The sequence below is a fragment of the Miscanthus floridulus genome, chromosome 11, assembly GCF_019320115.1.
Source record: "Miscanthus floridulus cultivar M001 chromosome 11, ASM1932011v1, whole genome shotgun sequence".
Taxonomy (NCBI): domain Eukaryota; kingdom Viridiplantae; phylum Streptophyta; class Magnoliopsida; order Poales; family Poaceae; genus Miscanthus; species Miscanthus floridulus.
The window spans coordinates 56718404-56860197 of NC_089590.1; the positions used below are offsets into that span (position 1 = coordinate 56718404).

Sequence of the window (141794 nt, forward strand, 5' to 3'; positions counted from 1 at the left end):
GGGGGGGGGGGGTTATATAGGCACCCGCCGCATAGTCGTGATGGTTCGACTTCTGAGAACCGATATGATGGTTTGCATAACCGCCACGATGGTTCTACTTCTGAGAAACAGTAACCATGGCGTGAAAACCGAAAAATGGTAAACGTTAAAAAAACATGTGTACGACCACCATTGCGGATCTCCATCCTTCTCCGGGGACGGCGTCCGAGCCCTATGGCGCGTCACTCCCAAAATAATGAAAGCCATCTGCACGAAGATCGAGAACCTTTTCGCGTGATGCCGAGGGGCTAATGTTGGAGGAAGGGCCGAGCTTTGGGCACCCCTAGGGCCACGGACGCCGCCCCTATCACATGTGGTAGTGCATCCGACATTTTGCTATAGCGAAATGGTGAGCGCACTAGAGCAAGGGAGAATGAGCCCACTCCGCGGGGCTTATTTCGCCAAACCAAAGAGACGGCGATGGCAGCAGCAGCATCGATTTGCCTCGAGCTCATTTCGGCCGTGCAAAACAATGGGCTCCCCCTAGCGATGGGCCAACCGTAACCTACGGTCGGTTCAACCTCTTTCACGTTGGCAAATAGGGCGGCCATGCAGTCAGGGCATAGATCAGTCATTTCGTAGTGGCGAAGGGAGTAGCCTGGTTGGGGTTAGCACACCCAGCGACATCGCCTTGTCTAGAGCTATTCGCCGAGGCGAATGGTAGTTGGCGGTCTGTCTAATCGGTTTTGCATGTTTCACCAGGGGAGGAGTTCACTGCCCTCGCCGGCCCAACAGCCTCTGCTCAGTGAGGACCACACGGTCGGTCAAGAGGCGACATAAGGCGGAGCCAGTCGGTCTCCATTGGACCGGTGCTACCCGAGATAGGCAGTGACTCCAAATGGCGAACGAGCCCCTAGTGTCAGGGAATATTCTTCGAATGTGTAGTAGTTGTAAGGGCATTCTTGTCCAGTGAAAGGCCTACGGGCATGTATAAATAGCTCCCATCAAGGGAATGTAAGGGACACAGAGGAGCAAGATCAATAAAGTATGTTCCTTCATTTTGCTCACCCACTATTCGCTCGTTGTTCTGCTTTCTAGTAAGCCCTTGCGGCGACCAGGTGTTCGAAGGTTTAGGACCTTGAACAACAAGTTGTGCACCGGTGGGCGGTGGTTGTTTATGTCTTTGTGTCGTTCCTCATTTGAGATCAAGCCTGGCTCGGCTCATTCGTTCGTTTAAAACAAACGCTCAAAATTTACAGCATCCGAGATCGATAATGATATACAGCGGGCATCTGTTCCATCCGAACAAACCCGCCCATGAAACGACTCGGACCGACACCGTCCTCATCCACTCCCACTCTGCCTCCCTCATCCTCATCCCCACTCTGCGTTCGCCTCTGCGCGCCCACTTTGTCACTCGTTCCCTCATCCCCACACCCCGGCTCACTGCCACGAGGCGCTCGATGGACGCCGCGCCCGCGCTAGCTCGTTGTCGCCTCGCCCACCGTGCTCCCTCCCTCCCTTCTTCCCTCCCCCTCCATGACCTTCATTGCTACCCCTGTGCTTCCCAACGACCCGGCTCCTGCTCCCCCCACTGGAGACGAGGACGACGGCGGCGACTCCGACGAGGTAGGTCGGTCCTTCTTTGGATTTGAGTCCTCCTCCTCCTCCTCCTACTCTAGATCTGATGGAACTGGCTGTGGCTAGTGTTCCGGTGAGCTCTGGGGGTCCTATTCCCTCCTCCCTCCGACGAGCTCGAAGGTGATGGGGATAGGGGTTGGAGCAGCCTGCATCTCGAACCCGCCCCCTTTACTATTTTTGTATGCCTTTTTGCTATTTTCTCCGTGTTGCAATGGAATTTTTTGAGATGTTGCAATAGATGATTTTTGAATGTTGCAATACGGTGATTCATGTGTTGCAGAAAGGGAGTTCTATTGTTGGAATTGTTGCAATAGGGGATTTTAATTGTTGAAATTACCTTTTTTAAATGTTGCAAGCACTGAAAGGTGATTATCGAGTTGTTTCTATTTTTCCATGTTTCATGGTTGATTTGCGATGTTGCAGTACTACTGCTTGAGATGTTGCAGTACATAATTTTTTAATGTTGCAGTACATAATTTTCGACGTTGCAGTACATAATTTTTAATGTTACACTACATTATTTTGTGATGATGTAGTATTTTATATTCTGATGTTGCACTACACATTTTTGCGACGTTGCACTTGAAATTTTTTGTGCTCTTGGGATAGGGGCGCGGTGGGGAACGGGGCACGAGGCACGGTGATTTTCGCCTCACTTTTTCGTCCACCACTAGAATTACTAAAATTCATAAAATTCGGCCAAAATTTCATCAAAATTCTTTTAGAGTTTTAGAGACTTAAACATGAAGTTTGATTTCCTTTCCTAAAATTTCTAGATTCAAACAAAATTTTAGCATTATTTATGACTATACATCTATTGAGTAGAAGAATATTAAACATAAACAATAGAGAAATGCAAGTTATAGAGTTATATAACACATGTATTAGTGTGATACAGAATTTCAGAATTTTTCTTTTGGCCACCTCTGAAATTACCAAAATTTGTGAAATTTCGCCAAAACTTTGAACCCTAGTTTCGATTAGCTTTATCTTTGTTGCATTTGCTCGACTGCTTATAGTCATGTAACTTGCCTGGACGACACTGGTGATGTAGACCATCCTCTTCATCATCATCTCACACATTGCATTATTATTGTACCATTTTTCAACATTTTCCTTTTGAATTAAGCTTGGCTATCCATGTTGAATTGAAGAGTACTCAATTCTGACCGGAGCATCCACAACACCAGTGATGTAGATCATCCTCTTCGTCATCATCTCACACATTGCATTATTGTTGTACCATTTCTCAACATTTTCCTTTGAATTAAATTTGCAGCTATTCATGTTGAACTGAAGAGTACCCAGTCCTCAAGGCAACACCACGTCATATGATCATCATCATTAGAGCGATGTTGACCCAAATCTAATTCTACATGCAAAGAGTTAGATCACTCCGATCCACAAAGATCAACTTGCCGCAAACTCGGCCTAACTAGTTTTAGACCCTGGCTTCTGCATTAAGTGTACGAACACATGAAAACGAACATAGCTGACCTGTCTAGTGGCCACTTGGAGCGCGTACATGCTTTTATTTTTTGTTTCATTTTCTATCCGCTCCACAAGCAGCTCTACCAATGGGGTTGAAAAAGCTAATGAGCATGTTCGCTGGTTAATTTCTGGGCTGATAAGTCCGGTTGTGCTGGTTTGTTATGAGAGGAAAACACTGTTGACTGGCTGATAAGTCCTGGCTGAAATCAATAAGCGAACTAGGCTCAATATTTTCAGTTTTATTTGGCATTCACCTTTTGTGAGACAAGATTTTAAGGAACGTCGTTTGAAGAGTTGTTTTATTTTAGCTAGTTTGGTAAAAAAAAACAACTCTAAATAACTTTAGAGAAGCTAAGCCAAAATGGGCGGTTGCTCACGTAAAAGATTTATGTAAGGAAAGAAAGTCTGGTCGAGCGATTCTGCTGCTTGAGAGCGGGTAACAAAAAGATACTGGTGGGGTTTTTTTTTCCTGGTCGCCACGATTGACTAACAAAGGAAGATAGCGCTGCAGACAGTTCTCAAAGCCCACGTATTCTGCTCACTGACGTGTGCTGTATTGCGGCGGAATATACATCGGCCTCGTTCGGTTCGCTGAAATTTGGCTGAAATTGGTTGAAAAATACTGTTCTTGCTGAAATGTTGTGATAGAAAAATAATGTTCCGGTTGAAAAAAAGAAGCCGAATAAATCAGATTTAAGGTAAGCCGAACGGGCCGAACTCTGGAACGGTGGATTGAAAATGACGTGGGATCATGAGATCCATTTGGATGGCCCTGAACAAGCATCTAGACTACTGTACGGTTGTTCAGCTGCCTCTGATGCATTGCATTGCATGCGTAAACGACGGGTAACAGGTGTCCAAACAACACACCACACTCCGGACCGTGCATAGGAAAAGGCGGCAGGAGACGACGACGCTCGACGCGGATAGGGCCGCGCGTTTCCGCCTCTTCTTTCCTGCGGCCTGCGGGAAAAGAAAAGCCAGTGGTATACGTTTCCTGATTAATTTGAAGGACTTAGCGTAGCACGTACGAGCCACTACGGTGGTGTACCGGTGGCATGTTCACGTCTCGGCCCTTTTTTGAGACCACAAGGCTGGCTCGGCTCATTCGTTCGTTTAAAACAAACGCTCAAAATTTACAGCATCTGATAGAGTAGATGCAAGTATGCAACAAGGGAAACGTTGCTGGAAGATCGGGAGAGCAACCTACTCACTAGCTCTAGCCAACCATGAGAGCCACCTCAATAGGCCAATACGGCAATACCACTACGACTTCAGTACATAAAAAAAAACGAAAATAAAATAATAGCACCATTAAATCATAAACTAAATCTTAAAAAAATATAAGCACATGTGAAGTCGGGATTATTTGACGTCCTACGTTTCACGTTAACATGATACATAATATTGTCTCCTTTTTTTTCAAAAAGGCTAATATAATAAACCAGGGGCATCGGCTTAATAAAAATAGCTAAAATGGCTAATATACTAACCCAGTGGCTTAATAAAATTGCTCCTAGAAATCTACTGATTTTCAAAGGTGGTTGACATAAAAAAATCAACCTATAAAAATATTTTAGGCATTTTTTATGTTAACCGTCTCTGAAAGTAAGTGTGTTTAGTGTTCATTTTTAAACCAAAGAACTGTTGGATCATTAATTGTTTTCTATTTTTTAAAAGAAATTCCAAACTGTAGATTACTTTAAAATTGTTTTAAAACCAATTAATTTGCTAAAATTATTTTAAAATTTTAAAATTTAAATTTCCAACCAGAGAACATAAAAATGTAAATTTGGGCCCTTAAACAAACTCAAATAAAAATCATGGCAACTACAAAGTTTTAGATATTGTCAAGCTCTATAGTTTTTACATAAAGTTTGTATTCATCTAACTATATTTGAAGAAAATATGAATTATTTGTTCATTAGATTTTTCCAGGGCTGATGACATAAGAAACCGTTGCTACCTAAATACAAATAATATGACAATTTAAGACATATTTGTAAGAAAAAACGTATGCAGTATCTATGGCATGAATAAGTGTCATAAATATACTTTTATAATATATCTATTTAGTGCCACAAATGTTAATATTATTTTTATAAAATTTAATTAAACCTTTGATAGTTGACAGAACTAGAATTTTATTGGTAAATACACCACATCGACCTGTCCCTTTTCTGGAACCAACCAATTTTGTGACGCAAACATCCTCAGTTCAGTGCTAATCAGCAAGAGAGGCTATGTTCAACCATTGGGAACCAAATCGGTAAGATAGCTCCCGGACCGCCCTGGCCTCTCGCTTCGCACGGCTCCGTGCCAACTCCGCCGCCCGAGGCCAGCTCCGCTTCCCCCCTCCACGTTCGGACCATTCTCTTCCACTCGGCTACCCACGCCGTTCGGATGACTCAGCTTCGTCTATTCCGCACCGTTTCGCGCCCCCCTCTTCCACGCCGCTTGGATGACTCCCCACCTCTTCCACACCGGCGCCGCGCAGCCTATGCCTCCTCCCCACATCGACGCTGCCACAGCTCTCGTGCTAGTTGTCTCTTCCTCAGCTCAATAACCCTACATCCAGATCTACTTTTGCAACACTCAGATGAAACAATTGCTACATACGACTGAAAGATGAAACATTTAGAACATACATTTGCAACATAGCCATTGCAACACGTGCAATATCCAGATAAAACACTTGCAACACGTGTCTGAAACAAATGAAATATTTTGAACAAACTCTTGCAACATATGTATAACCATTATAACATGTGTAACACCCGAAAACTACCATTGTGACATCCATATAAAACATCCGAAACATATCTCTGAAATATCTGAAACACTTCAAACATGTGTTTTGCAACATAGGGAAGGCCGAGGCCAGTCGATTCCAGGCGTCGGGGTGAGAGCCAGCGGCACGCGAGCTCCACCAGCACCAGCGGCGGTGCGCGAGCACCACCATCGTCAACACCACTAACACAGGCCTTGGCTCAGTTGGGCAGGCGGCGCACGCGATGGGTAGGAGTAGGCTTCGCGTGCGACAGGAGGGAGGGATCGAGGCGGAGTTTGGCGACAGCAGCGAGCGCGGAGTGGGACAGGGGCGCCCAGCGCGTGACGTGGATTTAGGCGCGTGGTGAACAGCGCAGGTGAGCGGCACCCGTGGCGTATCATTTGGGTAGTTTGTTTCACTGAAATTTGGCTTATGCTAAAAAGTAAGTAGTGTTGCAGAATAGGGCAATTATCAGAACAAAATACTCCAGCGGTCCCACCGCTTGACTTTCTCGCATGATACAGTACTATGTATGCCGGTGGACGAGTAGCCGCCCATGAGTTGGCCACTGCCGCAGTTGAATCCAAGAACCCAAAACAAAAGAAACAAAAAGGCGAGGCTACAGGGCACGTTTGCCAAATTTGGCCAAAATTGTTTCAGGTGTAGCCATGTAGGGTCACCCTCTCCTGTTCACACTTCCCACTTTCGTAGCCGTTAGAAAGCGTCCGATTCGCATCGCCAGCGCCGCCGCTGCCGTGGGTACTCCGACCCCCCATCCACAGCAACCGCCCGCGCAAACGCAATGGGTCAGGTCAAGTTAAAGGCCCTCTCGCTCTCGAGCGCGGAGAACGTCGTGACGACATCCTAGGCGGATGAAAACGGGACAAGAAATTCCCGTACCGACCGACACCGTATACCGCATTAACTGACCGCATACCGTTTTGCAGGAAAAACAGGAAACATGAAACCGACACCGTATTTTAGGCAGGAACCTGGAACGGAATCAGTTAAGGAATTTTCCGACCGTATTCATGGTTCCCAGTATTCGGGCAGGAAAATTTCCGACGGTATTCCCGTATCTTGTAACCTAAACCTCATATTCAGCCCACTGATTGATGCAGCCCACGAAACCTCCCGCTCCCCCGCGCCACAGTCCTAGCCCACTCTCGTCCGCTACTCCCTCCCGTCCGTCCCAAAAACGGCAGCCAAACCCTATCCGCTATCCCCGAGTCCTCGACTCGACGACTCCCATCCCGTGTGGCACCGCCTCCACCCCTCTGCGAGAGCGAGACTGACCGGCTGCCCCTGGCGACTACGAGCGGCTGAACGCTGCGCGCCTGCGCCGCTACCCCTGGCCGGCCCTAGCCGCTGTCGCCCCTAGCCGGCCGGACTCCCGCAGCCCCGCCTCCACCTCGGCCCGGCGTGCGCCAGCCAGCCTCCTCCCATCCTCTGGCCCCTGCCGGCCTCCTCTCCGTCCTTCGGCCCCTAGCCGCATCAGCTGTTAGCGGTCTGCATCAACGAATAAAGGTCAGGTGTTGTTCTGGCCGGAAAGTGGTTCACCCATGATGAGACACCGGAGGGGGGCCTTCAATAGTTGGATTGACCTGCCGCTGGTTGCTGATCAGCGTGTGTCGGTGTAGCGCTACCTACCTGTTACCATCTACTGCATGTGAGGCTGCACTGATTTTTTTGTCATGATGCAAGTCGCAGCCGACGATGGATTCAGAACTGAAAACTGATTGGTGGCGTCTCCCTCCACATAGCTATATTGCTGCATTAGCCGCATCTGGACTAGAACAAGGATGCCAGAAATGGTAAGCTGTGAGACTGACCGGGTGTGTGCAACAAACTGGTAGATTCTGAAGAAGTAGATGTCAATGATTTTTATTTCTAAACATGGAGGGGAAGTCAATGTCAGCGTGGGTTCACGGGATGAGGCAAGACGATATCGATATACAGTAGTTGCTAAGTTTTGGTTTCAGTCATCAATTCTGATCCTTCATGGTGCAACAATATAACAACGCTCCAGGATGTTATGAACTTGTCCACTTGTTTGCATATGGTTGCTATCGTTGCATCAAGCTCATTGTTTTAAGTGGTTACATATATTGATGTTCCTGTTTAGTGTTACCGCTTCCCGATCGTAATCGACACGTTTCCGTTCGAAATATTCCGTTCTCGATATTTCGTAATACCGGTTTTGTTTTTCCATTCAGCCTTCCCGTTTCCGTTTCCGGCAAAAAAAATTCAGGAGCGAAAATGGTTGACATTTTCCCAACCTGACCGTTTTCATCGTTCCTGGCCGATAAACAAAGCAAAGGCAAGCAAACCTGCCCAGCGCGCTGCGCAATCGCCGCCCTCCTGCCCTCGCCCAACGGCAACGAATCTGCCTGGCTTCCAGCAGCCTCACCCGCTCATCACTTCATCAATCATCAGTCATCACAGCCCGCCAGGCCGCCAGCATCAGATTCCCTACTAAACCCTCTTGTTGCGGTTTCTATTCTATCAGTCCAGATAATCACTCGCATTATTTTCCCACTACTCGGAGGCCGGACCGCCGAAGGCCGGAGCCAATCAGTTCCATTCACCTTTCCTCCCCACCACCAGCGAATGATTTTGATGGAGTTGCAGTTTTCCGGACTGTGGTGGTAACTACTCCTATTCTTTCCCACCACCACCAGCAGCTTCTCTGCAATTTTACCCCTCACAAAGAGTCCCCAAAGTCCTCTCTCCTCCAACCTCCTGCCAACGGCACGCCTGTGTGTCACCGGAGGCGGTCCCACTTCCCCTGTCTTCTTGCTCACGCCGCTTGCGGTTCTCCTCCTCACGGCTCCATCTCCGGATCCTTGAGTTTGGATAGAACTGGAGACACAATAGAGGAGCGCGCAGTTTCCCTTCCCCTCCCAACAAGGTTTTCCTGGGTTCTTGCCTGTGAGCTCTGCGGAATTGAGAATTCTGACAGGAACCGGCTTGGAGGAAGGAATGATCGAGAGGATTTTGGTTAAATAGAAACCTTTCGGTGGTTAAGAATTGGGAGCTTTGGAGGAAAATTCGAGTCTTTGGGCTCTAGGTTGGTCGGGACGAGCCGAGGAAGTTGCCAATGGAGCCGCCGACTGGGTTCTGGACCTCGCTGTTGAGCTTCCTCAAGTTCTTGCCCTACTTCTGCGGCCTCCTCATCCTTGGGTTCATCAAAGGTGACTTGTTGTTCTGTCTCTTTTCTCTCTGCTCATTTCAATCCACGCATTTAGTTCGAATTGGTGGTAAAATGGGAGGGCTGTGACCAACAACCCTCGTGCAACCTCTGCCTTGAACAGGATGCCTCTCTTGATTTCCCGTTTTGCTCGTACAGGGCTGCTTGATTCAGAGTTTCCTCCCTGTTCTTGGAGAAATTAGTTAGGACCATTTAATGATTGGTGGGCTGTCCTAATTTCTGTTAGGCTCTTCTTTGACTTGAACCAAACGTTCACAGTGCGGCAGGATAAGTTTAAATAATTGCCGCGTGTTGATTTTAATGCCTGATTCTGTCTTGGAAATTTCCAGACCGGGTTTCATTAGAACAAGAACTTGTTGGGAGCTAGTCTCTGAAAATGTCCCTTTACCTGTTTTGTGTAAGAATTATCGAATTCCTCATGTTAGGTTTCAGTAACTCAGCCCAATGTCTTTGGTCTCTTGACTGCTTGTTTATGAATGAAAATTCAGTTATTTATTCATGTACTGCGGTTAGAATTGCAAGTATCTGCAATCGAAAAGTTAATGCAATTTTGGAGATGGAATGATGGAACGACATATTACTACAAAAAACAATGATGGAATGACACATGGTATACGATACGCAATCCTCATTTCACAATATTTGATTGAATTGTCAGGTGTTTTGTTGTGCCCTTGGGCATGTCTGATTATGGCAATTGGAATATCTGCACTAATCCTGGGCTTATGGCCTATGCACCTGATTTGGACATACTATTGCATTATCAGGTACATGTCCTGCAGTTCCATTTTTGGCAACTTCACATTAAATTACTAACGGAAAGTGCTCACATTTTGTTTCCTCCATTTTCTTGAGGCAGAACCAAGCTGGTGGGACCTGTAGTAAAGCTTCTGCTTCTTATTGCTGCTACTGCAGTGTTGATCGTATGGTTGACAATTGGCATCCCGGGAAGTGTATTTGCTGGACTAGTATATGGTTTTCTAGCACCCATAATGGCTACATTTGATGCAGTTGGAGAAGGCAAAGAAAAGCCATTTGTTCATTGTTTTGTGGTAAGTTTTCCTTTGTATGAGTTGTTTATGCTTTATCTCTGCGGTCGTTTGTTAGCATATCTTTTACACTTTGCTTAGCTTGCTATTCTGAACTTCAGGATGGAACATGGAGTACTATCACTAGAAGCTGTACAGTAGTCAGGGACGTAAAAGATTTGCTTTTCCACTCCTATTTTTCAATTATGGATGACCTTCGTCTTCAGAAACCTCCTGACGGGGAGCCATATGAGATAAGGTCTGCATTCTGTTCGCTGTTTATATCTTTCACCTTTACACCTCAAGACCATAGACTTTTGTTGTTACTTTTTCCTCTCTTCTCCTTTTAGCGTTAGGCCTTTAGCTTTAATGTGAAAGAATCACTCTTTATGCTTGACTTGAGATAACATTTGCAAGAAAGCATGCATTCAGACATTCATTTTGAATAATATAGTCCACTGACAGTGCTTTGCATTGAGATGGCACTTTTCTGATTATTTTTCATCTGAAGAACAATGTACAATAAACTGACATATATGACTTTCTTTTTCCCAGATTGCTTGATATTCCCGGTGCACTAATAGCGGCCGCATTTGGGCTTCTACTTGATGGAATAATGTTTACATTAATTGCCTTCTATAAATGCCCTGTGATGCTTTTCAAAGGATGGAAACGACTGATTCAGGATATGATTGGGAGAGAAGGGCCTTTTCTGGAGACGGCTTGTGTGCCATTTGCTGGTCTTTCTATTCTTCTTTGGCCATTTGCTGTAGTAGGAGCTGTTCTGGCATCCATACTCTCCAGTGTCCCTTTAGGTGCTTATGGTGCAGTTGTAGCTTATCAGGTATGGTAAAATCCCCCCTTTTTTCAGTGCACTGATGACAGACAGTGCATACTTTCATCACATCATTTGTTGAGCAAGCATTGCCACCTTATGATGAAGTATCAGCTCATTTAACCTGTTGCTGTTGAAGTCATGGAGCTTGATCTTGTTCATGTCTCAGGAATCCTCCTTTATCATGGGACTTGCCTATGTGTTCTCGTCAGTGTCTATATTTGATGAATACACGAACGATGTTCTCGACATGGCACCTGGTTCTTGTTTTCCAAGGTAAATTAATACTGAATGTCTTTGGTTGCTATGGTAAAACAATTCAAAATGCCTGGTGCTGACTTTTGAAATCTATAGATTTAAATATCGGAAGGGCAAAGGTGAGTCTTCACACGGACATAGTGCTCCGTTATCCAGACCAGCCTCATTCGACAGGGAGAAGCAAGAAGGGAAAAGACCTCCATCTCGTGTTACTTCATTTAAGAACAGCATTGATGAGTTCAATCCATTCAAGGTGATTCTTTTCTCCTAAAATAGTCAGGCTGCATTACCATTGCTTATTGGCAATTCAAATTCTGTAGACCTTCACTTTCTGTACAGTCCAATCAGTATAGTACATGCTTAGAATAGGGTATTCACTGTGCAAATAAATTTTCAATAAAATGTTTCTGTTCTGGTAGTAATAATATGTGAACATATGAAGTCAGGGCATTATATAACTGAATGATACCGTTATGCAGTTGCTGGACCACCTATTTGCCGAATGCAGGAACCAGGGGGAGGCTTTGGTTAACAAAGGGTTGATAACAATGAAAGACATTGAAGAAACGAAGTCTGGAAAAGTTGGCAGCGGTGTTCTTAATGTTGGTCTACCAGCATATGTTATCCTTAATGCACTCCTTCGGTCTGCAAAAGCTGATTCTGTCGGGCTAATCTTAAGTACGTGCACAACAAAATTAGGTCTTCTTCCATTTTAACTGTTGTTATGAGTAGTTGTAGGGGTTTTTTTCGGGTTTTTATGACTCTAGCTTGACTTGCTTTGGAAAAAAAAATGCAGGTGGCGGCTCTGAGATTACATCTGACAATAGACCTAAAAATACCATCTTTGATTGGTTCTTTGACCCGCTTATGGTTATAAAGGAACAAATCAAAGCTGAGAACCTTACTGAAGAAGAGGAAGAATATCTGAAAATGCGAGTACTGTTGTCTGGTGATCCCAGTCGCCTAAAAGGTTCTCTGCCTCATGTTCCATCCTTGACCGAGCGTAAAAAGGCAGATATAGACGCATTCTCTCGCAGGTATCTCCTCCGTCCTCCCCTTCAGCCTTTATTTTGATGGAGGATGCAAACAGGGACGTTTACTAATCGATATTTTCACTCTGCTGCTGCCGCAAGATTGCAAGGAATCACAAAGTCGATATCTAGATATCCTACAGCAAAGCGCCGCTTCGACGTCCTTGTGAAGGGGCTCTTGTCAGAGCTCGAGAATACGATGGGTGGCAGCCAATCTGGCAATGGATCCCAGTCCCAGGCGCAGAGGCTGCGAAACTCGGTAGCCCGGATGCTCAGCCAGAAATCCATGGGCAAGACGGCCAGCATCAGGGATGAAGACCCAGAAGCGCAGATGACAAGATTGTCTCGCACCCCATGATAGTTTGTAGTTTGACGATGCGGTATGGTGTGGCTGGAACGTGTTAGCGTAGAGAAGCTTTCACATGCCATTCCAGTTTTGTACAAAAGAGTAGATGCTGCGGCTTGAACTGATTCTAACCATCGTCTTCAACTCATGTATACAGTTCCCAAAAAAAAACTCATGTATGGTTTGCATATTTTAGGTACTACATATCGTATATGCAATGTTTTTGTTGAAAGAGTAAATATATAACTACATATGTATCGTATATGCAATGTTTTTGTTGAAAGAGTAAATATATAGTACTCACATGGAGTCGTTGAATACATAGCCAAAGTAATAAAAAAACACCGAAAATACGCAATCCACAACAGCTAACGCTAGTTGATGAAGGCGGGGCACCGGCGAAGATGATGTAGAGAAGGGTAGAACTCGTTGTAGCCCTGGGACGTGGGAGGCTACAAGTCCCATTTGAGATGAATTATTTGTCACACAAGATCTGATCAGTCAGGACTCCGCAGGATTTTAAACGTCTTCCGGTGAACTGAACATTACTACCAGAAATTGAACGGATCCATGACTCATGGATGAGAAACTAAGAATGCATATCGTTCTTACATACATATATATAGCTGGTAAGCTGTATCATGAACATCATCGATTCATCCTCAGGCAGAACACAGTTTAAGCCCGACAAAAGAAGGAACTGCGTATGGTGTATGGCCATAACCGACAAAAATGCCATCAACAACATCACGCAGTTGGGCATGTGCTTTAGACAACTTATGGGAGGTTCGGCTACAACTCTTGTAAAGCCCATCATCAGCTTTGGGGCTCGCCTGAAACCTGCACCGTATCAGGTGGTCAGGTGGATAATGGCAAAAGGTTGAAGCAGGGTCAGTGCTTCTCTTCATTATTACCATGTTCAGCCCCAAAGGCCATCCGTGGGCTGGCTATCAGGCACGATTTTTTTTTAATTTTAACACTTTTTGAAACTAATTTTAAATTTAACACGGTCGGTTTTTTTTAACTAACACTTTTGGCCGCGTCTATTGTCGTAGCGCGGCCAACGCCATGCATGGTGGCGCGGCAGAGGTATGACGTGGCGACGACCGGAATCGCTGACCACTGACGGGGCAGGGCCTGCCACGCCATCGACCTTGGCGCGGCAGTAACGCGCCTTGATCCGTGGCGCGGCAGAGCCGAATAAAACCCCGCGGCCAGTCCCGCCTGCCCGAGCAGCAAGCCCGCCTTGCCGCCGCGCCCGCCGCCCGCCCGGCGGTACCTGGACGGTTTAATCGGAACGCGTCGCGCCGATAGTGGGAGTTATTTTAAGTATTGCTTGACGTAAAATCAATAGTGGATTTGTTTCTGTCTTTTGTTGAATTAGTTTCACGGCAGAATACAGAATTTGATAAGGCAATGATTTTTTTTTCATCTTTCATAATACGGTTAACCACCATGTTAACTAATCGATTTGAAACAAATATTTTTTAAGGGAACTTATTTCTTGGGCTTTTTGGCCCCATATTGTAGGATCGGCGGCGACACGACCATGGACCCCGGCTTCCTCGACCCCTCGCACAAGACGCCGGCCACTGGCGTCGAGATACGGTGGGACTGTCGGTTCCCGAACTAGTTGCTACTTAATCTCGCTGGCAGTGCTGCCGCGACGCATAGAAACGAATATAAAGCAAATAAATGAAGTCCGTGCGCAAGTTGACAAGCTGCCACATAACATTTTCATTGGTTTGACATAAGTTTGACATAACATAACCAAATAACCCCGTAAGTTTCGGACACCAATATTCGTTTGACCTAACAAACTAAGACCAGGAGTGTAAGGATCCCTCGGACGCCTCTGCCTCTTCGGATTTGTTGGCAACACATTAGGAGTGTAGCCAACGTCGGTATGGTCACGTCGACGGTGCGTACGGCTCGTACCCTGCAAGTATATGATACGCACGATTACTTATAATTCTTTATGATCGTTAGTTTATGGAGCATACGTATTTAAAGAAACTACCTTTGTTAGTACATGTGAGGCTCCTTGGGTACCAAGCGGGGCACCACCTAGCTGAGACATGCCGATCTCGTACTGCGGCTAATCGTCCAACTGATCGTGATGTCTGTGGAAGCCCGGGGGGTCGTCGTCGTCGTCCTCGTCATCCTTGGTTGTAGGGTCCTTCCCAGCGTTATGATGTGGTGGTGTACGCACCGCGGAAGTAGCATCTGTCATTGGCTGAGAAGAGTCGGCTGGTATCCTCAAAGAGGCTAAAGACATGCCACCCGACCGCACCGGGAGTGGCGGTTCCTCATAAGGAGTGTCCATACAGCTCAGCTTCTGAGCTAGCTTCTAGCAGCTCAGCTTCTGAGCTAGCTTCCTGCAGCTCTTCTTCACCTTCTGCATAAATAGACGTTAAAGTTAGTGTATTTTCCAAACGCATATACACTAAAAAATATTTTTGGAACGGACAAGTTTATGTTTACCTCCACAAAAGCCTCGAGAACGCCTGGCCCCCTGCCCTCTAGACTCGTGAAGCCGAAACGTTGCTTCGTTGGACAGCCTTAACAATTGTGTCGCCTGGATACAGAAACGCGGTTGGACAGTTTTAGTACACATACTTAATACCAAAAGGATAACAAATTGTACCATTCAAGTATCTTCCACGTATCTTTGAAGCGGGGCTCTCTGTAGCTGTGTGTCCTCCCTAGTGGTAACGTGTACACATCTTTGATGACATTTTCCTCTGAGTCCTCGTCAATCGCCTCCTCAGTGTACGAGGGCTTGATATGTGTCCTCATAGACCTGTGAAGCCACCACAGGTACTCGTCGAAGGTGTGCTGGTCGTGTGGAGGACCCGCATGGACCGGATGTCGTACCCTGTTCTGCCACAAATGAATGTACGCGCTGTGTGTCACGCGTCAATCCTTGGTCTTATACCTCTTTCTGTAGTCATACCTGCAACAAAACGATGTTAGTTGTACCACGCACATCTCTGAATTATAGCTTTGTTATTAATCGATAACACACCCGTGCAATTCTTGGTTGGTGGAGTAAAGCGGTGGTGGACAGCCTATCATTCTTCCAAACTATTTGCAGACCCTGATGGGCAAGTGAATCTCGACCACATGGAAGAAAATAAGAGAGACGTTGCAGCGATACTCGTCTGACTCGTCCCTAGTGACAGGACTGAGATAGTACTGGAGCTCCGGAGCATCCCAAGGACACCAATGCACCTAAATTTTCGTAATTGAGTTAGGTTGTGATATAGTATACATCGAACAAGACACAGGTATGATAGTAAAGAGAGCGTAACCTAGTGCTGTGTTAGGATGTCGAGACCGTCTGTGTACTCCCTATATTTGCGCCTCGCATTCCCTCTAACTAACTCTGCTTCCGTCCAGATATACAGAGCTGTAGGGAGTGTATCCTGCCCGTTCTATCACTGCATTGAACACAATAATGAATTAGCCATTAATAATCTTATCATATGTAACTGCCTCAAAAAATATAGTGAACCGAAGTACTTACCGGTAAACTATTATTAAGGGGCCTTCCAACAGGCCATCGTTTCCAACACCAAACCTGAAGTAGGTAGGAGCAACCCCTAAGGTTCGCATATCCTGAGGTGCGACGACAAGCAACACATAGTTATCGATACGTCCATGCTAGGACTGCGCTGCCCCAGCTGTACGTCGCTATGTTCTTCCACGGCTGGCGTAGTATGTCAAGGAAGATTCAGCTGATGGTGTTGCCCGAGGCGTCTGGGAAGAGGAAAGCACAAAGAAAGTGTTAGAGCCACACTTGAGTGAACCTGTCGATTTGAGCCTCTTCATCATATGGGTCCAAGTAATCAAAGCGCTCTGTGATCAAAGACGATGAAACACCGGAAGTTTTTCTAAAATTGACCAAAGAAAATGAGACCCGATGGTTGTAGGAAAGCAATGCAAGTATTAAATAGGCTTGAATTACTCACTTATTTTTCTTGGAAGCCTCGTCATCCGGTGGAAGAAAGCCAGTAAACTGAGCCACCAGCTCCTTCGAGTGATCGTTGTCAACTATCCCTGTCACTAGAAGTCTCCCTAACCGAAGGCTTAAAATAGCCTTCACGTCCTGCATGGTCAAGGTCATCTCGCCACAAGGTAGGTGGAACGTGTGGGTCTCAGGCCTCCACCTATTATAAGAATAGAACGACGGTTAGTTACCTCAAATTTGTTACAAGAAAATTTACATACAAAGAATGCACTTGTACCTATCTACAGCTACAGTAAGTAGTGCTAGGTCAAGGGGCAGAAAACCGTGGTTGACAATACGGACAAGATCGAGAAAGCCGGCACGCCGTATGTACGGCGCATAACGCTCGTCCCACTGGTATGCCCTGGTGTGCGTGCGGGGCCTCAAAGTAGGCAAGACCACCTCTGCGTCGTTGTCACTCAAGATGTGTGCTCGGTGCTGGTCGTCGTACTCCAACTCAAAAATGGGGTACAACGGGTGCTGCGTGGGAGGGGCCATCCTATTACAAATTGATAAACAAAGCGTTAGAGTATTCAAATTAACAAAATTCAAATTAACATTATGTAGCATTGTAAAATTTGAACTACTTATTATGCAATATAAAAGCACATATATATATTCAAAGTAAAATTAACAGACATATCACGCACTAGTAACATAAACAACTTCACTAGGAATATAAGCATTTGACGAAACTTCATGAAGTTATCAAAATCGACGTATCACGCACTAGTAAGTACCGACATTTATAAACTAGTATCTATACCCAAAATCTCTAACTAAATAACTAACTATAAACTAAATAATAAATACCTAATCAATCCCTAAATCCAAAATCCTAACCTTAAACCTAAAAACTACATACGTAAATCACAAATAAATTCACTAACCTAACTATCATAAATCAATAACAATCATAAAACTCTAACTATCCTATATTACTAATTATCCTAAATCACTAATTATCCTAAAACAATAATAATCAAAATAACATAAAATCGGCCTTGACGCGCCGGCGTTCGTGGCGCGGCCGCGTGCGGGCGCTGGCGGCGGGCGGGCGGGCAGGGGTGCGTGCGGGGGGGGGGGGGGGCTCGCTCGCGATATTTATTTGGCCCAGCCGCGCCAAGATCAGTGGCGCGGCAGAGCCCTGCCACGTCAACGATCGCGATTCCGGTCGTCGCCACGTCAGACCTCTGCCGCGCCACCATGCATGGCGCGGCACAGGCATTTGGCCGCGCCAGGGCAATAGGCACGGCCAAAAGTGTTAGTTAAAAAAACGACCGTGTTAGATTTAAAATTAGTTTTCAAAAAATGTTAAAATTAAAAAAAAAGTTCTCAGGCACAATGGTGTCATCATCTAACAGCTCCGCCTGCTTCTTTCTTGCCCTCGGATAGCTACGGGAACCACGGAGGATGGAGCCAATATCCAGGCCACCTTTGAGACTCTTCTGAGATCTGAACAAGTGGGAGGAAAGCGACTCAGGTGTCAGTAAGCTTCAGCTGACGAGGAGGAAACAATCATGACTGTTACTAACTCAGTTCCAAAATAAGGGATTCTGAACCTGGACAACAGAGGTAAGAAGTAGACGAAGATTTTATCAAACAAGTCACTGTATGGTTGTTTCAACCAGCTAAGGTTATTCTACAGGCAGCTACTCTACAGCACTACAATGTATTTGGTGAAACACCGTTATCATCTACCCAGTGTGTATTAGGTCAGTATGAGAACACCTTTTCCCCAAGACACAGTATGTATTAGGTTTAGGTTACTATAATGCCTACCATTAGACATTTATACTTGCTTGTCCACATTGTCGCAAGCTCATACAAGAAAATAGTTATTTCTCTAATAACTATTTTCTCCGTTTGCTGGTCAGAGAACTTACAGTGATACAGTGCCATCATCATCAGGAACCTCGCTTTCATCATAGGCTGAAGATGAAATACCTGCCAAAAACAAATTGATTAGACACATGTGGACCAGGATATCTGATGACACATCTAAAATAATCCATAAGCAGTTTAGATGAATAATGAATCTGTAAAACATGCTCTGAACAGAGTAGATTTCTACCAACATTCATGTCCTAAGTTGTTACGACGCCTGGCCTTGCTGCGGAGGAAGTAGGGAGGAAAGACGGGGGCGAGCAGGCGTGGGGGTTTGCGGCGTGCTGGAGCCGTGATCTTAGTCGCGGCAACAGAGGGACGAGGAACAGGAGCGCCAGGCGCCCGAGGGAGATAAGAATATCTCAATCCCAGGCTCAACTTCCATTATTCCATATGGTTAGCCTTTATAGGCGTTACAAGACCTGTCAATAACATAGCTAACCGACTCCCCAAGTCCTGGACTCCTAAAACAACTCTTAACCAATCAATCTAACTTAACTTAGACTCTAACTCTTCCTCCAAACCGACTCTGTAGACACAGCGCATGCATGTGCGCCTAAAATTAGGACTCCCAGCCATGACCTGACCGCGTGCTAGGATTAGCCACGCTGCCTACAATGATAGGTCTTACCGACCATAACATCACTCCCTTCCTCTGGAAACAACTCGTCCTCGAGCTGGAACGAAGGGTGAGCCATACGGAAGCTGTCCACTGACTCCCAAGTTGCTTCAGACGGTGGCAGACCAGCCCACTGCACCAAGATGTGCCAGGAGCCGCGCTGCAGCCGGGAGCGCAGAACGCGTTCAGGCAGAAGTAGGGGGCGCCCATGCTGAAGCGGAGGCAGTGGCGGCGTCGAAGTTGGAGGTGTGCCGATGAAGGGCTTGAGGACGCCGACGTGGAACACATCATGGATGCGAGCATTGTCAGGCAGCTGCAGGCGATACGCCACCTAACCAATGCGCTCCACCACCTGAAAGGGGCCAGCATACTTGGGCCCAAGCTTCCTTCGCGCAGCCGGCTCCAACGACTGCGTAGAACGGTTGAGCAAGCGCAAGAGAACCCAGTCTCCTACTGCAAACTCCAGGAAACGGTGATGGGCATCATAATGCTTGCGAGCGTACTGTTGCGCTTGGAGTAGCCTGTCCCGGACCTCAGCGAGGTACTCATCACGGCGGGCCAGCATAGCATCAAGATCTTCAGTAGCAGCTGTCCCCCGGTCGTATGGCAGCAAGGACGGGGGTGGCCGCCCATACACCACCTGGAACGGCGTCGTGCGGAGGGCGGAGTGGAATGAGGAGTTGTAGCAGAACTCCGCCCATGGCAACCAGTCCACCCAGTCGCGAGGACGATCGCCGGTAGTACAACGAAGGTACATGGTGATGACCTTGTTGACCGCCTCCGACTGGCCGTCAGTTTGGGGATGAAAGGCGGAGCTCATGCGCAACTTGACCCCAGCCAGCCGGAACAGGTCACGCCAAAAGTGGCCTGTGAAGACAGGGTCTCGATCACTCACGATCGACTCTAGAAAGCCGTGCAAGCGGACGATGTCGGTGAAGAATGCACGGGCGACGAAGGCGGCCGTGTAAGGATGCCCCAATGGAATGAAGTGGGCATACTTGGAGAACCTGTCAACCACCATAAGCAGCACGCTCTTACCATGAACCTTGGGTAGGGCCTCAATGAAGTCCAGCGAAATATCAGCCCACACCCGCGATGGCACCGGCAGAGGCTGAAGTAGACCGGCGGGGTGCAGAGCTTCAGTCTTGTTGCGTTGGCACATAGCACATGTACGGATATAATCCCGCACAACACGCCGGTCATGTTCCACGGCGAAGTCCGTGCGGAGGCGCTGTAGGGTCTTCTGGATGCCCTCATGGCCAACCGTGTGAGCCAACTGCAGGAGACCAGGAAGCACCGCGGACGACTCGGGCACGTACACCCAGCCATCCCAAAGGATCAGCCCCTCGTGCACCGTCCACGCTGCACCGTGGTCGCCATTGGTGACAGCATCGCGGAAGGCGCGCTGATCTGCGTCGTTGTCGAACTCATGGCGCAGCTCGTTGTAGAGGTCAAACGCCGGCACAGACAATGCTGCCAGCGATGCATCAGCGCTGGTCAAGGCCTCCAGTAGGGGAACATCTCCATCACGCCGTGAGAGGGCGTCTGCGACTGTGTTGGCGCGGCTAGGCTGAAACTCCACCCTGAAATCAAAGCCAAGAAGCTTGGAGACCCACTGAGTTTGTGGAATTGTCGATAGGCGCTGATCCAGCATGTATTTCAGCGCATAGTGATCCGTGCGCACGACAAAAGCACGACCCCAGAGGTAGGGGCACCAATGACGCATGGCGTGGGCGAGCCCAATTAGCTCGCGCTCGTACGCCGCCACTTTGAGATGCCGGGCTGCGAACGGCCGGCTGTAGAACGCCAGCGGACCTGCTCCTTGATGTAACACCGCGCCAAAGCCGGAGCCGGACGCGTCACAGTCTACCACGAACTCCTTGCTGAAATCTGGTAGATGAAGAACAGGCGCACTGGACAGGGCCCTGTTCAGGGCGTCGAACGCTGCTGCTGCCTCCTCCGTCCACTGGAACGCATTCTTCCGCAGGAGCTGCGTGAGGAGCGCTGTGATGGCGCCAAAGTCCTGGATAAAGCGGCGATAATAGCCAGCCAAACCCAGGAAGCCACGCAAGCCATGGGCGGAACACGGCTGAGGCCAAGACTGCATAGCTTCCACCTTGGAGACATCCATGGAGACGCCAGCTTCTGAAATCACATGTCCTAGGTAGTGGACCGCCCTTGCAGCGAACGCGCACTTGGCGTGCTTGAGATGTAGGTGATGCGCGCGCAAAACATCGAGGACGGCGCGGAGGTGCTGCATATGTGCTGTCCAAGAGCCACTGTAGATCAGTATGTCGTTGAAAAAGACAAGGACGCAGCGGCGCAGGAAGAACTTGAGGACAGAGTTCATTAGTGCCTGGAACGTAGAAGGAGCACTGGACAAGCCAAAAGGCATGACCAAAAACTCAAAGTGGCCATGGTGCGTTCGGAACGCTGTCTTGTGCACATCATCGGGGTGGACACGCACTTGATGATATCCGGAGCGAAGGTCCAGCTTTGTGAAATAGCGGGCACCATGGAGCTTGTCAAGCAGCTCCTCGACCACCGGTATAGGGAACTTGTCCTTGACGGTGACGGCATTGAGTGCCCGGTAGTCGACGCAAAACCTCTAGGTGTTGTCCTGTTTCTTGACCAGCAAAACAGGTGCTGAGAACGGAGATGTGCTGGGCTGGATCAGGCCGTGCTGTAGCATGTCCTCACACTGCGCCTCAAGCTCGTCCTTTTGAATTTGAGGGTATCTGTAGGGACGAACAGCCACCGGCTCGGCTGATGGCTTGAGATGAATGCGGTGATCGCAGTCACAAGCCGGGGGCAGACCTGCTGGAGTGGCGAAAACGTCGTTGTATGTGTCCAGGAGGCGCTCCAAGAGGTCCTGCTCAGATCCTGTGTTGGTGAAGAGGGTGCTGGACAGCAGAGGGTCGGTTGTTGGTGCTGGCAGCGAGCCCAACGCCTCCACTCCCACCCAGACAACGCGACAGCCACGGAGGTTGAAGGCCATGGTACGCGTCGCGAAGTCGCACAAGATAGGTCCCAGGGTACACAGCCAAGCGATCCCCAGGACGACGTCGCAGCCCTGCACGGGGATGGAGAACATGTCGAGGCGGAAAGATTCCCTACCGATCTGAAGAAGGACGTTGCGGCCCAGGCCTTGGCACGCCATGCGTTCGCCGTTGGCCACTACGACGTGAGCGCCCCAGCTATCAAAGAGGCGCAGGCCCGCACGGTGCGCAGCACTCACCCTGATGAAGTTGTGCGTAGACCCGGAGTCCAACAGCGCCGTGAACTCATGCACACCGATCCGGACGCGCAACTGCATAGTGCCCGAGTCGCGGATACCTGTGATGGCAGATAGGGAAATCATAGGGGCATTAGGGTCAAAAGGGGGCGGATCTGCAGCAGGTGGCGTTGCCTTGTTGTCCTCAGCGTCATCGTCCGGCTCCTCCACGATGTAATCGACAACCTCGAGGTAGAAAAGCCGGGCGCACTTGTGGCCCCACACATAAGGCTCGTCGCAATTGTAGCAGAGCCCTTGCCTGCGACGTTCCGCCATCTCCTCCGGCGTGAGCCTCTTGAAGGGGCGCTGCGACGTTGCCAATGAAGAGGATGAGGCTGCAGAGATCGTCCCTGTGGCTACAGGAGTCGTAGGGGCCACTCTAGTGGCGCAGCGGCGTGGCGGAGGTGGCAGCGCGAGCTGCATCGGCGCGTTTCGGCGCTCGTACGCATGTGCCAGGTGCATCACTCGCTGGAGATCCTGCAGATCGTGGAGTTCCACATCGACGCGGATGTGCTCGAGCAGCCCTCCGGTGAACAGTTTGGCCTTTTGGCCCGGCGATAGCCTGCCTACATGCGCCGCCCGTGCTTGGAATGCCTCCATATAAGCATCAACTGTGGAGGTGAAGGGAAGGCGCGCCAGGTCGGAGAGATGATTGGTGCTGAGGGGCAGACCGAACCGCTATTGACAGAGTGTGCGGAAGTCATCCTAGATTGGGCGCCCAGCATCAGACTCGAGCACTAGGTACCACTGCTGGGCGACGCCGGTGAGGTGGTACGATGCGAGCCAGACCCGGTCTTGATGGCGTGTCTGATGGCCATTGAAGAACTGCTCGCATTTGTTCAGCCAGCCGAGCGGATCCTCCTTGCCGTCGTATGTCGGGAACACGAGCTTGTGGTACTTGGGAACCACGTGACCCTCCTGTGCCCCTTCCATCGGCAGAGGAACAGACATCCGCGCAGGTGCCGACACCGCCGGAGCCGACGCCATTGGCATGCCCCCCATGACGGACTCTAAGGAGGGGATCGGCGAGGGTGACGGCGGGAAGCAAATCTGCGTGATCGGCACGCCGAACTGGCTGGCCGACGTCGGTGGAGCCCTTGGTGCAGCGGTGGTCGCCATTGTAGCTGATGGCGCTGCAGTGGACGTCGGAAGCACACTGGACGACGCAGCGCTTGCATCCGGGAGTACGGGCGCAGATGAGGCCGGCAGCGCAGCGAAGCCGGGCTGCGACAACTGTGGTAGGTGCGCTGCAGTGGGCAGGTCCCGCCCATCAATGGCCGTCAGGCGCTGCGCCATGTTGGTCATCTGAAAGTTCAGCAGGGCCATCTGGTTCTGAATGTCTTGGATGGCATTGGTGAATTCCGTCAGAGATTCCGCAGGGATCGCGTACATCTGCGGCGGCGGTGAAGGCTGCGAGGTGGGGGAAATCAGGGCCCCCGATGTAGCAGGGACAAGGGCGCCTGATGTGGCTGGAACCCCAGGCGTGGGGGGGCTCGAGGTGGGTGGAATTGGCGGCGAAACGGCCCCGGACGTCGACATGATCTCTGATACCAGGTTGTTACGACGCCTGGCCTTGCTGCGGAGGAAGTAGGGAGGAGAGACGGGGGCGAGCAGGCGTGGGGGTTTGCGGCGTGCTGGAGCCGTGATCTTAGTCGCGGCAACAGAGGGACGAGGAACAGGAGCGCCAGGCGCCCGAGGGAGATAAGAATATCTCAATCCCAGGCTCAACTTCCATTATTCCATATGGTTAGCCTTTATAGGCGTTACAAGACCTGCCAATAACATAGCTAACCGACTCCCCAAGTCCTAGACTCCTAAAACAACTCTTAACCAATCAATCTAACTTAACTTAGACTCTAACTCTTCCTCCAAACCGACTCTGTAGACACAGCGCATGCATGTGCGCCTAAAATTAGGACTCCCAGCCATGACCTGACCGCGTGCTAGGATTAGCCACGCTGCCTACGATGATAGGTCTTACCGACCATAACATAAGTTAACTAGAACTGATGGAACCTTTTACCAATTAGAGTACGTCAGCACCAGAGATATTAATGCAACATTCCAGAATGGTAAATCTAGCTTTTTCAAGCATGGCATTGATAGAGGAAAAGAAAAAGAAACTTATCAGTGCAGGAACTTCCAATGAACATGTGAATATGACTATCCCTACTAGATGTGGGCTGATCCGCATTCTAAAGGAGGCAGCATTTTTTCACCAATTTTGACTGCAGGAAGGTATCCACCCCCAAGAAGCATAGATAGATAAACAACCAAAGGGAAGTGATGTTACAAAGCCCAAGGAATGAATTAATGCATGACCACATGCAAATGCGATCCTATTCCATGTGATATTATCTCATTAAGGTTCCCACCTGAGTCAGCAGATGTAGATGAACTATCAGGTGATCCTTCCATGACAGTCTTGGTGTCCAATTCATCACCAGAACCTTCGCTGATAGAGTCATTGAATATTGCACCAGAGCCTACTTTCCTACTCGCTTTTTTGGAGTTTCCACTGGTCTCTTCATACCTTTTACTTGAGACTTTCCGGACTGCAACTCTATGTCGGTTAGCACTTTGTGGCTTGCCCTCTATGCTGTTACTTGACGCTTGTGGGCTCATGGAAAAATCCTTCACAAGGTTGCTTACAGGCTTAGGATTTGGAGCCACCTTTCCCTTGATAGTAGACCCATCAGGCTTTCTAATCTTAGCATGGGGCTTTGTCTGAGAAGTGAATTTCCTCACTTCTTTACTTATATGTGCATGATCCTTTTCAGTGAGCAACTTGCTCTGATCATCAACACTCTGGTGGAGATTCTTCTCAGGACTATGATTCCAAGTGGCATCTTCTGGTTCATGTAGCATTATACTGGCATTCTGAGTAACTTTGCTGTCGCTCTCTTTTCCATTGTCCTGACCCGTCCTTTGTTTTTGTACAATAGAAATAAGTGATTCTTGGGTACCAATATCAATGCCTTGATTATCACAATTAGGATTGTCCCCTTCAGCAGTAGGTATTTCCATATTAGCTTTGCCCTTTCTCTTCTTCTCCCTGCCGTTATTCACATTCTCATTTTCTCTGTTCATGTTTTCTGTTGCAACAAATGGCACAATAGCTTTGCTGGTATCAAAATGACCAATTAAGCTAGCTTTCTCTGAGGGAAGAGATTCTAGAACGTCATTTGGTTCAATGCTACCAAACGTTGCTTTCGTTTCTTCTTCTTTTTATTCTTCACTTCCCTTGAAGATTCATCTTCATTGTTTTGCTTACTTTCTGCAGCAATTGATGGATCATCATTCAGATTAAAGGGGCGTACCCAGTGCAGAGAGCTCCCGTTCTGTGCGGGGTCTGGGAAAGGATGTCCGTGGCAAGCTTTACCCTCGCCTGTGCAATGCGAGGAGACCGCGACTCGAACCCGGGACCTTCCGGTCACAGGCGGTAAGACTACCGCTTGCACCAGGCCTGCCCTTCATCATCATTCAGATTACTGCAGCTAAAATGATCAAGGAAATTGATTCCATCATTAGCAGGATGAAACGCGGTGTGGCCCTTTTCAGTCCTGGAGTTCACCAAATCTGCACTGAAACCGTGTTCCAGGGCACACTGACTTTGAACTTCAGAGTTCGAAGATGTTTTCTTTTTCTTTTGCGAATTAGGGTTGGCAGATTTGAGAGCCATGGCATCTTTCTGAACTACATGCAAGGTTGGAGTTCCTGCAGCATTTTCATTATCATGGGTCCCAATCATGTCAGTTACATACTCATCCTGGCTGTCCTTAGCTGCGTGACTATCCAGCCCATGAGTAGAACAATTAGGGCGCGTTTAGTCCCTAATGTTTTTTTGGGTTTGGCTACCGTAGCACTTTCGTTTGTATTCGATAATTAGTATCTAATTATGGACTAATTAGGTTCGAAAGTTTCGTCTCACGATTTCTCACCTAACTGTGCAATTAGTTTTTTTTCCGTCTACATTTAATACTCCATGCATATGCCGCAAGATTCGATGTGACACTTTGGATGAAAATTTTTAGGAACTAAACAGCCCATTAGTTTCTCGTATTTTAGGAGTCAGAGTCTCAGAAGACCTGTCTTTCTGCTCTACTTTCCCAACAGTGCTTGGAGGAGTGTCAACTACAGAACCTCCCTGAACCAAATTTTCTTCCGTATCATTAGCTTCCTTCAAGTCCAATGTATCAAGTACCTGCTTTACGGAACCCTTCTTTCTTTGACGCTTAGTGGCTTTGCGTTTGTCATCAGCTTGCGCAACCACATTTCCAGTTACTGTATCATCATGATCACTTGTTTTATCAGTGTCAGGTTCATAAATCCGGGGTCCCTTGGGAACCGGCTTCCACGTCCGGGCTCGACCCAGGAAAAACAACATGTAGTTCATGGGCCGGCCCAAGAGCCTAAAACACAACGGGCCGGAAAGGCAGTCCGGTCGCCGACCGCAAGGTCTACCCAAAAGAACAAACGCCCCCTCGTCAACTTCTTCGGCCCACCTCTCCGACCGGAGCACCCGCTTCAGGCACCAGCCGCCTCCGAGCGGTCTCTCCAATCGGAAGGCATGATCCAAAACGATGTTTCCTACTCCGGCCCCGCGACTCCGACCCCGTGACCGGGCTCGTAGGAACCCTGCTCACCGCTCATCCATCTCCGGAACTAACCAATCTTCGCGCCTAAAAACGCCTCGGCTGCACATCGACGTCGTGTATTAACGAAAATCCGTCTGAGACTAAAAACACGCACACACGCTCCAAACACCCCCCAGGTGGTTCTGCACGAACCGCCCGGGGGCTCAGGGGCTACACCCGCGGGTGCGCTCGCGCGCACCCACCGAACACAAAAACCTCTCCCGCTGACAACGCAGAAAACCCCCCAACCGGTTCCGCCCGAACCGACCGAGGGCTCGGGGGCTACAACCGGTGCGCTCCCGCCGGCAAGACAAAAAATCCCCCGGACGATTTGGCTCAAATCGCCCGGGGGCTCGGGGGCTCCTATCAGGTTCATAAACCCGGGGTCCCTCGGGGACCGGCTTCCACGCCCGGGCTCGGCCCAGGAAAAACAACATGTAGTTCATGGGCCGGCCCAATAGCCTAAAACACAACGGGCCGGAAAGGCAGTTCGGTCGCCGACCGTAAGGTCTACCCAAAAGAACAAGCGCCCGCTCGTTAACTTCTTCGGCCCACCTCTCCGACCGGAGCACTCGCTTCAGGCACCAGCCGCCTCCGAGCGGTCTCTCCAATCGGAAGGCATGACCCAAAACGCTGCTTCCTACTCTGACCCCGTGACTCCGACCCCGCGACCGGGCTCGTAGGAACCCTGCTCACCGCTCTTCTCCGACCGGCGCACTGAGTGCCGACTGGAGTCATCTGACCGGGGGCACCCCGTTCGGAAGGAACCAGAAGACGTGCGGAGAAAGGCGAGGCATGGCTCACAAGTCAAAGCCACTGTACCAGGGACCATACCCTGCACAAAACAGTGCTCTGCAGCCACCCTGACACAGAGTATTGTAGGGGCCGCTAAAAACTCCCATACGGTAAGCCCCCCGCATGTCTCTGGACATCGATCGTAGTATGGGCTCTAGGATTTGCCATACCGGGTGAACATAGCGTGACTCCTCACATGCCGCTAGGCATCAAGAAGTATTTGCAGGTACCGGCATCCATCCTTCCTGAAGAAGATAGCTCGACCTCCTGTGCGCATCGGACATTCTACAGCAACATCAACAGTGTTGGGGGCGCCTACTGTTATCCAGTCTTCATCAGCGTGGGCAACAAGGCTTAGAAACATCCGTACTCTCTCCCTTTCACCTGTAAAGCCATCCCCTTCATCTATAAAAGGGGATGCGCTCCCTCCTACAAGGAGACGGACTTCTTCAAGTTCAGACTCACTAGATCAACATCCCACAACTGCAGAACCACCAAGTTCCGACCGCAACCCTTTCGATCGGAGCCAACCGAACCTCTTGTACACCCCATCTCTCTTCCTCTCGTTTGTAACCCCACTGCAAACTTCGAGCACCTGGGCTCAGGAATAAAGTCGCCGATCGACCTTGATTGGACATAGGGCACGTTGCCCGAACCAGTATAGATCCTGTGTCATTGAGTGCTAGGCCACCTCCTATCACAACGTACAACAAAACTACAAATATTTACTAGTTGGTCATTTTCTGCACCGACAGTTGGCGTCGTCCGTGGGGAAGACGTTGTACGTTCAACACTTTTTGGTCATCGGATGGCCCATTTTTCTGCCACCCCCGCCGTGGCGGGCTCGAACGATACGATTCGGTTTGGTTCGCTGGAGTTCCCCGCACTCTCTCTCGCCGGGATGCGGGTTCCACCTGTCTTCGAGCCATTCCGGGCCTTCCGCTTTGGGAGCCTGGACTTCGTCGTCGATCGGCTTGGCATACTCCACCTCCGCGAGGAGACTCACGACCCGGCACCCGTCGGAGGGACCTCCTCCATCGACTCCGGGACGCGCGACTTCGACGGCGCGGCATCTACGCTTCATTCCAAGCAAACTCTCTGCTCAAACCCCACTGTAAGTAATATGCGTACTACTATTTGCTCTTTATTTACTATCTCTCACCAATCACCCGGAGGGAATGTACCACCCACGCCACAAACGCCGTACGATCGGTTCCCCTATGGCCTCGCGTCCTCCGCGGATGCATACGCTCGGGGGCTCCGAAGGATGCTGGCGCCATCCCCCCTCGCGTCCGAGTTCGTGGGAATGGCAGGATGCATTCCTGCCACTTCCCACGAACTCCCGGATGGCGATGGCGAGAGCGACCATTCCAGCATCGATGACGTGGCGCCCTGCCACTGTCCGTCCTGAGAGTGCGCTATGGCAGACTCTACGGGACGACCGTCGATGGTTGCGGAATCTGCGCAAACTCACACCCCTCCAGAACCGCGTGCAGGGGCCCTCGTGTCTGCTCAAGCACACGCTGAGGAATTATGACAACGATGGCAGAACCAACCACCGCTAGCACCGGCGCCGTCAGTACAGCCCGTTGCACCCCATGCGCATGGCTGAAAGGTCCTAGTATGGCTAGAGGGGGGTGAATAGCCTATTTAAAAATCTACAAATCAACTAGAGCAATTTAATTAGTATGACAAATAGCGTAATGCAAACTTGCTCTAGCTCTACAAGGGTTGCAAGCCACCTATCCAACAATTCTAGTTGCAATGATTACTTAGGCACACAAACTTGCTATTCTCAAGAGCTCAACTAGATGAATGTAAACAATAAGGCAAGCTCTCAATTCTAATTACTCTAAAGAGCTTGTATCAACTAGTTTGCAAGAATGTAATCAAGTAAGTAGGGTGATTATACCGCCGTATAGGGGATGAACCAATTACAAGATGAAGATCAAACCAATCACCGGGAGAATGCAAATGACAAGAGACAATCGATTTTCTCCCGAGGTTCACGTGCTTGCCAACACGCTACGTCCCCGTTGTGTCGACCAACACTTGATGGTTCGGCGGCTAAGAGGTGTTTCACAAACCTCGTCCACACGATAGGACACCGCAAGAACCGACCCACAAGTGAGGTAACTCAATGACACGAGCAATTTACTAGAGTTACCTTTCGGCGCTCCGCTGGGGAAGGTACAACTCCCCTCACAATCACCGGAGACGGCCACGAACAATCACCAACTCGTGCCGATCCTCCACCGCTGCTCCAACCGTCTAGGTGGTGGCAACCACCAAGAGAAACAAGCGAAATCCGCAGCGCAACACGAATACCAAGTGCATCTAGATGCAATCACTCAAGCAATGCACTTGGATTCTCTCCCAATCTCACAAAGATGATGAATCAATGATGGAGATGAGTGGGAGGACTTTGGCTAAGCTCACAAGGTTGCTATGTCAATGAAAATATGCAAGAGAGCTCCCTTGAGCCGGCCATGGGGCTATAAATAGAGCCCCCATCAAATAGAGCCGTTATACCCCTTCACTGGGCAAAACGCGCTCTGACCGGACGCTCCGGTCATACTGACCGGACGCTGGCCCTCAGCGTCCGGTCGCCTGATGGACGCCACGCGTCACCAGCTTCAAACGCTATTCGTCATATTTCAACGGCTACGAAGCTGACCGGACGCTCTGGCAAAACTGACTGGACGCTGAAGCCCCAGCGTCCGGTCGTTTCCAGTAAGCTCCCCAAGGCATATTTTTTCGACCGGACGCGTCCGGTCCACCTTGACCGGACACAGACCAGCGTCCGGTGCAATACCCTCAGCACTATGTAGACCCGTCAGTTTGACCGGACGCAGAAACCAGTGTCCGGTGCTTTCAGACCCAGCGTCCAGTCAGTTTACCGACGCCAGCGTCTTCGCGATCAACTCGTTTTCACTTCTAGCTTCTTCACCATTGATCCAATGTGCCAACCACAAGAATTTACATCCGGCGCAATAGAAAATATGCATTTCATTTTCCCGAAAGCGCCGAACCCAAACCCATCTCAACCCTGCAAACACCACCTCCTTTGTAGATGTGCCAACACCACCAAGTGTATCACCTTGTGCACAAGTGTTAGCATATTTTCATAAACATTTTCAAGGGTGTTAGCACTCCACTAGATCCTAAATGCATATGTAATGAGTTAGAGCATCTAGTGGCACTTTGATAACCGCATTCCGATACGAGTTCCACTCCTCTTAATAGTATGGCTATCTATCCTAAATGTGATCACACTCACTAAGTGTCTTGATCACTAAAACAAAATGGCTCCTACATTTTATACCTTTGCCTTGAGCCTTTTGTTTTTCTCTTTCTTCTTTTCCAAGTTTAAGCATTTGACCATCACCATACCATCACTATTGTCATGATCTTCACCATTGCTTCATTACTTGGGGTAGTGCTACCTATCTCATGATCACTTGATAAACTAGGTTAGCACTTAGGGTTTCGTCAATTAACCAAAACCAAACTAGAGCTTTCAATGGCCCGGCGGCTGACGCCCGGGGTCGCGCCCGTCAGGTCCAACACAACATCATGAACGAGGGGGACGATCTCCCTCAATTCGCTCAGGCTGGCCAGAACATCGCCGCTGCGGCAATGCTTCTGCGTGGCGTTCCCGAGCCCGTCGACCCCCAGGAGCGGGCGGTCTACCGGAACCTTCGGGTTCTAGTAGAAGCCGCCGTCGTCCAACAGGCAGAAAGCTCCGCGTCGCGACTCTGACCCACGCCCTCTCTCCCCACCGAGAGGACGAGGGCGCACCAAACGGATCGCTCCGTTCGCTCGCCGCCATAGCCGTCAGGCCTGGCTCGGGGTACGGCGATCGCGCCATGGTCCAACCTGATGCCTGCTCCGCGCCAACTGCCGGTACACGAGCGGCCCGATCCGCATCAGGACGCCCGTAGCATCATCAACAACCGGTGTTAGGCTCGTCGCGATGGTGACATCCACCGTGCGATAGCAGGTGACATGGACCCCGGCCAAACCATCGAGGGAAGTGGTGAAACACGCCCCATGCACGGTCGCTGGCTAGACGACCGGAGCCCCAGCCTTGAGGGCTCGGGGCCACGGGCCTTTAGCCAGCGTATCTGGAGAGCACCGTTCCCACAGCGTTTCCGGCCGCCCACCAAATACACTAGGGAGACCAACCCAGGTATTTGGCTCGAAGACTTCCGGCTCGCCTGTCAGGCCGGAGGAGTGAATGATGACTATTTCATCATCCAATGCCTTCCCATTTGCGTGGGGAAACATGTTCGGGCATGGCTCAAATTCCTTCCGCACGACAGCATCCGCAACTGGACGGACCTCAAGAGGGTCTTTGTCGAGAATTTTTAGGGGACATACGTCTGCCCGGGAAAGTCCTGGGACCTCAAGAGCTGTCACCAAGAGCCCAACGAGTCCCTGTGGGATTACATCCGTAGGTTCTCCCAACAATGCAACTCCCTCCCCGGTGTCGTTGATGCAGACATCATCAGCGTGTTCCTCTCCGGGACAAACTGCGAGTCCCTAATCCACAAGCTTGGCTGCTTGAAACCCCGTACCACCCGCGACCTACTCGACGTCGCCACCAACCACGCCTCTGGCGAGGAGGCAGTCGAAGCGGTCTTCGGCGGAGGCTGGGACAAGCTCAAAGCCAAGCACACGGACCCGAACGAAGGCCCCTCTACGCAGAGGGGCAAGAAAAACAAAAAAGATCGACGCCGGTCGAACAGCCCCGCGCTGGTCGCCGTGGCCAGGCAGCCCCAGCAGGGACTGCCTGACCACTTCAACAAGCTCATGGATGGCTCGTGCCCCAACCATGCCTACCCCGTCAAACACCTCTATAAGAAGTGCGAGCTTCTCAAGCGTTTCCTCCGACAAGCCGACGGGCCAAAGGAGGGAGATGGCAAGGAGGCGGCAGCCAAGAGGGGTGGCATGGTAGGCAAGGATGGAGACGGCTTCCCCGAACCCAAAGAATGCATCATGATCTTCGGCGGGTCCGACGCCATCTAGACTAAACACCAGCATAAGGTACGCTATAGGGAGGCATGCGCTACTGAGATGGCCATCCCCTCGTTCCTCAGCTGGTCAGAATCCCTGATCACTTTTGATCAGAGGGACCATCCCTCCTACGTCGCAAGACCGGGACGCTACCCGCTCGTCGTCGACCCCATCGTCCACAAGAAGCGCCTCACCAAGGTGCGGATGGATGGAGGTAGCGGCCTCAACATCCTGTATGTTGACACCCTCGATGCCATGCACATCCCCCGATCGGAGCTCCGCCTGACAGGCTCCCCCTTCCACGGGGTAATACCGGGAGCGTAGGCATACCCGCTCGGACAGATCAATCTGCCCGTCACGTTCGGCAGCCGGGCCAACTTCCGCTCAGAGGTCCTCACCTTCGAAGTGGTGGACTTTCTAGGGTCCTACCACGCCATCTTGGGGTGGCCATGCTACGCAAAATTCATGGCAATCCCCAACTACACTTATCTCAAGCTGAAGATGCCGGGACCAAACGGCGTCATCACCATGAGTAGCGCCTTCTCGCACGCCTTTGAGTGCGACCGCGAGCACTACGAGCTCGCCACCGCGGTCGTCAACTCATCTGAGCTCCCGCAGCTCGGGGAGTCGTCAACCCCAGCAGCCCTAGACTACAACAAACCAACCTCCTCGACGGCCTTCCGCCTGCTCAAGGAAACCAAGGCAGTGGGTGTCGACCCCACTGACCCAGCCAAAACGGTGCGAATCGGGACCCAGCTCCTGGCCTAATAGGAATGCGAGCTCGTCGGCTTCCTGCGCGATAATCGTGATGTCTTCGCATGGCAGCCTTCTGACATGCCAGGGATACCACGGGAGGTCGCCGAGCACGCACTACGCCTTATCCCGGGCTCAAAGCCCGCCAAGCAACGCCTGCGTCGTTTCAACGACGAGAGGCATAGGGCCATAGGAGAAGAGATCATCAAGCTCCTGGTAGCCGGATTCATCAGGGAGGTTTTCACTCCGACTGGCTCGCCAATCCTGTCCTTGTTAGGAAAAAGACCGAGAAATGGAGAATGTGCGTTGATTATACTGGACTCAACAAGGCATGTCCAAAGGATCACTTTCCTTTGCCCCGCATAGACCAGATAATCGACTTCACTTTGGGTTGTGAGATCCTCTCCTTTCTAGATGCCTACTTAGACTATCACCAGATGGCGATTAAAGAGTCCGATCAACTCGCAACCTCGTTCATCACCCCGTATGGTTCGTACTGTTATGTAACCATGCCTTTCAGCTTGAAGAACGCTGGCGCCACCTACCAAAGGTGCATGCAGCAATGCTTCGCCGACCAAATCAACCTGCTCGATCAGACTAATCAGGCCGAACGACCTAAACCAACAATCGTCGTCTATGTTGATGACATAGTGGTCAAAATGGCTCAAGCTTGCGACTTGATCGCAAACTTGGCCGCAACGTTCTCAAACCTCCAAAGGTTCAACATCAAGCTAAATCCCAAAAAATGTGTTTTCGGGGTTCCAAGGGGAAAGCTGCTTGGATACATCGTATCCGAACGCGGCATCGAGGCCAACCCCGAAAAGATCATAGCCATCTCCAACATGGGCCCCATACGCAACGTAAAAGGCGTACAAAGGCTCACCGGCTGCCTGGCGGCCCTTAGTCGCTTCATCTTCTGGCTCGGCGAACGGGGGATGCCACTTTATAAGCTCCTCAAAAAGACGGACGCCTTTGTCTGGACTGAGGAAGCCCAGCAGGCTCTCGAAAGCCTCAAAACATCCCTGACGTCAACCCCGATCCTCGTCGCTCCTGAACAGGGAGAACCCCTCCTCCTTTACATCGTGGCAAGTAACCACGTGGTGAGTGCCACCCTGGTCGTCGAAAGGGACGAACCCAGACACCAGCTCAAGGTACAGCGACCTGTATACTTCATCGGAGAAGTACTTACCGACCCCAAGGTCTGGTACCCCTAGGTGCAGAAGCTCCTATACGCCGTGCTAATGGCCACTAGGAAGCTCCTACACTACTTCACTGACCATGAAGTCACAATCGTCACTTCATACCCACTCGGAGACATCATCCGCAACCGCGACGTCGTGGGACGAATCTCTAAGTGGGCCCTTGAACTCATGGGCCATGACATCAGATATACCTCCCGCACCGCAATTAAGTCTCAAGCTCTCACGGACTTTGTCGCCGAATGGAAGGAGGTACAGCTACCGGCCCCGGACGTCTCCCACAAATACTGGACAATGTACTTCGACGGGTCCATAATGGTGCCCGGCTCAGGGGCTGGAGTGGTTTTGATCTCCCCAGATGGGAGTAGGCTCTGCTACGCCATCTGCCTTCACTTTTCGGCTTCAAACAACACCACGGAATACGAGGCCCTTATCAATGGACTACGCATCGACATCGAGCTCGGTGCTACGCGACTCTACGTCCGTGGTGACTCGAAACTAATCGTTGATCAGGTCATGAAGGAGTCCTCCTACAAAAGCCCCCTCATGACAGCATACTGCCAAGAGGTGCGCAAGCTCGAGGACAAATTCCAGGGGATCGAACTGCATCACGTCCCTTGAAGGGACAACAATGCCGCCGATTTCCTTGCAAAACTGGCCGCTAGGCGGGTTCCATCCCCAAGTGGGGTCTTCATCAACGACGTCCACGAGCCGTCCGTCCGCATCTCGGAAGGTCTGACCCAAACATGCCCCGATGCCCAACCAGCGCCCAGGGACTTCGACCCTAGTACCCCTACGTCACCCACGAACGTCGCCGTACTGGCACTCGATCAAACTAATTGGCAAGTACCGCTACTCGCCTACCTCCTCGAGGAGGCTCTCCCACCGGAAAGGGTTGAAGCCCGATGGATCGCTCGGCGTGCAAAGACCTTCGTCGTGCTCGGTGACGAGCTCTACAAACGGAGCCCATTAGGGGTACTCATGAAGTGTATCCCCACCGACCAAGGGAGGCAGCTCCTCCTTGAGGTCCATGCCGGCATTTGTGGGCATCACGCGGCCCCAAGGTTGCTGTTCGGAAAAACCTTCCGCCAAGGTTTTTACTGGCCAACCACGCTACGAGATGCGGAGGAGGTTGTCCGCAGGTGTGAAGGATGCCAGTTCTATGCTCGGCAAACCCATTTGCCGGCACAAGAGCTCTAAACCATCCCCGTCACCTGGCTATTCGTGGTCTGGGGCCTCGACATGGTGGGACCTCTCAAAAAGGCCTCAGGCGGTTTCACTCACCTACTCGTAGCAATCGACAAATTCACCAAGTGGATAGAGGCCAAACCCATCACCAACGTCCGGTCGGAGGAGGCAGTCAAATTCTTTCTCGACATCATCTACCGGTTCGGTGTTCCTAACTGTATCATCACTGACCACGGAACCAACTTCACCGGAAAAAAGTTCCTAGACTTCAGCAACGGATACGGTATCAGGATCGACTGGGCTTTGGTCAGACATCAACGAACCAACGGTCAGGTCGAACGTGCCAATGGCATGGTCCTCCAAGGGCTCAAGTCGTGCATCTTCAACCGACTCAATAAGTACGCTAGGCATTGGGTAGTAGAGGTTCCAGCGATCCTCTAGAGCCTAAGAATGACCCCAAACCGATCCACGAGATTCACACCCTTCTTCCTGGCCTACGGGGCTGAGGCAGTATTGCCCTCCGACCTCGACCACGACGCACCAAGAGTGAAGGCTTTCGACCCCGACCGAGCCGCGGAGGCTCAATAGGACACGGTCGACCTACTCGAAGAGGCCCGCGAAACGACCGTCATCCGCTCCGCTCGCTACCAACAAACCCTCTGCAGGTACCACGAAAGGAAGATTAGGGGAAGGATACTCGAAGCCGGCGATCTCGTGCTCCGAAGGACCTAATCAACGAAGGGAAAGCATAAGCTCTCTCCACCATGGGAAGGGCCCTATACGGTGATCGAAGTAATCCGACCAGGCACCTACCGACTCCAGGACAACAACGGCAATGCTCTCACCAACACTTGGAACATTGAATAGCTACGTCGTTTTTCCCCTAAACATGCTCCCGAAAGAGCACTCCTGCCCAAAACACTTTTGGCCTGGGTCGCTCGGGGGCGCCATAAGGGTACAATATTGTATATTACCTCTTTTTTCTTTTGTCATCACATAACAAAAACAACTTTGTCCCCAAATGGAAACACATTCCATGTCCTTGTTTACCCTACGTAACTCTGTTCTTACTACGAACCGAACGCATCCCGCCTTTTCTGTATGGACACGAGCAGTCGAGCCCTGCGGGCCACGCCCCGGACTCCCAAGGTCGCACCCTACGGGACAAATGGGCAGGTGAGAGAGAGAAAGGGTAAGAACAAAGGTTATGATAGGATATAAGTAGGAAAGGCATATTGTGGTTCTGTCACAAGGACAGTACTGATGTATTCATTAAATACAAAAAATTATTCACATGGGGACTCACCCAAACTTAACTTTTACATTTTCTACTACTGCAAATACCACTGCGACCGCCAAGGACCCGCTTGATTCCGCTCCCTCGGCTTCGGCAAGCACAGACGGATACCTCAAGGGCGTCGCACCCATAGGTGTTCAGTAGGAGAACAGGGGATCAAGGTCCCGGTCGGACATTTCCATCTAAAGCCCTCCGAACCCCATCACTCCAATCGTCAAGGTAAGTACTATCAAAACCCCTCTATTTCATTACAAATCATTCATACATCCATACGCGCATTCATCTCATACGCCTGAACCCCCCGGACGGTTAGGGCATGAACCACGCGGGGCTCGGGAACTAAGCATCGCACGTGCAGCAAAATGCACCAGAACGCTCCATGTTGCACCACGAAGCGGCGGTTGCCTCATTCGACATGAGCATACAACAGAGCCAGGGGAGAAAACCGTAGATGAGCACCGTGCGGCCTTCGCCCGGTCTGGCAAACTAGGTCATCTCAACCTTCTCGTTCGATCCTGAACCTCTCGCTAGGCCCACAGAATCTCCATCGAAGGGGAGGCCGTTAGGCCACCTGAGTCAGTCTTCGGAACGACCTAGGCATCTGTCGGGTTGCAGGTAAAGGAGTAGTGGAATGTCACAAGAGGGCTATGCCGACCCCGTGACGAACGACGGACCCGGATTCCACTCGATCACACCCGTTAGCGAGCTCACCGAGCTAGTCTTTGAGCCCGAGCGATCGGGACAGGCGACGAAACTCAGCCCCTCCGGTTGTGAGGAACCGGATGGGGTAGCGCAAAACAACTCACATCGACCCCCACGAAGGCCCGACAAGGATCGGGGGCTCAAATGCCAAAAACCTTGGGACCGCGACTCCGAACTCACGTCGACATGATCTATGACATCCGGCTACGGCTTGGGACCGTGACTCTAAACTCACATCGACAGGATCTATGACATCCGGCTACGGCTTGGGACCGCGACTTCGAACTCGTGTAACAACTTCACTTCCGACAAAAAACCCTAGGACCACGACCCTGAACTCGCATTGACATGATCTATGACATCCTGCTACGGCTTGGGACCGCGACTCCGAACTCGCATCGACAGAATCTATGACATCTGGCTACGGCTTGGGACCGCGACTCCGAACTCGCGTAACAACTTCACTTCCGACAAAAAACCCTGGGACCACGACCCCAAACTCGCATTGACAGGATCTACGACATCCGGCTGCGGCCTAGGATCACGACTCCAAACTCGCATAACGGCTTCACTACCGACTGCACTCCAAAAAACCCTGGCCAGGGATCACAACTCCGAACTCGCATAAAAACTAACTGAACTAACTGTCTCAGCTGCCCAGGCCGCACCAACATCAGGACCCACAGGCTCCGTCTCATCCATCTCCGGAACTAACCAATCTTCGTGCCTAAAAATGCCTCGGCTGCACATCAACGCCGTGGATTAACGAAAATCCGTCCAAGACTAAAAAACACGCACACACGCTCCAAACACACCCCAGGCGGTTCTGCACGAACCGCAAGAGGGCTCAAGGGCTACACCCGCAGGTGCGCTCGCGCGCACCCACCGAACACAAAAACCTCTCCCGTTGACAACGCAGAAAACCCCCCAACCGGTTCCGCCCAAACCGACCGGGGGCTCGGGGGCTACACCCGCGGGTGCGCTCGCGCGCACCCGCCGGCAAGACAAAAAACCCCCCGGACGATTTGGCTCAAATCGCACGGGGGCTCAGGGGCTCCTGTCGGGTTCATAAACCCGGGGTCCCTCAGGGACCGGCTTCCACGCCCGGGCTCGGCCCAGGAAAAACAACATGTAGTTCATGGGCCGGCCCAAGAGCCTAAAACACAACGGGCCGGAAAGGCAGTCTGGTCGCCGACCGCAAGGTCTACCCAAAAGAACAAGCGCCCGCTCGTCAACTTCTTTGGCCCACCTCTCCGATCGGAGCACTCGCTTCAGGCACCAGCCGCCTTCGAGCGGTCTCTCCAATCGGAAGGCATGACCCAAAACGCTGCTTCCTACTCCGACCCCGTGACTCTGACCCTGCGACCGGACTCGTAGGAACCCTGCTCACCGCTCTTCTCCGACCGGCACACTGAGTGCCGACTGGAGTCATCCGACCGGGGGCACCCCGTTCGGAAGGAACCAGAAGACGTGCGGAGAAAGGCGAGGCATGGCTCACAAGTCAAAACCGCTGTACCAGGGACCATACCCTGCACGAAACAGTGCTCTGCAGCCACCCTGACACAGAGTATTGTAGGGGCCGCTAAAAACTCCCATACGGTAAGCCCCCCGTGTGTCTCTGGACATTGATCGCAGTATGGGCTTCAGAATTTGCCATACCGGGTGAACATAGCGTGACTCCTCACATGTCGCTAGGCATCAAGAAGTATTTGCAGGTACCGGCGTCCATCCTTCCTGAAGAAGATAGCTCGACCTCCCGTGCGCATCGGACATTCTACAACGACATCAACAGTGTTGGGGGCGCATACCGTTATCCAGTCTTCATCAGCGTGGGCAACCAGGCTTAGAAACATCCGTACTCTCTTCCTTTCACCTGTAAAGCCACCCCCTTCATCTATAAAAGGGGATGCGCTCCCTCCTACAAGGAGACGGACTTCTTCAAGTTCAGACTCACTAGATCAACATCCCACAACCGCAGAACCATCAAGTTCCGACCGCAACCCTTCCGGTCGGAGCCAACCGAACCTCTTGTACACCCTATTTCTCTTCCTCTCGTTTGTAACCCCACTGCAAACTTCGAGCACCTGGGCTCAGGAATAAAGTCGCCGACCAACCCCGACTGGACGTAGAGCACGTTGCCCGAACCAGTATAGATCATGTGTCATTGAGTGCTAGGCCACCTCCGATCACAACGTACAGCAAAACTATAAATATTTACTAGTTGATCATTTTCTGCACCGACAATCAGCAAACCTCAAAGAATCAGGCTCTTTTAATTCTCTATTAGCATCTTCTTCGGGTACACCACTTGATCGATGAGAAGAGTCAATCATGGTTGGTAGCACTTTCGATTTTTTCCCCTTACTTCTTTTGTCCAGGTGAGCTAACAGGAGAAGCAGAGTGAACCGCTGCAGGATATTTCAGAGGTAATGCTGCAGTAACGCTACCAACTTTAACAGCATTGGATTCAGGAACTTCTAGTCCATTCTGATTGCTGCCTAGGTGAGTTTGTCCTGGTAAAAGATCTTCATCCAGATCCTTACTTAAGCTGTCTTTAGATCTTAGATCTGCCAATACCTCATCAATAACATTTGTTGCCGCTACATCTAGAGTTTCACTAAGCTTCTTGTGCTCAGTAACTGTTTCTCCTTCTATAATGCCCGGGGTTGTTTGCTTTGCATCTATTGGAGCAGCATCTATGCATTGTATCGAGCTTTCGTTTGTTACAAATCCAGAAGACTTTGTCAGATCTTGACTAGGATTCATACCCTTTGAGGATTCTGAGTGGCATCTTCTTTTTTCTTTTTCTTTCCATCAACACTTGGATTTTCTATTACATTTGCATCCCCTTGATACACAATGTTTGACATCTGTTGCATAGAAGGTTCATGGACAATCTCCCTTTTAGTAGAAACTGTATCTTGTTTTGCAGCATTTTCACTATGCCCATGATCTTTTTCAACAGTGGCATCCACGGACGGCGTGTCAACAGAACCAACCTTTGATTTCTTGCGCTTCTTCTCTTGAGAAGTATTTTGATCTGTTTGCCTCTTGTCAGAGACATGTACTTTTGCCATCTTTCTCCATGCTGCTTGTTTCAGGTACACCTTCATTATGACATCCCTCATTGTGTTGTTTTATTTCTTCATGCTTGTCCCCTCCATCCAAAGGGGCGCAGCTTCCTTTCGTAGTTTTTCCTTCAATAGCTACATTTTCACATGTAGAATAAACGGCATCTTCAATTGGAGGATCCCTACATCCCTTGAGAGCATGATCAAACTTCTCTTGTTCAGAGATTAGATCACTCGATGTTTGAGCATTGCTCACAAACTGAACACTTTTGCCCCCCTGGTTCCTATCATTAAGTTCTGATGATGAAAGAGGCAAACCAGATGCTTTGACTATAGTTTCATCTTTGCCAATCAATTCAACGTTATATGCTTCGTCACCTGGATGATAAGAAAAATAAAAGGAAATCAGTACCACCTACATTTAACAATGAAAATACTCTCGAAATTTGTCATTAAGAAGATAAATAAGGTAGATTTATAGTTCTATATATGACATTCAAGGCAACTATAGAGCATGCTGAGAGTTTTGGCCAGAGGAAAAAAAATGTATACACAAATTTTCCATTAGTCCCTAATAACTTTTAAGTACTGCTCATGCATTTTGTCAGTCTAATATGTAGTGAGGACTGGTGAAATGAATTATTTCTCATCCTTGCCTTTATTTGTGCGGTTCAACTTAGGACCCTGGATATATGTTATCAATTGGATATATAGTGTCCTTGTAACCCAAACACATGGGTTGCATTCCTTATCATATGGCTTGTGGGCACCCAAAGATGTCATTGTTGCCTTTTCCAAATTTGCTTAGTTTATTATGATCACCAAAAATTCCATCATTATATTGTTGATATGAATCAGCTTCATAACTACCTAGAGTGCAAGTAACATGATATACATGTGTTAGACTATACATATCTCTCATAATAACTATAAACTAGTTGCAACATCATTGGTAATACAAGCTGATGTAAAGATTGACACAATTTTTATATTGTTTTATGTTATATGAGAAGTGAATCAGAAACTGGAGTTATGACGGGAGACTTTGGAGTCCAAAGGTTTTAGACTCAGTAGAACTAAAACTGAGTATATGAGATGTGACTTCGGCACTACTACTCGGGAGGAGGAAGATATTAGTTTGGAAGGTAAGTAGTGCCTAGTAAGGATACATTTCGATATTTAGGATCAATGTTACAGAGAGACGGGGATATTGATGAAGATGTTAGCCATAAAATCAAAGCAGGGTGGATGAAGTGGCGCCAAGTATCTGGTGTCCTATGTGACAAAAGGGTACCACAGAAGCTAAAATACAAGTTTTATAGTACGACGATTAAACCTGCTATGTTGTATGGTGCAGAATGTTGGCCTACGAAAAGGCGACATGTTCAACAGATAAGTGTCGCGGAAATGCGTATGTTGCGTTGGATTTGCGGTCATACAAGAAAGGATCGAGTTCGGAACGATGATATCCGTTCGTAGCGCCAAGTTTTGAATACCAAGTTTTTTAAAATCATCAAGATCTACAATTGTTGTTTTGGTCAACTTTCCATTTGAGATAGTTTGGACGGTTCAAATTTGTGATTTTTAAATTTCAACGCCTACAAACTAGTTTTCGGAACCCTAGATTGTCTCCAATTGAAAAGTTTTGAATACCAAGTTTGTTCAGCTCATCAAGATATACAATCCTTATATAGGCCATTTTTTAATTTGAGAAAGTTTGAACAAAATGTAGTTCAAATTTCACAAGTGTGTGACAGTTTTAGAAAGTCTATATGAGATTCAAGAATTTGTGACTAGTGTTTGATAAAACTTTCTCAAATAGGAAAATGAGCTATGTAACAATTGTAGATCTTGCTGAGATGATCAAACTTCGTATTCAGAGTTTTTTCATCTGAGGTCATTTAGTGTCTCATTTGAGCAAGTTTGACCAAGTCAAATTTGGTCAAATGAAAAAACAACACTTTGACTCTAGTATTGTGAACTCTAAATGACTTCAAATTGAAAAGTTTTGAATACCAAGTTTGTAAAAATCATCAATATCTACAATTGTTGTTTTGGTCAACTTTCCATTTGAGATAGTTTGGATGGTTCAAATTTATGATTTTTAAATTTCGACGCCTACAAACTAGTTTTTGGAACCCTAGATTGTTTCAAATTGAAAAGTTTTTAATACCAAGTTTGTTCATCTAATCAAGATCTACAATCCTTATATAGGCCATTTTTTCATTTGAGAAAGTTTGAACAAAATGTAGTTCAAATTTCACAAGTGTGTGACATAGTTTTAGAAAGTCTATATGAGATTCAAGAATTTGTGACTAGTGTTTGATAAAAATTTCTCAAATGGGAAAATGAGCTATGTAACAATTGTAGATCTTGCTGAGATGATTAAACTTGGTATTCAGAGTTTTTTCATCTGATGTCATTTAGTGTCTCATTTGAGCAAGTTTGACCAAGTCAAATTTGGTCAAATGAAAATACAATACTTTAACTCTAGTATTATGAACTCTAAATGACTTCAAATTGAAAAGTTTTGTATAGCAAGTTTGTTCAACTCATCAAGATCTACAATTGTTGTTTTGGTCAACTTTCCATTTGAGATAGTTTGGACGGTTAAAATTTGTGATTTTTAAATTTTGACGCCTACAAACTAGTTTTCGGAACCCTAGATTGTCTCAAATTGAAAAGTTTTGAATACCAAGTTTGTTCAGCTCATCAAGATCTACAATCCTTATATATGTCATTTTTTCATTTGAGAAAGTTTGGACAAAATGTAGTTCAAATTTCACAAGTGTGTGACATAGTTTTAGAAAGTCTATATGAGATTCAAGAATTTGTGACTAGTGTTTGATAAAACTTTCTCAAATTGGAAAATAAGTTATGTAACAATTGTAGATCTTGCTGAGATGATCAAACTTGGTATTCAGAGTTTTTTCATCTGAGGTCATTTAGTGTCTCATTTGAGCAAGTTTGACCAAGTCAAATTTGGTCAAATGAAAATACAACACTTTGACTCTAGTATTATGAACTCTAAATGACTTCAAATTGAAAAGTTTTCAATACCAAGTTTGTTCAACTCATCAAGATCTACAATTGTTGTTTTGGTCAACTTTCCATTTGAGATAGTTTGGATGGTTCAAATTTATGATTTTTAAATTTTGACGCCTATAAACTAGTTTTCGGAACCCTAAATTGTCTCAAATTGAAAATTTTTGAATACCAAGTTTGTTCAGCTCTTCAAGATCTACAATCCTTATATAGGCCATTTTTTCATTTGAGAAAGTTTGAATAAAATGTAGTTCAAATTCCACAAGTGTGTGACATAGTTTTAGAAAGTCTATATGAGATTCAAGAATTTGTGACTAGTGTTTGATAAAACTTTCTCAAATGGGAAAATGAGCTATGTAACAATTGTAGATCTTGCTGAGATGATCAAACTTGGTATTCAGAGTTTTTTCATCTGAGGTCATTTAGTGTCTCATTTGAGCAAGTTTGACCAAGTCAAATTTGGTCAAATGAAAAAACAACACTTTGACTCTAGTATTATGAACTCTAAATGACTTCAAATTGAAAAGTTTTGAATACAAAGTTTGTTCAACTCCTCAAGATCTACAATTGTTGTTTTGGTCAACTTTCCATTTGAGATAGTTTGGACGGTTCAAATTTATGATTTTTAAATTTCAACGCCTACAAACTAGTTTTCGGAACCCTAGATTGTCTCAAATTGAAAAGTTTTGAATACCAAGTTTGTTCAGCTCATTAAGATCTACAATCCTTATATAGGCCATTTTTTCATTTGAGAAAGTTTGAATAATATCCGGATAATATCCGTTTGAATAATATCCGGATATATCCGATACTTAACCGGATTATCCGATATCCGCCGTATATCGATGATATTACATTCGTATTTGATATCCGCCTAAGATATCCGTTTTATTATCCGTATCCAAAAAAAATTACGGATATCCGAGTAACTATCCAGATAAGTGTTCATATTTGTTCAGTCGAACGAACGGTCGAATAAATATCCGTACCGTTTTCATCCATAGTTATGAGGCAGAACTTCACCTGTGTATTTTCGTAAATCCCCTGGGGCTGTTCCAGACGATGGTTCTGTCGTTATTTGAGCAGAAGCAGATTTTGAAGAGGCCAATTTACGCTTTTTCTTTTTCTTTTTCTTTTCCTTCTTCTTTCCAGCAGAACTTGGGTTTTCTAGCTGGATGGACTCCTGATGTAAAGTGTCATGGACTTGATGATTTGAAGTGTTTAAAGGTTCCCTAAGAGAAGTACTGAAGTAGGGTCTGTTTCCAGTAGATGCCTACTTGATGTGCCAGCAGAACTAGTCCTAGATTTTTTGTGCTCCTTTTCTTGGGAAAGATTATCCATTGCATGTATATTATCGATCTGCATCCCTAGGCTGTTATGAGGCAGAACTTCACCTGTGGGTTTTAATAAATCTACTGCCGTAGCTGATGGTTCTGTTGTCTCTTGAGTAGAAGCAGAATTTGAAGGGGACAATCGACACCTTTTCTTTTTCTTCTTCTTTCCAACAGTGCTTGGATTTTCTAGCTGGATGGACTCCTCATGTAAGGTGTTGTGAATTCCAAGACAAACATCACTCACTCTTCTATCGTCAGTTGCTGGAGCATCTTGGCAGCAGTGTGTGGCTGCTGTAGCCTCTGCCATATTGACGTGAAGAAAGCACCCACGTTTGATTTTGGTAAAGGCACTCATCACTGTCACAGAATCACAGAGGTGATACAGTACGCCCTTCCGGCGGACCTGGTGAATAACAAACACTTATATAAGCTAACAATACCCTTTTGAAAGGTTTTGGTACGATTAGCTAGAAATGCTAAATTCCTAGTTATTCCCTCAAATATCAATAAGTGACTTCGACCTCATGCCTTTGATTTACATAATAATTTTACACATATCTTAAGAATCATGTCCATCCAAACATGACCTTCCAAAATTTGCATGCACGGCTAAGCCAGACTATGAAACTCTGGAAACTGCAATAAGATCATAAGTCATTTTAACTTAGTTACAGACTTCCAAAGTTACACTGACTGACTTAGCATGCAGTACATTATGTACAGATGAAACAAAAAGCTTGCACACATGTGGTGCAGTAGATAGTAGATAGTAATCACACTGAATTGTACTAAAAGATGCTCCTATCTCTTGCATTTCAATATTTACATTTACATTAATGAAGGTCAAAATACAACATAGCAGATGGCAGATTACATGCAAGAACCAGCCATCCATTACTTAAAGCTACATCACTATTGATGTTTATGGAGAAAATCACATTCGCAGCCTCATAGGGCCTCTAGGCATGACAACTAATTCAAGTCCATCAAGAATCCTCTGCAAGTCTGCAGCATGCAACCCCCACGGCCCCACCGACTAAAATCACCTTATCACCCACGGAAGCAATCGACAAAACCTTAGAAACAATTACTTGACACCGAAATATAACTAACTCTACCGCCAAACTGAAATGTGTCTATGCGATCTTCATGGGCAGACTGCAATCACAAAACTTCACTAAAAACGAACACCGATCAGAGCTACGAAACAGGACCTGGAAGGACTTGATGGTGACGGGGGCGAGGGTCTTAGACTGTCTCGTGACGCATATGGTCATCCAAACCTAAAATGAGTAGAAGGAGACCTAAAATCAGCCTCCTACTTATACGGGAGACCCATTTTGAGTTGTCTAAGAGGCACAAGCCAAATATGAGTATCCTCTTTCCTGAAAACGCATTTGCAGAAAGGATTCTCTTTTGTGTCCTGTTGTTGGAGAGGATGTCGAATAGATATTGAACCCTTTAACTGTAGCGCTACTCAAACGTTGAATGGGTCTGTATTTTGGGTGTTGTTGTTGGAGATAGTCTTATGGTGCGTTTTAGGGCATGCAAATGCGTTTTTTTATCAACAAAGGAGTATTTCTTGGGGCACCTTTCAGAATTTTAGCTGCAATTTGAAAATTCAGTTTTAGTTTAGATCATTTACCGCTTAATGAAAAACGGGCTGAACAGATCATTTAGATGGACCCCTCGTCGAACCCCAAACATTTAAAAATGAACACCTGAAATGAGAAATAGATCAAACAAATTTCTTAGGTTTACTTCCAAACAGCTTTTCAACGTGTGGAGTCTCCGTTGCCTTACAATCGGCCTCTTAAAATAAATATCCTCTACTTGTCTTTGAAGTACTAATTTATAGTACAACAGGAGTGTTTTATGTTAGACTAGAGACATACTTAACTTTTTTAAGAAAAAGGAAAGAGATTCTATTAAATCTAGAGAAAAATTACATCTCTGTTTTCATCTTTAGTCCATGTCCCTGATGATTGTCTAGTCTAATATGTTGAAACTTAGTGACCCAAATTACCACCATCAGACCATCACCTCCGATCATCCACAATGACATATCCAAAACTTTGGAAATGCCACATGATCCAATACTACGGGAACTTCCTTTAACTGTTTTGTTATTTAATCACCAAAACCCACTAGCTAAGGCGGGGAGATGAGCTTTTAGTTGGCCATGCTTTTCCCTTAGCATTGCAATGAAGCAAGAGGTATTTTAGCGGTGGCGATGTTGGCTTTGGATTACTTTACACACTTGAGTTGCTGCTGGAGGGTAGATGGGTAAGAAGTTGTTTATATAGTGGAAAAATCTAGGCTACTATTGAGAAATATGATAGGTCAGGAGATAAAGGATATTGTGTTACATGTACAGAAGCATGATTAGATTGGAAAAAATAGAGATGTGATGTGAAATGTTCATGTTTACTCATGCCAATAGTCTTGCAGATACACTTTGATGATCTACCAAGTTGAATACAAGTTGGAAAATTACCATATGGTCCATACTTAGATTATTTATTCTACGACATAAGATGGAATAACATTCTTGCACAAACACAATATAATGTAAATATATATGGAAGAAACCCCTCGTTATATAGGATTAATAAGGCATCAATTCCAAGACTTGCATTGCTAACTATGTGACCAATAATGAGGTCGTCGTTACTCTACCATGGACATGCTATATAACTGTTATGACTAATCTTGAGGCACTCATTGTTGCTAATGTGTCTTCCGCTTTGAGTCTTTGTACCGACCCTTGGTGCGAACATCCAGTGTTACGTTGAGGATCACCTTGTCAGTGACGGGGTCAGGCACAAGGGAGAAGAGGAGCCATAGTAGTGTGTGTGGCCAGTATGGCGTGCACCGCGGTTCGTACCCGATGTAGCGAACAGCCGCATGGGCATATGTATCAGGGGATGGCACGAAGAAGGAGGAAGTCTTGATGGATGCCATCTTCGTGGCCACTAACATTGGTACCTGCACATTGTATATGTATGTAACATGCATATCATAGAACATTAGATCAAGACGTGCTCAGTAGTTACTTATGCATGACAACAAAGTTCAAAAGACTTGAATTGACTTTGTGTTGTAGAAGTCATGTAACCCTCTAGCTAGTTGGGCAGGCACTGGCTGCCTGAGCCATTAATGTCATGGTAGGGGCATTGCGTGGCAGTGTGCTTGCGGAGATGGAAAATCGATGACAATGGTGACTGACAATAGAGGTGAGTATGAAGTGATAGGTTGGGCATGCTGTGGTAGTCGGCAAAGGCTGGTCTACTTACGAACATTGGATACTAGTGCGACGCCGATTAGCTTTGGAAGTTGGTTGGTACGACGACAACAACAACTAGCCAGAGCCGCTCTCGCATGGTAATGTCCAGTTCGTTGTGGCAATAGCACCATTTTGTCCTAGTGGGGCTAAGCGGTGGCAGTGTCAATGAGTATGGAAGATGGTTCAGCGGGTGCGAGGATTTTTGTGGCTTTCATCCATGCACACTGGAGCGACAATGACTAAATGTGCATATCTGTGGCTAGTTTGTTGTGATAGTGACAACTAGCATATGGACACCTATTGCTAGGTTGCCCATAAATGAGTGCTTATGGCATTAACGCAGGCTCGTTTGAATGGCCATGTGTTTGTGGCAATGGCGACGCTATTCGCTTGGTGCGACATCAAGGTTTGGCAACACGATGTGGTTGGTGTCCTATCGGAGGGTGGTGAACCCTATGGTTCGTTGTTGTGGCGTCAGGTCATGCAAGTCTGTGGCCTGGTTCACACAACAACTTCCTCCTATTGGCAACAGTTTGTTACAATCATTTCTTTGATGACTTGTCTCATTGTACAATGACATGTTTGGTGTGCCAACGACATGGCGGGGGTGCGAGTGTTTTTGAGGGAGATGGTGGTGTTTGGGCAAAGACTCTACTTTTTATTGAGGTTGGTAATGCTGACATATTTGGCTCCATGTACCTTGTCGTTGGAGGCTTTAGCACGAGGTCACTCTCCTCCACTTATGTGTGGGTGGGTGGGTAGGTGGGATTCAGTTGAAAAACTTATGTGTGATTCTTCATTTGGAGTTAGCGGCACTTGTGGATAACATTTTCCTTCTTGAATACATCACCACCGAACACCCCTCTCCCCTGAGCTTACCCTTGTGGCATGTGGGTCAGCGTGTTGCTATCGATGTGTTTGGGTGGATACGTCGGTAAATTTTGTTGCGCTGTTGTCTTCATGTTGCTTCTTTCATGTGGGTGTCTTAATTTTTTATTTGTTATATATTGTTGTTGTAAGTCTCCTTTCCCTGTTAATATACACCCAAGTGATTTCTTATCTGTTGGCTTTTTAAAAGAAAAATAATAAAACTCATGACAACCTGGCTAGTCCCATAGTTTCACGCGTTCCTGCGCCATTCTTCCATTGTTTTCATGTGTGACGCATGACGACTCTCTCTCTTTGGTGCAGTTGAAAGGTTTTCGAGGAGTTGTAAGAAATAAAGGGTTTAATCTCCAACAAAACATGCATATCAACAACGGTTGGAAGTTGGAACCATCAGCTGAAACATGCGCTGCATGACATCGTGTAAGACTGTAAGTGATGTTCATACCCGGACCCATCGCACTCCGGCACGAGTCTCACTCAGGACAGCATGAGAAAATCATGTTTTTATTCTTATACTGTTATACAGGAGGCTTCCCTACTACTAAATACAGTTAATTAGGAGAAATGTTTTTCACAATAAAAAAGAATAGTTAATACCTGGCATTGCACGTCAATGCCTTTGCTCCTGTACTCGACATAGAGGCATCTTGAAAATTGGTCGATATAGCTGGTAAATCAAAATAGTCACAAAACATTTGTTCAATGTTAATAATAAGTAGTAAATCACAACTGTTTAAAAACATGAAAAAAAATCGCCTCATATTCGCGCATGAAGCAACACACATATATAAACTATTTGGAGAGCCATCACATAAATATTCTCTCTATAGCTCTTGTGTCTCCAACGAACTCTCTAAGTTTTGTTCTCTATGCTTCAATGATTTATCATAATTTTTCTTATATAAAAAATTTATGAGAAAACTATCTTGTATTGAATTTAGAGGGTGATGTAGCCTATCCATAAGCGAGAGCGAGGTGGGTAATTTTGGAGAGCTAAAGATATGGAGAATAGCTTAGACTTTAGGTCATGTTTGGATGGTCTTATTAGCCATGGCTAAAAAATAGGTAACTAAAAATTAGTTAACTAGTTGTTAGTCCAAATCTGTTTGGATCTTGAACTAATTGTTCGGTTTTATAGACTAAAACTAGTTGTTAACCCATGATAGTTGGGTTAGACTAGTGAACTAATAACTAGTTGGGAGCTTCGACTAAACTTTAGCCGACCCATTAGTCCTCCTGTTTGGATCCTCGAGGACTAAGTTTAGCTAACTAGTTGTTAGTCCAAGAGATACAAACAGGGCCTTAGAGTCTATGAGATTGACTTTTTAATTTGTTTTCTAAATTTTAAAATAAAAAATTATATATACAGAGAGTCTCTTGGAGATGTTTCCTAGAGACAATGCTAAAGAAACAAACTTAAATGAACACCTTTTAGATTAATTTATCAAAAACATAAAGAGGGATAGCCAGTGGTAGGGCGGTCGGTGTTTCCAGGTGTGGCAAATTTCCACGGAAGAATAACAATGCACGACTACAAAGGTTAAAATATCCGAGTACCCCGTTGCAACTTGCAACGAATGAATTTTGATTGTTTACGTTGTGTTGACTAGCTGTCTCAAAAAATTGACTAACAGTTAAACAAATTTGAAATCGCATGAATAAAAAAACTTAGTGCTTCCATGTGATCAACCCGAAATTGTACTTTCTAGTGGCATGCATTTTGCCCACAGTCCCATTAAATGACGACGAAGGTACAAAGATGCATCGGCAAGACGGCAAGGCATGTTTACTGTGCAAACGTTTCATTCTAGTTAGGAGCAGTGCTCCTGCTTTTTTTTTAAAAAAAGAGGGTAGAACGTAAACATCAGTAAACACACAGCAAACTACGGAGTACGATGTAATAACTGATGTAAATTACTGAACATTTATCAGCAAATATCACCTAAAAGCTCCTATTGGTTTCATGCATCTATTTGTGTCACTCCGTAGTTTATTTCAAAACCGATATATTACAAAAGCTGAAACTTACTAATAGTTTTACCACTTTGAGTGGCTAGAATTGATCAACTATACGATTTTGTAGACTTGCATTGTGCATTTCTAGTCATTAATTGTAACATTTTTTTTTCTTCTCCTTTTCCTATTACCTTGTCCGTGATTAACCATGCATGTTCGAAGTGAACTTTTTGCGTCATCTGTGTTCACAAAGCGAGTTCAACCTCTAGATTTCTCCTTTCCGAGAAAAGAACTCTACATTTCTCCTGAAGAATTAACTATGTGAAGGTGCAAAGATACGACTCGAAATTTCAAACAACTACTGAAGAACTGAAGAGTTGAAAGGCATAACGGCAGAGGCACTCACGCCTTGGTGGCGGCGTAGACTGCGTAGAGCGGGTCGGACGGCAGAATGGCGGAGGCTCCGGAGCCGATGTTCACCACCGCGCCGCGCCCGCGTCGCGCCATGCCGGGGAGCACGGCATGCGTCACCCGTGTGACGGCGTCGACGTTGAGCCGTACCAGGTTCCGCACGAGCGCCTCGTCCACCTCGTGGAAGTAGCGCGCGTACGGGTAGCACGCGCCGGCGTTGTTCACGAGCACGCCGACGTCGAGCTCCGCGAGGAACTCCCCGAGCGCGCCCACCTTCGCGGCGAGGCCGTCGCCGGCGAAGTCGAGCACGAAGGTGCGGACCTGGGCGCCGGGGTGCCTGGCCGCGACCTCGGCCGACACGGCGGCGAGCTTCTCGGGGCTGCGGCCCACGAGGACGAGCCCGAGGTCCGCCGCGGCCAGGCGGAACGCGAGCGCGCGGCCGATGCCGTCAGTGGCGCCCGTGACGACGGCCCACGTGCCGTAGCGGCGCCGCAGCGGCCTCGCGGGCCGCAGGAACGCCGCGTACAGCCACAGCGCCAGGCGGGCCGCGGCGCGCGCGGACAGCAGGAGCCCCAGCGTCGCGAGCGGCGCCAGCGCCAGAGCCCACGCGGGCTGCGCGGCGTGCGCGCTCCACGCCGCTTGTCCGGCCATGGAAATGGCGACGAGGTGGCCTGGCTGGTGCTTCCAGCTCCGCGGGAGCGTGGTGTCGCGGCGGGACCTGGCTCTGGCTGCTGCAGATGGGTACGGTGTGAGCTCGTCGTTGCACGTTGCCTGGTTGTAGGGCCTGTAGATATATAGCGCGGGAGTGAGGGTGTCTGCTCTGATGCTGTCGCTGGGCGTTGGTGGTGCGCGGTTGCCGGGTGGGGTTATGCTTGTTGTTGGCGTGCCACCGGCATCACGCGCACGCGCACGTGGCTACTTCACGCCTTCTCTCAATTGCCTGAAAACTCGAGGGATTTCAGTTGAGGAGCAAATTGAACAACATTGACGACGATTAAGGTTGAGAGGCCAGGGCAGCGAGCAACTGCGTTTGCCCATGCCACATGTTACAGGAGGACTGTGTACGGGGGTATAGGCAGCGGAAAGAGAAGTGTCGTATCATGTACTAGCCGAGAAAGGTCCATTGGATGCAGTGTTTGTATGTTTGGTTAATATAACCTAGCAGTAGTCTGGGTCTATCCCTATAGATTAGGGGAATTGCGGGTGCCCGAATGTCTCGTGGGATAGGATTTCGTCGGACGGTAACTTGGGCACACTCCCACCGAACGGCCCATCATAATACGCCATCGCGCGACTTCGGCTTTAGTCGCCAGCCCGCGATCCCGCGCCTTCCACTGCACCGTATCGCTGCTGCACACGCGCGTCCGTCCCCATCTGCATCGTCCTGCCCCGCACACGTACCCCGCCCCCGTCCGCCTCGCCTCGCCCCGCACGTGTACCCCGCCCCCGTTCGCCTCGCTCCGCCCCGCACCCGCCGCTCCTTCCCCCTGACCCCCTCATCTCTCTCTGCGCGGGCGGGACCCAGGAGCTAGGATGAGGACGAGCACGCCCCATCCACAGGACCCCAGGTGCCGCGCACCCCATCCTAAAAGTGCAATCAAGGCCGATTTGTTGGTTTTGGTGATAATGACAACGCAATTAGAGGACTAATGAGATTTATCGAGATGACAAGTAGGGAATTTAAGATCGAGGATGTTATACGAAACGGAGGAGCCCCATTTATAAATGTTGACGGCTTCAAATTTAAAGGAGGTTCAAATTCTTTTATATTTCGAATTTGAGTATAGAAAAAGCCATACTATAAAGGGGACACAATTCTTAAGCTAATATGTGTTGTCAAGTGCTCAATCTTACACTTATATACTCAGTTACTCAGCCAAGACAGCCAACACTTCATTCTTTACCCTTGCTATCTTGCCTGGTGTGGCAGTGCCGCACCTGGAGAGAGGCACTGCCGCACTTGAGCCACGGCACTGTCGTAACTTAAATGACCGTTGGGGGCAGGGGGTATTTATATTTTTCCCATTCCCTTCCAACATCTCTCTTCTTCCCCTAACCGTTCAGTTCATGCAGAAGCTAAAAAATACCTTTCTCTCTCTTCTCCATTGGTGACCTTGAGCTCCCAAGCTTCTCCATTGATTTCTCCATCAATCCTTGAGAGAAAAAAATGCCAAACCCGATTAGAGAGCAGATCCACCTATTCCCAAACTCCTAAGAGCACTTGGTTCACGTTTCGACCGGCGGTTGTGTTTGTTACTCTTGGAGCTTGGCTCCTAGCCGGCTAGAGCGTCACCCGTGGAGCTTGCCGACTTGTGTGGCAGCCCCGAAAGGTTTGTAACCAACTCTTAAAGTTAGTAAACTCATCCATCATCTCAAAAGTTAAGTCTCTTGATTTTAGAACGAGGAAGGGTAGGAAAACCCTAAGCCTTAGTGGCTAACCTCAATAACGTGGACTTAGATAAGCCTTAGTGGCGAGCTGAACCACGGGATAAATCATTGTGTCACCGTGTGCTTACTTTACATTCTTGTGATTCATATTGTTGTTGAGGTGATTTTCTAGGGTTTGTGGCCAATCTACTTGTGTGTGATGTTCCTACCACTTCTTGTTGTCGATTTGTATTCTACACACCTGTAGGGACCTCAGCAAATTTTTGGATCTAAGTTTGCTTTCACAAATTTTGAATTACATCACAAAGTTGTCTGTAGGTGCGACAGTGCCGCTGTTCTGGCCTATCCGGCAGTGCCGCGGGCACAGAGCGGCAGCGCCGCGGGTTGAATTTGACAAAAGTTTAGTTTTGTTTTAACAGGCCTATTCACCCCCTCTAGGCTAACCAGAGATCCTACACATCCGCCGGCCCCCAGCTCGCTGCGCCCCTTCGCCTGGCGCCCGGGCTGTGCCCCCGACTCTTTAAACGTACCTCTGAAACACGAAACACTTGAATGCAACATACGTATGAAGCAGATGAAACATTTAGAATATTCAATTGCAATATGTGTGTGAAACATATGCAACATTCAGATAAAACACATGCAATATGAAAACACTTATTGCAACATAAGATTGAAACAAACTGAAATATTTCGAACAAACTCTTGCAATATATGTGTGAAACATATGCAACATCGAGACAAAAATACTTGCAACATACGTCTGAAACAGATGAAACATTTGAATAAACACTTGCAACGTATCTCTAAAGTATCCAGAACACTTGAAATATATATTTACAACGTAGAGGAGGAGAGTTTGGGGCCGGTTAATTCCAGCCTTGTTTGGTCTGGTAGCGCGCAGGCTCGGGAAGGTGGCGTTCGATCGGATGGAGGCCCGCCCCTGAGCATTACCGATAGATTAGATGATCTAATGTACACTAGTACACTAAGTGATTAAAAAAGTTAAAAGCAAAAGAAAAACAGAGAAAAGAAGAACCGATTGTCACGGCAAAAAAGAAAAGAAAAAGAAAAAGAAAAAGGAAACCAGTTTCATGGGCCGCTCTCCCTAACGCACCGGCGTAGTTATGTCTGTTAACCTGCTGAAAAAGAAAAAGAAAGCCAACCGGCCCAGTAGCGCGCGGATAAGCTATCCGTAAACAGGCCCAGAACAACTGCTCTCCTGCGCTCGCACCTGTCTGCCGTTTTTCTTCTCCCGTTCACCTCGCGCCGCCGCCGCCCTACGCCCAGTTGCCCAGGCCTTCGTCGGTCCCTTTCCGGCGACGAGCACCCACGAGGTATGCCTGCCCCTTCTCTTCCCTTCCTGCTGTGCAAACTGAGCACCCGAGCCCATATCCTTTATTGGGCCCACCTCTGCAGGGAGAGGATGGGGAAGAAGCAGAAGAAGCCTGGGAAGGGGAAGGAGAAGACGGAGCGGAAGACGGCCAAGGGTGAGGAGAAGCGCGCCCGCCGGGAGGCCCGCAAGGTCGACGAGGAGGACGACATCGAAGCCATCCTTGTCGGTGTTCTCTCCTTCCCGCCTCTTTCCATGTGCTCCAAGTTGGGTCACGCATGGTGCAGTCGCGGCTGCTCATTTTGGCTCAGCGTGTCACTGGGCTGGCGGCGGCTGAAATCATCTACGCTGCTACGCATGCGATGCTTGCGTGAATTAACGGCTTTTCAAACCCTTCCGCGTTGTTTTTAGCTTGGAGTCAGCTCTGTCTGTGCTCGCTGCCCGTGCATTTAGTGGCATTGCCGCTTTACATCTGATAGCTTGCAAGTTGCAACCGTTGTAATTTTCCCCATTTGATGCACTTCTGCCTCTTAACTCCAGAGGAGCATACAGAAGGAAGAGGCGAAGAAGAAGGAGGTTCATGTGGAGGAGAATGTTCCTGCACCATCTCCTCGGTCCAATTGCTCGGTAAGGCACCGCAAAGCTTCAAATGACCATGAATTAAATTAGCATACTTCTGCACTTTATTTGTCTTATGGTACTTCGGTAATTCAACTGGTCTTGTTTTATTCTTAGAAGTTATCATCTCTGGACTTATCACAAATAGTCAGATCTATGAGTTTCTATAGGACAAAATAGCATTTTATAAAAAGTGAAGCTAATGATGAAATCTGGTGATCTTTTGGGTTACATAACTGAACCTTTCATTTGTGCCAAATCTCAGTTGAGCTTGTGACCTTCGCTTGATTAAGTGCTTTTTACCGGGTAATTGTTTATAGTACTACCTTTTCGCCATCTAATTATTAACCCACACATTTGCATATAAAATTCTAGCTGGTAAAGTAAGTCTGTAAGATTTTGTGTCAAAAACTTATATTCCCTTTTGCAGCTTACTGTTAACCCAGTGAAAGAGACAGAATTGATCCTGTATGGGGGAGAGTTCTACAATGGTAGCAAGGTGCGGACCACATCTTTTGTGATTTAGTGATGTCTAATACATCTTAGTTGTTTTATTATGACCCTTTCATAGTTTATTTTGAAAATTTTCTTTCAATTTATAATTTATACTTTGCAGATACTGCAGTTCTCATTCTAATGTAATGGGTTGCTTAGCTTTTATCTTTTGATCTTTTATCATATTTTTCTTGACATATACTCCCTCTGTCCTAAATTATAGTTCACTGTGGCTTTGTCCTAAGCCAAACTTCTTTAACTTTGACCAAGTTTACATACAAAAAATGCACCAACATCTAGAACATGGAATTAGTTTCATTGAATTCTCCATGAAATATGTTTTGGTAGAACATTTATTTGAATTTATAGATGTTAGTATATTTTTCTAAAAGCTTGGTCAGAATTATAGAAGTTTGACTTTGGACAAAACTAAAGTGAACTATATGTAATTTGGAACAAAGGGAGTACTATGTTGTGTTGATGAATAATATTGTGATCCTATCTGTGCAGACCTTTGTTTATGGTGATCTTTATCGCTATGATGTAGAGAAAAATGAATGGAAATTGGTATCTAGCCCTAACAGTCCACCTCCACGAAGTGCTCACCAGACAGCAGCCTGGAAGAATAATATATACATGTTTGGTAATAGAACTTCACTCTGGGTAACATGCTGTTTCAGTGTACTGTATATGTTATCAACACCTTTTCCTTTGTTGATATTTTAGGTGGGGAATTTACTTCACCAAACCAAGAACGTTTTCATCATTACAAGGTAGAAAACGAAGTATGATAGTTTAATTTCTCATTGTCGTTTTGGGAATGTTTTCTTGGCATCAAGTATACACCTTTGTTAGGAGCAAAATATGTATATATTTGACTTGCATTTTCAATTTTGAACCTAGATAGGAGTAGGCACTCATTTGTATACATGATTATATTTTTTCGAGAAAGTTACATTATTTTAATTCAAATTTCTCTTGTAGACACTAATCTTTGAACTTTTTCTCCCATTTATAACTCGAGAAGTAGAAAATTCCTTAGCATTGAGTGATCAATGTCAAACTGCACTACATATCTTGACTTGACTTGATGCAACAATCATAAAAGGTGGTGCCTTTTCTTATTCCTTGACTAATTTTTCGTAGGACTTTTGGACGTTGGATCTGAAAACAAATCAATGGGAGCAAATTCTTGCAAAGAGCTGTCCAAGTGCACGTTCAGGACACAGGATGGTTAGTGTCTTTTGTCGAAATCATTTATTCACTGTGGAGTTCCATTCTCCTAATCTTTTATGCATTAATGTATTTTGAGCATGGACAAAGTGTAATTTTCCTGTAGTACTAGAAATTGTACAGAACATGAGTTTGTATTGCTTGTTGAAGGTTATGTTTGGTAGTTCTTAACTGTTTGTACTATGTATTTGAAAAGCTAAGGCACTTAAATATGAGAAATAACATGGTTACTAAGGTGTGGCTTAAGCGTTAGAGCGGTCCAGGGTCGCCTCTATGCGCATGCTGATGCGGTGATGACCCCTCAATTCCGCCATCTCCTCGTCGACTCTGCTGCTGGCCCGCTCAATTTTGCTTCTGCTGGCTTGATTTCTTCCATCTCCCACTCGCCAATTGCTCGATCTGGAAGGGGATGGCTGCGGCGGCTGTCGATCTGAGAGCGCTGACCAGCGGAGGCAGAATAGCATTGGTGGGGAGAGGGGCAGCCCACTTCTTACTACTCCTCCTTTCTTTTTCTTTTTTCCTTTTAGTTTCTTCTTCATCATCTACTGCTCTAAGATGCTATTTTAAGTTTTTCTTAAATTCTTAAGGCGTCGCCTCGCCTCACGCTTTAGTCGCTTAAGCGTAAGGCAGTAGTCAGTCGCCACGCCTTTCTTTATTTCCTTGATAACCATGAGAAATAGGAAACTTTGCATTCAATCTGTGGAGTTCCTTAAGTATGGTCGAGTTAGCATAACTGATATGTATTGTAGATATACACCATTGAGAAATGTTTCCATTTCTCAATATTATTCTGACAATTTTAAGAGGACATACGTGTATATTAATTTGTTTCCCATGTTTATCCCATATTATACTTTTATATTGCCATCTAGCCAGTTTAAGACATTCTTTGTTTATCTTTTTTGCAGGTTCTTTACAAGCACAAGATTGTTCTATTTGGTGGCTTTTATGACACTCTTAGGGAAGTGAGGTCAGTAGAGTTAATTTTTATGTAACTCTCATTTCTGATGTGGTGATGCGATTGCTTGATTAATATTTATTTTTGGATCTTGTTTGAGAGGGAATGGGAGTTACTAGAAAATTATGAGTTATGGATTCTTACAGTTGAAGGGCAGGCCTGGTGCAGTGGTGAGAGCTGTCTCACTGAGTCACCAGGTCAAGGGTTTGAAGCAACCTCTCCTTAGATTTTGCGGGGGGGAAGGCTTGCCTCGGTTTTTCTTTTCTCCAGACCCCACTCATGTGGGAGCCTCCGGCATTGGGTCTGCCCCTTTTTTATGGATTCTTACAGTTGATAATCCACAAAGTGACAGAAAATAAACTGATAGCATAGAATATCTTCTGAATATATCCTTCCACAGGTACTACAATGATCTGCATGTTTTTGATTTGGACCATTTCAAGGTGAGTAAACATTGTTTATCTTCATTTAGTACTGATAACTGCATAATCTCTCTTAGTAACACATGAGCCCTCAATTTGAATGTTCTTATTGAGCACTTTGATATTTTAGTGGGAGGAAATCAAGCCTCGACCTGGGTGCCTGTGGCCAAGTCCAAGGAGTGGCTTTCAGCTTGCTGTTTACCAAGATCAGGCAAGCATGTATTTTCTGTCTTAGATATTTACGGACGGTGCATGATATTTTTTAACACTACCTAAACTTTTCAACTGTTTATGTGCCACAAGTTTTTGCGAGAGCTCTTATTGTTGGGACATTGAACTTCTTATGTGAGAATTGGTTCCCTTTTGAATCATCTGTACTAGCACATGTTATGTCAATATGTCATGCTGACACAGTCATGTGCACATCTTTGTTAGGATTACACAATCATGTGCACATCTTTGTTCAATCAAATGATGACACAATCATGTGCACATCTTTGTTCAATCAAATGATAAGTTTTTTAATGACTCAACAAGTCATAACACCTTTTATGGTGATTGGTTAATATCAAATTAGCTATGTGACAAATTATGGTCTTATGGCACATTAGATGCCAAGAACTATTGGTTATGCCTTGTTTTCTTACTAGTTTTATTTGCAAATGTCTTTATGTTCTTTTTTTTTTTGCAGATATATCTATATGGTGGATATTTTAAAGAAGTTTCTTCTGACAAAGAAAAAGGAACAGTTCATGCAGATATGTGGTCTCTTGATCCTCGTACTTGGGAGTGGAATAAGGTCGACACTTATATTTATATAATCATATTAAATGTTATATCTGTTGATTTTTATCTTTCCATGTACTTAAGTCCAGGAATTTTATATTGACAATATCTTGAGTTTTGCTTCAAAAGCTACAGATCCCCATCAAGTGTTTTTTTTTATATATTTACTTCGTTAATTTGAATTGTTAATAGGTTAAGAAGGCTGGGATGCCGCCTGGTCCCAGAGCTGGCTTTTCAATGTGTGTGCACAAGAAAAGGGCTATTCTTTTTGGTGGTGTGGTAGATATGGAAGTTGAAGGTTACTCATAACCAAGCTCTCTGCACCTGTGCTACATGCTTAGCTATATATTGGAAATGCATGTTTATTCTGTTTTCCTATTTGGTCATTAAATGATTAAAAGTTCATCTATTTTGGTAATTCGGGTGTTCTGTTGTTCACCTGAATATTTCTAGTTCATGGTTTAAGATCTAATGGTCTAAAGGACAAAAAGAAAAAAAAAACTGACAAAAGCCACCCAATTTCATGATATGTGTCGGATCAAAGACTGAAAAATTAGACAAAAACCAAAGCATGATGAGCAGATCAACACAGTGCTCTGAATGTTTAGGCAATAACTGAATTTATGATATGCTTTAATTCTTGGACTATGTTATTTTTATGTTAGCTTGATAGGTAATTAAATAATTTAATGGTTTGCTTTCCCCCATATCGGTGTTTCCTGTTGCAAACAGAAGTAGATACTAGATAATAGCAACTATGATACTTACATTGAGAATGTTGATATCAAATTGAGTTGATTGCCGTTGAACTGTAATGTTCTGTAGAGGTACACCGTGCAATAACAAGTTAAGTTATTTAACTCATGCTCATCATGCTAGGAAAAACTGGCTTAGAAAAATGAGAAGTAGCTCCATATTTTTATTTTGTAGTCAATTGCTACCATATATCTTTTCAAACTATGCTTACCATTCTCCTGTCTTGGTTTGTAGGTGACGTCATTATGAGCATGTTCATGAATGAGCTGTATGGTTTCCAATTGGATAACCACCGTTGGTGCGATCCTCTTAGCATCTTTAATGCAGCTTTGTGCAATTTGATTTTCGTTAAAGTAAATATAGTTAATATAGTTATGTACCAACTTTTTGTTGCTGTTTTTTTAGGCTATTCCTTCTATGGTTGTATATGACCACTACAGTACTACTACTACTTTTTAGCTCATACCAACACTAATATATGGCTGGACATTTTGATCAACTCGGAGCATTGTTAAATCAAAACAACGAACTGTTATAGTTCTATTTGAAAATAGTAATCCTTTACAACTGATTTGTATATTTTTTATTCATTCAGCACCTTGGGTTGAACATCCCTTGTAATCTTCTTGTAGTTCTCTCGATAACTTAGCTATTTTGGAAATATGTAAAATACTGGAATCCCTTGCTCCAAGGCACATGCTTTACTCTCTGGTGGGATTATATAATGGCGACATTTGATTCAGTTGGCACTGATTACTTTTCTCTGGTCCACAATTTAAATGTGATTGGAGGCTAGACCTGAAAGGTTATGCTTCCTTGTTTAGTTTGTGTATTCTGTTTGTTTGCTGAATCAATTGTTCCCCTTGAATATCTCAGGTATCCGCTAGAGCTCAGGAAAGACAAGCCTGCTAAAACCAAGGTGATTCCTAGCCATCCCATTAGTCATGGTTGGTGAATCTAAAGATGTAGATAGAAATTCATTGCATCAAGTATTTTACAGAAATATATTCTGGTATTTGAAAAAGCAAGACTAAGTTTACTGTACAGGGTCTAGCTGTTGAAAATGTGCATATGTTTTATATTTTGAACTTAAAATATCCTAAAACCCATGGTTCTTTGCTTAAAGCAAGTGCTAAGTTTATTGCTGTCGAAAATGTGCATATTTAATGCTGGTTTCCATGCACAGGCAAGGAATATCAAAAGAAAAGAATCAACGAATGATGTAGAAGCCAATGTTATTGATAATGAGGGTGATGAGGTCATGGAGGACTTAGAACAAGCTATTGAAGGACAACCTGAAGTCAATGGAGTTTCAAATCAGTTGATCAAGAATCTGAATATCACTAAAGATAGCTCAAGCAGAAGTATTGATGTTCTCTCTGATTCAACAGCACAAGAAGCATCGTTGGAGGTTATTTCGAGCTTTGCATTTGCATTTCAGTGACACTTCTGTTGCTCATTGACTTTTGGTACGGACAGGCGGTGAAGCCCAGTGGTCGTATCAATGCATGCATGGCCGTAGGGAAAGATATGCTCTACTTGTATGGAGGAATGATGGAAGTGAAAGATAGAGAAATTACTCTTGATGATCTATATTCACTTAACCTTAGCAAACTTGATGAGTGGAAGTGTATCATATCGGTCAGTGACAAACTGGATCTCTTTTTGCCATTTTAGTGTTAACTAACATTATTATATATTGCAATCGAAATACCAGACAAACAAATTAACTTCTAGTCATATTACAACCATTACTGTTTGTGGGAAAGTCATCATTACTATCCTTTTTATTCAGGCCTCAGAATCTGAATGGTTAGAAATTTCTGAGGAAGAGGATGATGATGATGATGATGATGATGAGGCTGATGATGATGAAAATGAAGAGGGGGATGCTAGCCAGACAGATGAAGATGAAGAAGAGGTATGTAGTAGTACTTCAGAGTTCTCGTACCCTGCTTCTGTGGATCCTAATTCGATCCTGGATTAAGTTGTACTGGACAAAATCTTGCTGTGGTAATCTGGGTTACAAATTATTATTAATCAGTCAGGTCTTAGATTTAACATCTTATAGAACATATTTTGTCAGAATATTATTTGAATGCAAAGGGATCTTACTTTCCATGTTCCGGCAATTTTGTTTGAAACCAAAACATCTGGTACTTTCCGACCCGCTGTATTAGATTGAGTTTAGGTGTCTGTCTTGCTAAGATTGCGTAGCTAAACTGCTAAAGACCAATTCATCTACAGTATCTAACTGTACTTAAAAGTGTTGCATTCATGCATTTTTTCCATATGTCAAAACTAACAGTGGCTTCTAAAAATTAGATAAAAGGAGGTGGCTGTTGGTAGCAGAAATATTTGTGGTTAGGAATGCTCCTGTCCTAGTTGACTTATGAGTTAGCCTCACTTGATACTTGGACATTCCTTAGGTGTGTCCTTTTCCATTAGTGACTACAGTTAGCATATGGTTATTTATCTGTGATCCTCACATGCCTGTGTAGTCTGATGAAGATGCTGCGAAGAACGTGTCTAGTGCTGTGTCTCTGCTGAAGGGTGAAAGTAAGACCATGCGTAGAAAAGAGAAGCGTGCTCGGATAGAACAAATCAGGGTCATCCTTGGCCTTTCTGATTCTCAAAGGACTCCAGTGGTAATGTTGTACTTAGTTTCGTTTATTTTCTGTCACTTTTAGATTTATTGCTTTCCTTTTCATTAGCTGGCTCTTGTCCTTCATATCATCATATGTTTGTTCTCGAAGAAATCATGGCCAACCATTCGTTACTTGCAGTTAACAAAACCAAACTATTGTTTTACTTATATTTCCTTTTGTTTATTTATTCTGAAAGCCTGGAGAATCATTGAGAGATTTCTACAAGAGGACAAATATGTACTGGCAAATGGCTGCCTATGAGCACACTCAACACACTGGAAAGGTTAGTTTCCGTTTCTTGAATTTCCATCATTAGTCAGCTACTATATCATCCTTAAGAAAATGTGTTGAATGTAATCCTGTACATCCAATGGCAGGAGCTCCGCAAAGATGGTTTTGATCTCGCCGAAACTCGATACAAAGAACTGAAGCCGATACTTGACGAGGTAACTGTGTTGTGCTTGTGCTATTTTCTCTGGTATGAAGCAAAGAATATTCGGAGCTGTAGTATATTGGCTCACTTGTGCATTATGTTCAGCTGGCTGTGCTGGAGGCTGAGCAGAAGGCTGAGGAAGAGGCCAGTGCGTCAACTACTTCCAAGAGGGACACCAAGAAACTCAAGCAGAAGAGCGCAGGAAGGTAGTTTTGGTTCTGAACGAGTGTTGTTTAAACGAGCGTTGCAGGAAGAGGCCAGTGCGTCAGCGGAAGCCAGCTTTAAACGAGCGTTGCAGGAAGAGGCCAGTGCGTCAGCTAGTTCCAACTTCCAAGAGCAAGAGGTGAAGAGGGACATCTAGAAGCCCAAGCAGAAGAGCGCAGGAAGATAGTTTTTGCTCTGAACGAGTGTTTAAGTGTAAGACAGGTCTAAACGATTGTTCCAAATGCTCAAGTTCCTTTGAGGGTACTTCTATTTTCTTTCTGAACCCAAGTAGACAAAAAATTACATTTGTTTCTTAAAAGTATGTATACTTACGTTGAAATTTGAATTCGTGTGCAATCTGGACCGTCTGTTCTCCCACCGTTCAACTGAACCATTGCTTGCACGAAGTACATGTGCTTGCAAAATATTATTGTTGAATCTGTGTTCGAGAAAGCAAGAATTACATGTGCTTGCAAAATATATTGTTGAATCTGTGTTCGAGAAAGCAAAAGATTTCTGTGTGTTCCGCCAGCCCTCCGTGAGATTTTGACATATCCAACTTCGAGAAAGCAAAAGGTTTCTGTGTGCCTCCCATCTGTAAGATTTTGACAATCTTGTTTCTTCCATCCGTGGAACGTTGAGAAAGCAAAAGATTTCTGTGTGCTCTGCGTGCCATTTGTGATATTTCCACAACCAAGTTTTTTCAATGCATCGACATTCAACAACCGAAACCGCACCACCTGCCCACAGTTTTTCAATGCATCGACATTCACCAACCGAAACCGCACCACCTGCCCACAATTTACTCCACAATTTAATGGTTGTCCCGGCGGCCCAGATCACACTGGGATGCAGCACGGATAGGGATACATGTATCGGCATTAGACGGGTATGGATACGTGGATACGTCATTTTTCAAAAAAAAAAAAAAACTGATATGCGGATACGTTATATATATATATATATTTTTAAAAATAATAAGATATGTTAAAATTACTAGAAGCCAAATCATGCAGCAGGGCGTCTAGGAGAGCGTCCGTGGCGGATACGTATGGGCATTCATCAAATCGCATGGATACCTATCAGATTAAGTATCCGGCAATTTTTTTTTTTTGCAATTTTGTTTTCCATACTTCACGGATACATATCCGTCGCGTATCAAGCGTATCATACGGGATACGTGGCCAACCTCACGTATCCGTGCAATGGGGTGCCTGTACGTGCTTCTCGGGTTATATCTGGAGCCGTCGTCAAACCCCGTTCGCATACGGCATACAGCGCGCAGCAGCAGCATCCACACCGCGCAACCACGCGCTCGCGGTGCTCACTGCTGAGCCTGTCTCCATGGCCTGCGTGCACGCGCAGCCCGCGTGGTGGGCGCTGGCGCTCGCAGCGCTGGGGCTCTTCGTGTCGGCGCGCGCCGCGGCGCGCCTCGCGCTGTGGCTATACGCGGCGTTCCTCCGCCCGGCGAAGCCACTGCGCCGCCGCTACGGAGCCTGGGCCGTCGTCACGGGCGCCACGGACGGCATCGGCCGCGCGCTCGCCTTCCGCCTCGCCGCGGCCGACCTCGGGCTCGTCCTCGTCGGCCGGAACCCCGACAAGCTCGACGCCGTCTCGGCCGACCTCAGAGCCAGGCACCCGGGGACGCAGGTCCGCACCTTCGTCCTCGATTTCGCCGCCGCCGATCTCGCCGCGAAGGTGGACGCGCTCGGGGAGCTCCTCCGGGGCCTGGACGTGGGCGTGCTCGTGAACAACGTCGGCGCGTCGTACCCGTACGCGCGCTACTTCCACGAGGTGGACGAGGCGCTGGCGCGGAGCCTGATACGGCTCAACGTTGAGGCCGTCACGCGGGTGACGCACGCCGTGCTCCCCGGCATGCTGGAACGCGGGCGTGGAGCCATCGTGAACATGGGCTCCGGCGCCTCTGCCATCATGCCGTCCGACCCGCTCTACACCGTCTACGTCGCCACCAAGGCGTAAGTAGCCAGTGCTCCTCACTCCCTCTGTTTTGTCTGCTTCCGAGCTGCTTTATAAATTTAGGATTTCTTTAGATAACAGTAGTGATGGAAGAATCCTGAGGTTAAAAGTACTTAAGGTCTTTGTTTTAACTTTTAAGTGAACATAACTTCAAACATGATAGATTGGAAATGATGCACAGTCTAGAAATTCCATGAGCTTGGCCTTGGCCGGTGGAGAACTTCGGGCTGCTTAGCTTATATTTTTAAGAAATCGTCGGTGTGAGTCCATCGCGTGATGTAGTGGCTATAAGTGAACATAACTTCAAACCTGGATAGATTGGAAATGATGTACGGTCTACAAGTCTGCGTCCATCTCGTGATGTATGTCCTGTTCGTTTGGATGATAAGTCATGACTGAAAGTACTATTGGTTGGTTTGTTGTAAGAGAAAAATATTATTAATTAGCTGAAAAAATACGGCTTATAAGCCAAACCAGTGCGGCTAAAAGCATATTCCCTCCGTCTCAATTACTGTTCTTTTAGGATTCGTAGCGTATATCAAGGATTGAAGCAAAATAGTGCACACCCCTACAACATTATATAATTACTCGGTATTACATCTGGTGCAGAGTAAATGAACATTCTTCGTATGTCCTATCATTGGTACAGCCACAAAGGTCAACAAGCCAATTGATTACCCACCACTACAGCAACTTTTTCACCCCAAAACATGCTAGAGTATTTTTTTTCTCAAACAATGGACCAGGACATGCTTCATCAATTGCTCATATGTCCTGTAAGCCCTTGTTTAGTTCGTGAAATTTGGATTTTGGGCTACTGTAGCACCTTCGTTTTTATTTGGCAAATAGTGTCCAAACATTGACTAATTAGGCTTAAAATGTTCGTCTCGCAATTTCCCACCAAACTGTGTAATTAGTTTTTCTTTTCGTCTACATTTAATGCTCCATGCACAGGCCGCAAACATTCGATGTGACAGGTACTGTAGCAACTTTTTGGATTTTGGGGTCGAACTAAACAAGGGCTAATTGGTGATATTGATTCCTATAGGCATGGGGCTCACCTAGCTAGCACGACGACATTCTTTATGGGACTTACTTTGAATGCTAACGACCATAATAATTACGTAAATCGTTTTCCTTTGGAAACATGAGGCACGGTCTAGAATTCCATAAGCTTATTATTAGAGCACATTCGGGCTGCTGAGCTTATTTAACTTGTGTAAAGTATATATAACTGTGGGAAGATCATTTTTCTAAAACTTAAAGATTTTAAAATGAATTGTTGGGGTCATATACTCATATGGAAGCACTAGATTACTATGCAATAATAGGAATAATTTACTGTTGTCAGTCATACTCTTTTTACGAAAGTATGGACTAAGGAATTTAGTGTAGAATTGATCATACCATCAAATAGTCTCTTGTGTTTTCTGTGTCGATTATTGTGTTCTCACGATTATAAAGAAAATTAAAGAAAATCAACGTTGTTTATAAACTGCTACTGTCTACAACTAATGCTCAAGTATGTTATGAGAAGAGGTGATGAGGCTACTTATTTTTTTTTTACTTGCCAGCTATGTCGACCAATTCTCGAGGTGCCTATATGTCGAATACAAGAGCAAAGGCATAGACGTACAATGCCAGGTGTGAACTAACTGCTTTTTATTTGCAAAATACATTCTCACTTTACCAAACTGCTAAAAAGTTTAAAACGTAAATAAGTAACCCTTTTAAATTTCTTCGTTGAATCTATCTAAACTGTTCTATGACAAGCAGTAACATTTAGATATTCTTGCTATTTATTTATTTTCATTAATATGTATTTTGACCGAAATTTGTCTGCAATATTATTAGTAGTTATAAAATTATAATAATTACCAAGTGATGTTGAATACGAACCAAATAATATCAACTCTCTGAATTAAGCGTGTCGGGTTCATAAACCCGGGGTCCCCAATGGACCCACTTCCCTACAAAACTCGGCCCAGCAGGTGGCGCAACGACAACACACACCTGGACCGGCCCAGATACACAATAAAAGGCCAAGACCACACTTTGGTCCCCGACCGACACCTCCGACCAGGGCCTCGTCCGACCTCTGGGGATGGGCCCCGCCTCGCCCGACATCTGGGTCGCGGGCTCCGCCTCGCCCGACCCCTTGGACGTGGGTTCCGCCTCGCCCGATCCCTTGGTGCGGGCTCCGTTTCGCCCGACCCCAAGGACACGGGTTCCGCCTTGCCCGATCCCTTGGGTGCGGGCTCCGCCTCTCCCGACCCCCTTTCTCCGACCAAGGATGCGCCGGACATCTGCTCGCTGCTCTTTCACGGCCGACACGGTCGAGGACGACTGGGAACGACCGACCGGGGACGCCCGCTCGGTGTGGGCCTAGGGAGTAGGCGGAGCAGATAAGGTAAGGCGCTCAAGTCAACCGCGATATCGAGGACCGTACCCTGCGATACCCTGCGCACCTACGAGACAGTACCACTAGGTTATGACAGATGGACACTATATAACCTTCCAAACGCGTCAAAACACAAACAATGTTGTGGGCGACGTCGTTTGCCATACCCTGCCATGCCCTGCGCACTTGCAGGACGGTGCCATCGGGGCATCCCAGGCGAACACGGTAGAGCCTGTCAGACGCGTCTGGACATAAACAGTATTGTGAGCGCTGGCAGCCATCCCGTACCCGATGGCGTGAGCAACAAGACGAGGCAACACACGTATACACTTTCTCTCTGTCTCTCTGACTTGTAAGACCATCCCCTTCACCTATAAAAGGGGATGCACTCTCTCCGAAAAAAAGAAGAGACTGAACGACTCGAGGACTCGAACAGCTCAATAGCTCTAGAACTCGACAGCTACATAGAGCATACGCTCCAGTAGTTAGCGCACGTTAAAGCACCCGTCGCTCTCTTCCATTCGAATCAGAGTCCGACTGGGCCTTTAACACCCCCTTCTTATTTCTACTCGTTTGTAACCCCACAACAAACTTCGATCACCTAGACTCAGGAATAAAGTCACCGACCGTCTAGGGCACGTTGTCTGAACCAGTATAAATACTGTATCATTGCGTGTTAGGCCAAATCCGATCACAATGCATAACAAAATTACAAATATTTACTTGTTGGTAACTTTTCGCACCGACAAAGCGCTTTTCGATGGCAATGCACTCAGTTTACGAAACTGCTAAAAGTGTTTAAAATATGTTAAAGTCTCCATTGAATCCGTCTAAATTGTTTGATGCAAAGCATTAATTTTGCACTCCTCCGTCGGTATCCCTTCTCGTTATGGAATGCTTGAATAGTTGAATGCACATAAGTTACCACGGTCTTTTCACATTCTCATATACAATCCATTTTTATATGACATACTAATCATTAACAAGTGATAAAGTACGGATATAATATTAATATTGATTTCATGGCACATAACTTTCATTATTTGACTAATTGTTGGTCAAATCATGAACTTGGATAATTCAAAAATGCTTTATAAAAATGAACAGAGGGAATGCAAGTTATGCATGCTACAATGCATGTGCTAGGAGGGACAGTAGCATTGCATTTGCATGGTAGGGGAAACAATAACATGATTTCCTGGTGATGTACAAGTGGAGCTCGATGCAATGGTACTTGCAAAAGCCGTTGTCCGATGGCCCCAATAAGAAACCGGTGTGCATAATGCATATTTATTGGATACTAGCAGAAATTAAATAAAACCACCGGTACATCTTCCCTTTGAAACATCCAACTGCTCCAAATAAACTCGAAGAAACATTTATAGGAAGTTGACTATCGGTGATATGCTCGCTGTTGGTGTCATGAATGCTGTTATATGGAGCCATCATATCTACTATGCTATCTGCCCTTGCCCATACATTCAAGATATACTCCATGATTTAAAGCATGCTAGCTGAACTCTTTTGCCATGAGTGCAGTGGCTACTAAAAGTCTTGAATCTTTTTTTTGGGTGAGAAAGAAATAAGTCTTGGAATCTGTATGTACGTTGTTCTGTGATCCAGGTGCCCATACAGGTGGCGACGAAGTTGGCGTCCATCAGGAAACCCACCTTCCTGGCACCGTCGCCGGAGACGTATGCCCGCGCCGCCGTCCGCTACATCGGGTACGAGCCGCGGTGCACGCCGTATTGGGGGCACGCACTGGTGTGGCTCCTCATCTCCCTTGTGCCCGAGCCTATTGCCGACAGGATGTTCCTAAACAGGTCCATCAGCATCCGCGCCAAGGGCCGCGCCAAAGAAGCTAAGAAGAAGGCGCAGTGACGAGCGAGGGTCTCTCCGTGTTGGTTAGTGGATTTGAAGTCCTGGAGTTGATTTGGCTTGTCGAACATATGGTAGAACAAGATGTGAGAGCTATGTGTGTTGTAGCTGTTAGGGTCTAGCTCTGTCTTGTCGACATTCTTGATTCTGATCCTGAATAATAGCGTCTTGCCAGCGAGTTTGGATTTGGAACAGTCAAAACTTGTTGATGTCACGTAACTTTAATTTTTTTCTGTCCTCTTAATAAAAAATAGGCTACTGCCTAACCGCGAGAAAAAGAACAAGTGCATGCTCAAAGCATTTTTCTTATTATCTTTGAAAAACAGTGTTCAAAGCAAGTGACAGCCAAAGAAAGCAATTTCTTTGGATTGGCACAAAACCACTAAGGGGCCGTTTGATTCCCCAAAAATAACTCCATGGAAGGATTCCAGGCTGGAACTGTTAGCTAATTTTATACTATAAGCTAATGACTCCATAGAAGGAACTGTTAGCTAATTTATATAAGCTTTAACTCCCTAAAAGGATTGCTGGCCTCATTCCGCCCTCACCGAACGAGCCCTAAAGCTTCTTATGTTTGATGAGAATTAATAAATGAGATTGAAAGTGGAGACATTAAATATATTACAAGTTATTATTATTAAAACCACCCTCGTCCCCTCCGATCCTCTTGGAGAGAGGATTATTAAACGAACCAGCCATAACAGGGGCAATCCCTCCATCAGCCGGCTTCGAGTTCCCTGCTGGAGACGCCAAGTCCGACTTCGAAGAGGAAAGGGACATCTTGTGTGGCCTTTATAGGGAACCCATATATGATTTCGCGGCGGCGCTCTTCCCTTCGACAGGACGACGACGTGCTCTCCGCTTCGACAAGACGACGACTTCGCCGGGAAAGCACAAGACGAACGACAGGAACATGCCGAGACAACTCAGCCAAAAGATTACCACCCGCCAGGGGGCAGAGCAGATGACTGCCGAGATCCAGGCCACACAGATACAGGGCCAGGTTCCTTATTCAACCCTTATGCTGCTGTGGATGCTCAGCTCGTGACTCAAATTGTGTGATGCTGAGCAAAAACTTGCCGTTGTACACGGCAAATTTGGGACTTTGGGAGATAGTTTCACTAACTTAGTAGCAATTCGTTGGGGCTGCTATCCTATTATATTGGAAAAGTTGTGCATGTAATGCTTAGATCTGTACTGCTGTGCTATACTATATGTATTATATGTTCTGTCATGTATGTTTGCATAGCATTTGTTTTGAGATCTGTTCTTTCTTTCTCTCCTGTTAACTCATTCGAACATCAATGTAGGAACATGAGCAGGAAGATAGGATTAGCGAACTTCCAGACCACATTCTCATGACTATTTTAGACAGGCTTGAAAAACTACGGGATTGCTTTCGGAAATTGTTTTAGACGTGGGGCACTATCAGTCCGGGGAGGCCAGTTCTGATTATACACGTGATGAGTTGGCACAATCCAATGTCTCATTGGTTGAAGCCACAAAGAGTATCTTGGCACATAAGAGTCAGCACACCATCAACTACCTGAGCATAAAGTTCTATGTGAGGGATGAATCAATTGATATTGTTCGTTCCGTGGATAACGCCATGGCGAACCGGGAGGTTACTAGAGCAGACTTCACAATCATAACAGAGAGACTAGAGACATCATGCGTGTATGGAAGAATTTTCATGACATTCTTGGATGGTTATACCCGGGCATTTGGTGGTCTCACAGGCTTGTGCCTATATTGTCTGAGACTTGGCGAGTTTGACATGCCTAATGTGCTTTCTGCATGTAAGAAGCTAGAACACCTTATCCTCAACAGGTGTGACGCCGGGATTGGATCTGTCTTACAAATAGAGCACCCGCAACTTTCTCAGTTGAGTATTATCCATTGTGCATGTGATAGGATTGAGCTCAATCGGCTTCCAAGGCTTACGCATTTGACCTGTAAATCTTGGCGTCCTTCACATGATATATATCCATTGACCTTCGGCTATGTTCCAAAGCTTTCGGTGCTAATCCTTAATTCTATGGGTTCTATTTACCACAGAAATATTAGGCTAAGTGAATTCCTCCATAACGTGGTCATAGTAAATCTGGATTTGAATTTTCAATGCCGAAAGGTTAGTTGATGATAAAATATTTTGTGATTGAGATTTTATATGTCCATAGTAATGTTTCTTTTTAAGATTTTTTGTACTCTATTTATCTGGGCAGATTTGGATTCAACCTGAAGCGCCAAAACAATTATTAGCTCATCTTTTGCGTAATCTTCGAATGCTTAGACTACGTTTCATTAATGAAGAGTGTGACCTCTCTTGGACAATGTTTTTCTTAGAAGCTGCGTCCCTCTTGAAGAAAATAGACAGGTACACTTATTTTTCTAATTGCTCCAAACATTTTTTTGTTGATTTTTCGACATATATGTAATTGGGATATCTTCATTTTTGCACCATTTTACTCCAATGAGGTATTCCTTTTTTTATCTCCTTTTCTTTATGTTCCGATCTCCACCCTTGGAAATAAGACTTTTAAGAAATATATACTATTGTAGCATAGCACATGAAGACAGCTATTATGTTTTTTTACGACTAGCTATTCTGTTTGTTTTCAGTCTAGATGATAAATGATCATTTGAACAATCAGCAAATGACATCATGGGAACTACTCCCTCTGAACTTAATTAAATATAACTCAATTTAGCTATAATACTAAGTCAATCATTTCAGTTTTGACCATCACTGACTAAAAATTACATATAGGTCAAAATAACTTTTTTTGCATATAATTGTTTCTCTTTAAGATAATATATATTTTTTTAAGATATTGTTGAGCAAAGTGTAATGCTGGAGACAGTTTCGATGTCCAAATGAGATCGATGGAGAAGTATAAACCTGGTCTCTTTTTGCAGGTGTGGGACCATGTGTGTGATGCAAACGAAAAGGATTTGTCCAGCGAGGAATTTCAGATGCAGCGAGAAATTTTTAAAAAGGGAAGTGATCACTTGATGAGTTGGGAAGCTCATGATTTCAAGCATTATAATCTGAGCAAGCTTAGGATAGAAGGTTTCCAAGTAGAAGAGAAACTCAAGAGATATATAAGACAAGTTCTTAAAGCAGCAATGAATTTAAAACTTGTAGCACTCCGTAGAAGTCGCCTCTGCGGAAAGTGCCGTATTTGTCCTTCATCAATGGCATATCCACCAAATGAAGAGCAGAAGGCCCTGATAAGGGTACAAGTTTCAGACCAGATATCCTCGAATGCTAGAATTAGATTTTTCCCTTGATCATATCTTCGCATTACGCGTCCCTTAAGCATCATAGCTCTCACATCTTGTTCTACCATATGTATGGACGTCTTTATTGGAGCCAAGGGTTAGTTGTCAAGGTAGCAATATAACGGCATGTTACCAGTTTGCCAATTGTAGTGCAACCATTTCTACTTTATTTTTTAAAAGACACGGCAAACTTTATCACAGGTCCGTGTGTACCTGAAAACACCTATATTTAAGTTTTAACCATGATCAGCTATACGTCGCTATGTCACGGATTACTTGAAGACATGGCCTCAAATGAAAATACTTAAAGAATGTGAGAACAGTGGCTGCACAGATCAGTGATCAGACATATTTTTTCAGCGATACCAGCTTCCAATACAGCCGCATATTCCGTGGTGCCAATAGCCTCATCCATAGTGCGGTCTGCGGTGTTTTTCGGGAATCCTCTCTCGATTTCTTGTTTCCTGGTTGTTTCTATAGTACGCTCTCTGTTTGAACAAGCAGCACCTTGTTCTTTGCTAATAGCAGAGGGCCTATCACTACAAAATGGTCTATGTGACAGAAGCATTTGTGAGAATCAAAATATTCATTTGCAACTTAATATTTTTATGAGCGTTTCAGTTCATACAAAACAGAGGCCATATTTGTTATATTACTTTAAACAACAGGTTAACTAAGGAACTGAGAAAAATGAATAGTTTACTACCTTTATCCATTTCTTGATATAATAAAACAGCAGCGATATAGTAACAAAACCATTATTAATGCATAGTACGTTTATTGGACCTGAGATTTGTACTGAATCACACCACATAGTACAAATTTCATAACATTCGGATAACATATGCAACCTATAAAAATAAAACATTGGAAACATAATTATATTTATATTTATAACTCCCTTGTTTGGGCTCTTTTAAGTGTGAAGCATGTACCGTAGTGAACTATTAACACGTGCATCCTATTATGATTTTTCCATGATTTATTGGGAAAAAAACTTCCTACAAAAAATAGAACAACATATACACTATTCTATTTTCTGCATTTACAAATGAGCTTTTCTGAGCTCAAAACTTTTACTACAGAGATATAGTACTGAAAGAAAGTTATTGTAAATTCATCACTATTTTTGGATGCACCGAATATCATGAATAAAATAACTAGGGGCAAATTTAACCTATTTTAGGTGTGTTTGGGGACTGCTCTACGAACTTTGCTCTACAAACTCTACCGTGCAACTCCACAAAGAAACTGGAGTTTGTGGAGCACCCCTTTAGGTACTCTCATAACTTCACATTTTTTCCTGGAGTAGAGTTGCGTGGAGCTAAACCTGTTTGGCTAAAAAAATATGGACCGGAGCTGAAAAACATGAGTGGAGCAGCCCCAAACATCCCCTTAATCTAGGGAAACATGGTCATTTCGCTGAAAGCAATATTTTTAAAGTGTATATCATATCATAAGGTGTGTACATAATTTTTATTTTATAGTTTTGAACATTCATTTGATTTATTATGAATTTTACAATATTGCTGTTTTATTTTTTTTAGAAAGACGAGAAAAAACGATTAAAAAGAAAAGGGGCACTTGGGCCCGGCTCAGCCCAACAGCGCAGAAGCCAGCCCAGCGCGCACTCACACAACGTGGCTGTTTTATAAAAGGGCCTCGATAAATATATGAATCCAATTCTCTGTTCTATCACTATCCATTTCTCTTTAAAATTGTTTTTCCCGGTCCCTCTCCTCATAGCAGAGCACGCATACAACACATGGCCGGCGGCCGAATCCTGGCCACGGGCGGAGTCGCGGGCGGGGCATGGCTGTGGATGGCCGCACCCGTGAAAAACGTCATCTCGGCTTGGGGGGGAATCCCCCACCTGATGAGCATTTCATTGATTGTTGGCTCTCAAAGCCAGATAGGTTTACAAACATTCCATTTTACATTTTGCTGTGCTATATGATTACATTCCGTTTGACATCACAGAGCACCAAATCGTCGCAATGGTTCGATCTTCTTGTAGCAGTCTTGATCCCCATAGATAAGCTTCAGATTTACATGCCGCCAAAGTTGCATTGCTCACCTCTGAGATATGTTTGTCTCCTTATTAGACTGCTAGAAATGTCACGTACAGAGTATACCTTAGTATTAACTCGATCCAAGATAAAGAATTGTTTTAAAGACTTTATATGACCCCGATGTATTACGCTTGAAAATTTTAATACATTTTTCTTAATAAAAAAACTTGGAACAATATGAATAAATAAGATCATGTTTTCCTCTCATCCTCTCCCTCTAATAAAACAACTAGCTGTCCGCAACTCCGCATCACTCCGGTACAAATTTGAAGCAGGTGTGCAGCTTGAAATGGTGTGGCTATTCATTGAGGTCTACTAGGCCCTGTTCAGATCTGCTAAAATTATCATTCTACCTAGTAGCCAAGTTTACTAAAATGTGCTAATGACTACGATCTAGCTCACTATTAAGGCCCTCTTTTGGAATGCAGATTTTTTTTCTCGTTTTCTATGTTTTTCTTGTAAAAAATAACTGATTACTGTAAGTTTTCTATAAGACTCCTGTAAAATTTCTGCATTCCAAAAGGGTCCTAACTCCTAACTATGGCTTTAGATCTTTTTTGCTAATTCTTAGTCAGTTTTCCTGCTAATGATGATCGCTGCTCGCTATGGACACCACCCACCAGACAGTCACATGACTCCTATCACTTCTTCGGTTCTCCATTATTTTACTCCGAGTGGAAAGCCCAATTCCAAAATGCCGGCCGCCCGGCCCCATCGAGCTCAGCCTGCTGTCCAGCCATCCCTGTCACGGGTAACCTGCTCAGCCACGGTGCTTTCGGAGCTCAGTGCCTCAGCCCTCAGTCACGCTCACGCACACCTACCTCCAACAGCACGTCCGGATCATCTGCGACCGCGAGCCCTCGCTCCAACCGTCGCCGACCGGTGCGACTCCAGGCGCAGCGGCGATTAGCTCCGGGAAGGCGCAGCAGCGGCCGCACGCCGTGCTCATCCCGCAGCCGGCGCAGGGCCACGTCACGCCGATGCTGCACCAACGTCAACTCCGAGTACAACCACCGCCGCCTGCTCCAGTCCCACGGCAAGGACTCCCTCGCCGGCACCGACGGCTTCCGCTTCGAGGCCGTCCCCGACGGCCTGCCGCAGTCCGACAACGACGACGTCACCCAGGACATCGCCGCGCTCTGCCTGTCCACCACCGAGCACAGCGCCGCGCCGTTCAGGGACCTGCTGGCGAGGCTGAACGCCACGCCCGGCAGCCCGCCGGTCACCTGCGTCATAGCTGACGGCGTCATGAGCTTCGCGCAGAGGGTCGCCGAGGAGATGGGGACCCTGGCCTTGGTTTTCTGGACCACCAGTGCGTGCGGTTTCATGCACTTCGCCGAGCTCATCAGACGAGGCTACGTGCCACTGAAAGTGTCATGTGGGGCCGGACGTTTGCAAGGCAGCGAAGGGCGCGAGACATCCGCAGGGCAGCAGAGCGGGCTGCAGCGCGTGACGCGGCAAGGGCCGTGATCTCCTCGGATGAAGATGGCAGGGCCGGACCCAGTGGCTGGAGAAAATTAGACCTCAAGTTTGTTAGCCGGTTGGCTTATATATTCTAGGGGACTCCAAACAATAAAGAATAATCGGTTATCATCTAATCTACTACCTCTACTCTCATTAAGCCACCAGCAGAGGGGTATAACCTCGCGGTGAGGACTGGAGCGCGACTACGAACTACGTAGTTGCGGCCCGCCGTCGCTGAGCGCTAAGGCACTTGACAACCTGGTATCTAGGTCTCGTCGATCCGCTTCCTCCTCCGTTGTCGCCCAGCCCGCCCCGCCCTCACACACCAAAGCCCCACCACCATTCGCTGCCGCCGCATCTCCACCCTCGTCGTCCGTCGCTTCCTGCTCCGCTGACGACATGGGAGACGATCTCAAGGCGTCCACCGACGCGCTCACCAAGCACATGGAACTGATGCACAGGTCGATCGAGGCCAACGCGAAGGCGATCCATGATCTCTCCGTCAACGGCTCCTCGGCATCTGGAGGGCGCCCGGGCACGGGCGAACACCACCAAGATCGGCCGCCGAAGCACTGGCGCCCCGAGTTTCCGCACTATGACGGCAAGAGTGACCCGCTGATCTTCATCAACAAATGCGAGTCCTTCTTCTTGCAGCAGCGGATCATGCACGAGGAGCGCGTTTGGATGGCATCGTACAATCTCCAGGAGGGAGCCCAACTGTGGTACATGCAGGTCCAGGAGGACGAGGGCACGCCGACATGGCCGCGCTTCACGGAGCTCCTCAACCTACGCTTCGGGCCCCCGCTTCGTTCGGCGCCCCTCTTCGAGCTGTCGGCCTGCCGCGCGCACGGGGACGGTGACCGACTACCAGGACCGCTTTCAGGCACTGCTCCCCCGCGCCGGGCGCCTTGACGAGGCACAGAGGGTTCAGCTCTTCACGGGGGGGCTCTTGCCGCCGCTCAACCTCCAGGTCCAGATGCAAAACCCGCAAACCCTTGCGTCCGCCATGAGCCTTGCCCGGCAGTTCGAGCTCATCGAACAGTACACCGCCGCTCCGGCCAAGGGTGTAACAGAACCGACCAATTATACGAAATTAAGTAAGAAAATCATCCACCAGAGCAGACGATTGAGCAAACTTAAGCCCGTATAACCCGGTAGTCCGTGAAATCACGAAGGATTTCAAACCAACTCGTGTCCCAGCCATGATCGTAATAAGTTTAGCGGTCACCATCACATATTACATAAAAGTTCGCAATCTTAGATACCTCAGAGTTTAAAACATAGTTATTACAAACCAGTTCGAATAAAAGTAGCGGAAGTCGTTTGTTCAAACCACACACACGCGGAGTTTAAATATAGTGCCATCGAATGATCATCTCCCACAAAAGCATCAGATGAGACGTAAGGAATGACCATGCCCATGGTCCTAAGCATCACCCATCGCGGGATAAAGGCAGTTGATACAGTAGCCGTAATACATCTGCCCATCTGCAACAAGTGGGAATAAAACCCTGAGTACGAGAAGGTACTCAGCCAGACTTACCCGACATAACCGAAAATAAATGACACCAAGGATTATGAAGGGCTTTATAGTAGGGTAGCTGACTCATTTGCAAAAAGAAGCATTTTAGCATGTCAAAAACCTTTCTAAAAGCATTATTGCCAAGTTAATTATTATTAACCTGTCAACTAGGTTTGCACCTATACTAGAGTAAACATGTGATTAAGCAGATAATGATAACCAATGATCATTAAACAACTTCCATACTGTCATATTCACTATAACTGTCCAAGTGTTCCATAACATTTACTACGATGAAGTAACTCAAGTCAAGTGCTCACTATCCAGGAGCGATGGCGATTCGAATCGATTCCTAACCAGCTGGTGATTTATTCCTTACACAAACCTCACTCACCCGCTAAAGTGAGATATTGATCACCGAGTCAACTTTTCAGGAATCTCGAGTTTGCCAGGAACCACATGTACCCGGGGGCCGACCGACTGCACTTTGGCCTTATCATCCCGCCCCCGTGTCCTACCACACCTGCTCCGGCACAGTGCGTTGCGGGCAATCTGCTCGGCCTGAAAAATCTCCCAGCTTCGCGGTCGGAAGGTACTTTATCCGGCCAGCTAAATGTAAGGCATGCGTTCAACATGACTCGAGGCCCAACAACGGTCGGTCCTTAATCGACACAGACGGGAACACTACAGTCCAAAACTCTGCAAGTCTCCGTCTGGTCTCAACTTCATTTAACACTTAGTTATACCATGACTTCATAGTCATCCAAGCAGATCCAGGTAACCACCTATAGCTCGCAGGTGACAGGAAATCACCTGACTTCTACCGGTCTAAGCCAGCTAAGCATTGACTCGACTGCGGATACCAGGGTAACAAGGATATAGTATAACAAAGGTAAGCAAGGTATGATGCAGCAACGGTTGCAAATAACTCCTGAACGTAATGCATTACTTTAAAGTAAAGTATTTAATTAAATCATTGCAAACCGGGAGAAAAATGCTCCGGGGCTTGCCTCTCTCGAAGGAGCTCGGACGGTGATCGGGGCACTCCGGAAGTTCCTCAACGTCCTCCTCGTCGGCTTCTGGCACTTCCTGCTGCTGCACCTCGAGCTGCTCCTCTGGGTCCTCGGGTATGACGACTGGGTTCTCGGTTTGCGATCCTGTATGATGCAATGCGCGTAAGTGATTATGCAAACGGTGCATCGAAGGAGATGAATGCAATAGATATGTTGAAATGCAAGGTAGTCAATATCATCCAAGAAACTATACTACAAGCACATGTCATCTACTGCATTCTATTCTACTACTAATATGTTAAGTTAACCTATCTTATGAAATGCTTCAAAGATACACCAAAGCTTTACTAATTTCTTAATCACACTTAAAGCGACACTTGCTTAAACCCTAATTAATAATAGGTTTGAATAGCAACATATATTTCTGATGCTCCTAAAAATCTGAGAAAATTACAGTAGCATAATACTACCCTAAACAGACTACCATAAAAATTTCATGGCATTTAGATAAGTAAACTATCCTACATAAAAATGACAAGCTATAGCATAAAAATGAGCATGAAATTACTTTGTACTATGAAAAGTGTCAAATAACAGAATTAATATTTTTCCTAGGTTCTTCATAGCCTATAATGACTGTACAAAAATTACCACATGCATGTTTTATACAAAGTTTGCTCTTTAGCAAAAATAATAAAATTCAGCCATTAAAGGCACTTGAACTACACCTCCAAAGTTTTCCACAGCACATGCATGAAACATAATTTTCCTAGGAAGTACATGACTATAGATTTTTCTGCAGACTATAGATTTTTCCACAACAAACTTGAAATCATATTTTTCTGCAGACTATAGATTTTTCTACATATTTTTCAAGTTATCAGCAATATCCATGATTAAATAAAATCCTACAGAAAAGTATCCCAAACATGACATGCAATAATTTTCCCAAGTAGATCTAGTGATAAGGAACCTAGCAAATTTTGTTTCAACAAATTTGGAGCAAGTTTGATCATCCAAACATTTTTCAAACCATTTTTGATTTCAAATAACAAATAATAAATGGAAATCAATTCATTTCAGAAATACTGGGCCGGCCCGTGGGGAACAGCTGGCCCACGGCCACAACCGGCCTGCGCGGCCCGAGCGCGAGGGAGGGGAGACGGCCCAACAGGGCGTCAGCCCACGGCCTGGCTCGGCCTGGCCAGCCGAGGCAGGGTGCCTCGCCGGGGCGCGCGCTGGCGCGACGGCGCGGCTCGGCCAGCGGCCGGCGGCCATCTCCGGCCACGGAAGCGCAAGCAAGCGAGCGCAGGAGGTGTGCGAGGCCATGGCGAAAGCGAGCATGCAGCTGAGCATGGCTGAGGAGGGGAGGAAGGGGACGCTCCACGGCGACCGAGCACGGCGGCGCCATGGACGTCGGTGGCGAGGCGCGGGGAAGCTTACCCAGGGCTCGGAAGGCGGCACAAGCGCGAGCGTGAGCCGAAGGAAGGCGAGGCGGAGCTGGGGGCGCGAGCAATCGGAAAATGGCGCGGCGGTGCGAGAGCTCGACGCCGGCGGAGCGGCGGGCGCGGCGAGGGCGGAGCTCGAGCTCTCAGCTCTGGAGGGGGAGGAGAGGAAGCGTGGGCGCGAGTGAGCGGGCATCAGCAGGTGAAGGCGGGTGCGTGGGCGCAGTGTCAGGCCGCGGCTGACGCGCGGCGGATGACGCCGGCATGCGGTTGCCACGCGGCGGACGCTCTCTGCCGAGGTCGTGGCGTGGCGCGGCGAGCAGCAGGGGAACGACGCGGCGCGCGGGAGACGGGCCAGCGCGCGGGGCTGGGCTGGGCCGAGGCGCGATGGGCTGGCGCGCGGCTATGGGCGGCTTGCTGGCGCGCTGGGCCGGCTTTGGCAGGCGGGCCAGAAGCGAGGCGGCGGCCCGCGAAGAATAAAGATCCTTTTTCCAATAAAAATTTTTCAAGAAATTTTTAAATGCCATATTTCAAATATTATTTTGAGCACGAAAATGACCTCTTTTGAAAATGTACCAAAAATGAAAGTTGCTCAAAATTTTATCCTTTACAACTTTGATTTTAATACCAATGTCCAATTCATTATAGATTTTGAATTATAACATTAAAGTAAATTTCGACTTAAACCCTAATGTTTGGAGAATTATTTTTAAAGCAAAATTCGACAAAAATTCAAATACAAACCTTGCTCCAAAAATTGTGATAAACAATTCTAGATGATTTACAATCATAACCAAACAAGTTCTACTAACCTAGCAAACAAAATCAGGGCAAAACAATTCTTAAACTGGTGTATGCAACATTCAGTTTTCACGCACGTTTCAAATGTTTCAAAACAATGTTTCAATTGATATGCACATGATTAAGCATGTAGGATTTGGATGCTTGATGATGCATGATATGCGTGATTTGCAGTGCCTAAATGTAGGCATAACACCGGGGTGTTACAAAGGGCCCTGCACGCGGTGTCCTGGGAGCACCGGGATTGCGTCCGATCCTTCCAGCGCCCACGGCCGCCACCGATAAGGCTCCGATGCCCGCGAACTAGGGAGAGGGCCGGCCGGCGAAGCGCCTCTCCAAGGAGGAGCAGGAGGAGCGCCGCCGCTTGGGCCTCTGCTACAACTGCAACGAAAAGTACACCAGGGGGCACAATCGCGTCTGCCGGCGCATCTTCCACATCGGCGGCGTGGAGATCTCCGACACCGACGAAGCAGCCGCGACCGACGAGCAAGAGACGGAGTCGCCGATCTTCTCCCTGCACGTAGTGGCCGGAGTGCCGTTCGGCGGGACGTTGCAGATCACCGTCTCGCTGGGCGGTACCATGCTCGTCGCCCTCCTCGACAGTGGGTCTACCCACAACTTCATCGCCGCCAGCGCCGCGCCACGCACCGGGCTGACGGTCCAGCCCCGGCCTCGACTCACGGCGATTGTGGCCAATGGCGAGCGGATCACATGCCCCGGCATCATCCGGGCCGCACCAGTCTCCGTCGACGGCACTGACTTCACCATCGACCTCTTTGTCATGCCCCTTGCAGGATATGATCTGGTGCTGGGCACCCAATGGATGGCCACCCTCGGACCGATTGTCTGGGACTTCGCTAAGCACACCATGTTGTTCCAGCTACGGGGGCATGATTTCTGCTGGACCGGGGTCCCACCTTCCAGCGCGCCAGGGCTCCACTCCGCGACGGCCAGCACGTCCCTCCTCGACGAGCTGCTGGCCACCTTTGAGGACATCTTCGCCGAGCCCGTGGGACTGCCCCCACCCCGCGCCCGCGACCACAGCATCATTCTCAAGCCGGACGCTCTGCCTATGGCCATCTGTCCTTACCGCTACCCGGCGACACACAAGGACGAGCTGGAAGCCCAATGCGCCGCCATGATCAACCAGGGCATCGTCCGACGTAGTGACTCGGCGTTCTCCTCACCGGTCCTCCTCGTCAAGAAGGCTGACGGCTCATGGCGTTTCTGCGTCGACTACCGCGCCCTGAACGCCCTCATCGTCAAGGACGCGTTCCCCATCCCCGTCGTCGACGAGCTCCATGGCACGCGCTTCTTCACCAAGCTCGACCTTCGATCGGGGTACCACCAGGTGCGGATGCGGCCAGAGGACATCCACAAGACGGCGTTCCGCACCCACGACGGCCTCTACGAGTTCTTGGTCATGCCGTTCGGGCTGTGCAACGCCCCAGCGACTTTCCAAGCGCTCATGAATGACGTGCTCCGCGCTCACCTCCGCCGGTTTGTCCTCGTTTTCTTCGACGATATTTTGATTTATAGCAAGAGCTGGGCGAACCATCTTCGACACCTCCGCGTCGTCCTCACCATTCTGCGCCAACACCGCCTCTTTGTGAAGCGGTCCAAGTGCTCGTTCGGCGTTGACTCCGTCAGCTACATCGGCCACATCATCTCCGCATCCGACGTGGCGATGGATCCCGTCAAGGTCCAGGCCATCCATGAGTGGCCACGGCCCCGCTCTACGCGCGCAGTGCGCGGCTTCCTCGGGCTGGCGGGCTACTACAGAAAATTCGTCCACAACTACAGCGCCATCGCCGCACCCCTCACCGCGCTCCTGAAGAAGGAGGGGTTCACCTGGAACGACGACGCCGCGGCGGCCTTCACAGCCCTCAAAGGGGCGGTGACGTCAGCCCCTGTGCTGGCCCTGCCGGACTTCTCCAGGTCTTTCATCGTGGAGTGTGATGCGTCCACTTACGGCTTCGGGGCGGTGCTCATCCAGGAGGCGCACCCGATTGCATTCTTCAGCCGGCCGGTGGCGCCTCGCCATCGTTCCCTTGCGGCCTATGAGCAAGAACTGATCGGCCTCGTCCTCGCCGTCCGCCATTGGCGACCGTACTTATGGGGGCGCCGCTTCATCGTCAAGACGGATCACTACAGTCTCAAGTACCTCCTCGACCAGCGCCTCGCGACTATTCCCCAGCATCACTGGGTCGGCAAGCTGCTGGGCTTTGATTTCACCGTTGAGTACAAGTCCGGCGCGACGAACACGGTGGCTGACGCCCTCTCACGCTGCGACATCGAGGAGGACTCTTCGAGCGCGCTCATGGCAGTCTCGGGCCCCCGCTTCGACTTCATCAGCCGCCTCCGCCACGCCCAGACCACGGATCCGGCCTTGGTCGCTGTCCACGACGAGATCAGCGCGGGCACGCGCGCCGCCCCGTGGGCGCTCTCCGACGGCCTGGTCACATACGACGGGCGACTCTACATACCGCCGGCCTCGCCGCTGCTACAGGAGATCGTGGCGGCCGTCCACGACGACGGACATGAGGGTGTCCAGCGCACGCTGCATCGACTACGCCGCGATTTTCATTTTCCCAACATGCGTCGCTGTGTGCACGACTTTGTTCGGGACTGCATCACTTGCCAGAGGTACAAGTCGGAGCACCTCCACCCCGCCGGGCTCCTCCTGCCGCTGCCCATCCCTACCATCGTCTGGGCCGACATCGGCCTTGATTTCGTGGAGGCCTTACCGCGAGTGTCCAGGAAGTCGGTGATCCTCTCCGTCGTCGACCGCTTCAGCAAGTACAGCCACTTCATTCCCTTGGCGCACCCGTAGACCGCCGAGACCGTGGCCTAGGCATTCTTCAACGACATTGTGCGCCTCCACGGCATGCCGCAGTCCGTGGTCTCGGACCGCGACCCAGTGTTCACCTCGCTGTTTTGGCGCGAGCTCATGAGGCTAATGGGCACCAAGCTGCACATGACGTCCGCCTTCCACCCTCAGTCTGACGGCCAGACAGAGGCGGCCAACCGCGTCATCGTCATGTACCTACGTTGCTTCACGGGAGACTGACCCCGGCAATGGTTGCGGTGGCTTCCCTGGGCTGAGTACGTGTATAACACGGCCTACCAGTCCTCGCTCCGGGAGACACCGTTCCGCATGGTGTACGGCCGCGACCCACCCTCCATCCGCTCTTACGAGCCGGGCGAGACTCGGGTTGCTGCTGTGGCTCGCGACATGGAGGAACGCCAAGCATTTCTTGCCGACGTCCGCTATCGCCTGGAACAGGCGCAGATTGTTCAGAAGCACCACTACGATCGGCATCATCGACAAGTGTCTTATCAGGTGGGCGATTGGGCGTTGCTGCGCCTCCGACAGCGCACCATGTCCTCCCTACCCCAGGCTACTACGGGCAAGCTGAAGCCACGCTACATTGGGCCCTACCGCGTCGCCGAGCTCATCAACGACGTGGCTGTACGTTTGGACCTTCCGCCGCAGGCTCGCATCCACGACGTGTTCCATGTGAGCGCCCTCAAGAAGTTCAGCGGCGTGCCTCCGTCGACTCCACCTGCACTGCCACACATCCACCATGGCGTGGTCACTCCAGAGCCGGCTCGGGTTGAGCGGGCTCGCTTGGCGCGCGGCGTTCGCCAGCTGCTCGTCCACTGGCGCGGCGAACCTCCGGAGTCGGCGACCTGGGAAGACCTCGACACGTTCCGCGAGCAATTTCCAAGCTTCCCGCTTGAGGACGAGCTGCTTCTCGAGGAGGGGAGAGATGTCATGTGGGGCCGGACGTTTGCAAGGCAGCGCAGGGCGCGAGACATCCGCAGGGCAGCCGAGCGGGCTGCAGCGCGTGACGCAGCAAGAGCCGCGATCTCCTCGGATGAAGATGGCAGGGCCGGACCCAGTGGCTAGGAGAAAATTAGGCCTTAAAATTAGGATCGTTTGTTTCCAAGTTTGTTAGCCGGTTGGCTTATATATTCTAGGGGACTCCAAACAATAAAGAATAATTAGTTATCATCTAATCTACTACCTCTACTCTCATTAAGCCACCAGCAGAGGGGTATAACCTCGCGGTGAGAACTGGAGCGCGACTACGAACTACGTAGTCGCAGCCCGCCATCGCTGAGCGCTAAGGCGCTTGACAGAAAGGTACATCAGTTCTGTCGGATTCAGACAAGAATTGCATCGAGTTGAGCTCGGATCTGATCTGAAACAAAAAATTTGCCAAAATTAACTAGCCGCCCGCACAACGAGGACTGAAATGTGACGTCTTGTTCTTGCTGTGCACTCTGCTTAGACGAAAGTGACCTGACGAACGGGTACCTGGACACCGCAATCGACTGGATCCCCGGCATGCCGGGCAACCGTCTGAAGGACATCCACAGCTTCATCAGGACAACGGACAGGGACGACGTGATGCTCAACTTCGACGGCGGCGAGGCGCAGAACGCGCGCAAGGCTCGCGGGGTCATCCTCAACACGTACGACGCGCTGGAGCAGGACGTGGTGGACGCGCTAGCTGCGCCGCGAGTTCCCGCGCGTCTACACCGTCGGCCCGCTCGCCACGTTCGCGAACGCCGCGCGAGGTAGCGGGCTGGACGCTATCGGCGGGAACCTCTGGAAGGAGGACACGAGCTGCCTCCGGTGGCTGGACACGCAGCGGCCGGGCTCGGTGGTGTACGTCAACTTCGGCAGCATCACGGTGATGACCGCCGATCAGCTCGCCGAATTCACCTTGGGCCTGGCGGGGCTGCGGCTGGCCGTTCCTGGGTCATCAGGCCGGACCTCGTGTCCGGCGAGAACGCCATGCTGCCAGAGGGGTTCGTCACGGACACCAAAGAAATGGGAATCCTGGCGAGCTGGTGCTCTCGCACCCGTCCGTCGGCCTGTTTCTGACGCACTGCGGGTGGAACTCGACGCTGGAGAGCATATGCACTGGCGTGCCGATGCTCTGCTGGCCGTTCTTCGCTGAGCAACCGACGAACTGCCGGTACGTGTGTGACAAATGGGGGATTGGGATGGAGATCGACAGTGATGTGAGAAGACAGGAGGTGGCGCGGCTCGTGCGCGAGGCAATGGACGGGGAGAGTGGCAAAGCGATGAGAGTGAAGCCGATGGTGTGGAAGGAGAAAGCTCGACAAGCAGTGGACGAAGATGGATCTTCCAGGAAAAACTTGGACCGACTGGTCGAGTTCCTGCTCGCAGGGAATGATATCCCTAGCTGAATTTACTTCAAAATGCTTCGTGCTGATTTTTAGCTTCTCCTAAAATTTTCTTTTGGAATTGGGTGTTATTTGCCCTGTTCTACAGAAGAATCTCACAACGAATCAGCATAAGCATCAGCATCAGCCAAATTTTAGCGAAACAAAGAGGGCCTTATTGTTTCAAATGGATTTTTTTTTGACATCTCGATCCAACTATGTCCAATATTAATACGAACATACAAGTCGTAGGAAGTAAAGGAGCCACGCTACCAGAAAGACAAAAGTCTATTTAACCCCTCTAACTATATTGATGGTTATCTGTCCCTCATCTATAAAAGTAGGTAATCTACGTCTTTAAGTATTATTAAAAATTGTCTAGATAGTCTCTTTAGACAGCTTTGAATATGGTTTCGTTGACGTGGTATATTACTTGGTGTGGTGCTGATTTGACGGTGAGTCAACAACAGCAAAAAAAAAATCTACATAACCTCCTAATATAATAAGGTTGACTACGTAATCCACTCAGCTATAGAACTTGACATTATAGCACCTTAAATAATCTAATATTATTTAAATCCCATCAGATGGTTTTATAGGGTTGTTTGTGCCACAGTGGCTTAATTATTCATGCTTGTATCTAAACCCATTCCCCCCCCCCCCCCCCCCCACCCCACCCACACACACACACTCACTCACACTTTGGAGGCTTGCCCCACAGCCTGTTGAAAAACACCCAACCTCCAGGGATCACCTATGGATTGGTTTGGTTAATGTCTAACTTGCCGAGACTAAGGATAGTTGAAGTGTGGAAGCTATAAAAACTGTGGACAACAAATTAGGTACCATATGCATGACAATTTTTTCCTCGATCGGGTCTGAGCCCGTTTTTCATTAAATGTATAACAAATTTAACTTGTTATATAGGGCAGGGGTGGCACGAGAAGGCCGGCCACGGAGCATGGCGGCGTTCCGGCGTAAGGGTGGTCGGACCGGGACGTTGTATGGGCGTGAGAGACTGACGTGCTTACCAAGGTGCATGGACGAAGTTGAGGGCTCGTTTAGCTGGCAAAATTTTTGACGAAATGGTACTGTAGCATTTTCGTTCTTATTTGATAATTAGTGTCTAATCATAGTCTAATTAGACTTAAAAGATTCGTCTCGTGAATTTTGTCTAAACTGTGTAATTAGTTTTATTTTTTATTTATATTTAATGCTTCATCCATATGTCCAAAGATTCGATGTGACGAAGAATCTTGAAAATTTTTGTGAACTCAACACTACCTGAGATGCTAACGGCCTCAGCTGTCCCCGGGCGTAGCACAAACGGCGGTGGCGCCCTGTGCCAGCGCACGGCAATGGCGAGGCCGAGGCATGCGTGGGCGTGGCGCACCTTGACTTCTCCAGCAGACCAGCACTGCAGGAGGCGTCAGCGTCACTCGTGGCCAGGCTTTAAGTGGGCAGCGCGTTTTTGACCTCGTGGCCAGGTTTAAGTGGGCAGCACGTTTTGACCGGATAGTTTTCGGACGACTATGCTGTAGAAACGAATCTACCTTTTACAAAAGATTTCAAGTTCTTTCTTTCTTTCAAAAAAATTATTGGGAGGGTTCCAAAGGTAAGGCCTGAGGGCAGTTTCAATGGAACATTGATGATAGTTTCTATCTATCTTAATTAGCTTGACAACTCATGAATTTGCTGATGCGGAAGTAGATTTATTATAGAAAGAAAAGAAAAATAGAAATATTATACAACACACGTGTGTTTTAGTAAAAAAACACATGGATTTTTTTATCTCTCCCTCTCTTTTTCACCGGTGACCACCGGCGCCGACGACGGCGACCGGCGAGCTTGCCCCGGCGTCCGTGCCCGCGCCCGGCGCGCCTCCCCGCGCCCGCGCCGGCCATGGCCGTGGCGGCGGCGACAGATCTATGATTTATCCTTTCATAGAAAAAAAATGATTTGTGATTTGTGGAAGCTCGCTGGAGATAGAAAAAAGGTGAAGACTGTTGAATCTTAATTTTATGGTGCAAAAAATTCATGTGTGAAAACTGTATAAAATATAGGGTTGTGTTGCAGACAGACTCACGAAAAAACGAGAAACCGTTTCTTCCGAACGAAACGGGGTCGACTCTCATACCGATGCGCTAAGAAACGATGGGAAGACTCTGACTCGTTTCTTCCTCCTCTCATCCGATCCGTTGCGCCGCCACCGCCAATTTCCCTAGCACGCTCTGGTTTTCTTAGTTTTCGCGCGCGCCCCTGGTTCGCTGTGGCAGACGCGGAGAGCCCCGCGGTGGCGGAGCCCGGGGCGGGCGCGGCTAGTATCGCGCGCGGCGGCGGACGCAGAGAGCCTCGCGCACGGCAGCGGACGCAGAGAGCCACGCGGTGGCGGGTGTTCGCGGCGGTGGACGCGGGGAGCATCGCGGCGGCGGGCGCGGAGGGCCTCACGCCGGCAAACGCTTGGCGGGGTCGACCTCGTGCGGGAGCGCGGCATGGATGGTGAGATCGTGCATCAGCATGTTGTGTCGTCCTCGTCGGCCGCACTGCTTCTCGGCGGACTCGCGCCGCGGCAGCTGCTCCGCAAGCCTCGCCAGCAAGCAGCATCATGGTGTCGCTGGCAAGCTCGTCCCGGTCGATGGACACGAGGACCATGCTGCCGGCCTCGAAGAGCGCCGCGCCGGCTCCACGGGTGCTTGGTAAGTTGAGGGACGTCACCCGCACTGTCCATGGATGCGTCCGTCGAGGGCAGGAGGCACAGCAGGCACGGCACGGGCGTTGGCCTCCATGAGGCCTTCCTGCACTGCACTCCGTCGTTGAACCCATGCATGTTGGCACTTGCATGTTTGGATGCTGCCTCCCAGGCAGCGTCTCCAGCGTTAGATTGCGACCGCTTGCCTGGCAGGCAAGCCCAGGCGAGGGCGGCATCCAAACACGTCTGCCGCACCCTCCAGCTGCAACTCTGTTTGATATCCCCAGCCCCCTCACGAGCCTGGCCACAGCGATGCAAAAAAAACTCTCTCTCATGGCTCCAGAGAAACGAAACCCCCCACCAGGCTGGGCGAAGCGCTCACGCGCTGGATGGAGTGACCTCCCGGCCGTTTGTGAGTTTCACCTCCTGCAGCCGCACGCCTCTCCGTCCGCATGCCGTCGTGCTCGCCACCGATGTCGCTGCCGCTGCAGGAGGCACCGAGGCAGTGCAGCCGCCAAGGCCGAGCCGCCCGCGGAGACGGGGAGGGCCCGATTCGGGCCAGGAGATCGGCGTCGGGACCGATTCCTGCCAGAGGAGCTGACGCCGGCGGAGATGGAGGGCCGCGTGGACGTCGACGTGCTCAGCCTCGGCCCGAGCGAGAGGCGGGCGCTGCTGGAGCGCCTCGTCCAGGACCACCCCTCCTCCTCGCTCTCCCGCACCGCGCTGCTGCCGCTCGCGTGCGCGTCCGCCGCCTCGGGCCCCGGCGCGGCGGCGGCGTACGGCGACCCCGTCGTGCTCAGCCTCGACGCCGAGGCCGTGCGGAGGCTCTCGGCGCGCCCCGCCGAGCTGGTGGTGTCCGTGCACGCGGGCCCGACGGGGAGCAGCTGCGGCGTGAGCGCCTCCCGCGCGCTGGGCCGGGTGCGCGTCGCCATCGACGTGGCGCGCGCCGCAGCCGGGGAGACCGTCATCGCCCGAGACGGCTGGGTCACCGCGGAGCTCCCCGTGTACGGTGTCCGCGCGCGATGGCCTCGAGCTAGGCGGCAGCCATGGCCGTGGACGTGGAGCCAAGCTTCTTCCACGTCCCGCTCTGGATGCTCGCCAGCGATGTACTCGTGTTCCTCGCCGCCGCCTACCAACTGCTCGATGGAATGCCAACAAGGGTGAGAAGGGAGGTACCGCCACCTATTCCAGATACGAGGGTGACCATATCCATCTATGGATGAAAACGGGACGGGAATTCCCATACCGATCGACACTGTATACCGCATTAACGCATCGCATATCGTTTTTGTAGGAAAAATATGAAACGGAAAACCGACGCCGTATTTTAGGCAGGAATGGGAACGGAATCAGTTAAGGAATTTTCCCGACCGTATTCACGGTTCCCGTATTCGGGCAGGGAAATTTCTGACGGTATTCCCGTATTTTATACACCTGTTATGGTAGTTCCCGTATTCACCTTTTACCATCTCCTGCGTGTGAGGCTGCACTGATTTTTTTGTCATGATGCAAGTCGTAGCCGACGACGTAGCCGACGACGGATTCAGAACTGAAAACTGATTGGTGGCGTCTCCCTTCACATGGCTATATTGCTGCATTAGCCGCATCTGGACTAGAACAAGGATGTTAGAAATGGTGAGCTGTGAGACTGACCGGGTGTGTGCAACAAACTGGTAGATTCTAAAGAAATATATGTCAATGATTTTTGTTTCTAAATATGAAGGGGAAGTCAATGTCGGTGTGGGTTCACGGGATGAGGCAAGGCGATATCGATATATAGTAGTTGCTAAGTTTCAGTTTCAATCATCAATTCTGTATCATTCATGGTTCAACAATATAACAACGCTCCAGGACGTTATGAACTTGTCCACTTATTTGCATATGGGTGCTATTGTTGCATCAAGCTCATTGTTTTAAGCGGTTACATATATTGATGTTCCCGTTTTGTGTTACCGCTTCCCGATAGTAATTGATACGTTCCTGTTCGAAATATTCCGTTCCTGATATCCCGTAATACCGGTTTTGTTTTCTCGTTTAGCCTTCCCGTTCCTGTTTCTGTTCCTGGCAAAAAAATACAGGAGCGGAAATGGTTAAGACATTTTCCCAACTGTTCTCGACCATTTTCTTCTTTATATCCATCCATGCTTCCCATAAAATACAATCTTTATTGGACCAGGTCCGTTTAATACAGACAACCAAACACGGCGCCTTGCACCAGTTCAGATAGGCTGTGGCTGGCCTTAGCCTGACTGGTTTCAGGCCGCGTACCAAGCACGCCTTGTTGGCCAGTTATGTTGGCAGGAGGCACAGCAGCCACGGCACGACGTCGGCAACGTCTCTTGTCTGAGCCAGTCTGAGCACACCTCGCCGGCCATGCCACCGCCTCCGCCCACGGAGTTCGCATATGGCTGTCCGGCGCCGCCGGCTGCGGAGCTTGCGGTCGGCGGAGCTCGCGCATGGCCGTCCGGTGCCGCCGCCTGTGGAGCTTGCGGCCGCGTCGCCTGTACCCGGACCACAGCTTGGCCGCCCAGTCACTTTGGCCCCGTTCGGCTTATTTCATATTGGCCTGTTCGGTTTGTTTTTTCAGTCAAAATAGTATTTTTCTTCTACAACAATTCAACTGAAATAGTGTTTTTCAGTCAAGATTCAGACAAGCAAACAGGGCCTTCATGTTTATTTTTGTTCTAGAGATATACATGTCTATGTTTATTTTTGTTCTCTATGTTTATCTTTGTTATCTTTATTTTCACTTGCAGATGATGCTGTGGAACCTGATGTCCAAGCAGTGTACTATATGTCTGATCTGATCGGTACAAAGCAATCAGGCCACAGTTGATCTATTGCTTTTTTGTGTTGCATTTAAGTTATCTCTTGTACAGAAATGATTGTAGAAACTATGGATTGGGAAGAATAGTTTCTACCGCATATTAATTGCTCTATTTCTCTCTTGAAAACTGCCTAAAAACACTATCCATGAGGACTGCCCTGAACACTGATATTGAATATCTTTCAGAAAGCATTGATAGAACTTCTAGAAATTGCTAAACATCTGATAAGATCGTACATTAATAGTGCTAGAAACAAACATCTGAGAAAATTATTCAGATATTTATAGCATCTGTAGACTGATAATATCACTCAGATTCATAAGTACTCATAGTTGACTGATCACCAAACATCTGATAAGATCGTACATTATAGTGCTAGAACCAAACATAGAATGAGCATCCAATTATTTACATATTTATTATAGGATCACCAGTAGACTGATATTATCACTAAGTTGCTCATAGTTGCCTGACACTGATAGGATTGTCACTCATAGTTGCCTGATACTGATATTAGTACTATTGAATACTGATAGTAGCATAGTCCCCTAATTACTGTTGACAGGCAGCTCTCAGATTGCGCCACCGGTGTAAGTCACACTGGCGAAACCCCCACCAGGCAGCCCGTGTATGCCACTCCGCCCAACCACACCCTTGATCTCCGACACGTCTATCTCGGGGTGTTCGTTGTCAGACCCGTTGGTGCCGTACCTCTCAGCGTACCTCTCAGCCAAGCGGCGAGTGAGACGATCGTCAACGGCGTTCTTGAAGTCCTCTTCGAGCTTACGAAGACGCTCCGACTCGGTAGCCTTCGCCCTTGCGATCGCCTCTTTGTGGTTGTCCACCGGGGGACCAACGACAGAACGATAACTGCGAAAGGCAATTAAGACATTTCAGGGTAAAAATTTCAAGAGTTCCCTGCATGCAAACTATGTTTGTATCATCAGTTTTGTTTAGAATGACACACAGAGAGCTCAGAGATATATACTGTAGTCACCAATCAAAGAGCACCTGCACTACCTAATCCAGTGTCAAGATCAGGTACCAAGAGCACCTGCTCTACCTATCACCAATCAAAGAGCACCTCTAGGTGAAGGTGCACAAGTACATGGTCACATGTTAATATCAGGGGAATCTACAACTTCATTGCAGCCTTCTCAAATTCAAGCATAAACTTGCTAGCAATCTAAAATGTTCAACTCTTCGATAATGCAGACATGCCAACTATTTGGAAAGGAAACATCAACATATATTTAACTTATAAGTAGCTTTCCAATCTCCAGTGCTTTGATGCAGTGCTCCAAGTTGTAAATAATTTCCCAAGCTACAGTGCAGAATATGCTGCTTTGTGCAGTGAAAAAATAACTACAATAAAAACAACCCCCCAACATAGGTCTATATCAGAAACAAAAAAAACGTAGCACAGATCTATCACCTTAGCAAACAAAGCACAGATATCCTCCACAATCCGAACGCAAACGCAGCACAGATCCTTATCATACAAACATACTAGGTCGCCATCGAGCAGGAGCAGAAGACCAACAAAGCACAGATATAATCCACAATCCGAACGCAAACGCAGCACAGATCCTTATCATACAAACATATAGGTCGCCATCGAGCAGGAGCAGAAGACCAAGAGGCCGGAGGGGAGGAAGACAGCAACTTACGTGGCGGCCATTGAAACAGCTGACGAGAACGCGGAGGGGACGAAGACAGCCGGTGCGTTTGCGGCTTCGGCGGCGGCGGCTTCGGCGGAGGGTTTCTTCGTACGCAAGAAGAAAGGGTCGGGATGGGTTTTATACAGCAGCTAACAAAATGGGCTGTGCGAATTGGCCCTGGAAGTGCTGTTCCGCCAGGAATGGGGTTCACTCGAAATCAACGGGCTGGCAGAGAGTTAATCACCGTGCGCTAATGGGCCAGGTTCAAAAATGAAGATGGGGAAGCGAATAGAATCAAAAGGCTCTCAGTTTTGAGACTGGGCGGAAATCTGGAAAAAAAAATTGAACGGCCCTTGCCGTCAATTGGCGTTGAAGCTAATGGGTTCACTAGGAATTAACTGAACAAAACAATATGCACCTAAATCCAATACAATTTTGCAGCCAGGGCAGAAAAAACGAGAAATTAATCGAACAAAATTTGCAAGCCCCGTTCGCTCGGAGAAATTTAGAGGAATCCGGATGGTTTTGGATGAATTTAGAGGGATTTATGAGAGGAAAACACTGTTTTGGATGAAAAAAGAAACGGATCGAAGCCGGGTTTAAGGGCACGCGAACGGGGCCAATAAGTAATAAGCATGGTGAATTGTCGGCTAGGGGAGGGGAGCTCAACTCATACTCATATACTTTGCCTCGCCCTAGTGCGCAGCCCCGGGGGAGCGTCGTTGTAACCAAAACTCTTTCTCGATCTTAATACAAACATGCAAAACTCTCTCTCGATCTTATTACAAACAAACCTTTTGCATATTCGAAGCAATAGTTTTGAGATGGATTTACCTGACAAAAGCGTCGCCACGGGTTGACGGGCACCACCGCCCAGATCCAGATCCAGATCCGTCACCATATGATCTGTGTCAAAATCCAGCAGTGGCATGCGGATCCAGTGCCCATCGGCTCGCCTGTGTCCAAAAGATCCGGCAGTCGCAAGCACAGCTCGCCTGGTCCTGTGCCTATCGGATCTGTGTCCAAAAGATCCGGCAGTCGCAAGCACAGCTCGCCAGGTCCTGTGCCCATCGGATCCGTGTCAAAAAGACCCGGCAGTCGCAAGCACAGCTCGGCCAGCTGGGGCAGCGGGGGATGGCTGCGCCCGACGTGCTCTGATGGCCGCCGGCGGTCAGAGCTAGTCACGGCAACATAGCTGGCCGCCGGCGGCAGCCTACGGTTGGCTGGCGGCGCAGCATCGGATCTGCTGGGATGGCCGCCGTCGGTCGGAGCTAGTCACGGCCACATAGCTGGCCGCCGGCGGCTACAGAGGTGGGTTGGGTGAGGTGCACGGAAGAGGTGAGGTGCACGAAAGGCGTGAATGAAAAGGAGACGGCTATGAATGAATGAATGAATTGGCAGGGAATTCTAAGAGCTTGCCCCAATATATAGACCAGACGGAGGTGTTGGGGCGGCAAATGCGGACGACAGTTCATATAGAAATAATCAAAACAGACCTGGCCCACCACTAATGGCCATCGCCATCCAGCTCACCGTGCCCACACAAAATTTTTTTTCTTTGTGTTTCCTTGGCTGGTTCGATGGATTTGTTCACAAGGTCGCGTCACATCAAAAAAGGCGTGTCAGACTTTGGATGGGTCCTGGGCGGTGGCTGCGAGGGCCACGCGGCTCCCCTACTTCCGCTGCTTGTCGAGCGCGCTGCCGTGGGAGCCGCTGTTTGCTGCGTGGTGACGAGCCCAGGATCGTGCGATCTAGGTGCGCCTTCCTTTCCGTGCCGATTTGTTTGGATCTTCTGAACCGGTTCATCCGCGTCTGGTGAGGGCGTGAGGCTTGTAGAAAATAATAAATAGAATAATTATGTACTAATACATCCTTCTGTCTTTATTACCAGTAATCTACTAGGAAGTGTGTCCATGTGTTGCTACGAGACAGCAAAACTTTTATACTAAAAATACACGGATCATACGATAAGATAACAATACTGTGAAATTAATTACCGATGTTAAAGTGACATTTAATCTAAAAATTCAGTATTTTTCTAAGCACATAATTATTTGTATCACTAATGTATTCATGTCATTGTACATAATTATCATTTGCATTGTTATTTTGCTTGTCTCTATGCTCCATGCTCCTAGCCACCGCCGCTGCTCGATCAACCCACGGCACAGGGAGTCGTGCCGTGCCGCGACGTCCACATGCTGCTGTTGATCTTTATTTCCTTTTTATCATGGTCTTGTTAATAGTTCGAGAACCCTTTGTTGGGCCCATCAAAAGAGTTTTTGTCTTCATACTCAACAAATATTGCTGCGAGCAACAAATGAAAGATCATTGAAGCCGAAGTCAAAGGAACATTAAGCAATTAAATATATAGATAAAACAAGAATATCATTCATAAGTTCTGGAGTTCCCTGCAGCTTTCAAATACTTTCACATGCTTACTTTAGTCTAAGCTAAGATGCAATGAAAATGATCGATAACTCTTTTAAAGAAAAATTCAACAGCCCATTTACTACTGAGATCAAAGCAAGCCATCAACCTCAAAACAGATAACAAACTATCCAAAGCAACCTTTGTTATCAACAAGTACATTTGCACCCTGGAATATGACAAAATAAGCCACATCATTAGAAGCATTTGCGGACATGATTCGTATAACAGGAAGAATTTCTTGCCTTTATATCCCTATGTATGATTCCATTGTGATGCAAATATTCCTATCCATACAAAAGTTGTTTAGTATATTTTCTGATGACCTAATAAAGAAATAAACTAAATCAAAAAATACTCTTCACTGGTCAACTCATCAAAGTAACAGTAGAAGTAGAATATGTAATGCTTACATCCTCGGGGAATGATAAAAGCCTCCCACGAAGTGACCGGATGGAGCCTCCAGGAACAAATTGCAGCAGAATATTTAGTGTGTTTTCCTCCCGCACCATCCCAATATACCTCTGATCAAACAACACCGCATTGACCAAACACCACAGCCAAAAAAAAGGCTAACAATGTTAAGATGACAATGTGCTTACAACAATATTAGGGTGGGTGTGGGGGTATGACCCCGGATACCTACGGTAGACCACATGGGTTGCGTCCTCAGGGACGGCCCAGCCCACAGGACGAAGCCTTGCGGGGCACGACTCTACTCGGCACCTCCCGCAAGACATCTGAAAGATATCCTGAAGATACTACGAGATCTGTTAGGATATGTATGATCCCAAGATTCCTATAATCAGTTATTACTTTTCGGTTATCTCTCAGATCTAACCGACTTGTAACCCTACTCCCCGGACTATATAAGGCGGGCAGAGACCCCCTCCAAACTCATACAATATCATACGATAGCTAATACAAACCAACAGACCATAGGAGTAGGGTATTACGTCATACTGACGGCCTGAACCTGTCTACCTCGTGTGTCTCTGTTGCCTTCTTGTTCTTGATCTCACGCTTCTCTGCCGATCAATCTACCTTCGTGGGATACCCCTCGGAGGACTACCGATGGTATTCTGTCGACATTTGGCGCGCCAGGTAGGGGCTTGCATGTTGTTTCCCTATCGAACAAGATGGCTTTTTTCGCAGGCTCTTCGTCCCTCTTACAGCCCGGCCAGATCTTCACGGTCGGATCGATCTCATGGATCATCAACGCTGACGGAGTCAGAGAGCTCCTCAAGCCGGTGTAGATCGATTCTGCGCCGATCACCCCCACACCTGCGATAGCAGATCCGATCTCGGAACTACCTTCGAGGCCGCCTTCATCAACAACTCACCGTCCACTTCCTCGCTACCAGAGGAGGCAGATCAACAACAATGATATGATCGCATCAATCGATCAGGTTGGTCAGAAGCTCGCCGATTGCCTCTCCATCACTGAATCAGCTCTGGACACTCTGGTCTAGCGCCGACCACCCTCCGATCTAGATTCACCAAAGGCTGCTCGGAAAACTCCAAAAGTTGCGGCTCTGCCCTTCGGACTCACCAACGTCGCCGCCACCTTCCAAGACGCCCTAAGGGGCAAATTCACCGACCAGGTGGGAGATGTCCATCTTCTCACCGACCAGATCACCGACCAACCTCCGCCAGCCATCAACATGCTCCATGTCGGCCGACGCTCTAGAGTGTCCCTCCAGACCATCCCCGAGGAGAATCCAGACTCTGAGTCCTAGGGCTCTACGAAGACCCTCGCCGAAACCTTCACCGAGCAACTTCCTCTCCTTCCATTCTATGGCGGCGCAATCTTCGACGTCTGCGTCGACAGCCCCCCTCAGAACGGTGAAACCGAGGAGGAACGCGCCGCTTGCGAGAACTGGAATGTCAACCGCGCACAATGTCGAGCAAACGAGATTACCCTTGCGATGGCCGAGCAGCAGCTTGACTCGCAAGGAAGGCCACTCCAGCGCAACCTCAACGACGAGTTTCTCCGCGTCGACATCCACGACGTCTACAAGACTCCGAGTGCCAACCTGGCCATGGCCACCAATGAGCTCGCCTGGCTCCCACAAACACCGGAGGTCGCCGCAATGCTTAAAGCAGCGCATTGCCAGGTCAATGAGATCCACCAGGAACAGAGACCTTCATACTCCACAACTTCGATTCGCTGATCAGTCGCCACAAGATCTGATCGCCGCCCAAGTCGCTTCACTGAGCAGCGCCGCGACGACAGGCAACCCCTCCAAGGCGGAGCTAGGGGTAACTGCATTGAGCATCACCGCCAACCCGACCTAGAGGTCGACCAGGATGTTCGAGTGCACCTCAACAATCTTCGAGATGCACGACAACGCATCGACGAACACCGCTTTACTGGCCATGAATAGGAAGTACGCCGCTGCCAGGAGTATGAGCAAGAGTACGGTAACCCGGACTCAGCTCTCGAGCTGCCCACCGATGGCAACGCTGTAGCCGACGGCGCTGACAACCCCGAGGGCCCCCATCATTCACAAGGGTGCTCTGAATGCTTCAGTGGCCCCATGGTTTCAAGATCACTGGGGTCGAGCCCTACGAAGGAAGTATAAACCCGACATAGTGGATGCAGGCTTATGCCATTGTTGTCCGTGCCGCCGGGGGAGACACCAGTGTCATGGCAAACTATCTTCCCATCATGCTCACGCCAGCCACCATGAGCTGGTTTACAAGCCTTGCCCTGGACTCCATCGGATCCTAGAAAGAGCTAAAAAAAGTCTTCACCGACAATTACATGGCTACGTGTACTCGACTGGGCACCAAGCATGATCTGAACCATATCAACCAGAAGCCATCCGAGCTCCTCCATAGCTACATCCGACACTTTTTTGAGATGAGGAATTCTATTCCCAACATCACAAAAGCTGAGGTCATCACCGCCTTCATCCGAGGACTCCACCACCGCGAGCTTTGCTCCAAGTTTAACCGCAAGCCACCTACCAGGATTGGTGAGATGATCACCACTGCCAACCAGTATGCCGACGCCGAGGAAGCCGAGGTGCGCTTCAATGAGGATGCGGGCACTCATCGCCCAACACGCTGTTATGACGATCGCCCCAACGATAGACACCACAACGACCGCCGCTACGACGACCGCAGTTACCATCGTGATAGCGGCCGTGATCGACCAGAAGGACCCAAGTCTGGCCAAAATCACCACCGCCGGCCAGACCACATCGTCGTCGTCGTCAATGAACCTCAGGCCAAGCGCAACTACGTTGAGCAATACAAGAAGATCCTTGATGGCCCGTGCCCTCTCCACAAAAACGCAAAACACAAGATGAAAAACCGCCTCGGTTTGGCTAAGGAGTTCCATGACAAAAAGCTAGACGACGATGCCAACGACGGAGCCAGAGGACGTCGACCACCTGGGGGCAATAACAATGTCTTCCAGGACCACGACAAGGTGGTCGACACCATCTTCGGGGGCCTCGCCTCCACCGAGAGTAGAAGAGAACGGAAGCTCGCCGCACGACGGGTGCTCGCCGTCACTACGGAAGATGCCACCGCCAACCCCAGCTATCGCCCATGGTCTGAGGTCCCCATCACCTTTAGTAGGGCCGACTAGTGGGCGGACATACCCTACATAGGGCATTTCCCCCTCGTCCTCGATGCAACCGTCCAGAAGGTGCTTTTTAGAAAAGTGCTCATCGACGGTGGGAGCGCTCTGAATCTCCTCTTCGCCAGAGCCCAAAAGGAGCTGGGCCTTGGGTTATCAGATCTCACACCCTCCGACTCCTCCTTTTGGGGTGTGGTACCTGGTAGGGCCTCCAAACTGCTTGGAGAGATCACCCTACCAGTACAGTTCGGCAAGGCAAGCAACTACCGCATCGAGCACATTAACTTCTACGTCGCCGACTTCAACACCGCCTACCACGCCATATTTGGCCGGCTAGCTCTAGCCAAGTTCATGGCTGTGCCGCACTACACGTATCTGGTGCTAAAGATGCCTTCCCCTATAGGAGTCCTGGCCCTATGGGCCAACCTCTCCATCGCCTATGCCTGTAAGATAGAGAGTCTCACCCTAGCTGAAGCTACCAACCTCTCCATCTAGATGACTAGTGTGGTCACCGAAGCCAAGATGGTGCCCGCCGATGACATGGAGATCTCAGAGCTGGAGCCTCCTCATGCCTCCGCCAAGTCCAAGGAAATCAAGGAGGTCGGCCTCGGCCTCGACGACCCCTCTAAGACCGTGAAGATTGGGGCTCACCTTGACCCCAAATAGGAAAGCGCGCTCGTCTCCTTCCTGCGTGCCAACGCCGACATGTTTGCTTGGAAACCTGTAGACATGTTGGGGGTACCACGGGAGAAGATCGAGCACTCCTTGAATGTCTCGCCGACCGCCAAACCAATCAAGCAGAAACTCCGCCGATTCGCGCTAGACAAGAAGGAGGCTATTAGGGAAGAAATAAAACAACTCTTAGCTACCAAATTTATAAAAGAAGTGTATGATCCTGAGTGGTTAGCAAACCCTATTCTCGTTCAAAAAAAAGAATAAAGAATGGAGAATATGCGTTGATTACACTGATCTTAACAAACACTGCCCTAAAGACCCCTTTGGGTTTCAGATAGACGAGGTTGTAGACTCCACCATCGGCTGCGAACTGCTCTCCTTCCTTAACTGTTACTCCGGTTATCACCAGATCTCCCTCAAGGAAGAAGACCAGATCAAGACGTCGTTCATCGTGCGCTTCGGTGTGTACTGCTACACCACCATGTCCTTTGGACTTAAGAACGCCGGGGTGACTTATCAAAGGGCTATTCAGATGTGCCTCGATCAACAGATCGGCCGCAACATCGAAGCTTACATCGACGACGTGGTCATCAAGTCTAAGACCATCGATGATCTTATCGCTGACCTCGAAGAAATGTTCGCTAACCTTAAAAGGTACCGATGGAAGCTAAACCCTTCAAAGCGCATCTTTGGAGTTTCATCCGGTATAATCCTAGGCTACATTATCAGCGCACGAGGCATTGAGCCCAATCCTGACGAGGTCTCCGCCATCACCAACATGAAACGGCCAACTTGCGTCATGGATATTCAAAAGCTTACAGTCTGCATGGCTGTTTTAAGCCGCTTCATAGCGCACCTCGGTGAAAATGGGCTACCATTCTTCAAACTCCTCAAAGCTTCTGAGCGCTTTTCCTGGTTGGAGGAGGCAGACACAGCCTTCGAGCAGCTCAAGTTGTTCCTAACAAAGCATCCGATCATGACAGCACCACGGCCAAACGAAACTCTCTTGATCTACATCGCCACTACTTCTCGTGTCATTAGCACATCCATTGTGGTCGAATGCGAGGAGGCCGGGCACACCTATAAGGTACAACGTCCGGTATATTTCATCAATGAGGTTCTTAACGAGCCTAAGACTTGTTACCCTCAGGTCCAGAAGCTGCTATTCGCCGTCCTGATTACTTCACACAAGCTCCGTCACTACTTCGAGTATTACAAGATTGCCATGGTCACCGAGTTCCCCCTAGGGGACATCCTCCGCAACAAGGAGGCCAACAGCCATATCATCAAGTGGGCTATCGAGCTCGGCACTTACTCCATCGAATTCAGAAGCAGGCCTACCATCAAGTCTCAGGCGCTTGCTGATTTCATCGCCGAGTGGACCAAGATCCAAGAGCCCATCGCCACCACCTACCCCGAGCACTGGGTGATGTACTTCGATGGTGTCCTTAACATCAATGGTGCTGGTGTGGGTATTCTATTCATTACGCCGACCAAGGATAAGCTCTAATATGTTCTTCGGATACACTTTCCGGCCTCCAACAACGCCACCAAGTATGAAGCATGTCTCCATGAACTCCGTATAGCCATTGAGCTCAGCGTTAAATGTGTCATGGTATACGGGGACTCCGCGCTAGTCATAAACTAGTTCAATAAAGACTGGTCTTGCTCGAGCGAGAAGATGGATGCATATTGCGCCAAAATCAGGAAGCTTGAAGGGAAATTCTGCGGTATCGAGTACCACCACATGGTACGCGATCAAAAATTAGCTCGCTAACCACCTATCCAAGTTAGGCTCTTCTCATGCCGTGATTCTGCCGGGGGTTTTCGTTCAAGATCTTCTGGCGCCATCCATTAAGGAAGATAAGGAAATTTAGGAAGTTCCTCCCGTCGAGCAGTTGGTACTTACGGTACCTTTGCCGGCCACCGATTGGAGGGAACAGATCATCAAGTACCTCTCCGGCGTTGAAGTACCCGCCGATAAGACTGAAACTGAATGCCTAATTTGTCAAAGCAAGCATTACGTGCTGGTGGATGGCAACTTGATGAGGAAAAGTGCCATGGAAGGGATAGTGCAAAAATGCGTCACCCAAGAAGACGGAGTGAAGCTACTTCTCGAAATTCACTCTGGTTCCTACGGCAACCACGCGGCCTCGAGAACACTGGTTGGCAAAGCTTTTCAAGCTAGTTTTTACTGGCCCACGGCCATCTCCGATGCAGAAGACATCGTCCGACGTTGTGAAGGATGCCAATTTTTTGCCAAACAAATACACGTGCCGGCACAAGAGCTGCAGACCATCCCAGCTTCCTAGCCCTTCGCATGCTACAGACTGGATATGATTGGGCCTTTCAAGCCAGCGCCTGGTGGTTTCTGGTATGTGTACGTCGCCATCGACAAGTTCTCCAAGTGGATCGAGTATAAATCGCTCGTCTCGGCTACTGCAAAGAAAGCAGTCGAGCTCTTTGAAGATATCATCCACAGATTCGGTCTCCCAAAGAGCATCATCACCGACCTCAGAACTACGTTTACTGGCCATCAGTTTTGGGACTTCTACGAAGACCGATGCATCTCCGTTAAATACGTCTCCGTTGCCCATCCTAGAGCCAACGGTCAGGTTGAACAGGCGAACGGCATGATCCTTGATGCCCTCAAAAAGAGGCTATATCAGAAAGAAGAAAAGCATCCGAGCAGATGGCTCAAGGAGCTACTAGTTGTAGTCTGGGGACTGCGCACTCAAGCTAGTCGTAGCACCGGTGTGTCTCCATATTTCTTAGTCTACGGATCAGAAGCCATACTACCAACGGATATTGCCTTCCGAGCACCTAGGGTGGAAAATTATGATGAAGAGCAAGCCACCGCTATTCGGACAGAGGACGTCGATAGGGCCGAGGAAGAACGCCTAATCACTTGCGTCTGCACAGCCAAGTATTTAGAAGGCTTACGGAGGTACTACAACCGCAACATCGAAGGTCGTTCATTTGCTATCGACGACCTCGTTCTCCGTAGGAAACAAAAAACCGAAGGGATGCACAAGCTCTCCTCCCCCTAGGAAGGGCCTTAAATCATCAAAGAGCTCACCCGACCAGGGTCTTATCGCCTATGTGATTTAGACGGAATCGATGTTCCCAACTCTAGACACATCGAGCACCTCATATGTTTCTATCCCTAAAACGCTCTAGATATGTACTCTCCACTTTATGATGAATAAAGTTTTGGTCTCCATAATTTGTCTCTATTTTTTCTCCATTATGGTTTAATCTCCACTTGCGGTCGTCGAGCTCTACGGTACTCCATAACGAACTCCAATACGAAATCGCCATAACTGCGCCGACCACGTTTCTCCAAATCTCCAACGTTTTCGCCGAACACGTTTTCTCCAAAATTGTCGAACACGTTTTCTCCAAAATCGCCGAACATGTTTTCTCCAAAATCGCCGAACACATTTTCTCCAAAATCGCCAAGCACGTTTTCTCCAAAAATGCCGAACACGTTTTCTCCGATTCACCAAACATTTTTCTCCAAATCGCCGAACACTTTACTCCAAATCTCCAAGATATTTCGCCGATCAGCAAGCAACATATGTTCTTTTCTATTCTCTTCAGAGAATACCCAGTCTTCGATCTCTCCCTACACGTGCTACAGGCTCCACGCTCTACGTTACGGGTGGTCGGCTGCGGTTCCTTGGTTACGCCTGATCCTTCTACATGTGCACGGGCTCCGCGCTTGACATTATGGACTATGGCTAGCCAAGGCCAAGAGTTCAGTAAAGAACTAACTGCTCAGACGCCACTTATACTATGTTTATCTCCAAGTTATTTCGCCAACCGCCGAGCAGCACATGTTCCGCTCTACGCTCTATGGAGAAGACCCAGTCTCTGATCTCTCCCTACACGTGCTACGGGCTCTACGCTCTGCGTTATGGGTGGTCGGCTGCGGTTCCTTAATGACGCCTGTTCCTCCTACACATTCCACGGGCTCAGCGCTCGACATTATGGACTATGGGCTAGCTGAGGCCAAAGAGTTCAGTAATGAACTAACTGCTCGGCTGCTACTTGTACTACGTATAATTGCACTGGGTTGTCACTACAATGATTTTTCACCACAAATATGAACAAGTCGCATAAACATGCACTTTAAAGCATTTATACACATACATAAATGTTTTTTGCGCTTTCGCACGTTCTAACTACCCTCTAAAGATGTTATAGACAATACCCTCCGAGCAGATCATTGTGCTCCACCATCACCGTTCGTCTCGCCGAACAGGTCTTTATCGCTAGCTAGCTTCTTCGCTGCATCCTCCACCTCATCCTCCAGCTGCTGGGTCTCCGTCTCGCTCAGCCCTTCGGCGAACCCACCCCCTATCGCCTGAAGGTCGATGGCTGGGTAGTGGGATCGAACCACTGCAAGGGCGTGAGTAGCGGCGGTCATAATGGCATCGCGGTTGAAGTTCTTGAAGTTCTCCCATGCTGCCTTGCACCTCTGGATGATGGTGTCCGAACGTTGCCGCCTGCCGTTGGGCTAAGGAGTCGGTTCTAGGTCAACACAGTCGAGCTTCGGTTTAACTGCGGCGACTACAGCATCGAAGTTATCCCTTTGGGTCCTGACCTCCTGCACCAGCACATCAAACTATGCCTTGGCTTTATGACGGTAGCCTGTAAGCGTTATAAGGTTCCATCAAACAAGAAAACCACTTTAGCAATAACTCCGACCAGGAGGTATTCACCTTTCAGCTCCTCGACCAGTTTGTCTGCTCGCTCTGACTCCTTTGCCTTCCCCTCTCGGAGTTGTTTGAGGGCCTGGCGCAGCTGGCTGAGCTCTGCGTCTTGCTCTACAAGCACAACATTCATCACCAAAATATAGTTATTTAGCAATACAAAGCACATTCGCTGATATGACGTACCTTTCTTCTGCTAGGAGACTTTCTGTAGCTGCTCCAACTGCTCGGAAGCACCCATCAGTTGCTTGGAGACAGTGGCCAGCTGCTCGGACTTACAATGCACCCGCTCGGTCGCAGCTGCCAGCTGCTCGGACAGGACCCCCTTTTGGTATTCCAGGTCCCACGTGTTGGACTCTACAAGGTCTTGCTCGCGCTGGGCCCTCTAGATGTTTATCTCTATGAGGTTCATTGCCGCTTTAAGTTTTTTGTTCTCCTTGGTGAGGGGCTCCATCCTCTTTATCAGCTGGTGCCACTGCTTGGTAGTCCGGGTTATCCCCTGCAAATGCACAATGATAATGATGAACTCCAATCTCCAACATCGAAGACAAGCTCTCCAGATGCAGTACTGACCTCGATTTGTTTCATCACGCCGGCAATGGCAGACTTTAGTCTCCTCATCTCCCTAGTGGTGTCCTCCTCCTCGACAACCACAACCTCATCGCCACGCTTGCGGAGGATTTGGACAGATTGGGGTCGAGGTTCAGCATGCTCGATCTCTTCCACCTTGTCCTCCTCCACCACAACTAAATGCACCACCTAGGGGCTTGGTCGCCGGATAGCGTGTCCGACCACGCCCTCTGACGCCTTAGGTAGGGCCGCCTGCTCCTCCGGCACCGCAGGCCCCTCCGTTCCGAACACCGACACGGCATCGGTGACTCTAGCCTCTGCTCTCAAAGATCCGGTGATTTTCACCGTTGCCTCGGGCACCGTCGCTGATTCGTCAACCAACCTCTCGCCGCCGCCAAGTCCACCAGTAGCTGCGGTTGACTCCTCCATAGGCCGCCGAGCAACCTAGGACTTCGGCATGGGGTCTACCGGCACCTTTTCTGCTTGGAGACCTGCCTTCGATTGCTCGGTAGTCCAGATGGGCGGGGCCGGATCCTCTGCACGCTTTGCACTGCATCGGATCATCTCGTCAGTCACCAAAAAGCTAAGAAACGACAGCAAAGAAACTCCAAGGCAAATATACTTACGGTTTGGTCTGCTGGTATAATTTCTTGAACCAACACTGCCCACTTGAGCCCCTAGGCATGCCCGTGGGGTCGACTCCCATGCTTTGGGGTAGAGGTGCCGCTTCCTCTGCTGTCGGCCTCTGTTCTGCCCGTCGCTCCGGAACTTCCTCAACATGCTGCTCGGGGACTCCCATTGCCTACTCTGCGGAGGCCTCCGTCACCTGCTGCGCAGGGACTCTCCTTGCCCACTGCTCAAGGACTTCTTCGACTCCCTTTGATTGCTCTTCTGCGCACCTATTGCGCGGAGGTGATTCAGTCCTTGGTGGAGCAGCCACTGGAATTTCGTTGTCATCCGACCACTCAAACACCGTAGTCCTTCATGTTCGAGTAGCCTGGTCGCCACCAAGCGAGATGTCGCCCTGTTTGAGGGGAGTGGTGGCTGTTGTCTTTGTCTTCTTCTAAGCCAGCTCGTCTACCGCTGCCCTCTTCCCTCGGATTTTCTCCGACACCGGGGATGGACTCTCCGATGAGATGTTGATAGTTTGCTCCTCTGTCTGTGGCGGTGGCCGGGCGTCTACCCCCTTCGGCCATTCACTCCTCGGCATGCCTGAGAAGTACACCGCCCTATCCTACGAGTGGATCTTCTCATAAGTGAGTCAGTCCATTGCTTTGAAATGACAAAAGGAAACAAGCGTCAGGAACATACAACTGAAATATTTACCTTGGGAGGCAGATTCTTGCAGTTAAAGGGCTTCATATACCCTGACATGTTGAATTAGGCAAACAGAGCGAATAGCTCTGTAGCCCGCTCCTCCACAACGTCCCTCGACAGCATCTCCGGTCTCTCCCGGGTACCGTCGGTTTCCCCCTTGAATTCAAAGGCTGGGTGGGCTCTCTCCTTGCAGGGCTGAACGAGGCGCACTATAAAGCTCGCCACCACCAATCCGTCATTGGTCTTCACACCCTGTATTAAGCTAAGGAGCTCCCTCACTTGCTCCATATCAGCGCTGTTTGGCATCTCCGACCAGCTCCTCTGGCTCTCCAGGATGTGGTTGGTGTTGTAGCGGACGGCCGGGTGGCTCTGCCTTATGTAGACCCACCTGGCGTTCTAGTTCTTTAGTGACATGTTCAGCAGCACAGTAAGGTACTCCCCCACCATTCCATCACGCAGCTGAAGGTATACCCCACCGACCACCTTGGAACCACTGCCGCCTCTCTTCTTTAGCTAGAACAGGTGACGGAAGAGGTTAAAGTGGAGAAGGATTATGAGATATGCCTCATAGAAATGGATGAAGATAGAGATGTGTAAAATGGTATTTGGGTGGAGATTGGACAAACTAACCACCCAAAGCTCTAGCAAATCCCTCAGGAATGGATGAACAGGAAATCCCAACACACGCCAGAAGTAATCCTCGAATACCACCACTTGATCGGTATGAGGTGTTGGGAAGGGCTCACTGAGGGCCGACCGCCATCCGGTGGTAGCGCGGTCAGGAAGAACGCTAGCTTCCACCAATCTGTTGAGCTCCGCTTCTCCCGTTCGTGACAACACCCACTCTTCATCACGCTGGGCTTCGGTGCTCGCCTTCTTGGGGCTCGTTTTCTTTGATTTGGCAGCTCCCTTCTTCAGCGCCATCTCTCAGATCTAATTAGGGTTTGGTGGCGGAAGCAAGTGTGGATGCGAATCTACAAATGTGAGGGCTTTGGAGGAAGACAAAATGGCAAAGGTGGGAGCGCGGAATGCGGCGGTGCAGTTATAAAGCACTTTCCCCACCCTTTCGTATTCGAGGGTTTTTGGAGAACCGTTCCCACGGTTTCCGCCTGTCGGTGTTTCAGACCGGGGGGTCCTCAACCAACCAGTGAATTTGTTCTGCGTGCTCCCAATTCCGGATGGTGATGCAAAGAGACACAAGGTTTATCCTAGTTCAGGCAATCGAGGCCCTACGTCCAGCCTGAGAGGTCGATCTTGTATTCCTTGCACCGAAGTGCTCGTAGTAGGGGGTTACAAGCTAAGGGGGAGAGGGAGCTGGTCCCAGGTCTCGGCAGGATGTTGTGCGGGCTGCTCGAGGTGTTGCTCTCAGACGGCAGGGATGTGCGCGTGTGTGTGTGTTACCAGGTGTTCTCCCTCCCCTTAAAACAGCCCAAGTCCTCTCCTTTTATAGCCTGAAGGGAGGACAAGGACGGTACATGAGCTAACTGTATGGTGTCGTGTAAATAGAGGCGGCATGTTTGGGCCCTATAGCCTGTTCCTGTGGCGGCGTGGTCATCGGAGTGGTCCGTCCTTGGAGCACTGGGGCGGCGTGGTCGTCCCATTAGATCCTGTGCGTCGTGGGAGCCCCGGGAATGCCTCGGAGTGGGTGCGGCGGCAAACGTGAAGCCACTGTGAATAGAGTGTGCGTGAGGCCGAGACTTGGTCGGTGCCGAGGCTGCACTGCGGTGGAGGGGTCTCAGCAGGCACAAACCCCAAGATAGCCGAGACCTTGGAGTACAGTGCCGAGGCCTCGAGTGGGCGGCTGATCGTGGGTACAGCGTTAGGACACAGTGGCCGGTAATCCCCGTCGTACCCTGTCCCAGTCGGTATGGCGCTGATCGTGGACACAGCGTTAAGACATATTGGCCGGTAATCCCCGCCGTGCCCTGTCCCGGCCAGTATGGCGCTGATGCGACCTCGGGTCCCATCGGCCATTCTGTGGCGTTGAGCCATCATCCGGCTGAGATTGCGGGAGTGGTTGAAGCATTAATGAGACATGACGCGTTGTCTGGAGGGTCAGTCGAGGCAGGGGGTGACGGGCTGCGGATGACCCGGCCTCGAGCGACACGGAGATCGAGGCCTCGCGTGAGACGGAGATCGAGCTCCTTGCCGAGGCCTCGTGCGAGATGCCTCACGCGATACGGAGAATGCACCCCCTACCGAGACCTTCCGCGGAGAGCCTCGGGCGAGGCGGAGACGGCGTTCCTTGCCGAGGCCTTCCCTGGAGAGCCTCGCGCGAGGCGGAGTTTGCGTCAGGATGCCAAGACCTCCTGCTCGAGGCTCGAGGCGAGGAGGAGGAGGTCCCAGTGGGCTCGGTCATGGCAGATGAGGGGCCCATGGCTTACCTTCTAGCTTTATTTTTTTTAGATGGGACTTTAGCGACCCATTTGATGTTTGCTTTGGGGTACCCCATTCTAAGGTACCCGACAGGAGCCCCCGAGCCTCAGGGGGAGTGCATGCACTCTCCCTGAGGGTTTGCTGAGGCTAGGTTTATACCTGCTCCGTAGGAATTGGGGTTTGTTTTTTGAGGTTCTGGTGGGTGCGCGCGAGCGCACCCGCCGGGTGTAGCCCCCGAGCCCCTGGAGGAGTGAAGTTACTCTTCTAGGGGCTTTCTCCATTTTCGTGTTTGAGCGAGTAGTTCTTATTGCATTTGCCGAACCCATAAGCATAAGTTCGGGTTGCGGGGGTCTCGGCGACGCTGTAGGAAAAAGCCCTCTAGCCTCCGCACAGAGCGATAGGTTCATTAGGGGCCCCCCTAACTTTGGGTATGACCCTCACGCTTCCTTTCACTCGGAAGGAGGGATGGAATGTGCCAGGCTACCCTCGATGGGCACGAACATGGACACTTCTGATGAGCTGTTATCGGGTAGTCCGAGTCGAGGCCCGAGCCCCATTCGCTAGGGGACGGCTAGCGGTCTAGAGACACACTCCAAAAGTACCAGAGGGTTTCTCTAGTGGGTGCCGAGGCCGTTCGCTGGGCCTCGGTGGCTCGGTGCCTCCCTACGGTGGGATCCCATTTGGATACTTCCCTGCCGGTCTCGGACACGACTTAGGACACCCCGAGCGACTGTTTGCTCGGGCCTAGGCCATTCGTAGGCTTGCCCCGAAGTCGTCCCTGACTCTGTTGCACTGGGGCGGCTGTCGAAACCTCTTGGAGGCCCAGCCTTCGAACCCCTGGACCGTAACGGGCTCAGTGCCCTTTGTCGTGTTTTGTAATGAAACCTCTAGCATGGCTTTGGAGCGTTTGTCTTGGTCTTTGGGTGCTAGAGGAGCCCCTGAGCCTCCGCCTAGAGCAAGAGGGCGGTCGGGGGTCCCCTGACTGTTTCATCCGCCCTTCACATATCCTTTTCGTTCGGACAAAGGGTTTGTTTGTTGAGCCCATTCTGGTCTCGGCAAGGTTGCAGGAAGAGCCCCTAGCCTCTGCGCGGAGCGAGAGGGCCATCAGGAGTTCCCCTGACTTTTTATACGCCCCTCGTGCGTGAGGGTTTGTTTGCCGAGGCCCCTTTTGGGCGCGAGCCCGAGTTGTGGGGTCTCGGCGTATTTGCAGGAAGAGCCCCCTAGCCTCTACATAGGGTGAGAGGGCCGTCAGGAACTCCCCTATCTTTTTGTATGACCCTCACGCTTCCTTTTTGCTCGGAAGGAGGGTTTGTTTTGCCGAGCCCCTTTGAGTGCGAGCTGGGGTTGCTGGGTCTCGGCAAGGTTGCAGGAAGAGCCCCCTAGCCTCTGCATAAAACGAGAAGGCCGTCGGGGGTTCTCCTGACTTTTTGTGCAACCCTCGCGCTTCCTTTTCGCTCAGAAGGAGAGGTGGAATGTGCCTCGCTACCCTCGATGAGCACGAGCGGTGGCACTTCCAATGAGCTGTTATCGGGTAGTCCGAGTGGAGGCCCGTACCCCGTTCGCTAGGGGACGACTAGCGGTCTAGAGACACACTCCAAGAGTACCAGAGGATGTCTCTAGTGGGTGCCGAGGCCATTCGCTGGGCCTCGGTGGCTCGGTGCCTCCCTACAGTGGGATCCCATTCGGAGACTTTCCTTCGGTCTCGGACACAACTTTGGGCGTCCCAAGCATTTTGCTTGCTTGGGCCTCGGCCCCGTATGGGCTCGCCCGCGATCATCCCTGACTCTGTTATCCTAGGGCGGCTGTCAAAACCCTTTGGGGCCCAGCCTTCGAACCCCTGGATCGTAATAGGTTTAGAGCCCGGTTCCTTCATACGAAAGGAATAGGCCGCAGGGAATATCTTCCCTATTGGCTCAGCACGGGCGGCGCGCCTTTTGAGGCGGTTTCATGGGGAGTCGAAACGACGCCTGCTGCTGTAGTGGCCGAGCATGACGTGGTGGATGGGACGTAACCGTCCTCGCATTTAATGCGGGAGACATGGGCGCGTGGGCGGACGAAATCGGCTTGTGGTTAACTGCACCAGACGGGGGAAAACCTCCCCGATTTCATCGCCTGTTCGTTTCGCCTCCTCCCTGCATAAATACTCGAGGAGTCTCGCTCCTCCTCGTCTTACCTTGCCTGCATTAGCACCGTCTTCGTCGTGCCGTCGCTAGTGCAGCGGGTGCCAGGAAGAAGAGAGAAGAGCGAGCCTAGGGAGACAGCGAGAAAAAAGCGAGAGCGTGGGAGGGAGAGAAAAAACTCACCGTCGCCCTCGATTCCTCCATCGTACCTATGGCCGGCGACTTCGTTGTTGTCGAGGCGGACCCCTGGGATCCGTTGGATGTCACCGAGGAGATGCTCTAGTCGCTTGTCGACGGTGGACTCCTCCGCCCGATGATAGACCCCGCTAGGCTGGAGTGGATTGCTCTATACGGCGAGCCGGAGCCGAGGCCTCACGACGGCTACATCGTGAGCTTCGTCTCCTTCCACGAGCGTGGCCTCGGCGTCCTGGCGGACTTGTTCATGCGGGCGCTCCCGCACTACTACGGCGTGGAGCTCCACAATTTTAATCCCAACTCCATCGCTCAGGCGGCTATCTTTGTTGCCATCTGCGAGGGGTATTTAGGGATCGCTCCCCATTGGGAGTTGTGGCTCCATCTGTTCCGGGCGGGGCATACTACCAAGCCGATGGGCACATCGGGTAAGAGGAAGGCGGCGAGGGCCGAAGGCTGCACTCTCCAAGTGCGTCAGGACCGCCTGCACCTCTACATCCTGGCCCAACTCGCGTCCTCCAACCGCCGGTGGTACACGAGTTGGTTTTACCTCCGCAACGACGACGGAGGGCTTCCCCCCTACACCGGGCGGATTGTGGGGAGTTGCCCAGAGAAATGGAAGTGGGGTGTCCCGAAGGTCGACCAGCCCAAGCTGGAGCCACTCCTGGAGGGGCTAGCGAGGCTACGAGGCCATGGCCTCACCGTGGCTATGGTCATGGCCGCCTTCCACCGCTGGAGGGTGCTGCCGCTGATGGCTCGGCGGCGGCGGCTGTTCGAGATGAAGCCGGGTGAGCCCATTGAGGGCACCCGGATGTCCTCCTCCGCCCTTTTCGACGAGGAAATGCTTCATCGGGTGGGGGAGACAGTAGAGGCAAAGCTGAGGGGCGGCAACTTGACCCCTATCGCGATCCAGCCGTCGCGGGGGTTCCTTTCGCTGGTAAGTCGTGTGCCGCTGTAGCCTCTGAACCTCCTCAGTCTCCCCTTACCCCTTGTTCCCTAATGCGTGTTTGTCGTTCCTTCAGGGGATGAGGGACATGCGCTCCTCTCCACCGCCCATTCCCGAGGACACGGGGCGGTGGGCGATCAACCGCGCTCACACTGATGCGCATAAGAGGCGAAAGGACTCTAAGGTGGCGAAGCGCACGAAGCACATCCTCGCGCGCGAGGAGCTGGATAAGCGCCGCCGTCAACAACGGAAGGATGGTCTCCCATTGGAGGAATCCCCATCGACGTCGTTGTCGACGGAGGCCTCGGACGGGAACGACAAGGGTGAGGGAGGGCGAGGTCCCCTGGACCACCTTCCTGACGTCATGGAGGTGGCGCCCGGGCATCGGCGAGTAGCCCGGCACCCCTAGGAGGGGGAGGAGAAGCGGACCCGGGGCCGACGGTTGCCCGCTCCAGGGTCAAGGCCGACACGCCCGAGGCATGGGCGTTAGGCAAACGCGCCGTCAGCCCGGTGGGCTTGGCGGCCGTGGTGGAGCAGGTGGTGGTGGAGGCGATGCCACCACCTCCGCAGAGGACCGAAGGGGCGCCGGGGTCCGCTGAGGACCGACCGGCGCCGATGGATACGGAGGCGACGCCTCTGCCGCCGCCTTCGCCGTTGTGGATGAGGTTTGCCGTGGCGAAGCAGTTGCCGCCCTGTTCAAGGCAAGTGTATTCTTGGCAGGGTCATAGTGTCTTCTGTTCGCTTTTTTGGTCTCACGCTGACCTTGTAGGTTAATTTTCCTTAGTCGGAAGCGGCCTGCGGACGACCTTCCCTTGGCGCCCCTTAAGGCGCTTAAGGCAAGCCTTGGCTCCTCCGCCCACTGGGTGGCGGAGGCACAAGCCGCCATCCACCGTGGCGCGGCGTCGGCGAGGGTCGACCTGAAAGAATCGGCCGCCCAAGGAGGGGCTGCCGAGGCGGTCCCTACACAGACGAGGGAGGGGGCGCTTCCGTCACGCAGGGGCGAGGCTCCCGAGTCGGATGGGGCCAGCGTGCCCCTGGTTGCCGAGGCCCTCAGGGTCTTCGAGGCTGAGGCGACGGAGGACAGGGCGCCCAAGACCGCCGAGGCTGCAGTGGCGGAGGCTAGAGCCCTCGAGGCTGTCGAGGCCGTAATTGCGGAGGCCGGAGCCCCCGAGATCACCAAGGCCATCGTAATGGCGGCGGGGCCATCCATCCAGGAGGCGGAGATGAAGGCGGCGGAGGCCTCGGTGGCGCCCTTGGCTCAGGGGCCGCCGTTGTTGCAAGAGAGCGCCCGGGAGGCGGAGGTTTATCCGATCTCTTCCGACGATACCTCCCGGGCGCGGGAAGTGGTCGACGCCGAGGACGCTGGTGTCGTGGAACAGCCAGCGCTAAGATTGGACGAGGGAAGTTCGGCCCTCGTGCGGGCGCGACCTGAGCCTCGCGGGTGGGACCACCCGCAGGTACTGTGGTGGAGCCAGGACGACCCTAAGGGGGAGCCTCTGTTCGCCCTCGAGGACGCAGCCGAGGGCGGGCGGTGGGGCACCTTCGAGCAATACCGCCAGCTGGCAGAGCGGTCGCTGCGGACAGCCTTGTCTGTGGTGGCCGACGAACTGCCCGGAGTCGCCCAAGTTCGCGTTTTCCTTTCTCGCGTGACATCTTTCTTTTCTTGGTTTTGTCGCAATCGACGACCTCTGTTCTGTTTCCTTAGGAGCTCGAGACCCGGTCCCTCGGGAAGTCGGTCTTTCTCCAGCGAGAGAGGGGCATCTGGGACCAGCTTCAGTGGTAGAAGGGCCTTCTCGCCGATGCTAACGAGCTTCTGTCGGCGCAAAGCGCGGAGGTGGAGGACCTCCGCCTTCGCTGTGCCGACGCGAAGGTCGAGGCGGCCACGGCCCAGACGCAGCTCGCCCCTTTGGCGGCGTGGGTCAAGGAGCTGGAGGAGGAGCTTCCCCGCATGGTCAGCGATCAGGATGCCTTCAGGTCCCGGGCCGAAGAAGCGACGGCCTCGGGCAAGGCCCTCACCGGGCAGCTAGGGGCAAAGGAGAGTGTGCACCGGCTGACAAAATGCGCTCTGAATGAGGCCCTTACCGTGGTTGAGGCCTCGCAAATCGATGTAACACCTCGGGTGTTAGCCTTGCATAACTTGACTTGCATAGCATGAGCATGAGCATCACGCATTCATGAATCATCATTTACAATTGAAACATTTGATCGAAACATATGAAACATTACTTGTTATCTCATGTTTCTTAGAACATATGCATATGATTTTGTACAAATGAATGCAAGTGGGTAGTGCTAGTCACTAAAACACCTTAGCTATACTTAGGTTAACAAAAGGAACCTTGTTCATGAAGGCCACATTTCATGATCAAGCACTTAAGTGATATTTCATGTGTTGACCTGAATGGCTATATGAGTGACTACTACATGAAATGCTTAAATGACCTTGCAAATTGTTTTAACATGCTTAGGATATCATTAGGAACAACTTTGGTATTTAGTGCTAGGGCTAGTTTGGTCATTTAGCCATGGTTTGTATATGTAGCATGTTTTCAAAGTGACATGTTTGACTAAAGTTGAACTAAGTGTTAGGGACCTTGCATGGAGGAGTTCACTAAAGCAATGTTGTAGTGTTTGACATAAGGAACAACTTTGATTTTTGGGCCTTTGACTGATTCAGCTCCTAACATGTGTGAATTTGGGTTTCAAAAATCAGAGAAATCACAAATTCTACACTTAGCAAATTTTTGCTAAGTCATGAACACCGACAGCCTGACAAGCCAACTTTGAGCACGATTTTCCTCCTTAACCGTTGCGAATTAGGTCTTGATCGTTTTATATGAATTACAGATGGTACTTAGAGCTACAACTTTGGTGTAGATTGTGTGCACTAATACGTCACGGATTAGAAGATCAAGCTCCACGAAAGTACGTCGTCAGGCTCGGCTTCGTGTTATCTGACGAACTGAATCGCGAGCGTCAGTGGCCGACACCGGCAGAATCCGCGCGCCGCGTGTCCCTAGCGACGGCCGCGCGTCGCCAGCGCTCTGTCCGTGCAGGCCACGCCGCGCCCGAGCGCGGCCTTAACGTCGCCAGCGCCCGCCCGAGCCATCCCGCGCTCCCATTTCGCTCCCGGCGCCCTTTCTTCTCCGCTGCAGCAGCCGCCGAGCGCCCACAGCTCCGCCATCGCCATAGCCGTGCGCAGCCCGCGCCTAGCCACTCCAGCACCACCACCAAAGCTCCACCGTCTTCTCAGTGACCCACTGCCTCTTCCCGTGACCACTGACTGCGCTTGGTAAGCCATCGCCGTGTGTTTAAGCTCGCCGGAGTTCCGCTGTGAGCTCCGTCTCCGTGGCCACGTCACCACCGTCCATCCCAGGCCGCGTTAGGGCACTAGGTAGCTCCGCCGTAGCTCGGTGATGCTCGGCGCAGCGTCCGTTCGAGCCACCGTAGCCCACACCGGCGTTTCACCGTCGACCCGCACCTCCACCCCGCCATGGCCGCCGCCGTTAGCTCTAGGGTCGGCAATAGGTCCGACCATGCGGCTCAATAGATTCGCCAGGTCATGTAGGTCATACCATGATGACCTCACCACCGGCGAAGCTCGCCGTCGACGAGCCGCAGCCGCGCAGTGCCCAGCAGCGCCGCTGCTCTGCTCCGTGTCACTGACGTGTGGGGTCCCCTGACCACTAGGTCCCACCGGTCAGCGACAGCAGTGTTGTAGGCTAGTTCAAATATTCCAGTTTTTGATTTGTTTTGTTGTTTTTGTATCTTTAGTTTGGTAGCTCCTAAAATTGTGAAATAAATATGATTGTGTTGCTTAGGAAGTGTAGTATTTAGGAAAAATATGTTCTTGGCTTCAACAGTAGAAATTTTTGGAGATTTAAATAGGGATTTCAAATGTGCTTTTGAATGCATTCAAATTTGTTTATTTTATATCTAGAGTTCCTGTGTTCCAAAAATTATGAAATTTTTGTGGTAGGCTGTTCTTGTCATACATGAGCTTGGATAAAAATTTGAGAACCAGTGCATGTGTAGATCTATAGTTATAGATTTTTCTTTTATAAATAGTTAATCCTTACAGGAATTTTTATAAATTAATTATAAGTCCAAAATTCATGAGATTTATTGGAGGTGATACTAGTACCATATGGATGTTAGGAAAAATAAGAAATCTGTTGCTTGACACTTTTCAATAGGATTTTCCATTTATGCTATTTCAAGCCTTGCTTCCTTATCATTTTTGTATAGAATGTTCTACTTAGTAAAATGACATGAAATTTTTATAGTAGTCCTTTCATAGCATTAGTAAGGCTCTGTAAATTTTTGAGAATTTATTAAGCACATCTGATATATATTTATTATTTAACCTAGATATCTAAATAAAATAATAAAGGCAATTTAATAAATAGTTTGGGCTTCACCATTATATCATCTTAACTGTATTTGGTATGCTTACACTGTTGGTAGGTTCTAGTTTGTCAAATTTTGAATGATTACATAAAGTAGAAGTATTCTTACTTTATATTGCATGTTAAATAGTTTCCGGACTGATTCTAGAATATGATGAGTTGCATGTTGAAACTGATGTAGACTGTAGAAATGGTTAATAACAAAGTTGTAGAGAATTTGATAAGCTTTCCAGAAAGTCCAGGATCACTATTTTTAGATTTGTAGAACTCCAGTTATGAGTGAAACAAGTAGCTGCTATTTTATGGTGTAGTCGATGCATTGTAGGAATAGTTAAGTAGTAATCGAGAAGAGATATGCACCTACTCAACAACGCGGTGCACTTGTTAGCATTATGCATTCATAATACTCATACCATACTCATGCATCTAGGATCGGAGGAAGAGATCACGTTGCTGGAATTCAAAGAAGCAGAGGAAGGGAACCCGCAGGAGGATCCGCAAGCCGCAGCTCCCGAAGGCGTGGAGCAGAACCCTAAAGAGCTTTCGGAGTGCCCTGACCATCGCCCTACTTCCTTTCTGCGAGGCAAGCCCCGGAGCATTATAAGTCTCCCAGTAATTTACAAATGTTTAATTACGTAATTATGATTGATGCATTAGGTTATAAGAGTTGAATGAAACCACTTGATGCATGTACATTCCTTGTCCAGAAATTACACCTTTAACCGGTATAGGTCCAGGATCGAATATATGCTTAGCCATGCTTAGACCGGTAGAAGTCGGGTGATTCCCTGTCACCTGCGAGATATAGGTGGATACCGGAGCACAGTTGGTTATAATTGTTATCGTGGAAGAGAACCATGGTTAATGTAAATGGAGACCGGGCGGGATATCGATAGAAAAGCAACAAGGCATGGAGGTCTTGGGTGTGGATCTATCCCCGTCTGTGTCGATCAAGGACCGTACCGTTGTTGGAACTTCTGACAAGATTGAACGCATGCCTCTCACTTAGCTGGCCGGATAATTCGTTCCGACCGCGAAGCCGAGTAATTCAACTCAGGCCGGGAACCGTTCTGTTGTGCGCTCCTTCCGGGGAACGATCAGACTGAGCCCAAGGGCAGGCTTGGCCTGAGCATCCTGGCATCTGGTGTTCCAGATTGTGCGGCGCGGTATGGACCCGTGAAATGTGTACCTGAGTTGTACCAAAGGTGACCTAAGACTATCGTGGCTGATAGATCTGGGTTTGTGTTAGGAATAAATTCCCAGCTGGTAGAAATCGATTCGAATCGCCGTCTCTCCCGGATAGTGAGAAACTTGGCTAGCTCCAACATCATAGTAACTGTGTTATGAAACATGATGGTTTAGATGAATATGGAATTACAATACCTGCTATGGTTACTATTGTATGATTCTAAATAATATACCACATGTTTGGCACAGGATAGTTGCTAATCTAGAGATGGATAGTTATAATTAACTTGATAAAGGAATCACAAGTGTACAAAGATTAATTGCCTTTTTCGCAAAAATGTTGTCAAGTTACGTCCACTTATACAGCCTTGCATAATCCTTGGAGTCATTTTATTTCTGGTTCATGACGGGTAAGTCTAGCTGAGTACCTTCTCGTACTCAGGGTTTATTTTCCCATTGTTGCAAATGGCACTGTGTATCATGGTTATTGCAAGAGTTGCTTCTATCCCACTGTGGATGAGGAGTAAGCCTTGGGCAGGCTTCCTTAGTAATTCCTATCTTTGCTTTTGTGGACCGTGATCTGGTTTGGCACTATATCAAACTATGTTGGAAACTTTATCTTTGAACTTATTTGCTTCCGCTTAATTTATCAAACTCAGTTTGTAATAACTTTTATTCGTACTCTGATGATGAAAAGTATCTGTGAACTTTATGTAATATGTGACATGTATGTTGAATCATGTACGATCTTGGTTGTTGTAAATCGTTTATCGAGACCCGTCGTGGTACTCGACGGACTACCGGGTTTATATGGGTCCAAGTATGACAGTGCAACCGCTTACGGATTGCCATTATACTTGTATTCTTATAAATTGGTCGGTTCTGCGACAATCGAGGCTGTGGTTTTGAAGGGAGCGGTCGAGGGTGAGTTCCAGTCCCCTTGTTTTGTTTCCTTGTATGACGCAGAGCTCCCTGACTTCCTTGTATGACGCAGAGCTGGGAAGTGAAGCTTCTAGGGCGGCCGAGGCCTCTCGGGTTGAGGCCCAGCGGTTGAAGGAGAAGGCCGAGGCCCGACGCTGGGAGCAGACGGCCAAGGGTGAGTTCCGTGGGCTTTCGTCCCTAACTTAGGTTGTTCTTTCTCTCGCTCGACCTCATTCCATTTTCCGTGGTGCAGAGTCAGAGACGGAGATCATTCGGGCCGCCGAGGCTTCCAGCGCGGTGCAGACGGTGCTCGAGACCGAGATCGGGGAGCACGAGGCGCTGAAACGTGCTGCCCTTTTCGCCTACGAGGCCTTGGAGGTCGAGGGGGTTTAGTCAGGCAGCTCCCTTGGGAGCCGCTTGATTGCGCTGAGCAGCCAGATGCATGAGCGGCTCCGAGGGGCACTGCACATGGGTGTCAAGCGGGCATTGGCCGTCATCTCCTCTCATTACCTTGGCGTCGACCTCCCGGCCATCAGTGATGGCTATGTTCTGCCTGATGATGACGAGGAGGCCGACGCGGCGGTCACGAAGCTGATGGAGGCGGCGGAAGGCCCTGGCATGGCGCTGGCGACGCTCTTCGAAGAGGAGGTGGTTCCTCCCCTACCAACTGCCGGTGCTGAAGGCCCTGAGCCTTGATCTAGGCCTCGGAGGCTATGTAAAAATAGAATAGGGGTTATTTTTTATATCGTAACGCTTGTGGCCGTCGAGGCCTTTATTTTTGAAGTACTTGTGTGTTTCTTAGTTGTTTTTCTTATATTTCCGAGCCTCTGCCCTCTGTTGCTCCTGATCGGATTTCGTTTGCAAAACACCCCCTTGGGGCCTAAGCCGTCCCTTGAGCGAGAGGTAGTGAGGGAGTGCCGTAGCTCGGAGGCGTAGGCCGTCTCATGACTCTACCAGCCTCTTGCTTAGGAAACAGACCTTGGTCTAAGGAGTTTTTACAACTAATTCGTTAGAGCCTGCTAGGGACTTGGCGTAGGAATTTTTGCGAAAAACAACTGAAGAATGGTGCGTGGGACCTAGGTGACACCTAGGGGGTTCCCCTATCTAGCCCCCGAGGGAGGCTTGGTTCTGCCGAGGTAGAACCGAGTCTCCCTTGCCGTGTTACTGTATTGTCGAGGCCTACAATGGGCTCGGGGGGTTTCTCGAAAAACTAGACCAACTAAAGAACGCTTTTTAATTGTATTTCGAGAAACGACATATACAATGCTTGCAAATTTAGGGATAAAAGCGACGTAGCTGTTCTATGTTCCAAGCATTGGTGAAGACTTCGCCCTTCTCGTTGGCCAGCTTGTAGGTCCCGGGCTTCAGCGCTTGGGCGATGATGTACGGTCCTTCCCATGGCGGGGTCAGCTTGTGGCGACCCTTGTTGCTCTGTGCTAGCCTCAACACCAGGTCGCCTACCTTCAAGTCTCGGCCTCGGATGCGTTGGGCCTGATAGCGCCGTAGGCTCTGCTGGTATTTGGCCGAGTGTAGTAGCGTGACGTCTCGGGCGTCCTCTCGGGTGGTGCGGTTGCTTTGTTCGTTATAGGCTTGCAGCCTCGGGGAACCATATTCCAAGTCGGTGGGGAGGATGGCCTTGGCCCCATAGACTAGGAAGAAAGGCGTGAATCCCGTGGCTCGGCTTGGAGTGTTCCTCAGGCTCCAGATGACCGATGGGAGTTCGGCGAGCCATTTCTTGCCAAACTTTTTCAACTGGTTGTGAATCCTTGGCTTGAGGCCTTGTAGTATCATGCCGTTAGCACGCTCTACTTGGCCGTTGGTCCTTGGGTGTCCTACGGCCGACCATGCCACACGGATGTGGTGGTCGTCGCAAAACGTCAGGAACTTTTTGCCAGTGAACTGCGTCCCGTTGTCGGTGATGATGGTGTTGGGGACCCCAAACCTGTGGATAATGTCAGTGAAGAACAGCACCGCCTGCTCGGATTTGATTTGATTGATCGGACGAGCCTCGATCCATTTGGAGAACTTATCGATTGATACCAGTAGATGGGTGTAGCCCCCGGGGCCTTTTGCAGAGGCCCGACCATGTCGAGCCCCCACACGGCGAACGCCCATTGGATGGGGATGGTTTGCAGGGCCAAGGCCAGGAGATGTGTCTGCCGAGCGTAGTACTGGCATCCTTCACAGGAGCGTACTAGCTTGGTAGCGTCGGCGACCACCGTCAGCCAGTAGAACCCTTGGCGGAAAGCGTTCCCTATGAGCGTCCGAGGCGCCACATGGTGCCTGCAGGCGCCTGCATGTAAGTCCCAAAGCAGGGCTTGGCTCACCTCGGAACTGATACACTGTTGGAGGACACCTGAGGGACTCCGCCTGTACAATTCGTCATTGTAGAGGGCGTAGGTCTTGGCTCGGCGCGCAAGCCATCGCGCTTCGATTCTATCGTCAGGAAGCTCCCCCCGATCAAGCCAATCGAGGAATGGGACTCGCCAATCCGTGTCCTGATCAGTCTGCGGAGGCTCGGCGTTGACTTCCATGACCTCGGGCTCGGTCGAGGGGGTCTTGGCAGCAGAGGGGGTGTCGAGCTTCACCGCGGGTTCCACAGGTGGGCCCTCCTCTATTGCCGAGGTGTATCCAATGGAAGGTTTGTGGAGGTCTCTGGCGAAGACGTTCGGGGGGACCGGGGCCTGTGCTGAGGCCATCTTTGCCAGCTCGTCGGCGGCCTCATTGTACTTCCGCGTGACGTGATTTAGTTCGAGACCGTCGAACTTGTCTTCAAGGCGTCGTACTAACTTGCTGTAAGCCTCCATTTTGGGGTCGAGGTAGTTTGACTCCTTCATCACTTGATCTATGACAAGCCGCGAGTCGCCTCGGACATCGAGGTGCCGTGCCCCAAGTTCGATGGCGACTTGTAGGCCATTGATGAGGGCCTCATATTCGGCCATGTTGTTGGAGGCGGCGAAGTGGAGCCGTACCATGTAGCGCATGTGTACTTCGAGGGGCGAAATGAAGAGCAGACCCGCGCCTGCCCCGGTCTTCATCAGGGATCCGTCGAAGTACAGGGTCCAGCACTCCGTCTAAATTTGAGCAGGTGGCAGTTGGGTATCTGTCCATTCAGCCACGAAATCGGCCAAGACCTGAGACTTGATCGCTTTTCGAGGCGCAAAGGTCAAGGTTTCCCCCATAAGCTCGACAGCCCACTTGGCGATCCTGCCCGAGGCCTCCTAGTTATGAACTATCTCGCCTAGGGGGAAAGATGATACCACAGTTACCGGGTGCGACTCGAAGTAGTGACGCAGTTTGCGCCGGGCCAGGACCACGGCGTAGACCAGCTTCTGGATGTGGGGGTAGCGTGCTTTGGTCTTGGAGAGCACCTCGTTGATGAAATAAATAGGTCGTTGGGTGGGCAGAGTATGCCCCTCTTCCTGCCTCTCCACCACTACGATAGCGCTGACCACTTGGGTCGTTGCGGCGACGTAGAGTAAGAGGGTCTCGTCCATGGCCAGGGGTATCAGGATGAGAGGATTCGTGAGCAGTGCTTTGAGTCTGTCAAGGGCTTCTTCGGCCTCGGGAGTCCAAGAAAAGCGCTCGGATTTTCTCAAGAGTCGGTACAGAGGCAAACCTTTTTCGCTGAGGCGCGAGATGAAGCGGCTCAGGGCCGCAAGGCATCCCATGACCCTCTGTACTCCCTTGAGGTCTCTGATTGGTCCCATGCCGGTTATGGCCGAGACCTTCTCTGGGTTGGCTTCAATGCCGCGTTCCGAGACTATGAATCCCAAGAGCATGCCTCGGGGGACCCCGAACACACACTTCTCGGGATTGAGCTTGATGCCCTTCTCTCTAAGGCATTTGAAGGTTGTCCTCAAGTCATCGACGAGACCCTTGGCCTTTCTAGTCTTGACCACGATGTCGTCTACGTAGGCCTCGACGGTCCACCCAATGTTGTCTCCAAAGACCTGGGTCATGCACCGCTGGTACGTGGCACCTACGTTTCTAAGGCCAAAGGGCATCGTCACGTAGCAGTACATGCCGAATGGTATGATGAAAGAAGTTGTGAGCTGGTCGGACTCTTTCATCTTGATTTGATGGTAACCTGAGTATGCATCAAGGAAAGACAGGGTCTCGCACCCTGCAGTGGAATCAACGATTTGATCGATTCGAGGTAATGGGAAGGGGACCTTTGGACAGGCTTTGTTCAAACTAGTGTAGTCTACACACATCCTCCATTTCCCATTTTTCTTCTTGACTAACACGGGGTTAGCCAACCACTCTAGGTGGGACCCTTCCTTGATGAACCCGGCCACCAAGAGTTTCTGTATCTCCTCACCGATGGCTCTACGCTTTTCCTCGTCGAGGCAGCGCAGGCGTTGCCTCGCGGGTCTAGATCTGACCCGGATGTCCAGGGCATGCTTGGCGACCTCCCTTGGTATGCCCAGCATGTCCGAGGGACTCCATGCGAATATGTTTGCATTTGCACGGAGAAAGTCGACGAGCACGGCTTCCTATTTGATGTCGAGGGTGGCGTTGATCCTCAGCGCTCGGTCGTCGGGGCAGGCGGGGTCGACCGGGACGAGTTTGATGGTTTCCGCGGGCTCGAACGCCCCCGCACGACGCTTGGAGTCAGGCATCTCACCACTGAGTTGGTCAAGGTGGGCGATGAGGGTCTCGGCCTCTGCAAGAGCCTTGGCGTACTCGATGCATTCAACGTCACAGTCGTATGCATGTTCGTACGTGGACTCAATTGTGATGACACCGCTAGGGCCTGGCATCTTAAGCTTGAGGTAGGTATAGTTGGGCACTGCCATGAACTTGGCGTAGCACGGCCGCCCCAGAATGGCATGGTAGGCTCCCCCGAACCCGACTACCTCGAAGGTGAGGACTTCCTTGTGGTAGTTGGAGGGGGTGCTGAAGCAGACGGGAAGGTCGATGCGCCTGAGGGGTCGCGTGTGCTTCCCTGGCACGATGCCATGGAAGGGTGCGACATCGCCTCGGAGCCTCGACCGGTCGATCTCCAAGAGCTCCAGGGTGTTGGCGTAGAGGATGTTGAGGCTGCTGCCTTCGTCCATCAACACCTTGGAGAGTCAGGTGTTGCCGATGATCGGGTCGACGACCAGTGGGTACTGCCCGGGATTTGGAACATGGTTAGGGTGGTCATCTCGATCGAAGGTGATCGCCTCTCGAGACCAGTCGAGGTACTGGGGGGTGGCCACCTTGACTGAGAAGACTTCTCGGTGTTCCCTCTTGCGCTGCCACGCCGTAAGGCATGCTGAGGGCCCACCAAAGATCATGAAGGCGTTGCGTACCTCGGGGAACCCATCATCCTTGTCTTCGTCTCGGCCGCTAGTGCCCTTCTGCTTGGCGTCATCATCGGGGGGCCTGAGCCTGGCGTAGTAACGCTGCAGCATGGTGCAATCCTCGAGAGCGTGCTTGACCAGGCCCTGGTGGTAAGGGCAGGGTTTCTTGAGCATGTCGTCAAAGGGCCTAGGGCCTTTGAAGCCTCGGGGGTTCTTGCGTTCTGCGGCCACGACCAGATCAGCCTCCAAGACCTCCTGCTTCCCCAGGCGCCCCTTTTTCTTTCTCTAAGGGAGGTGGGAGGCTGAGGCTGAGGGGGCCTCGTCCCTCCGCTTACCCTTGGTGTCGGTGTCGGGGAAGATGGCTCCAACAGCCTCTTCACCCGAGGCGAAGCTAGTGGCGATGTCGAGGAGCGCGACAGCAGAGCGCGGCACGTTCCAACCTAACTCTCGAACTAAGTCCCGACAAGTGGTGCCGGAGAGGAAAGCCTAGACGATCTCCGAGTCGCCGACGCTGGGCAACTCGGTGCACTGTTTGGAGAAGCGCCGGATGAAGTCTTGGAGAGACTCGTCCGGCTTCTGGCGACAGCTCTTAAGATCCCAGGAGTTCCTTGGGCATACGTATGTGCCCTGGAAGTTCCCGACGAAGACCCTAACCAAGTCGCGCCAGTCGTGGATTTGCGAGGGAGGAAGGTGCTCGAGCCAGGCTCGCGCTAAGTCTGACAAGAGCAAGGGGAGGTTGCGGATGATGAGTAGGTCATCGTCCGCTCCACCTAGCTGGTAGGCCAGGCAGTAATCGGCAAGCCAGAGTTCAGGGTTGGTCTCGCCGCTGTACTTCACGAGATTGGCTGGTTGCCGGAACCGGGCGGGGAAAAGAGCAGCGCGGATGGCCCTGCTGAAGACCCAGGGGCCTGGCGGTTCAGGGGAAGGACTGCGGTCCTCCCCGCTGTCGTAGCGACCACCTCGGTGTGGGTGGTAGCCCCGAGCGGGCCCCTCGTTGTCGTGGCATCGTCGCCTGCTGACCACCTCATGGTCTCCCTGTACCTCACGTCGATTGCCGAGGCGGTCTAGAAGTACGGGGACCCTATGGGCTATCGGCGCTCGGTCGGGCTCGAGACGAGCCGGGGCTTCCCTGTCCTGCCGAGGCGGTGCCGTGGGCAGGTTCGAGGCACCCCCGTGTTGTCGGGAGGCGGAACTCTCGACCTGCTGAACCGCGGCGGTCTCTAGGAGATCCCAGAGCTCGCTGCGGACCCGCCGCCCCTCCATGGTAGAAGGCTCGGGCATTGCGCGAACCAGCATTGCCACCGCCGCGATGTTCTGGCTAGCGCGATTGAAGACTGGGGGTTGCTCACTCCCTTCGTCGTCATGGATGCGGTGATGCACATCGCGGGCCCTCTGTCGGGCTCCCCCGCCTTTGCCGTGACCTCGTTGTTTCTGTTCGAGAGAGTCTCGAAGCCGCTGCAGAAGGAGTTGGTCTTGTTCGACCTTGGCCTGGAGCTCACGGAGCTATTCTAGGTCTGGGCGCTGAGGTCACGTAAGAGCGACGTTCTCATTTCGTGCGGCCGGTAGGGCGGCGCGTGGAGGTGTGGCGGCGCCCGCACCCGGGCGGAGCGGGGAACAGCTACCTGCCCCCTCGTCCTCTTCGCCCGCCCTCGGCATCCCGAGCCCGACGTGAAAACACTCACGAGTGGGGTCGTAGGTGCCTTCATCGTCGGAGTCAGAGTAGCCGAAGCAGTAGTCGCTTGCGGCCAAGAACTGACGCAAAGCCCCAGGGTCGTGGAGTCCGGAGAGATCCACTCCGGGCCATGCCTCGTCCTCATCCGAGGAGTCGGCGTGGGCGCTCAGGTCGAGAGCGAAGCGCTGGCGGTGTTCCGAGGGATGCTCGTGAGTGGTAGTGTAAGCATAGGCGTAAGAGGCGGTGGCATTTCTCAACCCAAAGGGGTATGGGGATGGTGCCGTCGCTGGATTCTGCTCCACCGGGGTCAGTTCTTCAGGGAGTGGTGGAGCGGAGCTTGACGACTGGGCATCGCCGCGTGCCACTGGTGATTTTCCTTTGTCCAAGCTCAGGCTAGACAGGTCCCCAGCCAGGGATCCTATGCCAATAGCTGGTCGTAGGATATCGGCGGGGGGTGACGTGCCGCCCCGGATTCGCGTAGCGTCAGGGTGGCCTTGCTCATGTCGTGCCTAGCGAGCACGGCGAGAGCGGCCGCCCGGGCGCCGCCTGCGCCTGGGCTGCCGGTGCGTAACTTCATCGTTGGACGGTGGGGCTCGAGGAGTGAGGAGTACCATGTCGTACTCATGCCCTAGAGACATGAACTCTAGGCTCCCGAACCAAACCACGGTGCCGAGACGCAATGGTCGTACGGGGTCTGCCATCCGGAACCTACTGGGATGACGAAACTGACACGCAGCGCCCCCTACCTGGCATGCCAACTATCGGTGTTTTGGACCGGGGGGTCCTCAACCAACCAGTGAATTTGTTCTGCGTGCTCCCAATTCCGGATGGCGATGCAAAGAGACACAAGGTTTATCCTGGTTCAGGCAATCGAGGCCCTACGTCCAGCCTGAGAGGTCGATCTTGTATTCCTTGCACCGAAGTGCTCGTAGTAGGGGGTTACAAGCTAAGGGGGAGAGGGAGCTGGTCCCAGGTCTCGGCAGGATGTCGTGTGGGCCGCTCGAGGCGTTGCTCTTAGACGGTAGGGATGTGCGCGTGTGTGTGTGTTACCAGGTGTTCTCCCTCCCCTTAAAATGGCCCAAGTCCTCTCCTTTTATAGCCTGAAGGGAGGACAAGGACGGTACATGAGCTAACTGTATGGTGTCATGTAAATAGAGGCGGCGTGTCTGGGCCCTGTAGCCTGTTCCTATGGCAGCGTGGTCATCGGAGTGGTTCATCCTTGGAGCACTAGGGCGGCGTGGTCGTCCCATCAGATCCTGTGCGTCGTGGGAGCCCCGGGAATGCCTCGGAGTGGGTGCGGCGGCGAACGTGAAGCCACTGTGAACAGAGTGTGCGTGAGGCCGAGACTTGGTCGGTGCCGAGGCTGCACTACGGTGGAGGGGTCTCGGTAGGCACGAACCCCAAGATAGCCGAGACCTTGGAGTATAGCGCCGAGGCCTCGAGTGGGCGACTAATCGTGGGTACAGCGTTAGGACACAGTGGCCGGTAATCCCCGCCGTACCCTGTCCTAGTCGTTATGGCGCTGATCGTGGACACAGCGTTAAGACACAGTGGCCGGTAATCCCCGCCATGCCCTGTCCTGGCCGGTATGGCGCTGATGCGACCTTGGGTCCCGTCGGCCATTCTGTGGCGTTGAGCCATCATCCGGCTGAGATTGCGGGAGTGGTTGAAGCATTAATGAGACATGACGCGCTATCTGGAGGGTCGGTCGAGGCAGGGGGTGACGGGCTGCGGACGACCCGGCCTCGAGCGACACGGAGATCGAGGCCTTGCGCGAGACAGAGATCGGGCTCCTTGCCGAGGCCTCGCGCGAGACACCTCACGCGATACGGAGAATGCACCCCCTACCGAGGCCTTCCGCGGAGAGCCTCGGGCGAGGCGGAGACGGCGTTCCCTTCCGAGGCCTTCCCTGGAGAGCCTCGCGCGAGGCGGAGTTTGCGTCAGGATGCCGAGACCTCCTGCTCGAGGCTCGAGGCGAGGAGGAGGAGGACCCAGTGGGCTCGGTCGTGGCAGATGAGGGGCCCATGGCTTACCTTCTAGCTTTATTTTTTTTAATGGGACTTTAGCGACTCATTTGATGTTTGCTTTGGGGTACCCCGTTCTAAGGTACCCGACACTGCCACCCTGAATTCTCAGCAACCAAAGGTGGGCCATTACCTGGGCCTTCGCATAGCCACAGCCCGTATTGCTGATTTATCTCCGTAATTTGTTGTGGCTCGCCGATATCTCCGCCAATCGTTACGGCTCAGTAATTACTACTGTATAGCTGTTACTCCGGTGTTTTCTTCGTGATTCTATTTTCTCCAAGTTGACTGTTGTTTCTGACCCTAGCACCATGTGACCACGTCACCTACTGTCAGGCTCAGGGACTAAGTGGGCACACTTCACCTTGCGGTGAATGTGCTCCTCGGGGTTACGTCCGAGGACTGCCTGCCTGCTCGGGGACTGGCTGCCTACTCGGCTGGTCTTTTATTTTTCTTCTAGTTTGGATCCTAGCACCACATGACTACGTCATCTACTGTCAGGCCCAGGGACTAAGTGGGCACACTTCACCTAGCGGTGAATGTGCTTGTTTTATTCTGGAAGACTCCGTGCCTCTTGAAGCTGAAGAAGGTTATCTCCTTTTCTCGTGGTTGGACTCTAAGTGGGCACACTTGGTCCACTGTGAAGAAATTTTTTGATTCTGAACTTGAGCTCCTTACACCCTTATGGCAAGCCGTATTTGGTTCACGCTACTCGGCGGCAGTTCACGCTGCTCGACAACTGCTCACAACTGCTCGACAACTCATCATGGTGGTCGGACCATGTGTTTGACTGCTCGGCCGTGTTCGCACCTGCTCGGACAAGCTCAAGACGGCATTGCACAATGGGTACAAGGCGCTCGGGGACTAGCTGTGGGGGTATGACCCCAGATACCCATGACAGACCACATGGGCTACGCCCTCAGGGTGGCCTAGCCCACAGGACGAAGCCTTACGCGACGTGACTCTGCTCGGCGCCTCCTGCAAGACATCTAGAAGATATCCTGAAGAGACTACGAGATCTGTTAGGATATGTATGATCCCAAGATTCATGTAATCAGTTATTACTTTCTGGTTATCTCTCAGATCTAACAGACTTATAACCCTGCTCCCCGGACTATATAAGGTGGGCAGGGACCCCCTCCAAACTCACGCAATATCATACGATAGCTAATACAAACCAACAGACCACAGGAGTAGGGTATTACGTCATACTGACGGCCTGAACCTATCTAACTCGTGTGTCTCTGTTGCCTTCTTGTTCTTGATCTCACGCTTCTCTGCTGATCAATCTACCTTCATGGGATACCCCTCGGAGGACTGTCGATGGTATTATGTCGACAGTGGGAGAGGTTCATAAGCATCTTCATTTCGTCCTCGAGCTCCCTAACATGTGTCTAGTCAAAATACTCCCGTATAAGCATTTTAGAGTGGAATAAATAGATAGATACATTGATTGAATTTGAACAATTGAGTAAAATATAAAAGTCAAAGCATTTTTTTCCTGTTCGCTTGGCTTATAAGCCGTACTTTTTTAGCCAACAAACAGTAATTTTTCGCTCACAACAAATCAGCCAACAGTACTTTCAGCCATGGCTTTTCAGCCAAGCGAACATGGCATTTGAGTGCAAAAGTACTCACCTGAGCTTGTCGCGTTGCTACTTCCAATCATAACCTGCCATCAAGAAAACAATATGACATCCATCAAATCGCTCAAAAAGTTTCCTCGGTTCAAAGGTCCTAGCTTCGAGATGGAAGCATACCGACTCGCTTGACAGCGAGGAGCTCGCTAGAGTCAAGGTCCGTGCCGAGATACACCTGCCCAAATGTGCCACTCCCTATAGTTTCACCCTTCCACCACCGGATCGGCGGGTTCTCCTCTCCTTCGCCGCTTCCTTCTCCCCCTACCCTACCACATCCACCGGAGGCTGAGGCCGTGCCACCGCGACCATGTGCAATATTAAATTTTGATAATGAAATTGTGAGGTTAAATTCAGATGCATATTGAAAAACTTTTGAGGCAGTAATTAAAAGACTACAGGCCTACCAAAGTTGTTGTGTGGAAAAACAATGACACAGTTTGCAGGTCCAATTCCCACAAGCGAACAGTCTTGTCTGTTGACGCTGACAATAGATGCTGCAAGGTAGCAAATTTCAATCATCGGAAAGAAAAGGACAAAAGAAAAAATTTGTAAACCTTACAAATGAGAGGGGAGCACTTCATTGGACATACCTTGTTAGACCATGATATGTTCAGTACATCACCAGAGTGACCACAGGATGAAGCAATGGTTCCTCTGAGATCTGGAGCAACATTGTTGGGATCACAACACAAGCAGAATCTATGGATTGTTTCATGCCCATGACTTTGCATTTCATCTCATTTTCAGCATCAACATGAGCTAACAAGTGCACTAATTTACTCAAACATATAAAGGAATTGTTCGGAAGAAACATACTGTTAATAATTGACAAAGACATAGCAGGAAGCAAATTACATCTAGAGCATGATATTTTCTTTAGAAATTAATAATCAACAAATAAATAATGAGACTTAATGCAAGTATATTGGCAACCAACCAGTTAACTGGAAACCTAAAATACTATAGTTTCCTAAATCGGCCTAAGCACAGATTGGCTCAGAACTTGGCCATGGGACATTGTATCTGAAAATAATTTGGTAGTTAAAGTACGTCCAAAAAAAAATTACTTGTTTTGACACAAACTCACGCTGCCACTTTCTAGAATCCTAGAAATCCTGCTATTTGGGAATGCCTCTCACCTTTTTGGGGCTTTGTGGACTGTTCCTCCATGACAACCACCATTTCCTCCATCTTAGGATCATTTCAGCTCTTAACCAAAACAGCTGCAGACCATGTGGTTGCATTAGAAGAATTAGCTGGGCATTCAAGAAATAAGATCAATGACGGCTTAGGAACAATACCTAACAGTAATTTTTGAATTACAGAGCAAACGACGAACTTTTAAACTTTCATGATAACAGATAGAGTGCTAAAATAAATTTCACCTTCCTCACCCTCCTCCGGTTCCTCCTTTGTTGTCTCGTTCAAAAAAACTCGGCAACTTCCTCCTCCTCTGGGTTATCACATTTCACATCGAGGCAACAACTACATGATAACAAAACCTGCTTCAAACATTGCCCTCATATAAGTTGAACAGTAGAACCAAAGAAATCAGGGGAGTGGAATCTTCTAACCTTTTAGTTCCTCTCGCTGCACCTTCTCCTCCTCCTTTGGGTCATCACATTTCACATCCGAGACAACAGCTACATGATAACGAAATCAGCATCAAAAAGTTGTTTGTTTGGTTGCCAGCATAGATGACGGTTTTGGTTAAAACTCCTGCAAGAAATGGTGAGGATACCTCCTACTATCTAATATCAAAAGCTCACGTCACTACAACTTCCAAATAAAAAAATGATAATAAGCTAAACTAATATTGTTACATCTTTATTTTTTTTCTCATCCTGGGTACCCACGACAACCTGAACAATCTCACCAGCCATCTCCTAGTATTACCAAGCATAATTAAAAAATCATCAAGCAATGAGATATGAAGGGAATTAGGGAATAAAAAAAATCAAATATACAGGATTGCAGCACAAGAACATCCACTTGAAGAGCAATCCTTGCAAGCAATAGAACATCCACTTGAGGAGTAATCCTTTCAAGCAATAGAACATGGAGCAGGTGGCAGCCCATGGTACATGCATTCAAGCCTGTGGCATTACCTTAGTCGACGGTAAACCTCTGCTTGCTGCCCACACAACCTCTTCGCGTGCGGAGGGAGAACGATGGCGGCCGCTCGATGGCGAGGACGTAGGCCACGCGACGGCAAGGACGGCGCGAGACCGTGGCGGGTGACGGCGACGAAGGGGAGGCGGATGAGGACAACGGCGAGGACGGCGGAAGCGGGTGAGGGCCACAACGGGGGAGTCGCTCGACGGCGAGGACGCAGGCCGCGCGACGGCGAGGACCGCCCTCTACGGCGAGGACGCAAGCCGCGCGATGGCGAGGAACGCCCGCGACGGCGAGGACGCCGCGAGACGAAATCGGGTGAGAAGGACGACGGGTGAGCCGCTCGACGGCGAGGACGGCGGCCGCTCGACGGCCACGGATGCTGGCCGCGCGAAGGGCGAGGGCGACAGTGGCGCGGGGTGCGGGGATGGGGATGGGGAGCGGCACGCGCCGCGGCGGCCGTGGGATCCAGCGGGTCCCACGGTGGGGGGCGGTGATTGCGGCTTTCCGTTTTTAGAGCGACTTGCGCGCGGACGGGAGACAGGTAGCGCAAGGGGAGGGGCGGACCGACGGAGCGACGATTATCGCACGAAACGATGGTCTTACTTTCTTTCTTTTTATTTGTAGGAGATTACACCTAAAAAATAACTGAGGTAAAAAAATCGGAACCCGCCCCGGCGCTCCCAAATCGGGCCACTCGTTCAAACCAAAAAAGAAAGAAAGGAAAAGACAGCAGAAAAAATAAAAAAACATAAAAAACCGTGCTGACTCGAGGACCAATTCAACCGTAAAGAAATTAAATAAAAATATATAAAAATGCAAACGTGGCACACTACTCATATAAAATATGTTCTACGATTTTAAATCTAATATCTTAATAGTTCGACCAGAAAAACATGTTTTGCATGGGCATCAAGCTGTGGTCACCAAATGAGAAGCTTTATATGTCCAAGATACGCATCCACTTCTTGCATCTGGCCTCCGACTGAAGCATTGAATTACCATGATATTATTTTTTCCCTCTACAACACACACAAAAAAAAAACAGAATTGTCTGCGCGGCAATGCTTCACCCGCTCGTCCGCTTCTACCAGTCAATTTTCTATCGAACTCTGCAGGTGTACCATGACACACCAATCATGGGACACATATTGATCCGATCTTCGAGCGCGGGAGCACATCCTTTAATGTCCCTATCACTAAAGATCACGCGCCCAATATTCGTGCACAATCTCATGGCAAAGTGCGCCGCCAGGCCGCACCCGCCAACAGCATCAAATCTAACATCATAGGGCGCCGTACCACCGGTCGCGCCCACCCTTGACGCAGGACAACAACGGCGCCACTGCCATATTTGGTCCCTTGCGGAACGTTGGCAGCGCACGATGACAAAGGACACGAGCGAGCCGACAAGCACCAGGGCGTACAATAACAACATCCCGAGCTAGCTCGGCAACGACTACGTCGGTGCCCTCCTACTGCTACTTCATCCCCAGCCCTGGCTGCTGTCATTATCGATGCCCCAGAACTTGGAGTGGGGTAGGCTCTCGCCGTGGAACTCCGATATGGCAAGGAAGACCATCGTGACGGCACCCGCAGCCGAGGCCACGTCGCGAACGACGACAAAGAGAGAGAGAGAGAAAAAAGGTGTGAATGAATTTAAAAATAGTTTAGGGTTCCCAATGTAAAATTGTTTACTAGCTTTTTATTGTTTTTTAATATGATCAAATCAGCTTAAAACTGTAAAAAACATAATAAGTCACACTATTATTAGAAAAAATGAAACCAATTTTGGTCGGTTTCTACAAACTAGATCTATATGATATAGGTAACAAAGATCATGAAACAGGCTTTATATTTTCTATGTAATTAAATTTGTAGATTTCTTAATATTTTCATCTAATCCGCCAGACATGTGCGTCGTCTTGTATGTGGATAATAAAAACTAATTGCTCCATATAACGCACGGGCATATATTTAGTATTTAAAAAATACCTTTTATTTTGTACGGACGTGACAATATGTAATTGTGCGTTATCTTTCAGGTTTCTCCGATTTCCTGGGTTTCCTTTATCCAGAGTCCTGTTTTTTCGCCGAGAAATCTAGATGAATCAAGCTAGAAACCAGTAAAAACACTGTTTTCTTCACTCGCTCTTTGCTACAGTAGTGCTGAAGTCGGAGTGACCTGTCCCTCACGCGCACGGAAATGCCTTTTAGGGCACGTACAACACAGACACAGCTGTTGTATGTAATTTCTTAAAATTTATAATACAGACGGCCGAATAAATAACTCGTACAACCCACAGGCAGCTGCTGTCTATTTGTCTGTCTACAAATTTTTTAATACTTGCATATATATCATTGTGTTGCTAATTGATGAAATCTTTCAGGATAAACCATATATTATATATAATGTAATATAATATATTTTATAAATCAAATACAACATACGTCTTCTTTCCCAAAAAATTATGTCTAATTTTCTTTGTTTCCATAGCAAGAATCAAAATCAAATGAGCATGCAGGTAACTGAAAAATAGAATTGCAGAATATGTGTTCAAGTGAATATTCAGTTTATAGAATGTGTGCATTCAAGTGAACACCTGCTCAAAAGAGGGCACTGCCCGACACAAACTATGCAACATGTGTCACCAAGCGACGTACACGATCAGATGAAGTCGTCGTCGGCTAGCAACGATCCATACAGCGGCCACTCAACTGGCAACTATGCATAGGAGCACGAGCTACGGCCGGCGTCTCAGCAGGCGACGGCAACCATCTCTCTCCCGCGAACACATCAGTGTATTTTGCTTAGCTCCAGGTATACAGACGGCAGAAGGTCGCTGTTGTACGTGCCCTTATTGCCACCGACAAGTGACAATCTTTTAGTTGCCATCTTAAAATACAAGTATTATCTATTTCGATATTTTCATCATTGAGTAGTGTGCTTCACTGGTGCAGCTCGAGCCTACTGTATTGAGGCCTTGTTTAGTTGGACCTCAAAGTTCAAAAAGTTGCTACAGTACCTGTCACATCGAATGTTTGTGGCCTGTGCATGGAGCATTAAATGTAGACGAAAAGAAAAACTAATTGCACAATTTGGTGGGAAATTGCGAGACGAACGTTTTAAGCCTAATTAGTCAATGTGTGGACACTATTTGCCAAATAAAAACGAAGGTGCTACAGTAGCCCCAAATTCCTAATTTCGCGAACTAAACGAGGGCTGATCACAAGCCTCGGCGGCCCGGGGGTACACCGTACACGATGCAGCTTTTCCATTGTCTTTACCAGAGATGTTGACGGATGGGACTACTTTAACGGCGTGCAGCTATTCTGCACGTTCAGCGGAGCAGGCCGCCTCGTTGGACGCGACTTTGACGGCGTGCAGCTACTACACGTTCAGCGGAGCAGGACGCCTCGTTGGCCGCGCTCGGGAGTCAAATCCAGCTCTGCCGCGGCCTGGTAACCCGCGGCCGCGTGGGACGTGGGTCTTGTTTAAGGCCCTGTTCACCCAAAATCCAAAAATTTTCAAGATTCCTCGTCACATCAAATCTTACGACACATGCATGAAACATTAAATATAGGTAAAAAGAATAACTAATTGCACAGTTTGCCTGTAATTGGCGAGACGAATCTTTTAAGCCTAAATAGTCCATAATTGGACAATTTTTTCCAAATACAAACGAAAGTGCTACAATAGCCAAAAGCCAAAAAATTTCGCATCTAAACGGGGCCTAAATCCGCCGGTGTCACGTTGGATATTAAGTGGGGTCATACGGGGTGTGTGACAGTAATAAAAAAATAAATTATAGAATTTCTCATAAATCCACCAGATAAATTTATTAAGTCTAATTAATTCGTCATTAGCACATGTGTTACTATAGTACTTTATTGTCAAACTATGGACTAATTAGGTTTTTATTGTCAAATATTCGTCTCGTAAAGTAGTCACAGTCTGTGTAATTAATTATTTTTTTAAGTCTATATTTAATACTCTATATATATGTTAAAGATTCGATGGATAGAATGTAAACTTTCAGGGATGAACTAAACAAGTCGTGAGGCAGTGTGCTCCTCGAACAAAGGCCTTGTTTAGTTGGCGATTTTTTTAGCGAAATGGTACTGTAACACTTTCGTTGTTATTTGACAATTAGTGTTCAATCATAGTCTAATTAGACTTAAAAGATTCGTCTCATGAATTTCGTCTAAACTGTGTAATTAGTTTTATTTTTTATTTATATTTAATGCTTCATACATGCGTTAAAGATTCGATGTGACGAAGAATCTTGAAAAAATTTGCAAAATTTTGGGAACTAAACACTACCAAACAAAAAAATGAAAAAAGAAAGAATACGATACTGTTCCTGATAGTAGTAACTTTTTCTTTCTGGTAGTACAATTGCTGAAAGTCAAAAGCCTGGAACCTCGTACGCTCGTACGGTACAAGATTTCACGCGGAAATATTTGGATTGATTGAAGGATTTTTCAGGAATTTTGTAGTTTGCCGTTTCTACAGAAAGAAAAAGCGTTCGCGTGTTTGGAAGGGATTGACGCATGTGCATTTCACGTGAAAAAAAAATACATTCGCTCAGAGCTGATGGAAATCTTGCTCCCTCGCTATTCGCTAACCACGGCAACTAGTCAACTGAAGATGGAAAAAAAATATGCACAAAAGGATTGAGCAGCAAAAGAAAGATCAATTCTCACGTCCGCTCCAGAACAAAGAAACTGCATCCATCCATAAGAGCCCGCCAACACGGTTGGTTTGTTTGCTGCGGCCTGAACCTGAACTTTACTCTCTTTTTTTTTTTTTTTGACGAAAAGCCTGAACTTGAACTTCGACGGAGAGAACGCTACAGGAAAGGGAAGTGAAGGGATAAGATAAGAACGAAGGATTTTAGCTTTTTTTCATATATAAATCTCATACCCCCTTTTTCTGTGTTTTTCGAAACTATTCTCCGTGTATATTAAAATAAAACACGTGACGTGAGAGGTTCTTGGCTTGGCTAACTACATTTTCATTACTATGGGCCCACCTAAACCAATTTTCCTTTTATATATTTAATTATTATGTTTTGCTGTTTTTTATTTACCTACGTAGTTCCAACATCCATTCATATTCTATTATGTTTTTTTTTCCATCCATATGTTTCATCCTGTTCGTCTGGTGGTTTTTGCGGCTGATAAGCCGGCTGATGTGTGTTTTATTGTGAGAGAAAAACACTGTATTTGATAAGCCGAGCTGATAAGTTCAACCAAAATCTTTTTATGCAATCTAAACACTCTAAGTTCCCATTCATGCGTTTTAGAATCTTGTAGTTTTTCACTTTATGCTCTACCTAATTTTGATAGTTTCTGTAGTTTTTTTGTTTCTTTGTTTTCCACTTGTTGCGCACGCTACCGTACATACCACATCGAGTACCTGAGGTGTTGTGGGCATGTCAGATGTGGTCAGCCGGTAGACCCTCCTGGCCAAGCACCAAACCATGTGAACCGAGGTGTTTAGTTGGGTGAAATTTGGGAATTTGGCTACTGTAGCACTTTCGTTTTTATTTGGCAATCAGTAATCAATCATGAACTAATTAGGCTCAAAACGTTCGTCTCGCGATTTCCAACCAAACTGTGTAATTATTTTTTTTCATCTACATTTAATGCTCCATACACGTATCACAAGATTCAATGTGATAGCTACTGTAGTATTTTTTGGAAAAAGTTTTTGAAACTAAACGAGGCGTGAAGGTGACTAGGTAAGACTAATTTTCTCGAAAATGTAAGCCGGGAGCCCGGGAGTGGGTGACCGAGCGAGGACTAGTACCGGGGAACGGTGCGACTGCCGAAAGTGGGATGCGCGCGCGCCCGGCTCTCGGCTCCCGCGCGTCGCCCATGCCTAGCACGTTATTTCAGCTCGGTCTCGATGCGACTGTCCCTTGTTCGGCTCCGGCGCTCGGCGGGGCACGCGTCTCCCTGGCTTCTATGGAGCGAGCTATGGGCTATGGCCTAAAGGGATTGCGTAGTCGGATCCTTGGAGGCCGTACTACGAGGATACGTTTGGTTGAGCCATGGCTTTTTGAAAGAAAAAAAAATTGTTGTGAGCTGAGCGCTTGTAAAAGCTATTATAGGTTATGACATGTGAAAAAATATGAAAACCGTTTAGAATAGCTGTGGCTTGTCAGCGACCTCACATGTCATACATGAGCCCGCATGTCAATCTCTTCTCTCCCTCTTCTTCTCCGGTGTTTCCCAAGGGAGCGCCGGATAGGGCGCGCAGGCCTTTGCGGTGGCGACGAATTTGGCCTACGCGGTGGAGTGCGGCCAGCATGGAGAAGCAGATATGCTACCCGTGGATTCTGTGGGTCGATCGCCTAGACAAGGAATGAAAAGAAAAGAAAAAACGAACCAGGATAGTGTGGCAAGTGGGTAATTTCGTAGAGAAACACGAAGCCACAGCCGATAGAATCACCTCTCGAGTTGCTTTGCTTTGGACTATGACTTGGTGGCTGACAGTGGGCCCTTCAATCCAAGGGAGGCTCGTCCGAAGCCTTTGGATCCAACCGACATCGATCAACGGCCGGTGAAGTTTGGATGTGCTCCTCGCCCCCCCCCCCCAGATCAATGACGTGGCAGCAGGAGTGGAGGCGTCGAGCGACGCCCTGGTGGGGTCGGCCGACCCCACCAGGTGGGTCCTGGACTCCCTGCCATGTGGGGTCCCTTCTAGAAGTTGTTTTCTCAATATTTTTGACCATTTTGCCCCTGTATGCAAAGTCTCCAAATACATATGGAACTAGGTCATTTATAAACATAAGATACTACTTGTGATGTGATTTAGCTTCACTTTCGTAGAATGTTAATGGTCAAATAACATGGGGTTTAGTGACCGTCAACATGGGCAGATAAAATAATTCAACCTCGTGTCAAAACTTTTGCTTAGAGATTACTGAGACTCGCAACGGAAACAACCAACAGGGTTTATGGGATTATTTCAAATGTCAATGAGACATGCTATAATAGTACTGACTTGAAAGATAAAAAAACATCTTTTTTATTGCAGCTTTGTTAGGGTTGTTTGGTTTACCTCACCGACTGGACTTAGAGCTGATGTCTTGCCTTCATCAGACCGTGGGCTCCACACTCAAATTGCTACTATTTTATAGAAGGACCATCACATGCTACCACAGGTATAATTCTCTGTATGATGTGGTGTCTTTGGAAAGCACGCAACGATCATAGATTCACAACATAAATTGGTCAGTTGCTAGTTTTATACGAGGCAAATACAATTGATAAATCTTCCTACATGCTATTGAGGACGATCTTGTTACGAGTATTCCTACACAACCTGTGGCAACTTGCTTACAGATTCCAGTTGACCCTATAGTTTTTTGTGATGCCGCTGTAGGCATTCAAGCTGCCCCCACTCCAAACCAAACAGGCATTGTGATTTTCATTCTTAGGCCTTGTTTAGATTGCAAATTTTTGCAATCTAGACACTGTAGCACGTTTCATTTGTATTTGACAAACTTTGTCCGATCATGGACTAACTAGGCTCAAAAGATTCGTCTCGTGATTTACAACTAAACTGTGCAATTAGTTATTTTTTTACCTACATTTAATGCTCCATGCATATGTTTAAAAATTGATGTGATGGAGAGAGAATGAAAAAACTTGGAATTTTGATGGGATCTAAACAAGGCCTTATAACACATGCAAGACGTGTTTTTTCATGCATCTTTTTTTTCATGTGGCCATTCCTAGGTTTTGGAACCCTTGGAAGCTAAAACTCATGCCCTTATTTTTGGTGCCAAACTAGCTATGCATGGCACTAAACTTGCAAGATGCAACTCTCTTTACTGATAATCAAGTGCTAGCGGTGGCTACTCGTGTTGGTTTGCCTCGCACTCACCCAGGTCATTGGACACCACTGTGGAGCCCTGTGAGGCCATAGTGGGCCATGGCACCCCTTGCCTCTAATTTCCTGAAGCCCCCTGTCCCTGCATGCGCTGTAACCTGTAAAGTCTGCGAGTTACTAGCAGTGAGCCAGTGACCGGCCAGCGGCCAAGGTCAGCCATGCATGCCCCTCTACAGTACATAGCAATCATGGCTTCCGTCCGGATTCGGCGCCGCCGGAAACACAGGGCACTGTAGCGGTATTGTAGCGTAACGTAGCATTTCGTTTGTGTTTGATAATAATTGTCTAATTGTTGACTAATTAGGCTTAAAACGTTCGTCTCGCAAAGTACAACCAAACTGTGCAATTAGTTTTTGATTTCGTCAACATTTAGTACTCCATGCATGTACCGTAAATTTGATGTGACGGAGAATCTTCTTTTTGTATAGTATCAAATTCAGGAATTTGGGGAACTAAACATGGCCCATGTAGCATTCCCTCCACCCCAAAAAAAATAGAAAGCAATTGTGTGGCAGTGCTCCCGCCGCCGTTACTCCATTAGCTTGTTTGCTTTGCTTTTGTTGCTATGCGTCATTTTGAGTCTTGTTGATTCTTCTGTCCTTTCTCCTTTCTAACTTTTCAATCGATAAAATCTACGTAGTATGCGTACTAGAAGTGGCTAATTGAGGCCCTGTTTGGTTCCGATACTACCATAGAACAGACTTTAGAACGATGTTCTAATTTGGCATTAGTCTCGATATTTTTTTTTGCTCCTGGGACTAAATGACCCTTTAGTCCCGGTTGGTAATACCAACCGGGACTAAAGGTCCCTTCCCAACCGTCGTCCGCGGGGCAGGGATCTTTAGTCCCGGTTTGGGTGATACCCCGGGAATAAAGATTAATCTTTAGTCCCGGTTTGGCTCCCTAACCGGAATTAATTATCCCGGCCTATAATCCAGCTCATTTCTTCCTCCCGAGCCCGAGCCATTCCATTCAAACTCACTGCCTCTGTTCTTCAACTTGCTGTTGTTCTTGCTCTCTCCCCCTCCATTGGTGTTGCTCTTCGATTTTGGAGGTAACAAACTTAATCCTCTTATGTTTTATCAGTAGCTTATCTCATTTTTTGCGATGTAGATGCATGTGTAACTTTATATGTTGGACTTTATTATGATTTTATATGTCATTTTTAGCTCAAAATCACATGATGATTTGCATATATGTTTGGATAAACAAAAGTT

At 48.9% G+C, this 141794-nt stretch overlaps 6 protein-coding genes, 4 long non-coding RNA genes and 3 pseudogenes across 14 annotated transcripts; 7 read left to right on the forward strand and 6 right to left on the reverse strand.

Moving 5' to 3' along the window:
* The first annotated feature begins 8343 nt into the window (after positions 1–8343).
* LOC136493158 (uncharacterized membrane protein At3g27390-like) lies at positions 8344–12851 on the forward strand. Its single transcript, XM_066489207.1, has 10 exons — positions 8344–9075; positions 9751–9859; positions 9952–10144; positions 10243–10379; positions 10676–10964; positions 11125–11231; positions 11310–11466; positions 11693–11891; positions 12010–12250; positions 12347–12851. The coding sequence occupies exons 1-10, from the start codon at positions 8982–8984 to the stop codon at positions 12600–12602; spliced, it is 1782 nt and encodes a 593-aa protein (XP_066345304.1). The 5' UTR covers positions 8344–8981; the 3' UTR covers positions 12603–12851.
* Positions 12852–14386: 1535 nt separating this feature from the next.
* On the reverse strand, positions 14387–15520 carry LOC136490905 (uncharacterized). Its single transcript, XR_010767905.1, has 3 exons — positions 15075–15520; positions 14611–14988; positions 14387–14529 (listed from the first exon to the last, which is right to left on the reverse strand). It is a non-coding gene; the product is annotated as an uncharacterized lncRNA (long non-coding RNA).
* Positions 15521–15627: 107 nt separating this feature from the next.
* Positions 15628–16446, reverse strand: LOC136490906 (uncharacterized). Its single transcript, XR_010767906.1, has 3 exons — positions 16120–16446; positions 15905–16033; positions 15628–15824 (listed from the first exon to the last, which is right to left on the reverse strand). It is a non-coding gene; the product is annotated as an uncharacterized lncRNA (long non-coding RNA).
* Positions 16447–17906: 1460 nt separating this feature from the next.
* On the reverse strand, positions 17907–45729 carry LOC136491999 (uncharacterized; annotated as a pseudogene).
* A 2118-nt stretch (positions 45730–47847) lies between these two features.
* On the reverse strand, positions 47848–52705 carry LOC136493367 (very-long-chain 3-oxoacyl-CoA reductase 1-like). The gene is made up of 3 exons (XM_066489443.1): positions 51959–52705; positions 50194–50263; positions 47848–48410 (listed from the first exon to the last, which is right to left on the reverse strand). Exons 1-3 carry the CDS (start codon positions 52612–52614, stop codon positions 48153–48155), a joined length of 984 nt encoding a protein of 327 aa, XP_066345540.1. The 5' UTR covers positions 52615–52705; the 3' UTR covers positions 47848–48152.
* A 2859-nt stretch (positions 52706–55564) lies between these two features.
* LOC136493159 (uncharacterized) lies at positions 55565–64615 on the forward strand. 2 transcript variants are annotated; one of them, XM_066489209.1, is made up of 22 exons: positions 55565–55688; positions 55771–55909; positions 56225–56311; positions 56733–56801; positions 57308–57440; positions 57524–57570; positions 57944–58030; positions 58939–59000; positions 59389–59431; positions 59541–59621; positions 60102–60209; positions 60389–60494; positions 61187–61250; positions 61829–61871; positions 62139–62363; positions 62432–62593; positions 62748–62873; positions 63454–63600; positions 63797–63883; positions 63978–64046; positions 64139–64264; positions 64313–64615. In XM_066489209.1, exons 2-21 carry the CDS (start codon positions 55778–55780, stop codon positions 64241–64243), a joined length of 1983 nt encoding a protein of 660 aa, XP_066345306.1. In that variant the 5' UTR covers positions 55565–55688; positions 55771–55777; the 3' UTR covers positions 64244–64264; positions 64313–64615. The 2 variants fall into 2 exon arrangements, with proteins under 2 accessions (XP_066345306.1, XP_066345305.1); XM_066489208.1 differs by having other exon boundaries at positions 64139–64615.
* Positions 64616–65493: 878 nt separating this feature from the next.
* On the forward strand, positions 65494–70687 carry LOC136490827 (very-long-chain 3-oxoacyl-CoA reductase 1-like). Its single transcript, XM_066487013.1, has 3 exons — positions 65494–66213; positions 67789–67858; positions 70239–70687. The coding sequence occupies exons 1-3, from the start codon at positions 65582–65584 to the stop codon at positions 70494–70496; spliced, it is 960 nt and encodes a 319-aa protein (XP_066343110.1). The 5' UTR covers positions 65494–65581; the 3' UTR covers positions 70497–70687.
* Positions 70688–70934: 247 nt separating this feature from the next.
* Positions 70935–73895, forward strand: LOC136490828 (uncharacterized; annotated as a pseudogene).
* A 3818-nt stretch (positions 73896–77713) lies between these two features.
* Positions 77714–78226, forward strand: LOC136492000 (uncharacterized). Its single transcript, XM_066488174.1, has one exon. It carries the CDS (start codon positions 77714–77716, stop codon positions 78224–78226), a length of 513 nt encoding a protein of 170 aa, XP_066344271.1.
* An 8151-nt stretch (positions 78227–86377) lies between these two features.
* LOC136492001 (UDP-glycosyltransferase 85A8-like) lies at positions 86378–87386 on the forward strand (annotated as a pseudogene).
* A 2112-nt stretch (positions 87387–89498) lies between these two features.
* LOC136494114 (uncharacterized) lies at positions 89499–91936 on the forward strand. 4 transcript variants are annotated; one of them, XR_010768515.1, is made up of 3 exons: positions 89499–91146; positions 91281–91621; positions 91710–91936. XR_010768515.1 is itself a non-coding variant. In XM_066490261.1 (2 exons), the coding sequence occupies exons 1-2, from the start codon at positions 90119–90121 to the stop codon at positions 91315–91317; spliced, it is 1065 nt and encodes a 354-aa protein (XP_066346358.1). In that variant the 5' UTR covers positions 89499–90118; the 3' UTR covers positions 91318–91936. The 4 variants fall into 4 exon arrangements, 2 of the variants coding, with proteins under 2 accessions (XP_066346358.1, XP_066346359.1); XR_010768516.1 differs by having other exon boundaries at positions 91281–91428; positions 91500–91936; XM_066490261.1 differs by having other exon boundaries at positions 91281–91936.
* Positions 91937–93073: 1137 nt separating this feature from the next.
* On the reverse strand, positions 93074–95903 carry LOC136490830 (uncharacterized). The gene is made up of 2 exons (XR_010767876.1): positions 95310–95903; positions 93074–93684 (listed from the first exon to the last, which is right to left on the reverse strand). It is a non-coding gene; the product is annotated as an uncharacterized lncRNA (long non-coding RNA).
* Positions 95904–130013: 34110 nt separating this feature from the next.
* Positions 130014–131782, reverse strand: LOC136490859 (uncharacterized). The gene is made up of 6 exons (XR_010767887.1): positions 131696–131782; positions 131147–131217; positions 130961–131050; positions 130677–130841; positions 130555–130588; positions 130014–130310 (listed from the first exon to the last, which is right to left on the reverse strand). It is a non-coding gene; the product is annotated as an uncharacterized lncRNA (long non-coding RNA).
* Between the last annotated feature and the right edge of the window lie 10012 nt (positions 131783–141794).

What these genes read in the sequence shown, in the direction of transcription:
- LOC136494114 (XM_066490261.1), top strand. Translation starts at nt 90,119, where the DNA reads ATGCATGTTGGCACTTGCATGTTTGGATGCTGCCTCCCAGGCAGCGTC. An exon ending in TCGATGGAATGCCAACAAGG is followed by an intron (nt 91,147 to 91,280) that starts GTGAGAAGGGAG and finishes TCGTTTTTGTAG; the next exon opens with GAAAAATATGAAACGGAAAA.
- LOC136493158 (XM_066489207.1), top strand. Translation starts at nt 8,982, where the DNA reads ATGGAGCCGCCGACTGGGTTCTGGACCTCGCTGTTGAGCTTCCTCAAG. An exon ending in CCTGGTTCTTGTTTTCCAAG is followed by an intron (nt 11,232 to 11,309) that starts GTAAATTAATAC and finishes TGAAATCTATAG; the next exon opens with ATTTAAATATCGGAAGGGCA. An exon ending in ATAGACGCATTCTCTCGCAG is followed by an intron (nt 12,251 to 12,346) that starts GTATCTCCTCCG and finishes TGCTGCCGCAAG; the next exon opens with ATTGCAAGGAATCACAAAGT.
- LOC136490827 (XM_066487013.1), top strand. Translation starts at nt 65,582, where the DNA reads ATGGCCTGCGTGCACGCGCAGCCCGCGTGGTGGGCGCTGGCGCTCGCA. An exon ending in GTCTACGTCGCCACCAAGGC is followed by an intron (nt 66,214 to 67,788) that starts GTAAGTAGCCAG and finishes TTTACTTGCCAG; the next exon opens with CTATGTCGACCAATTCTCGA. An exon ending in GCATAGACGTACAATGCCAG is followed by an intron (nt 67,859 to 70,238) that starts GTGTGAACTAAC and finishes TCTGTGATCCAG; the next exon opens with GTGCCCATACAGGTGGCGAC.
- LOC136493367 (XM_066489443.1), bottom strand. Translation starts at nt 52,614, where the DNA reads ATGGCCGGACAAGCGGCGTGGAGCGCGCACGCCGCGCAGCCCGCGTGG. An exon ending in GTCTACGCCGCCACCAAGGC is followed by an intron (nt 50,264 to 51,958) that starts GTGAGTGCCTCT and finishes TTGATTTACCAG; the next exon opens with CTATATCGACCAATTTTCAA. An exon ending in GCATTGACGTGCAATGCCAG is followed by an intron (nt 48,411 to 50,193) that starts GTATTAACTATT and finishes TACAATGTGCAG; the next exon opens with GTACCAATGTTAGTGGCCAC.
- LOC136493159 (XM_066489208.1), top strand. Translation starts at nt 55,778, where the DNA reads ATGGGGAAGAAGCAGAAGAAGCCTGGGAAGGGGAAGGAGAAGACGGAG. An exon ending in CACGTTCAGGACACAGGATG is followed by an intron (nt 58,031 to 58,938) that starts GTTAGTGTCTTT and finishes TCTTTTTTGCAG; the next exon opens with GTTCTTTACAAGCACAAGAT. An exon ending in ACACTCAACACACTGGAAAG is followed by an intron (nt 63,884 to 63,977) that starts GTTAGTTTCCGT and finishes ATCCAATGGCAG; the next exon opens with GAGCTCCGCAAAGATGGTTT.
- LOC136492000 (XM_066488174.1), top strand. Translation starts at nt 77,714, where the DNA reads ATGGGAGACGATCTCAAGGCGTCCACCGACGCGCTCACCAAGCACATG.